Source organism: Neopsephotus bourkii, unplaced genomic scaffold, assembly GCF_033783945.1.
Source record: "Neopsephotus bourkii isolate Nb327-2 ecotype Australia unplaced genomic scaffold, CSIRO-AGI_Nbou_v1 NB_1658, whole genome shotgun sequence".
Taxonomy (NCBI): Eukaryota; Metazoa; Chordata; class Aves; order Psittaciformes; family Psittacidae; genus Neopsephotus; species Neopsephotus bourkii.
The window spans coordinates 750,843-895,021 of record NW_026902132.1 but is presented as its reverse complement, the minus strand read 5'-3'; the positions used below and the strand labels follow the sequence as shown (position 1 = coordinate 895,021).

Below are 144,179 nucleotides of genomic sequence, written 5' to 3'. Positions count from 1 at the left end.
GAAGGAGGCAGGCTAAGTGACAGGTTGTTACTTCCAATGTGGGATCCAGGCCAGCTGGGAGCAGTGCGACAGCCCCACATGCCTCCTGTGGTACTGGGTCCCAAGAGAGACCACTGGTTCCATGTCCTATATGCAAAACGAATGCCATAAGCATAAATTGTTCAGCTTAGAAATAGTCATAGGCAGGCACAGTTTGAGGAAACAGAAGGCAAAGGCAGAATGATCTGTTATTTCTGCTAGTTTTGATTCACTGCTAAAATTCTCTATTACTAACCAAAGGAGGATGCACGCAAATGCACCCACCAGTGGCTTCACAGAGATGCTGCTCACAAGCCAGGCACCATCACTGAGACACTGACCCTGTGGGCACCGGCTGCTGTTGCAGCACTCAAGAGTGTCTCACTGACACAGGCAATCTTCCTAGAAAGGCCAGCTAAGCCTCCCTTCACTGCTGGTCATTCCCACAGCCTGGTAAGGAAAAGCATTTAACACATGGTATTCATGGTTGCAAAACTGGAGCTTGTTTAATCCTCAGCTTAACTTGAGCAGTTCCTCTTCAAACAGTTCCCACCTCTACTCTCCATGAACCTATGTGTGGGTTAAGCACAACAGTCCCCTGTGAGAGGGAGCAGGCCTGAAGGTGTTGCCGCTCAATGCCTCTGCTAGAAGGAGGGCAGAAAACTGCCCAGAACCAGGAAATGCTTTGGGATTAATGCATTTTTATGAGTCCTCAGCAGCACTCTGCATCAGTGAAATACCAGAGTGCGCTCCTTGCATCCAGAGGGGACAGCTGCACACCACCTGTTAAAAACAGGGACTCCTCCTATGTCATCAGACTGTTTCACAGTCTGGAACAGTGAGATGAGAGGGTACCTGTGACTATCCAACAACTGTCAGATACCACATGAAGCCTCTGGGCTGGCAAAAATGAAGTTTACAGAGGAATCTGTACCTATTGTCTGTGCCAGTCTGTGTTCTCAGGAGGTACACTTGCAGGCTGAAGACTTCCACTGGTAGTTTATTGAAACATAAACAGCATTATTAAACCTGGCATGCCATTGAGCTTGTCCTGTTTCCTACCCGTGCACCAGCCAGTAGCACATTCTTCATGATAAAGAATCTCTGTAAGTTACGAGGGAGGATCTACACCCACCTCCTATCAGTCACAGACTAATCAGTAAGGCACGCACTTCTACAACAGCTAAAACTTTCCCCAGTCTCTGCCAAAGCAGCTACACACTGACATCTGCAGAACAGGAATGAGGAACCTGTTCTTCAGCTTGATCACTGGTTGAGGTGAGACCATCAGTGTTCAGAGCTGTCACTGAATAACCACCAGATGGCCCTTACAAATGCCCAAGTACACCAAGTTTTTTCTCTTACGCTTTGTCCTGGGTTTAGCACTAGCAGTCATTTTTTCTCTTTCTTGGTAGCTGGTGCAGTGCTGTGCTTTTGACTTTCAGGCTGGGAACAAAGCTGATAAAAATGATATTTTGGTTTGGCCAAGGACTTTGTGAGCCTCATGCTCTGCCAGGGAGGAGGGGAAGCCAGGAGGAAGCAGAGACAGGACACCTGACCCAAACTGACCAAAGAGGTATTCCATACCACAGCACACCATGCCCAGGATGTAACTGGGAGTTACCCAGAAGGGCTAGGACTGCAGGGTTGGACGAGGCATTGGTCGGTGCTTGGTCTGGCTGGGGGGGTGAGTTATTGGTCAGCAGGTGGTGAGGTGTTGTATTCTCTTCCCTTGTTATTTCCTTTATCATTAGTATTATTGGTGGTACCAGTAGTGATTTGTGTTATACCTTAGTTACTAAATTGTTCTTATCTCAACCCATGGGAGTTGCATTCTTTTCGATTCTCCTCTCCATCCCTCCGGGAGTAGGGGGAGGGCAAGAAGGGGGGGAGTGAGTGAACGAGCTGTCTGGCTGGGGTTAAACCACGGAAGCTTTTACAGTCAAGGCCCTCTCTATCCTAATTGCATTTCTAAAAAAATGGTATAATACCTCTAAGTTAAAATCCCCTCGTGAAACTAGGATGAAGGTTGATAAACCCAGTTCTAAGAGGACAACTGACTAATGAATTGGATGAAACCAAATCATCATTTATGTAAGGTGATAATCTGTTTGTGCATAAGAGCAGTACCTGCTGGCTCAGCTCTGGCGCAGAGCACATTTTAATTTGAGAATCTGTAGTGTACAAAGATAAAAAGAAAACTTCAAATGACTCCTATATAAAATGCAGGTGTCCTCCACAGTAACCCTCAGGTCCTAGCTATGTACTACTGTGCAACCAAACTCCATGAGGAGGGAGGAACTCCTCCAAGGGCCCACACGTCCTGGGGTCATTAATTTCCCAATTCTGCCATCCCCTGGGAGGAACATATACAAATTTAGGATTGCACTAACAGATTCTAACTTTGGGAATTCCTTTAACAAATTCCTTGCTCCAGCAAGAAGGTGCAAAGCTGTTTATCTCCCGCTTTCTTCCTATAATTGTTGCTTTTGGTTTTTACTATGGGTCTCAAGTTTGCTGTTGGGGTGCTGTGAAATGTTTTCTGCCAGTCCTGGCACAAGAGACAGGTAACATGAGAACTCCAACCAACTTGCTCAAGCCAACTCCCTCCTGCAAACTGGCAGGTGAACCTCTTCATCTAACAGTATGGGTGTCCGAATAGACCTTTGTTGATACTTTCAGGTTTTAGCAAGATTCCCCAATGTACTTCTGTGCACACACCCATTAAGGAAATTATTATATTAATCTCTCAAGACAACTCATGACAGATGTCAAGTCCACGTAAAGCTTTGTAGAGGTTGGTAATACAACTTTAAGCTTGGTGATACAGCTGCATGATGCTGCTCACAAGGAATCATAGAATCATAGACTGATAAGGGTTGGAAAAGGTATTAAGATCAGCTTGATTCAACATAAACTACAGTGGCCTCTTCACTCAGTTCAGAGGTAAAACAAAGGTCTGGGAGCTCTGGAGAATCAAGCATTCCTTAAAACATTTCAGTGATAAAAGGTAGATAAAATCTAGAAGACAGAGCTTTGGCAACTTTTCCTTTACTGTATTAGAGCAGGTCAATCCTTGGGGACTATAGTATTTTGACACTGCTCCCTTAAAGATAAGGGGAAAGGCAGGTGCTACATTTATCTAGTAAATGATTTCTGGAGTTGCATTCCTGTGCATTCATGCACAAATCAAGAACACTGTTGTGCCTCAAACATCCCCAGGCCTGATGGTGAGGTCCAAGACAATGTGTGGGAAACAACACCACATACCCTTCAGCACTGGAAACTTGAGATGATGGAAACTCAGACGCACATTGCACCATTTCATTTCACTTGGGCCTGACTTCACATGTGCTGCTACTTCCAGGCTGACACTGATGTGATCCCTGAGCTAGGGCATAAAAAACTACTCTGCCTCCTTTTGTGTTTGTGTGACATCCCTCCTTTGCAGATAGTGCTCAGAAGATAAGCCATGTGGTTGGATTTGATAGCAGTGTGCTATGCTGAGAAAACAGAGGCAGGGTGTACACCTATTGAAACTGCTGCTTCCCTGAAAGCAAGTCAGAACAGAGAGAAAGAGCTGGGCTTTCACAGGCTTGCCAGCAGAGAGGATTAATCTGACTCTCAACTGCCATGCCCACTGTGTGGGGTCAATCACAGCAGTGCAGTGTGTTGCCCCTGCTCTCCACAGTGGTTTGCAGAATATTCTGGGTGGCAAAGGCCCAGTGGTTTAAAAACTGGGTTTTACTTAATGCCTGTGGTTGCTGCTTGGCTTTGGCAGCGGTGGGTGCGTGGCAGTGATCAGCACCTCACAGTGTCCTTCACAGCACAGGGGCACCCCAGGCCTGAAGGGAGATACCTGAGGCAGCGCAGCCCTGGCCCCTTTAGCCCACATCTGTGTGAGACCCTACAAAGGCAGGGATGAACTGGGGCCATCACAGGGGGTTGCAGTGCTCTGGTTAGGCTTAGGCAGGAACTGTGAACACTGCCTCCTGCAAGCCAAAGCTTATTTTTGGTAAAATACAGGGGTTTTCAGGTAATGATATTTCTAGAATGGACAAAACAAGGCACAGGAAAGCATACCCATTTCCTATGGAAAGAACTTTACAACTTTCTGTTTTGTTTTGGCAAACCAGAATTATTCTGTTTATAAAACTTTCATAGGGTTGTTCTGTTTACAGGGCAGGGCTGTTTCCACTGCCCAAGCAAATGAGCTGAAGCTTGCTGTGTCTTCAGGGCCTTCCCTGGAGCTGTGAGCCCTGCGGGACTCGGAGCATCACAGAGGCTGGGGTGCTGGGGAAGGAGGGAAAGAGAAGCAAAACGTAAGTCACCCTCCGCCTTTTCCACCACTGCACTGCTGAGGGGCTGCTTGCTGTGGGGCCATAGATGCCCACCGCAGTTAGAGGAAGACCTGAGGCAACACACCGGAGGTGCTCAGGGCCTCTTGTCCCTCTTGTATGGCTGCAACTAAGCAAATAACCACTGGCAAATGCAGTGGCAGAGGGAACATCTGATCCTTTCCACACTTCCAAATACAGTATGGGCTACAGCAGGGAGCAGGCCTGATGCCTGCACTCAGGTTCTTAGCTAGCCACCTCTGAGGTGACTGATGTGACCCCCATGCTCCAGCAGCCCCATGGCTCCTGAGTAAGCTGTGTGGGATGCTCCACACGGAACAGGTTTCAGGCACCACGACTGTTAAAACACAAGGGATTGTGGCCCGAGTCAATGGGAACTCATTCTGCATGAGCCCACTCACCTCAGTGCACCATGAATGACATTGGGCGGGTTGATTCCTCTTGAGTCCTGTTCTTTTTTACATACATGCTATGTGTGCAGAGGCTTTATCTGTATTGTGTGCAACCTAAATCTCACAGAAAAGTCTGCCAAAGCATACACAGTATTTATCTGGACCAGATCCATATCATGGAAAAATACAGTGTGTTTTCTCTCTTCAGGCATTACCTTTGCTTACTTCTGGACATGCTGCTTACACTGACCTACTCACTAACATGGGACATCTGGCTTTCTGAAGGAAATAGGTGGGTTTGGTCTTTTCTTTCAGCAGTGGAGGGTTTTTTTGCTAATGTGTTTTTTTGTTAATGGTGTGTCCAGCCTTCCTACCTGCCAGAGCAAGTTTCCAGTGAAAAGCCCCTAAGGGAGCTGGAAAAGCCCTGCAAATGCACCTACTGCCTGCTCTGTGCTCCCCACCGGTGCCTGGTCTAAGCAAGGCAAACCCTCTCATTCCCACAGCCCTGCCTGGGCTGCGGGGGCTGGCCAGGCTTCTCCAAGGATGACATGAGCACCCTGCTCCTCACCGCTCCCAGCTGAGCGGGAACACACAGACACTGTCATCCCCCTCTCTCCTTGAGGTTTACCCTGGGTTCATTTAGGCTGAAACCAGTTTCTCTCTTTGGTGCTCTACAGGGAGTCCACAGGGGATCTGTGTTCCCTCTCTGAACCTCATCCATGTGCACGTGCCTGGGAGGCCATGGTGGATGGAGCAGAATGGCAGGTACTTACTAGCCCCTCCTTATGTTCTGCTCTGTATTTCCCAGCTCTGCCCATTTCCCAGATCTCCCAGTTTGTGCTCTTTGCAGTGCCAGATAAGCACTGAAAGGCAAATCAAGACCTGGTGTTTTTAATAGTACCATCAAAGAGAAAAGCCCCATCTACTGCATGACCACACTGAAAGTCTTTTCCTGTCACTCTTACGCAGGTAACAGAACAATTGACTTCTTTATTTAATTTTGCTTGTTTAAACTGTTGAGAGCTGGCAGCTCCTGAAAGAAAGGATTAAGTGGGAGAAGTGGAAAGAGCCCTATCTGCTTGCTGTGTTCATTGCCCAAGTCTGAAGTGCTTTCATTTGGTGTTTGTACAGTTTCTGGTACAACATGGTCCTGACCCTACTATATGGATGAATAAGCTGATGCTAAGGAGTTGTTTGCCGGCCTGAGTATACTTTCTTTTTTAGTTGTTAATATAAATAATGGAAAGTGGTGCTCACTTTTGTCTCAACTATTTCTTTCATCAGTCCCCTCCCGTCCCATCCCCCCCCCCCCCCTTTTTTTTGCTAGGGCTGGTAAGTCAGCCATAAAAAAATAGCCTCTGGATGGAAAGTTAGCTCAGTCAGGATTAATAATTATTAATGTCTAAAAGCTGCAGGGTCTGGTTGCAGTGGGCTGCAAATATTTCCAAAAATATGTGCTCTTGAATTAAAATGTTTAAAAGCATTTTTCTGTAATAAAAGCCTAGTGGTTTGAGACGTGGTTTATATCAACATCATAGAAGCTCTACTTGCAAAAATACCTGATGTGATTTAATCTCTAAAATGTTTTAATGGCTTCAGAGGTTTCAAAAGAAATACTGGAAATTATTTAGATGGAAATATCACCAAGCCTGTTAGCTTTTTATAGAACTTAAAATAAAACCCCCCCATTTGTTGTATACTGTTACTTGAGTGTGGTCCATTGGGAAAAACAGATTTTCAGAGTTCTTTAATATTCTCCTTGCTCCATTCTGGAGTCAATGTTCATTGAGACAGTCTTTGCTGGTCTCCATTCGTGAGCTTCACATATCATGGCAGGAAAAAACATTTGGAAAAAAAAAAAAAAGCAGTTTCAGGTGAATTAACCAGGGAAAGGCAGAAAAAAAGCAGAGGAATGGCACAGAAAGAAGGAAATGAGAATGGAGGGTCAGGAGGTGCCAGCGTTTGGCGGCATACAGCAGGGAAAACCAGAAAAGGCAAGGGGAGATGTGCCACAGTTGCACCTTTTTGTGCCACACAGTAACTCCCAATAATCACCTTGCAGGGCCCCACTTCCAGATCTGGAAAAGAAGACCAAGTGTTTTCACACTCCTTACTTGGTTTAGTCACTTGTGCCTTGCTTACTCCTTGGCCTGTGGATTCACTTACTGACCTCTCTGTGTTAGGGAGGGGCTGTCCTGCTCCCGAGCAGTGAAACCTTTACCGGAATCAGGACAAAGCCTCTGAAGCATTTGCTGAGGTTTCGGAAACTCGGGGCAATGAGGATAGCACCCAAGATAAGAGCGAGAGTGAAAGAAGCCATGCCTCAAACCACGCCGAATATTCGAACAGTTAAGCAAAACCCTCACGGATCACAAACAGGGACTGCTGCCTCCTCTCACAGCAGGAAAGGCTTTAGAGACAGCCCCTGACCAGTAACGACCAAGACACGAGTTTAAGAGCGCTGTTTCTCAGCGGAGGTTCACCAGCAGCGCGGTAGGACTTGGTGCTTTGCTCTGCTGCCCTGTGCAAGCCCTGGCCACGGACCCCGTGCAGCGGCACTGCCGGCAGCGGGAGGGCGCACAGCCGGGGCTCCCACTCCGAGAGCAGCGCTTCAAGCGAGTGCCCCGCGGGGGCATCCCGGACCCTGGGCACCGGGCAGCGCCCTCCCTGGCCCGGCTCTGACCCAGGCCTGCGCGGGACAACGCTCCTGTCGCAGGCTTCGACTCAGTGCCCGCCGTCCGAGCGCGGGAAGGCTGCACCGAGCTTCGCCCCGGCAGGTTTCCCAAGGATGCTGCCTTTGCAGCCGCAGCCCCGAGGGCAGCCCTGCTCTCCCCTGATCTCGCATGCCGCTGGCCCAGGTTACGAGCTGGAGATGAGAAACCCCTCAAAAGCACCCACCACCGTCCCTCACATCCCAGCTCGCCTCCGGAGCTGAGGGGAGGGAGGCACTGGGAACGGCCTGGACCACCCGACTTCCGCGACCGGGCAGAGAGGTTACAGTGCGGGATGCATGGAGGTGCTGAGGGAAGTGCAGTGCCCGGGGCCTGCGGGCCCGATGGAGGCACTGCCGGGGGTCGGGGGGCGGACGCGCACTGCTGCGGGAGGGAGGGCTGGCCCTGGCGGAGGGACGGCCCTGTTCGGAGCGGGCTGGGGGGAGCCGAGGTGCCGACGGGAGGTTGGAAGCGCGCCGTGTTGATTTTGGGCAGCGCGCAGCCGCAGTGCGGGCCGCCGGCGGGTACAAAGCGGCTGCGAGAGGAGTTTGCAGACTCCCAGTGGTGCGGGCTGGTGCTGGACTCTTGCGGGGTTGCTGAGCGTCCCACCACCACCACCACCATCACCTGCACACCCCCCCGGCGGCAGCCGCGGCGACGCCTCCTGCTCCCGAGGCGCGGAGCCCGGAGGTGAGCGGTGGGGATGGAGAGGGGTCGGAAGTGGGGCGGCAGCAGAGCTGCCCCTCTCGCTGGAGGGAGCAGCCCGCTCAGGGGCGGCCCGGCCCGGCATGGGGACCGGTTGTTGGTCTGTGTGCCGCGGCGCTGCCCCGCTGGCGCCAAGGCGGCGGTCCCGATGCAGCGGTACATGAGCTCGTGGCGGAGTTGTGATTGCCGATACCCGTTTCGCGGTTCGAGTGGAAAACCGTGCGTTTGGCCAGGGTCAGAGGCACAGGCAGGCTTATTATGTGCATTGCTGCATCCCGTCTGTACTTGGGAGCATCCTAGCCCTGCCAGGTGCCCGTCCGGCTGGGGAGCTGCTCGGAGCGGTTGCGCTCTGCCCACCAAGGGTCTCGGCGGTTCTCCTCGACCCGGCCGCTTTCTTGTTCGGCAGGGACTGGACGTGCGGCCGGAGGGGGAAGCTGCTGCGCGGGGCAGAGGAGGGACAGCGGCTACCGGAGCCCGGGCGCATCCACAGCGGGAGTTGTGTTTGTTGGTGCTTTGTTTAAATGGGCTGCCTTGGATAAAGTCTGATTGATTAGCTGGCACTGTAGAAAGGCAGCAGATAGCTTTTTTTCGGAGGGGAGGGGGCGAAGGGTCTTGGGCTTTGGTGCTCAGTTTATGAATATGCCTTAACTTGGGCTGCTCTTCATGGCTCTCACAAAGCTCATGAAGGCATCCTGAAGTGTTTGCAAACCGACTTACTCCTTCTGAAACAAGGAACATTGTGAGGCCCTAGCTTCATACATAGTTACGTGTAAAAACTGATTCAGGCATAATTACAAGCCTCCGTAATGACAGTGACTTGCTTGTTGCTTCCTTCCTTGGCCCCGGGTTTCACATAAGACCAAGCTTAGTTCAACTTGCTTGTATTGATGTGAAGGTCAGGTATAGTGTGCTTTTGTTAAATTAAAGCTCTCAAATTTTAATAGCAGAGCCCATCTGGCAGTTCTGTAGCTTAGCTGACAACCTTGCATCTTGTCTGGCCAAGAAATGTGGCCATGACAATTTGCTGATTAAAAATATTGGATGTATCTTACCCTTTTATTTCACCTGATATGATTAAAGACTCTGCGGGTGCATGTTGTGAAAATATGAGATAAGTGAGAAGAGGCTGATCAAGTTAATGTGAGTTTCAGAAAGGCTGAACTAATTTACTAAGTACCTGATGTGTGCAAAGCAAGCCTTGACATTTTTGTTCAGGTGCTGTTTCAAGTCCTTGGGAGTGTTGCGTGGATGTTCAGGTCTGGAGTCAGTTTTCCAAAGGGTGCCAGCAGGGCACAGTGGGGATTGCTGGCAGGAGAGGGGCTTCACCCAATCCGTGCTGCATGTAGCATCTTTGAAGTTTTCTCTGCCTTCTGACTGGAAACCTGCCTCATTGGTTACTAGGTAAAATGGGATGCTAGCCCAAAACTGCCTCCTCAACAGAAGACGAGGTGTTGTACTATGGCAAGGAAGCCTGGGACCTTCCTCCATTCATTTTGAGGGAGACAGGTTGCAGCTCTGGTGTACAAGGTGGAAGGGGGTGCATGAGCACCCTACGCAGTGGTGGACATGGGGACGCGTGGGGCATGCTGGTGCTGGGGGCAGCATCTCCCAGCAAAGCTGCAACTCGAGCTCCCAGGGACTGGCTTGGGCAGAAGTGTAGGGGGGTACAGGCTGTTGTGAAGCTCAGAATATGCCCACTGTGTGCTTGGTGGGGTTTGATGTTACACTGGACCCTGCGTTTCATTTGTCTGATGTCACAGTGAAGTTAACCCTTCTTACTGCCAGAGTTCTGACTAGGTGGAAGCTCATTATCTGCAATGGATGGTTCTCTTGAGACAAACACGATACTGCCATTAAATGAATTACCTATGACCACTCTAGCTTATTTGGTGACAGCTTCTGTTGTCACCAAAATATATATATATATATATATATATATGTATGGGAGTCCCTAGTGCCTGATTTCTTTGGAAATGAGGCTTTACTTTAAAATTGCACTGGGAAAACTAAGAATAAAACTGTGTCATTAGAACTGGAGACTAAATGTGGATTGTCTTTAGGTGGCAGCTTGGCAAGTCTCTTCGGAACCCCCCCTCCTTGGAGAACTGGCTATGCATGTGTTTCTCACAGCACAAACTTTCTTTTTCCCAACATTTGTGTGGGATGAGTCTGTTCAGTTGCTCCCCCTCAGTGTCTGTTTGCCTTTTCCAAACTGGCAGTTTTCTCCGGCCTGTGAGCCTCTGGTACAGCTTGCTGTCTCAGTTTCTGCAGTGCCCTGTATGTCTAAATAATAGATGCTGAAAGTGAGATGAATACGTCTAAATGAAGAGTCTCTTTTGCAAATGATGCTGAGCCACGGTGAAGAGCTGTCAGAAATGGGCAGCTGATAGTGCTTTTAGTTACTAAAGCACTAGTTGTTAATTGAGGACAGTTGCAGATTTTCTTGTGTCAGCACCTATTGTAGTGCTGGGTCATGGAGAAGGAGGCTTTTTTCCCCAGTCTTTTAGCTAATGGATTTGACTAATGGGCCATAGAAGTTCAAGGCATCAGTGCTTGGACTGTCTGATCCACCCAAATTTGCTCCTGCCTTTTAGGAAGGGAAGAAACTTGCAAAATGGCTTGAAAGCTTGTGTGTATATACATGCATGCATATGAATTTTATCGAAGTTTTTTGTTGGTTGTGGTGAGATGACAAGTGTTAAGCTAATAACTGGGTTATCATAATGATGAGATGTTTGTGTGGAATTGCAACACAAAACAGCAATGAACAACTTGTGAAAAATTTCAATTCCACCTAACTTCTTAAAGTGTAGTAAATCAAGTTTACAGCTGGCTGAAATGCCAGATGTATTTTTCTTTTTACAGGATTTACTTGGAAAGTTTTTTGTTAGAGACATAAAAATGCATAAAAGTCACAGTATCTTTTTATAAGCCTTAGATAAGCACTGAAATAAGATTGCCTTGCCTAGAGATTCAAAATTTTAACGTTTTTGGTTTTAGCAGGAAGTGATTCATTTTAAGTATCTTGATAGTATCTGTGTGGCTGAATAATTGGCAGTCCTGTAAAAAGATATTGAGGCATGTCATGGAGAAAAGGGGGAGACCACTCAGGCTCATCAAGTCTGCCATACCAGTTATGTCTTGTTCATAGTAGAGATGCTATGTATTGAGAAATAACATGCAAATTACATGGCTTCTCACAGCTCAAAAGACTGGGACCTGAAGAGAAGTTATAATACACATCAAGAATGAACAACCAGCATAAGTGATTAGTTTTTGCAGTTTATATATGTTTTCATCCAGATAGCCCCTAGAAGTGGTGTTCTGTGAACTCTACTGTCTAGCTCACTCTCTTAACTCTGAATGCTGCCCATGTATTTCACTCCAGGGAACCGTGCCTGCAATCACGACAGCAGTGTTGAGACTTGTAGTTAAATCTGAAAACAAGTTTAGGCTGTATTTATATTTAATAAATACAGCCAAAGATTGAACTTTGCCAAAGGTTCCCTGGCAAACTCTGCATATAGCAGAAATGTGTTTATGGCAATAGCCCCTTTGTCAGCATTGCAGATATACTTATTTGTGACGAGGAAAAGAGGAAATTACTTTTAAGGTGCTGTAGTTAATACTGAAAATGCTTTCTGAGCTTTCCTAGTAATGAAGAGACTTCTGTCATTCAGGGTGGATGGCAAGAATGTCTGATCTTGCTTCCAGGCTGTCACAGGCTCCAGGCTCTTACGCCTGTATTAAGCCCAATGACTAGCTTGGCCAAAGTGCAACTTAGAAGGCGGCAGCCTATTAGACTTAAAATGCTCCCACAGGCTTCCATGGCAGTTAATGCCAATTTTTTTGTGTCTGTGCTCAAAAATGTGTTTCTGATTTCTAATTAGAGCTGTAGTGGGGAAGAACAGCTGACAATTAAGTGTGAGTCATGAATACGTGTTTTGAATGTTCCTTTGATTCTTCAGAGGTGTGAGTAGACTGGAGATGGAGGAGTCCAGCAAGAACAGTTGGAACTTAATTGTGGATAAACAAATTTGTCAAAGTAAGCAGCTCTTTTTATAAGCCAAACTGCTGTTTCCACACTTGGTCAGCATACAGGCTCCCTACTGCACACAGGCAAACAAAACTAGATCCAGGTGTCTGCTCTGATGGGTCGGAGGTTGTAACCACATTTCCTGAAATGAGGTGTCTCCAGAAAACGTCCTGCTGAAGGTGTGAGAGTGTTGGGTGGTGAGGGTGTCCCAGCCTGTTTCTGGATTTAGGGATAGTGCCTCTGTGCCATTCCTCAGAGAGGGAGATATCTGTGCTGTCCCAAAGCACTGGGGTGTTGCTGCATGGCGCAAAGAACTCAGGAGGAGTAAATGGCAGTGAGAGAAGTCTTTGTGCAAAATACAGGCCTTTCCTCCATCTTCTCTGCAGCTGCTTATGCTGTAAGCTATAGGCATCTCTGACTTTCGTGGTGGTGGTTGATGTCTAGGGAGGCAGTGGGGACATCTCGTTGTGTGTCTTGAGCAGATGTTCACGGTACCACACTTCCCAGTACGGATTGCTGTTCTGCTCTGGCTTGGTCATCTCTTAAACCTTCTTCATCATGCGCCAGTGCTCTGAAGTAGAAGATGCCCTTCCTGTGGGTGCCTTGAGCTGTTGGGGAACACTGAGGAGATATAAAAGGGTTTCACTGTGGCTGCTTTTGCAGTTCTGTAGTGCCGGCGTTACTGTTGAGCTCTATACTGCACAAATATACTCACACCTCATCCCAAGGACGGGTGTTTTCTTAAAGGTCTACCATCTTCTCTAACCAAAGGGTTGTGCAGTTACATGAAGCAGTAGTGTCCTGGCAGGAGTTGGATTGCACTGATGCTATATTTTCATAGGTGAAAACAGTCAAAATCTTGGTTATTGCATGAAGAATGAGCCCTGGTCAGGCTGTGTTGTGTTGGAAGGTTTTGTACTATTTTGAGAAATGTGCAGTATCCATACACCTAAGACTGATGAGGACTAGCCTATCCCTTACCTGATGTTTTGTATCGGTTTGCATTTAGGGAACATTGATTTTTAAGCCCTGAGTTCCTAGTTTTTGCTTTGTGGGTTTTGTGTGTGTGCGTGTGCCATTTGTTTTTTGTTGTTATTGAGCGGGTTTTTGGGGGGGGTGGTGGTGTGGAGGGTTATTTTTTTGTTGTTGGTGGTGGGGTTTTTTGTTTGATTTTGGGGTTTTTGTTTGTTTTTTTTTTGAATGTTTTGGCTTTTTAATGATTTGCTTGGAATTCCTGAATGTAGTTTCAAATAGGGCTGTTACCCACCCTAATGTCCAATCCTTCTCTTGGCTATACTGAGCTGGTAGCCTTAATGGCTGTTGTGCAGTGACAGTGACTTCTGTAGCATCTGTGTGTGTGTGCGCACACATTTCAGCTTCCTAATTAAATAGCTCAATCATTCCTTATTGCTGAGGTAAGGAAAAACACTGGTTTAGCTTTTATGTCCCTTTCGCTGTTTTGCATCATTGCCCAGACCCTTCCAAATACTGCTTGATTGGGTTGTTAAAACCCAGTGTTTTTTCAAAGCCTTTTTCATGAATTCTACCTACTTATGATATCTTCCAGTTCTTCAGTGTTATTATTAAGGGATTGGATGCTGCTGAGATTGACCTGGAGGATTTTGTACAATGAATTCTGAAGTGGAGTCAGAACAGTTTCTGTTTTGTTCAGCGTCTGCCCTAATCTCCACACCTCCTGGCTCTTCCTCATTGACTACAGCTGCCTCTGCTACAGGGGCTGCAGGAAGGCAGTAAATCTGCTCCTGGCTGAAAGCAGCAAGCTCTCCTCTTGCACTTTGGCTGACAGCTTCTTTGTGATGGTGCTGATACTTACGTGGTGATGGGACAAAACATCTGAGCACTGATAAGGCTGGAAACAAACTTACTAAAATACACCCCCACCTGGCTTTTCTTTGTGTGCATACCACCCCACAGGCAGTGCCAGAGTAGCAGGAGATGGTGGGAAACATATTAGTGGCAGTACGAGGTTGTGTCAGAAATTCATAGTCGTGAAATCGTGGTACTATGACTGCTTATTGAGACTGCTGTGAACTGTTGGAAACCAATGTGACTTGTTCTACAACTTAGTCTGTTAGGACCATTTTGGCAGGTTATGATCAGAAGCATCCTGCTCTGTGGATGGGATTGGGAAAGCTCCTTGTCTTGCATTTCATAATCATTTGTGCCACTGGTCTACAAATCTTCTATCTCAAAGATGGAAGAGTTTAGTTTGAAACAAAGATTTCCCCAGAGTTGTTCTGACTCTTTCCCTTTAAAACTGCAACTGTTTTCCCAGTTTAAGGGCTATGAGTCTCCCCTGGGGTGAGACAATGTCAGAGGTTGAATGTGTTTGTTTAGGTGCATAAACATGGCTGTGCATGGTGGGGCTTCCTCACAGTGTTTTCATTCACTTCATGAGCTGTTAAATGAGAAAAGGATGGGGGCTCATTCCTTAGCTGGTTTGGAACAGCTGTGTCAAAAGAAAACCAAGGACATCAGACAATAGTGAGGTGTCTGCAGATTTTTTTTTTTACTCTTTTCATCCCTGTCTCAGCATATGGAGATGCAGAGAATCTCTAAAAGTTGCTCTAAACTAATCTGGTTTGGACAGAGAAGGAAATATAGAGGAGTTTTGTGTGACTTTTCGGTATGTCTTCAGAGAGTTTTGCCAAGAAGTGCAGTGACTTGGGGAGAAATAATCATTGGATTCAGAGTAGAGAGCTTTTCTCCCTGTTTGTGGCTTTTGAATGTTTTAATATTAAAGTATAAAAAGTAACAAAGGACAGTCAAGATGCTGATTGAGGCAAAAGTGTGGGGACATAACCCATGCTAATTATTAAATGAAACAATCTTGCAGCGTTTGTCTCCAATTTCCAGATTTCTGACAGAAGAGAAATTGGGAAGAGTTGATCGGTCTTCTCTGTTCTGCAGCTTGGCAAAGGCAATTTGAGCCTCTGGGTTTTTTCTCACCAGTGTTTTGATATTAACTCAGTTGCTAGTGGACAGGTTGTACTGTTTCAACTCTTTGATGTCATTGCAATGTTAGTAGTTTGATAAATTATGTAGTGATATATTAAGACATAATCTACTTCGCATTCCTTTTGGAGGGCTGCTCTAGTGCAGAGCTTTGGGTTGTTTTGTTTTTTTTTTTTTGAGTGGCTGTACTTGAATAGACACAGCAAAACATCTGTTGAGAGAAGATATTTAATTAAACTGAATCTTTCTTCAGAGTAGAAACTCCTGGGGTCACTCTTGCTGTGTGGGGTTTGTTTTGTTTTGATTTTGTTTGGTGGGGTTTTTTTTTGTTTCTTTGGTTGGCTGGGTTGGGTTGGTTTTGAGCAGAGTGCTTTAAAGGCTAATGACTCATCTACTGGAATCTGACTTTTCACTCCAATTACCCATACATAGACCAAGATGTATCTGCTATTCTAAAGTAGGTAACTTCATTGTACATTGTTTACATTTCAGTTACCAAACCAGGGTGAAAATCGTGCTGTTCATTCACTGTGACCTGTCATGTAGCTTGAGTGTGACTGCACATCCCTTCAGGCTCCATTAGCATGAGTTAACTTTGTAATTGGGTTTCTGGGGCAAAGAGGGACAGGAACCAGAAGTAATTTTGGCAGTCTAGGTTTAGCTTTTTTGTTCTGTGCCATGTAAGTGCACAGGAGAACAGAAATAAAAGGTGGGTGCAGAATGGCTGGAGAAATCCTAACAAACTAGACAATAGCTGTCAAAACTGGATAAAGATGTTATGGACTATTATATAGCTATACCAGTGTAGGACTTTACAGTCAGCTGTATGGAAGAACAATCTCTATAGCTTGTAGAGACTACCAACCAAAAATGGGCTTGCTGAGTGAAGAGCATCTGTCACTCAATTTTGAGACCAATTCACAGTACAGTTCTTACTAGAAATGTAAGTTTTAAAGTTGCTCCAAACTCTGTTCACGATCTCCAGTTTTCTTCAGCAAACAAGAAAAAAGGCAGAAAGTTTCCACTTTTACAATAATTTCCCAGTTTTATCCTTTGGGGAGTTTTGCTGAAAAAAAAACCAAACACCCAGGTTTGGTATTTTAAAACAAATGACCTGTATAGTGTTAGTGTTCTTGAGCAAGGAAATAAGTTTGTTTCTTTTTTAAAGGCATTAAAAGTCACCTGTGTCTTTTCAGGTGTTCAGTGTAGATTTACATGAGTGGGATTAGAATTAAGCTGCTTTACGGTATTATTTTAAAACCACACTTCACATTTTTCAGTAAACAGTTTTGCTTTTAGAACAACAGTCTTTATCCCAGACTAATCTTAAGACTTAGAAAAAGTAACACAAAGAGAGATCTTTGGTTTAAGTTTCATTCTTTCCTGACATGTGGTATTGAACTCATTCTTAAACTTGCCTTATTTTTTTTTTTTTTTAATGGTAAGCTCTTGAAGCATTTTCTTGGGTGAATGCTAGTCTTATTCTGGTGTCACTGACCATTTTCTCCACTTTATTAGCAGCCTGCTCAGATTCTTTTCTATTCATGGCAAGTCAGTTATTTTCCCAGATGAGAGAAAAAACACCTGCAAGACCCTGGGATTGAATCTTTTTGAAGCCAGGAGGTGCTGAAAATGATGTAGGCATGATTAGCTCCACTTTGTGTCTTGTCAGCATCGTTTAACTGGGCTGACAAACTTCATGAGTGCGTCTTATTTTGTTCTTGCAGTGTTGTGAGCTGTTTTACTGTGTTTTCTTTGAGTAGGCAAGGGCTCTGATGCGTGTTCCCATGTGTGGAATGGGAGTTGCTTAACCTCCATTCTGATTCCATCTGTGGTTTATCACTCAGTCTTTATCTCTTGTGTTTTTCTTGCTGTTTCTCACTCCATCACTGCTGCTGCTTGTGTCCTATGTCATGTTTAAAAGCCATGTGTGAGATTGGTCACATCGACAAAAATACTCGTGGCTGTGGGGAGGGAGCCTGCTCTGTTGGGGAAGTTTAAGGAAAACAATCCCTCCTTTGTGTCGGTGCACACATCGCGGTTGTCACGAGTTGTGCGGTAGGCGTGCTGAGAAGGGGATGCAGTCGGTGCTCGTTCCGGTGGGACCTGGCAGTGGGAAGTGCCCTGAGCCCCTCCTGGGAGCTGCAGCACCAGCCAGATAGGCAGGGTTCATCCTCAGACCCTGTGGTTGGACCGAGACATGTGGACCAAGAAAAGGGGGTAGAAATAAAATGAAGTTCTTCAAGAACCTTAAAAATGGCAGGTGACTGAATATATTCTTCATGCTCTTAAGGGCCTGTTGATTTTGGATGGAGTAGACCTGGGAGGGTTTCAGGTCTGTTTTATCTATAGCAATTCCATCTTCTGTTAGCCTGGGGGAGAATAGGCTTGTACAGCTGAATATGAAATCTCTGGCTCAGGAAGCATTAAGTGCATGTGTTTATTACTCTTAATGCTGGTATGTTTTTCATGTTAGCAGCTGGCCAAAACAGGGGACCTGCAGTTTGTTTCAGCTGGTAGAAATTAATGACAGACAGGTTTATTGCTTGTGAAGTTTTGTTTCCACAAGCATGGGCTGTGTGGAACAAGAAGGGACCCTTTGCTGGTTTGCAGCCTGCAGTTAAGCCTTCCAAACCCTCCGCAGACCCTCTGTTAAGGGGACTCCTGCAGCCCCTGCTGCGTCTTGGTCTTGTGTTTCCCTCGTACCTGCTCCCATCCCTCTTTCCCAGGCAGCGAAGCCCAGGTCCCCATTGCTCACATTCCCAAGCTCTGCATGTGCCAGCGTGCCTGTGCATGCACATGGATGGAGTGAGGGAGGGCGGCTACGATGGTCCTGGTCCGCTGCTTTGGATAGGAGATTGCTGTTGGTTGCGAAAGCAGCCTGCTTGCTCCTCTCCTCCCTCCATATCCCTTAGAGCCCCCCTGCCCACATAGCTCACATTCCTGAGCCGCTTTTCTTCGGATGGTGTTTTGCTTTGGAGGGTTGTTAGCTTGGTAAAGGAGTTTCCTTGTAACTACATCTTCGTAAGAAATTATGATTTACATAACCTAGTTTCAAGGGGGTAACGCATCTAGTGCCAGTTCTGGGCGGTTCCAGGTCTTTTTGGTGACTGGAGGTGAGTAAGGTGACAGACATGCAGCTGTGAGGAAGGGGCCAGGGGTTTGGCTGTGCATGGTAAGAAGGACAGTGTGGAGTCCTGGAGGTGGTGCTGATCTCTCTGCTACTATTGTGTAGGGAGGAAGCTTCATTGTCATTTCAGTTAAAAGACCCTTTTTCCTCTCTCTTCCTCCAAGCATCTTGCTGATTTGCATCACAAAAGTGAGCCAGGGTTGTCTCCTGTCTCCTGCAGAAAATAAGATCTCTTAACTGGTTGAGTAAAAACGAGTTATGGGTCGTTTTACACTTAGAAGTGCATTCAAGTGTAGCTGTTAATTGAACTGGTTAATACTGTATTACTACAATGTCCAGTTACAGCCATTTTTGCACCAGTGCTGAGTCTCAGGAGGAGGAGGGCAGGTTACCCTGTGATACTGATGCTACTCTGCAGAAGAACTAGCTGGGTTTTTAAAGGCCTTTGGGAAAAGGGTTGACTACACATGCAGTGTTCAGAAACGCTGGGCTGGTATTCCCCATGTTTTGCCAACACTGCCAGAGGTTTTTAAGCAAATTAAAAATAGCACTAAAGTTTATGTTCAGCTAGCAGCACAATAGTGCTTGCGCTTAGGATTTTCTGTCATCTAATGGCTGGTTTGTGTGTATATATAGTGAAGCTTAGCCAGTTTGACTTTGGTGGAGCTGGAGCATCTCATCACCTTGATTTCAACACAGAACTGCTAAGTCACAAAGCTTGTTTCTGTAAATAGGCGTGTGAGTATGGGAGGTCTTTGGAAATGTGACCATTGTGTTTGTACAGTAGTCCAGAAGCAGTAGGGTACTGTGTATGTCCCTTTTCTCTCTCCTTTGCATAGATCTGTGTAACTTTGCCTAAAATTTGGAGCAGTGTAGAGGCTACAGAAGGGGCCAGAAGAAGGGGTGGAAGTCTGTATCTGTATTGAAGCAAGATTCCTGTTTCTGTGCTCTGTTGCAAAATTGTAATGTTAATGCTTCTGCTCTGAACAGAAAGCCTTTTGTGGCTGGCTAAACTTTGGAAAAGCATTAGGCTCAAAGAGATACATTTTCTTTTCATTCCTTCTCCAAGTAAAATCTTCACTTGGACTGATGCTTGAATACTTACGTTAGCTGCCTTTGTCAAGATCCAGTAAGGCTTTCTTTGCCAAAACTAAGGTAAGCTCCATATAAAACCTAGTGTGATGAGTTACCTAATTCCTTTAAGAATTGTGTTCTCTTGCAGTTAATTACTTACGTAAAAGCACTTGTTAAACCATGTCTAGACTGCAAAGACCTGGATTTGACTGAATCTAATTAAAGTAATGGTGGCTTGCAGTATATTATCCTAGCTTCTGCTAGACAGAGATTGGCCTTGGCCGAGATGGTTTTGACTTGCATGCAGAGGTAAATTAAAGTCACATAGCTGAAATGGTACCTCCCCCACTTGCTTGACCTTCCACAGAATGAGTTGTCTACTACAGCGGGGTGGCTGAACAGCTCATGGAGAGGTGGGTTTCAGCACAGGTGCCTGAGAAAAAAGTAAATTAGTTTCCTGCTGTTTTTGGAGAATTAGGAGAATAATTCTGGAGAGTTATCAGGAAGCTTCTGACTGTACTGTGGAGATACAAGCCTTCTTAAAATATCCCTGATAGAAATACTGGTTCTGATACTGGATGTTGAACATGTTCAATGCGCAGTTCTAACTGTCTATGATAGCCAGCCACCCTCTGGAGTAAGCTTGCAAGTTCATCGACCCATCTGTGCCCATTGCCTCATCTTGACCACTTAAGCCAGGTTGATTATCAGCCACCTATTGATTAAGAGGGATTAGGAGGGGCCTGTGTGCCTAACACAGCTGCTTTCTCCCAGCTCTGAACAATTCACTGGAGTGAAGCTGTGACATTACCTGTGGGTCCTTCCTGGGAGATGTTCGCAGTAGTTTTTATTGCAGTACAAAGAAGATGTAATTTATTACAGAAGACGATGTAACTCCTGGCTTCTGGTAGTTTTACCTCGTGGCCTTGAATGTTTGCCCAGGCACGTCTGTGAAGCATCTCTGATCTCAGCTGTTCTCATGCTTCTGCTATTCCTCTGTCTTGGCTGTCCGGACTCCTTTTATTTCCTGTAACTTTTCTATCTAGTGCACGCTTTGTTCACTGCCAGTCAAGTTGTGCCTGCTCCTCCTCTTTCACCCTGCCCCTGAATGCTTGCTCTGTTTATTCAGAAGTCTCTTGAGGCAATGCAAAAAAGGAGGGTAAGGAAGAAAATGGAAGAAATAAAAGGTAGATGTGAAAGAGCTGTCCCTGACAGAATTCAGGCTCCTCTGTCTAAACTGACAAGTAAAACTTTCTTGAGAAACACTTCTTTTTGCATTTTCAGCCTGTCATCAATTTTTTGCTAGTTTTGAACTTTGTTCCAAGGGGCTATTGCTGCATGTGTGGAAGTGATGAAGTGATGGGCCAGCCATGCAACTCCTTTTCTCTTTATTGTGGCGGGATGAAGAGGGAGAGAAAAAAACATAGCTGCCCCTCACTGTAACACAGCAGCAGTGGGCAACTACCACGACTTCAGGCTGCTGTACTCTTACAAGATGTTCTTAATTTGGAAATGGGCTGTTCTTGATACCAAGTTCAAGCCTCAGCATTGCAAAGAAAATTTTTATGTATCTAATAAAAGATACACATACTACGAAACTTTTCCTGGCAAAAGGCTTGTTTTGTCTATGAAAGTCTGAGACCTTGAGTTTTTGTCATCTTCTCAGAAACAGAGCAGAACCCAGCCTGGGAAAAGACACGTACTTGCCAGGTGTCACAACACACACAGTGCTTTTATGAGTACCCGCCAGCATCAGTTGTTTGCAGCTGAGTAGTGTGTGCTGTAGGATAGACCCCTCTCTGCCCTAACCTCTGGCCATGGGCTGTGACTGGCTGAGCCTGCAGCACACGGTGAGTGCTTGCTCTGCCAGCTGCTCTCTTAAGCTCTTCCTGCTTCTTGCAGGAATCTGGTATTTTCTTAGCTGTGAACACTCTTCAAGCCTGATTTATGCATGAGTTGTTTTGAACTGATCTTTTGCTTTCCTTTCACTTTTAACCTCTTAATTGGGAGCTGGTTGTTGCAGGGCTGCCTACATTGGTGAAGAATATCCACAGTTTGGATTGTATGTTACTTACGAATTGTTTTGTTACTGTGGAAAGAAAGCTGTTGTGCTCCATGACTGGCTTATAATTCATTTTGGATTGCCTGATGGGCGCTCAAGTCAGATGAGGTGAATGATGGTCAGTGTGAAGCTGACATTACAGGCAAAGAATGCTCCTGACCATCTTACCATGAAAAAGGAATAATATTTATCTAGCCAGACTGAGATGCTGACTTCTCTCTGATGGGGGATGTCCCAAACAGCTCCATGTTTTTCCTCAGTTGTTTCTTGAAAACTTCATCTTTAGTCATGGTTTAATTTCTGCCTGAAGGGAGAAGACCCTTCTTCATTTTCTCTTGCTGGTTATCTAGAATGACAGAAATTGCATCAGAAGCTGGATTTTTGTTTATTTATTTACTTGGCAGATGAGTTTCTCTTCTGTGTGGCTCTGGCATTCATCAGTCCTGTTCATGGTGAAAGTTGCAGGTCACTGAAGTATTTCAGCTCTTGACCTAATACTGTGTGAGCGTTTCCTCTGCTCTTGCCTGGCTTGCTCAGCTCCCTGTTTGGTCAGCAGCTGGGGAGCTGCTGTGAGCTTGGCTGTGGCTGGGCTGGCCTTGGCTCCCGTTTGCAACAGAGCTGGCTTGCTGCTGGTATTAGCCTTGTCTGCCAACCGATGTGCCTGGCAGGCTGAACAGGAGGCTGCAGTGTTAAAATGTTGTGGCTGCTCTCAGCCCACGGGCAGGGCTGGATGGCAGAGTCCATCAAGCTTGTGGGGGGAGAAGGGCAATGTGAGTGCACAGCTTGGGGAAGGAGAGCAGGCTGGCCTTATACCTGTATTTCCTTACCTTTGATGAAAGGTAACTGTCAACAGCCATTTCTTTTCTTCTTTACATACCTTTCACTGGTGCTCATTTTAGCTCTCATTTTTCCTTCAAGTTGCCTGTTACTTACAAATCCTAATTCCAGTTTAATGATATTTTTTTTTTTTATGTCTGGGGACTGTATGTTATTTGCATCACAACAGAGCCCCATGAGAGAGACTTGGAGTAGTGTCAGCTCTGTATCTGGCATTAGGCAGTTCAAAGCCCAGGCATGTGTTTTTATCAAATTGATCCCTTTGTGCTGCTAAGTTTGAAGACACAGATCCAGCAGGCAGGCGGCAAGGCAAAAGCAGCACATCTGGGAGTTGTCTGGCCACCAGAACTTGCCTTAATCGGAAATAATAGAAGAAGAATCAGAAGTTTTGTCACAAGAAGTTTAAGGAGGTCAGTTCCATGCCACCTGTCGTAGTAAAAATAAAACATCAAAAGCATCTCAGTGGTTAGCCAACCACTTTTTTTGGCTAGTGTATTATGAACCACTCATTCAGTAAGGTTGTAGAATTGGTTTCTCAAAGCCTGGTAATAAAACACCTCAGTTAAAGTGAGGATGGAGTCTGGAAGAAACTACGTATTTCTGTGGACTGTTTTTTTTCAACACCTTGGTTTAATTTTTTTTTGTTTGGTTGGGGTGGTTTTTTTTTTGGGGGGGGTGGATTTTTTTTGTTTTTTTTTTTAATAGTTCATCATACCAGGGCTCTGTAGCAAGTTATGCCTCTAATTGGCTTCCCCCAAGCTACATTTCTTTTTAATTGCTAAATGTTACATTTGCTAGTAGCATTGAAACAAAATAAATCTACTGAGAGAAAATGAGGGAGGATGCTGAAAGCTAGCAACTAGCATAATTTTTTGGGGTGTTTTTTAGTTTTGGGGTTTTTGGTTTTTTTTCTGTTTGTTTTGAGCATGTGAATGCTTTATTTTAAACAGGACAAAAGGACATGCTATTAAACCTAAGCTCTGTCTTCACGTTTCCCAGCTGCTGTCTCAGATCTTTGTTAAGCTCACTTTTTGTTCTTTTTTCTCTCAGCTCAGGCCCAAAGGTCGCAAAGGGGTCATTGCATGTGGAGACTGGTCAGTGTCCAAGCATCCTTGGGAGAGCAAAGCAAAGAAAAAACATCTTTCACCCCCCTGGTTGTAGTACCTGCAACAGGTTTTGCTATACTTCAGTGCTGTCCAAGTGTTCTGCAGCTGCTCTCCTGTTGGTGAGTTTTGGTGTATCCTAGTTCTATCAGCCTGCATCAGATAGGTAGCAAGAGAAGGAATTGCTTCACCAGAAGGAACTTCTCACATGCTGTGAATGCAAATGGACCATTTGCTGCCCTCCCACCACCTAAATCTTTTCCTCTCTAGCTGTGTGGGCTTTAGTGCCAACTCAAAACACAAGAGTGACAGCTGGTTGGTGTCCAAAGTCCTTTGTATTGTTTCAACTTGAATCGGGAAATGATTTGTCAGAGGATCAAAGCGCTTTTGGCTGAATTAACTTTTTTTGCCAAACTGTGGGTTTGACCCAGGTGTAAATATTGCCTGATACTTACAGGGACTAGCAGTAGCTCCTGACATGGGAATGATTTATGGATATCGTCCAAATCACATTGGGGTTGGCATGATAAATTTCACAGAGCAGCCTGCATTGACTGTTGCACATTGCATTTGGAAATAAGTCCAGGTGTGACAGGTGTTGCATGGAATGGGCAGGAGAAGGCCTTCTATCTTATGTCCCAGTACAACTCTACAACCAGCAAACAAGCTTCGTGTTTGCAGTGACTTGTCTCTGCCTCCTCTTCTGCCTCCATTTCTGAAATACATTTGTGTGTCACTTGGCACTGCCTCAGCTTCTGGAGGCTTTATGGGGCTATGAAGATGTGACTTCCTCCCTGCACTGCTCTCTGTGTCTGTGGCGATGTCAGGGCTTAGGAGCACTCACTGCACAATGCAAATATGGGGTAGGGTAAGATCCCTGGGCAAGACTTTGCAGTGTGAGCAGCTTATCAGTGTGCCCTGATTGGAAATACCACACTGTGGAAAAAGAGTGAGAGAAGGTGTGAGAGCCAATGCTCCATATTCCTTCCTTCTCTATGAAGGCCTGTGGTGTGTTGCTGTTGCTCAAGGGCAGTGTGTGTATGCCTGTTCATACAGCAGTACTGGTGGGAGTGAGCTGAAAGCAGGGATGGATGTGGTCTCTGCTTAGAGGGAGATAAAGGTGAATGAGGTCATGTTGGTGAAGGTGTGCTTGGTGGGGTCAGGGTTGAAGGCAGTGGGGTGCTGGATGGATAGTATCACCTCGCTGACACAGCAGCACTTGCTGTGGTGTGCTGCCTTTTGTCCATGCCAGAACATAGCTGTGGATGACTATTCAAGATGGCTGTCCCAGTGTTCATGAATGACTGACACCTTGTCTTTGATATATAGGAAAAGGGTATTGTGTTTTGCTGTTGTGTTTTTTTTTTTTTTTAATTTTCGCTTAAAAAAAAACATTTCATTTGAGCAAAATACACCCAAAACTGAAGAACCTTGTTTTTCTCCTGGTCTCTGATTTGAAACACTAGTTTGTCAGCCCTCCTAAAGTAACTCCTCTCCGTGCACATGCAAATACACCTTTTCTGGGTAGGAGGGACAGGCCTAGCTCTCCAGAAGTGAATGGGTGATACACTGCATGGTAGTCTAGCCATCTACCTGTGCTGTTATCTACAAGGTATCATCAGGTACCTGAGTAGACAGAGCCTTCCCTTGCAGACACTGCTGCTTGACTTGCAGCTTTGCCTCTCCATGCATGGAAATGTGGCATGGCACCAAGGCCTCATCCCTGCTCTGCTGTCTGCAGAGCCTTTCAGGATGTGGAAGTTTTGTGCTGCAGAACTGTAGTTGCAAAGAGGTGAGGTTTGTGCTCTGAGGGTGCGAGAAGATTGCTGGTAGATGGTGAACTGTGATAATGGAGTTAGTGTTTGTCTGGTACACCTGAGGGCAAAGTCATAAGAAAGAGATATTGTCAGGATGCTTGACTGATAGAGTTGGATTGAGGAGCAGAAAAGACTTGAAGTGAGCTGTTAATCAGTAACAAACCAAGTCATCCTGCAACAGCTTGCAATGCCAGCTAGGATGTACACACAGTGTGAAAGGAAGGAATGTGCACAAGGGAGTTTATTCCAAATAGGGAAGGACTTGGCCTCACTCTTGCACTCAAAAAAGGCATTTTATCGCTTTTGAGAAGGAGCAACTGGGTTGAGTAGGAAATGTGTCCCTATCATTTTGTTCTTTGTTCTTCAGAGCTGATAGCACTGGTGTGAAATGCTCAATAATGACTCAGAGGACAGCTGTGCAGTTCCTTTCATTTTCAGTGGTGTATCCTACAGTGGAGGATTTCCCCTTTAAAAAGGTGGGGGGGGAAGGGGGCGCAAACAAAACCAAAACAACAACAAAATAAAAAGGCACACCAAAACAAAACAAAACAAAAAAAAAAAAAGAAGGAAAAAACCAAACAGTATTCCCATTGTTTGCCCAGAGCAAATCTGGTATGTTTAAGAAAGTATCTGGTCCTTGACATTTCCATTCTCTTGCTGTTGGCTCTGAATTGCACACCTGAGGTTGAACTGCAGGTGTCTTCAGATTCCAACCAAGCAAAACATTTTTGCTTCTCAGATTTCAATTAAGTTTGTGTGCTGTGGCAAGGCCAGAAACTGTAACCCTTGTTTTCAGGGGAAAGTATCTGGATGAGATTGCTGGGTGGGTAGAAAGAAAAGCAGTTTCAGGATGGGGAAAAGGGGATGAAATACTGATATGAGAAAACACAGCTGGCTGGACTGAACATCTGTGCAATCAACATGCAGTCTGTATGCCCAGGAATTAGTAACACAGGAAATAAAATCCTTTCCGCTGCCTGTTTGTCCAGTTGGCATATTGCCCACTTGTACCCATGCAGTGTGAAGGAGTGGCCTTGCTTTGGGTAGAAGCAGGCTGTGAAGGGAAATAGTCCTGGGAGCAAAGAGAAATAGTCCTGGGAACATTAAAACATAACTGGGAAAGGGTGATGAAATTAGAGCCACTTTGGGTATTGTACAAGTTTGTAGCTCATCCTACCTCATTAAAAAAAAATAAATCCCCAAATATTAATTTAAATAACTCCATACTTTGTGTCCTAGCTAAAATCAGGGAAATCGCAAACAGAAGCATGAAAGTGGTTTGGATTGAGCCTTTGTGCTTGCAGGTAGAATTGTTTTGATGATGATGATGATGATATCCCATTGACAGCTCAAAAGGCTGCAGGTGAGCTGCAAGTGTTCCAGGTGCTACTTAATTTATGGCTGTATCTGCCTGCTGACAGCCAGTTTAGCTCTTGCTGCAGGGACCTCTCCTACTTTTATTGTGATAGTAAGAACAGAGCAGCCTTGCTAGGCAAACAGACTTACTGCTGGAAGCAGAAGCTAGAGATCCTTTGCTAAAGTGTGCTAAAATCTCTGTGTGTGTGGAGTTCGTAGGGGATTTTGTCCCTTATTATTCGTTCTGTCTGACTCATCTCAGTACTATTTCCAAAGAGGCTTTTATCACTGTCCATCCAGGTTAACTGAGTAGCTAAGATAACAGTTCTGCTTTCTTAAAGTGCTTTAACTGCCTGTGTCTTAAACTGGCATGTCACCTGCACTGTGGTCCTGCCCATACAGCAAGACATTTGTACTGTGCTGCAGCTTGTTTAGAGATAGTTTAATTCAGGAGAACTTGTTCACCCAAGAGATGATGTGAGGACTCGTCCTCACGTAAAGTCATCCTTTTGAAAACACCTATGCCTGTGTCATAAGGACCTCTCATCAAAATCGCTGTGCAATATAAGATGGTGCTCTGAAGATTAACCAGGCTTAAAATAACATAGGCAAGGCTGATGCTCCTTTTCTTTCATCTTTTCTCACTGCTGGTAGGGAAAACATTACAAACTGATCTTGTGAGATGGTTGTCTCTCTTTTTTAATGGTATTTTTCAGAATGAATCAAGCCTCTCTTAAAAAGCTATCAAGTGCCTATTCTTAATAAGCAGGTACTTTGCAACTAGGATCTTAGGAGCTTTGCAGTGCCTAGGTGAGGAGGAATTAATTAGCAGCCTTCTTGCTAACTGGTGTCCTCTTTCACTCTTCTCAGATTGCAAAGGGTAAGAATGGGGGGAAAAAAAGCCTCATCTGATGATCTCATTTCATGGCTTCATGCTGGCCACCCTGAGGCTATCTATGCAATCCTAGTGGGGTTCAGTTTAAACTTTCACAGGCTATTCTCGGGGAGCCAGGGTCTTTGCAGGGCAGGGCAGTTGCTGTTGCCTCCTTGCCTGTCCCTGGGGCAGTCCTGGTAGGTGTCTGCTGAAAGGTGCTGGAAGAGGAGGGCACAACCACTGAGGCATGAAGGGCAAGAACCAGCATTGTCTGTGCAGGCTTACTTGTGCTCGCTGGGTTTCACCAACGATTTACTGTGCTGTGGCTCAAGGGCAAAAAATATCCAACATCTTTCCTGTACACCCTCGCTCTCTGCATAGCACTTCGGTGTCAGACCAAGAAGTAGCCATTCACTAGTTTTCATCTTGTTCATTAACTATTGCTTTAAGAAAGCAGTCTATTATTTGTTACTGGTTTGACAGGGTGTGGGTGTTTGTTGAGAATAAACCATGGAAGTAAACATTTTTCCAACTGCGTAACAAAAATGAAATTTCTACAACTACTTTTAGAAGAGCTTCTGTTTTGTGGCGGTCTTAGAGTGCATATATAGATCCCTGCTCCTGGCCCCCAAAACTTGTTGATCCTACTGTTACAGAAGGCTTTTGTTGACAGTACACATATATTAGCATTGTAGCATAACACATACAAGCTTCTGCTCTTGACTTCTCAGATTTCTGTGGAAGGTCACAATGGAGACGCTGGAATTCCTGCACTAATCACACTGAAGCAGAATACCCACGCTGGTTTTCCCAAAAGATTAACAGAATGATAGGTCATTGCTTTGAAATGTGATCTAAGACCATCTAGCTCTTGAGGAGTTGCTTTCACATTTATGAATTGATTTTGTGTAGTTTTAAACCACGTAGTTATTACTCCTTGGAATAAAATGTGAATGATAGCTGATAACACTGGTTGCTTGCTATTGCTTTCATCTCACCAGAAGCTTTCAGTGCTCTCCTGTGGAGTAGCTGAGAGATGAAGACTTTGTTTCCCTGGTTTTGTGAAGGGAATGTTTTGAGGTAACTAAGCTGCACCTGTGAGTGACATGGTCTAGTGTGAGGTGTCCCTGCCCATGGCAGGGGGGTTGCAACTATATGATCTTAAGGCCCTTTCCAACCCTCACTATTCGATGAGGCAGTTTCTGAAATGTGTGGTAAGGTACAGTTTCTCTGCAGGTTTGAAAAATAAACAAATACACTAAAACTGGCCCATGCTTTAAGCTTGACAGCTGCAATTCTGCAGGCATCTTTGCTGTCTAAACTGAAGGTGCTGACACTGCTGTTTTAAGGTTTTGGAAAAAGTGTCCCAAAAAGAGCTGTGAGCCTTTTCCCCCTTATAGCTTGGTTCACACAGGAGGTTTCTTCTTTGCTCCAAACCTATATGCTGTAAAATGTGTTATCAAAGTATTTACTGCGTTATGAGCACCTGGCTTATTAATCATGGGCCCTGGCACAGTCAACACAGCTGGGAGCTTTTGTGGATGCCCATGTTGCACACAGTGCGTGTGGTTTTCTCTGTGCTGTTGGTCTGTAGTGTGGTCAGACTATGACAGCATCACTTAGCATTGTCTTAGGATCTGGATGCTCAGAGCACTTCCAAACTGGACTGCACCTCCAGGGAAAAGATGAACGTATGAGATTGTCACTGCCGTTTCTCCCCAGAGCAGTCTAGTCTCCAACCCTTCTGGAAACAGTCTCTTATTACTAATGATATGAGACACTTTCTTTCACTCTGAAGTTAAGCACTGATAAGGAAGATTGGAGAACTTATTTGTGCACCTGAATCCTCCCCCCCCCCCTTTCCCTCAAACCCTTGTATATGTATAGACAAGCTATGGATTACAACATTTTTTGGATGGAAGCCCTCTCTAATACTGTTTCAATCACTGTTGATGAACAGTGTCATGAAGACACTCACTGCAGGGCTAAAGAGGAGGTGTTCGCATTTCTAGTGGGCACTCCAGATGTTTATGTAATGTGCCTAAGCTTGCATTGAAATACAAAATATTTGTGAAAAGCCCCCAGGTCTATCCATGGATAAGCTATTTGCCTGTTTTCTGAACAAAGCAGGAGAAGGACCTTAAGTGACAAGCTCTAATAAGCTATGTTTTCTAAGAACTCTGTCCTGGGAGAATGACTTGGGGAAGGTTATTATCAAACCACTTGTAAATTGGAATCTTAAAACTATAATATTGAGTTTTCCCTTCTGTTTACTGCAAAAGCAAGTACTTGAGAAATTCTTGCTCTTATGTACTGGAAATTAAATTATTCCAACCAGGATCTGATGCAAACTCCGACTTCTGCTCTGTAGTAGTCTCTGCTGAAATGCACATCCATTTTCCCCTCATTTCACCACAAACCACTTTTGTCTGACTTCAGGAAGTTTCATCACATAGATCAAACATTTTTAGTAGATACTTCAGGTAAAGCTTGAAGAGGGTTGCTCTGTCACTTTTTAATTGATTTTTAGGTTATACAGAAGAGGGAAAGAAGCTTCAAAATAAAGCTGCCTGCAGTTTGTTTATTTTTTATTTTATATTTATTACTGTTTTTTAAGTGTGTAATAAAGTATGCAGGGCTCATCTTCTGAATGAGTGACTGTTTGCAAAAGCAGGTTTAAAACTAACAATCTCAAGCAAGTTCTACTTACATTGTCTTATTGAGTCTGATCAATTTTCCTATCTTGAGATTTCAGGTATGTGTGGAAAAAGGTTGCTTTAAAGTTTTTTACTTTCTTTCTGTGTGGTCACTGTGACAACTTGGATTCCCTTATATGAGTGGTTATCCTCCATAAAGGGGAAACACAGATCTTGGAAACTGCAAAATATGACTGACATATATAGAGAAGTACTTCATTATGCATTGCTATGAACCTCAAAGGTTTTGAAAGTATATAATGAAGGGGAAGAGACAGAGTGAGCTGGGCTGCTTGAGTACAAAATGTAAGAATTACTCTAGAATTATTGACATGTCTCTGCTGAAACAGTGCTCCAGATGCATGCATTGTCCCTAGTGCATGGGGAATTAGCTGAAATAAGTACCCTGTATTCCACATCTATTTCTGGCAAGCACTAGGAATGAAATGGGCTGAATCAAGTTTGCCCAGAGAAGCTGTGCCTGCCCCATCCCTGGCAGTGTTCAAGGCCAGGTTGGATCAGGCTTGGAGGAGCCTAATCTAGTGGAAGGTGTCCTTGCCTGTTGCAGGGAAATGGAACGGGATGAGCTTTACAGTCCCTTCCAACCCAAACCATTCTATGATTCTATGCTGGAAGTGTCTTCCTGTAGAAAGGGTTCAGTCAAGTTGGTTGCCCAGAACAGCAAAATGTGGATGTTGTATCAAAGTAAGTTGAGGGGCAACTGTACCACAGCAACTATAGGTGTTGCTGCATCTCACTTAGGAGTGATGCTAGGTCTTAAGTTTGAGGAATGGAACTTCATGTAACAGGAGGAGACTGTAGGTAGACACATATGCACAGTTGTTTTGTCTTTGAGAGCTATGTTTTCTTCCAGTTAAAAAGTTGCATTTTATGTCATCTTCTAGCCTTACAAGTTGTGTTCTGAAAGTGTTGTGTATTTTGCTAGACTGTAGCTGTGAATACTGGCTTTGTCTTCCGGTTCTGCCTCTCAAAACTTAAAAGGTGAACGATGCTTTCCTTGAAAGGAAGGCTACATGCCAGGGCACTCTGTGAAGTGTGAAGGCAATATTGCATTAAGTGTAAGCAATGTAAGTGTAATGCTTGATGCGAAGGCACTATTGCATGAAGGTAAGCAGCTGTGATGTGAGTTGTGGTGGTGGGTGTAGCTAGGAGTAAGTATGGTCTCTGCTTTATTCACCTGCCCTTTTAGTCCTTACAGTGGTGTTGTTCATCACAACCCACCCTGTGAATGCACTGCTTCTGCTAAAGGTCCTTGGTCTGGTGAAGGTGCTAAGGCATGTAGGAGAGGTGTCACTGTGCAGGAGTGGGTGGACTTAGTGATGGGTGTGGGTGGTGCCCTGGCAGCACCCTCAAAAGTGCTGTGTGAATGGGTGGTGGGTTCAGAGGAGAATAATGTGACACTGCGTTGTCAGTGGTGGGGAAGAAAACCCACCGTTGTCTTGGCTTTGAGCAGAGAGCACTGTCACGGTGTTTCTAACATATGCACAGCTTAAGTCCAAAGAAAGCCTGCTCCTGTACTAAAAATAATTGTTCTCTCAGGGCCCTAGAAAGAAGTCTTACTTGATGGTTTGGACATAATCTAATTCTGGAGTGTCAGTGTGACTTTTAGATTCTTACTGGTTCATGGATGAAAGAATGTGTGGCAAATAGCCAGCATAATTATGCGTGTTTCTAATGTTTCAGCTTGTATAATACCGCCCACCTTCCCAGAGAGGTCGAGTTACTGTTTCAGGCGTTGCAGTTCAGTGATGTACTGTGTGCTAGTGAGAAATGGAGTAACAGCTCTGTAAGTTCAGTGTTTTTTTGTTTGTTTTGGGTTTTTTTTAATGTTTTTTCATGATATAGTGAAGTCTAGTTTGTGTCAGTGAGTAGGTTTTGGTGTCACAATCTAATGGGCTATTTGAAATGCATCTAAATGGGAGTGTACTTGTGACTTGAGGTGGTGATTTGTTTTTGAATGGCAGTACTTAATGTGGAGGAATTATTACAGAGTGTGTGTGTGTGTGTGTGTGTTTGGAATGCCTCTGTTGGTATCTCTGGTGCACAGACTGCAAACTGCTGCAACAGCCCTGATAGTCTTATACAAATCAACAAGCTGTGGCAGAACGACGATTATGTATGTGGTCAAGTTTTCATCTGTGGTGACCCTGAGTACCCACAGGCATGCAGAGCCTTCACCCCGACGTGATAAAGCAGGGTTGCATGGCTTGCACTGGCTCTTTCACTTGCTTTTCCAGTAGGTCCTCTCCCTCCCCTGCCCTTTGCTGGCTGCCCTTGCGAAGGAGACCCTGCAGCTTTCCAGGTGACATCGGCTCAGGTCACTTTGCTCTGTGGTGTTTTATAGACTGGGGGTAGAGGGGATTTCTGCAGTCTTTTTTACCATTATTTTGGCTGTTCAGAGAAACATATGCTGAAAATCACATAATTCACACGTGTGTTTTCCCCCAGTCTGCTTTGAGATATTAGGCTGTTGGTTTACAACCTTAATGTCCATGTGCTGGTGCTTCAAAATCCAGTGTTCAGTGTGCATATGTTTATATCTTTTTCCTGCATGGATAGAGAGACAGAGCACTATGATTGCAATGACAGTCTCCCTACTTACGTTTTTTTGGCAGAAGCAACAGGAATACTGCCATTTGTGTGTGCCTTCTTTTGTTGAATTTCTAATTTGTGCCATTGCTGAATATGCTAGCCAAACAGTTTCAGCAGAAAAGAGCATCTTGACCAGCATCCCTCATCCTTGTCCTCTCTTTGCTAGGGTCAGTTACTCTCCTGCTTTGCTTAAGGGACACAATGTTTAGGGTGATAAGGCTTGAAATGAAATTGGGTAAATCTGTTCTCTTAAGAGCTAGCGGTGGGACTCTGGAGAATAATGTCCTTTCTGCTGGAGGCCACATGCTTGTTTGCATAATTTTCCTGGTCACTGAATTCCTGGAAACGCTTGGTTTTGTTTACTACCCCTAGTCCAAAATGAGTTGCCGTGTCTGTGACATACTGTTCTTGAAGGTGTAAGGACATACAATGGTTATTCTAGATGTGTTTGCTTCATAGGAAGCAAATTCCAAATTAGTTTATTTTTAGCTTTTCTTGTTCGAGTTGTTGATTTAGAACAACTGATGAGACAGCTGTCATATTTCTTGTTCTCCCTGTGACTCTGTTTACCCTTTTGAGGATCCCTCTCCTTGTAGCCTGCTGTAGCAAGCATACCACCCAATAGCACTGTGCAGCTTGGGCTCATCAATTCATTGTGTTTTCAGAGCTGTAGGCTGAAAATATGACAGGGTTATTCTTCAGTACCAGAAATTTCTTGGAGCTATTACAGAGGTTTGTTGTGTGGCTGGTGTACCATCCAAAAATTCTGTCCCTTAGGAATATAAACTCTGGAATATCACTAAGAATGTGGTGGTAAGACCTGTCTGAAAATCTCAAAGGTAGGTAGGCAACATGCTTATGGAAAGCCCGAGCTGCAAAGCCAAGTGATCCGGTCCAAGGTTTGCCTTGGTGCCAGAGAAGGACGTGAGAACCATTATTGTATTTTTTTTTTTTTTTTGGTCCTGCCAACTCGGTCTTGGCATGTGGCCTGTCCTGAAATAAGGGGAGCTTTAGCCTCCAGACCTAGATATAGAGAAGGATATGAGGGATATGGATGCACTAAGATGCAGGTTCTTAGAATGGTTCTAAAGCAGATCAGCTGCCTATTTCATTGTTTGCTGTAGCTGTGTTATACCATGAAGATATGTAGTGGTGCTCGACAGCTGGGGAATGCTTTCATTTTTTGTGAGGATGGGAAAAAAGCACAAAAAGGGAGTAGAGCTTTTATGAAGGTGGTTTTCGGTTTTTGTTTTTTTTTTTTGGTTGTCACTTGAAATCTAGCAATTAAGTTTTTTTGGGGTCCATCAGGATTGCTAGTGTTTCTGACCTGCTGCTTCTGGAGATAATGGCAATCAGTTCTATATCTTAATTTTGAAGGTTATTTAGTGCCTTTTAAAAGCTTTCTCTCCCTTCATCTGCTTGTCCAGCTCAGATGGGACCAGAGGATGGCTCTCATCAGGGGCAGCTTTTGTCCACTGGCAGGTGAGAAGCCATCTGACCTAGGAATCAGGCAAACAAGATAGTGTTTTAGCGGTCCCTTTCATTCTCCACCTTCCCAGTTCCTTTTCACTGGAAGACAAAAGAATGACCTTCATGGCCTTTCCTAATCTCTGCTCCCCTTAAGGAAGCAAGCCCAGTTTTAATCATATGTGCTGCTGTTGTTTGTAAGAGGTGTTTCGTGATATGGTAAAGTGAACAAGCAAAGGCTATAACTGGATAAGGGATGTAGTAGAGGATGTAACTGGTGTATTGAGACAAGTTAAATAAAGAGTGTCTGTAACTGAGGGTCTTCCCAGTTTTCCTTCTTTCCTGAACCACTGTTGTGTAACATCACACTAGTACTTCAGTTGTGACACCCTCTTTTCCCTCTGTTCCTTGCCTAAAATGAAATAGCTCTACTGCCCTTGTGAAGCCCATCCTGCTTTAGAGTCCTAGGAAATAAATGGTTTTTAAATCTGGGCTGTTTTGGTAGCTTAGTCTTGCAGACAGAGATAAAGAATCAGATCTGTCCACACAAGTGGTCATCTGGGAAAAAATTACCACAAAGAAAAATTGGGTGTGCTAATGACTTTACCTCCTCTGACTCTGGACATGAGTCCTATAAGGGGGTGATGAAGTCCATAAGCAGTGGATGAGCTCTAGCACTGTCAGTGACACTTCATTTGTGGCAGCAGCCACAGTTGTTAAGAGTGGGTATTTGTGCCGTTTCCTTTCAGAAGTTTGCCCATTTCTAGTTAAAGCTGAGCTTGCTGTCCGCCCTGAAGATAGCAGTGGTGGCTGTGTCATGGCACTGTCCGACCTTTCTCCTTTCAGAAAGCCCATGGTGAACTCCACAGTTTGCATAGGGAAGTGTTGGAGGAGTGAGTGGGATTTGTGTATCTGGCTTCTGAGGGTACAGTGAATGGTGAGTCAGTCTTGCCTCACTTGACAGATAAAGGTGTTAAGATTCAGCGCATCTGCTTGTATGGCTTGCTGGGTTTTATGTTTTGTCACAATCTTGACTAGTTCTTGTTGGCTGGGGACTGAAGCATTTACCTGGATTGTCAATTTACATTCAGCATTTGAGTCAAAAAAAGCGCCAAGAAGGTTTGGAAGGAGACAGCCCTTTATTAGTCAGTCTCAGTCTTACATGTGCACCAGATGGTTGTGCAAGTAGTACTGTTTTTTAAAGTGATAGGTGGCAAATGTGTCTTTTATTACACTTTTCCATTTTTCATAAGCTTACTGTGTGTCTAACGTAAGAACTGCTTCTTTAATACCTACTTACCAAATGCAGCTTAATTTCTCTTAATGATTATGCTTTTTACACTCGTAGAATTTGCATTCAGCCTTTCTGCACCTGGCAGACTTTTTGAGTCCTTGTCCACTCTGATGAGAACACGAAAGGCTCAGGTAGGGTTTTCATGCTGCTTTTTTGATGGGGCTTCTTGTCTCAATGCAGCATGCTTTATACTAGACCAATAGTTCCCCTGTCCTTTTTGCTGTAAGAAACAGCCTACTTATTGAAACCAGTCACTGTTTTTTGACCAACGTACTGCAAACGCTGGATCAAGGTGAAGCCGCCCTTTCCTGTGCTGTGACCTCTGCCTGTGTAAATGGACTGAAACATGAGAAGCCAGTGTTGCTCTCCAGGTTCTAGTTGAGCTGGTGTATCCCATTTACCAGCAGTGCAAGTCCCCTTGCTGAAGTAACTCATGCATAAATTCATGGGGCTGTGCTGTGCAGAAGGTCTGCATTTCTGGAGAGAGGCCATATGAGCAGTACGGTCTTGGTAATATCTCATTTTAGGCGTGGGTTAGTGGGGAGAAGGAAGGGGGGGCTGAGGCTGTTCAGGCTCTGAAATTCTGTTCTGCTTGGCACTGTAGAACAGTTTTCCTCGACTTTGCCTTGTTTGTGCCAGAAGGTTTGGCAGACCCTTCTCTGTCTTTCCATCTTCTGGTGTTGGGCAGGCTATGAGATTACATTCTGCTGCAGGTTGCATTGCAAGGCAGATGTGCCCCTGGCTGCTCAAAACCCAGTTACTGTTGGGTACTGTTGAATATGTTATTCCTTATGGGATGTGTTTTAACAAGTCACAAGCAGCTCAAAGTCCATTTGCAGTACGTGAAGTCTCTGTACCAAGATGTGGCATCAGGTACAGCAGATAAGGTGTTCTGGCTTTAGCCCAAGACCTGTCCTATCACCAGAATGTTGAAAGGAAAGTTGCGTTGGCACCAGTTTAACTTTTTTAAATGAGCTAACAACCACACCATTATCTGCTGTTTAGAACCTACTAACTCCGGAACATTTATGCTAGCACTACAGGGTCTCTCCTTGCTCTGTGTTGAGAGCAGTTGGGAAATTAGAATTTGTGGTCAGTTGCTGCAGGTGATTGGCAGACAATGACCATTATTATTACAGGTAGCTTCTCTGAGATGCTGTCCTAGACCTTTTCTGCTGGGATCAAGGAGATTGTCCATAAATACATCCTCTTATGTTCCTTCTCCTAGCAACCAAGGATTCTCAGTTGATTATTTTCCTGGTTGTTAAGAATTAGAGCAATGTACAGCTCAGTGTTGTCTGCTATAGCTCACAGCTGTGCCACACATTCTGAGAGGAAACATCCCTCCATAGGGGGTTCTTCTTTGGTGTAAGACACTTCTTTCACGTAAAAGAGACTGCTTGGGACTGGGGGTGGGATGTGTGACCAAATGGCATTGGCATGAGGAGATTCCCAAGGCAGCAGAGTACTCAAGTTGCGGTGGCACCCTGCCCGGATTAAGTACTGTCTCTGCAGGGTTAATTAGCATGGTCCTTTGTGCCATGCAGACATAGTTTTAGTTTATTTCCTTTAGCGATTATGAGAACTTATGTGAGTGAAGTGTACCAAGATTGATTATTGCTTTTGATTATGTAGAGGCGTTCTGTCCAAAAACTTAAAACATATTCATGGGGAAATAGGGTCTTTTCCACTGGAAATATTACCTGCAAATTCAGATTTATTTTAAAATATGCCTCTTTCCCAGCAAGAATGTAACGATGCTTTGGTGCTATGCAAGGCACCTTTAACTGACTTTGAATTGTTTGACACAACACTGGAGGCATATCGCAGTAAGTTATCCAGGCATGTCCTTGCAGTTGAGGGGGCTAGTGTTTTTTCAGACCTCTTTAGGTAAGTGAATCTGGCTGCTGGAGGGAGGTGTGTGTGTTGGAGGAGTGTGTGGGAGGAGGGGTTGAACAGTGTTAAAATGGAAAAGGAGAGAAGATGGAATGTGTGTGTTAGCTGCCCATGGAGAACTTGCCAAGCTAGACTACGCTGTGATGTAGACCTCCCATGAAAAATTGGTGAAACCATGTCTTTGGGAATTCTAGAAATACCTGTTGCATAGCAAGCTTTGTATAAATTAAAATGTTATCAAGGCTAAATCTTCATGTAAAAAATTACAACTTTATCAGCAAAAGTCCTCCTTGTGTTCCCTTTGTATATTCAGTATTGCTGCTTAACTATTTGACCATGTTTGTTTTCATTTCTGCTTTTCTTCACTTCTACTTAGCACTCAGTTATGCTGATCACTAAGTCAGTTTTCTGACTGGGAATGAATTTAGATTGCCATTGCAAGGCAGTTTAGTAGAGCAATTACTTTTTGATACAAGATACTGTTGTGGTTTAACCCCAGCCAGACAGCTTGTTCACTCACTCCCCCCCTTTTTGCCCTCCCCCTACTCCTGGAGGGGTGGAGAGGAGAATCAAAAAGAATGTAACTCCCACGGGTTGAGATAAGAACAGTTTAGTAACTAAGGTATAACACAAATCACTACTGCTACCACCTGTAATCATAATGATAAAGGAAATAATAAGGGAAGAGAACACAACACCTCAGCACCAGGTGACCGATAACTCGCCGTCCCCCAGCCCGACCAAGCACCTACCGATACCTCCTCCACCCCTGCAGTCCACTAGCCCTTCTGGGTAACTCCCAGTTACATCCTGGGCGTGACGTGCTGTGATATGGAATACCTCTTTGGTCAGTTTGGGTCAGGTGTCCTGTCTCTGCTTCCTCCTGGCTTCCCCTCCTCCCTGGCAGAGCATGAGGCTCACAAAGTCCTTGGCCAAACCAAAACGTCATTATCATCAGCTGTGTTCCCAGCTGAAAGTCAAAAGCACAGCACTGCACCAGCTACCAAGAAGGAGAAAAAATGACTGCTGCTGCTAAACCCAGGACAGATACCTAAATCAATTTTATACAGATTCAAATTTTGCTTAGTATTACACATATTTTTTAACATTATATCAGAATGTTTTCTAATGTTTGGTGTTTTTGCTAATACCTACTAGGTGTTTCGTAAGGGGAATAAATGGGTGTGCAGTGTAATGTTTTTTTTTGTTTTGGTTGGGCTTAGATGAGTAGGAATCAGTTGATTTGTGTTTTGCATGTATGCTGTGATTTGTTTGGGGTAAAAAGCAAAACTGAAGCATTCTTTCAGTCTGGCATGAAAACCAGTACGGTATGTGATAAATCTTGGCTCCCAAAGGATTTCTGACTTTTGTTCAGTTCTCTTTGACAAAGAGGAGCAATTACTTGGAGTTGTCAGTAGTCATCTCAGAGCTCAAGCGTGTCCTACTCCTGGCTTCTGGTGTAGCACCATTACTGTGCTTTCAAACTGATCTGGATCAGGTGTGAGCATACACACTCTCTCTTCAGCTGGATTACTCAGAGTGCCTGGTACAGGGTTTATGGTAGCTGTGGGATAGTGTGCAAAAGACAAAATCTGTTGGAGCAGAATTAACCCATGAGAAGTACCTGAATAATCTTGACACCATGTTACGGGGACACGATGTGCTGGGTGTAGTAGTAGGAGTTTCAAAGTCAGTTTTTCTGTGTCCTTGAACAGTCGCCCAGGGTGTGTAACTGTCAGTTGTGTATCTTGAAGATGAAGGCTGAAGTTGTGAAATACTTGGGATTTTTACACAAAACTGTTGTAAAGCTTATACAGAAGTGTAAAGCAGGATGTTGTACAGAAACACAAAGACTGTGGTGCTTCCTATTAGCTGTGATTATATAGCACCAAGGATATAATTTGCTTTCTAACATCTCAAGTTTCTTAACGTGTTACAGTTTTTAGGATTATGTAAACAGAGACAACATGCATCTTGGAATGCACTCCCATTGAAATGTAAGGAAAGCATTTCTAGGGTGTCATGAATAGCTAACATGCACTGCAAACTAGTTCATATTTTACATAAATAGCTGAAAGTATAACTGAATGTATTGGGGAAATGTTGGAGGGATGGGGAGAAGAAATTGATTCCCGTTTCCTAGGGGTAACTTAAGAGCACTGAACACTGTATTAAAGCTCGCCTAAACTTAAGGCTTTTGAGATTTCTGGTTTTGTAGCAGATGTTGTGTTTCTGGTTTATCTTTCCACAGACTATCTCCCACTTAATACCCCCCCCCCCCCACAGCAGAGAGACCCTTATAGTTTCCCTTCAAATGCTACTTGTTATTTTAGTTTATGAAGACAATTAACCCTTAGGAGGCTGGTTTAGGGATTTGTAAATGATGTAGGATTAGAACAATATAAATACATGTAGGGACATTGGTCTGTGACATGCTTTCAGTGGTAGTTTATTTATTAATTTATAATAAAAACTCTTTCATAGCTGGTATGATTCCCTTGTACTCCATTAAGCCCACATACAGCTTTACAAACTGGGACAACGATAGCTTTTTATCTTCAGACTAAAGCTTTAGGGAAGTACTTAATTAAAATCTAGATGATAAGAAGTGTCTTTTTCCTGAAGATAATCTTCAAAAGTCTCTTGAGTAACCGTGATAGATATAGATAAATTGTTCTGCTGTCCCATCTCTCCATTGCTGTCAAATGTCATAGCAGTTGTCAGATGTGGTAGCAGCACTGTTGTGCAACTATTCAACATCAGCACAGCTTCAGGGTGCAGCTGGCTTAACCTGTACCTTTAAGTGGTTGTGAGGCAGGATGCCTCAGTGCAAGGAATGGTGTCTCTGTATGTGTGTATCTGTGGTCTTGGGAAGTTTGATCATTTGAGGGACATGCCAGCTAGTTGGAACTGAAAAACAGGAGTCTGATAACTGGCAGAACATCTTTGCTGGGTTGCTGTGGAGGAGTAGAGCTGTCTTATGTGCTGTATACGTGCAGGCATGAACTTTGTTGCAGTTGGAAAGCCGTTATTCGGTGAGGGCTGAGCATGTACAAGTCCTCGCAAGGTGAGAGTTTCAAAAGAAGCCTGCTCAGGGAAATGAGACAAAGCAGTCTGTAGATGTCTCTTCTGCAGTCTATAAGGTACTTCAGTGTGTCTTTAATGTACACCAACATCCTGGCTTATATAGTGCTACTGCATAGCTCACATGGACTTCTGCTGTATTTCCTAGTGCAAACTAGTACCAGGATACTTTTCCTTCAACATTCACTGCTGTGTTTCTGCATCTGGCATGGCTGGTGTATCCCAAAATGCCCGGAGCTTTGTTCCGGTGCATTCACACAGACTGTTGTTTGGACAAAGAGGATTTAAATTGGGAAGGCAGTGCAGGGTGACACAGCTATCGCAAGACACATGCTTTCTTTCCAGGGGGACTGTAACCAAAATATTGCCTGTGCATTTCACACTGGAATAAAAAAATCACTTAGCCTTTCATATTTGTAATTGTTGGTAATTTAATTATTGTTTATCATGGCTTTATCAGGCATTGCTGGTTTTAAGTGTGCAATATATTGCTTGACACGTACAATGGCTAATTGGTGCTTTTCATTTTGCTTCTTTAGGATGACTCTCAGGTTCCTGAGTGTTCTGTCAAATGCTGAAGCATTGAATTAGCTGAATCCTTTGCATTATTTCTGATGTTTAAAAAGGCCTAAAAGAAAGTAGACAACTGGTGCTTCTCTTACAATGTTTTAAGGTAACATGTGACTTTTTTTTCTGGGTTCAGAGGGAAGAGGGTAGGTAGACATGATCCCACTCAAACAAGAACTGTTTCTTGCTTTGTAATAAACCTGTTGTGGCTTAACCCTGGTCATCAACTTACAGCCACTCCCTCTGTGTCAGGATGGGGGAGAGAATCAGAACAGTAAAAGTGAGAAAAAAAACATGAGTTGAGATAAAGAAAGTTCAACAGATGAAGCAAAAGTCATAGAGGCAAAGCAAAACAAGGAATTCTTTCACTCCTTCCCACTGCCAGGCAGGTGTCCAGTCATTTCTAGGAAAGCAGGGCTCCATTATGCATGATGGTTACTTGGGAAGACAAACCCACCACTCCGTATGCCCTCCCCATCCTTCTTCTGCCCACCACATGGTCTGGAATATCCCTTGGGTCAGCTGGGGTCTGCTGTCCTGGCTGTGTCCCCTCTAACTTCTCAGGCACCCCCAGCCTGCTGGCTGGTGGGTGAGGTGAGAGGCTGAACAGGCTTTAACTTTACATAAGCGCTGCTCAGCAGTAACTAAAACATACCTGTATTATCAATATGGTTTTCAGCAGAAATACAAAACATAGCCCTATACTAGCTATTATGAAGAAAATAAACTCTATCCTAGCCAAAACCAGCATGAAACTGGACTAAAATGAAGTCTTAAGAATGGACCCAACTATCACTAGTTGTTAGCTATCGGTAAATTTGCTGACTTCAGTGAGTGAGTGAAGAAATGAAGAATGAAGTGAACGAAGCAATGAGGAAACAACTTAGTTTCTTTTCCTAAATAATGAATTCTACACTCTTACATGCTTCCATTAGAATTCCTTAGTCCTTCATCTGTGCATTAATAATGTTTCAGTAGTAAAAAGATAGAGCGTTCAGTTCCTATGGGGTATTAGGCTGAGACAAATTCTTCACTGGGAAAAGTATGGGCAAGAATCTAAACACAACTGTGGCTAGAAAAGTGACCCTTCTGCTTTGACTAGAGCTGCTGCTGCTGTCTTCTATCAATCAATTACCATATTTTGTACCTATCTTTGGGATTCATAGTTGCATTGTCAGCTTCTGTGCTTTTTCTCTGCAGCACAGTACACAGCAGAGTGACAAGGCCAATGGAGAGTATGTTTGCATAATGCCCAGTGCACAGCATGGTTTTCTCTTGCTGCAGGGTCATTTCAGTGAGTAGGGAATTGGTGGAAACACCCCAGCAGGACATGGCTATACAGAAATCTTGCTGTATAACGACACAAATCATGTTAAGAGCAACACCAAAGGGAGGGCCTGAATTAAATCTGTAATAAAGGAAATACAGATTGGTAATCCCTGTTTAAAGGCTCTCTTTGATGCTGTCTCCTGGGTTCACTCAGGTTTGACAGCTGCTGTTTGAAGTGGCAGCTGACTCCTATTTACTTTTGGTGACTGTCACTGCCCACCTTATTATATGCACTGCAGTGTGCTGCAAATTCAGATGAGAGATGAGACACACCTAAAACTGAGCTCATCTCTTGAAGAGCAAAGATTTAGTCTTTTGGCCATTCTAACTATGAAGGACAGCTCACTGCAGATGAACTCTTGTCTCATGCCACTTCCACTGCTTGAATCAAGAGTGAAATTAAGCAGTGGGGGACAGCCTGTCTGGCTTTTGAGTGTGGAGTAAATCTTAGTGTTTGGCTTTGAATTGGTGACAGCTTTTGGGACAGGTAGAGGGCTACGGAATCTAGTGATCCAAAAGATATGCAGGCACCAGCTGCTTTCCCAAGCTGTGGAATTTAGCAAGCGTGCAACAGCAGATCTCCTGCCTTGCTGCATCACTTTCTGAACTTGCCATTTCAATGAGGTGTATTCATGTGTGTACGTGCATGCACCCGGGCTCCATTGACTCTCCCTTTGGCTCTCTTGTGCAAAACTCAGTTGAGAGAGGGTGCTGCAATGTACCTGTGGCAAGCTGCTGTGAGCCACAGGTACAGTGTGGTACACAGCTCATAGCCATGAGCAGAAAGCCTCCTTGCACTTCCACTCATTGCAGTACATTTCAAATTGGCCCTGGGTTCTTGCAGTGCCTGTCCCTTCTTGTATGGTGCTGTTCTTCATTAGTATGTGGTAGGGCTCTGAGTCTTCTGGAGGTTTTTTGACTAGGAAAGGCATTTGTAGGTTAATTTTGTCTTTTCTGATGGCAAAGAATTGCTTTGTACGGGAGTTGGCGGAAAGTTCAGGCCTGGGCCCTGGGGAAAGGCTGTAGCTGGCAGGGGGGAGAAGTAAGGAAACCTATTACCACTGTTACTAGGCTTGTCCCAGTTCCTGTATGGCTGTGTGCCACAGCTGTGTCCTGGCTGTAGAAGTGTGCATCCTGAGCCATGGGTGGGCATGTGGGTATATGCATGGAGGGACTGTCTGGTTGCCCTTACAGGCCTCCGGGCTTGGCTGCCTCGTGCACTGCAGCAGGGGTCGGTAAACTAGTGTAGTCACAGCCTGGTTGTCTGGCAGGGTGCACGGGTGGCTATCAGGGTATGGGGTGGGAGAAGAGAGAAGGGGGATGTGAGGAAATGTGCAGATAGAGAGGGAGAGTATGACTGCAGAAAGGCTGGAAAGCGTGTATCAGACTTTTATCTGCTGTCAGGGAGCAAAAGCAGCAATGACTGCGGTCTGCCTGGCAGTCAGAAAACATGACAGCACAATGTACAGTCGCTAAGAAATGGACCATGAAGGCACCTCCTGTGTCAGTGATTGTCACAAGCCTGTGGCTATGGAGAGGAGCAGGCTGAAGAGTTATGCTTGTCAGATTCTCATGTTATATGCATACATATGTATTTTCTTTGCATATCATTATACCAAGCACATAGCAGACTGTCCGGTACATTTGAGTAGTGCTGGGCTGTGACTCTGTGCTACAGAGGACAAGAATGTACAGGCATTAATGGCACTGCGATAGAGGTACTCAAATAAAGTGTTAATACACTAGGGCTACTAATTTAGCAAGTCTTTGGGAGAAGTGGGCTTTATTTATCTTTATAAAACGCAGTGTTTGCAGATCATGTGTACCCATGATTGCATGCAACACAACCACATTTTGCTGTTCTTGAAGCTATACAAATTTTGTATTTGTACAGGTAACTGGTGCTTTGAAATACTAACTTAACCCCCTCAGAGCTTTTTGCCTGAGAGTTACAAAGGTAGCGTCCCACTGTAGTGACATGCTCCCTCATGGAGAGTCCCTAAAGCATTCTGTGTGTCTCTTAGCTTCGCTGCGTATGATCCCCGTGCAGGTGATTAAAGCAGTGCACTTTCAATTGGGTCACAAAATTTGGCAATGTAAGGTGAGCAATGGACTTAATAAAATTAATTTCTGCTTATAAAGCCATAGTTGCTTCAGTGGGATTGTCTGTGCTTTCTCAAGGATGTGTCCTGTAGCCTTGATTTAGTCAGGGATTTTACTGCAGTATCATCAGACTTCAAAACATCAGTTTCACTTTTCACAGCAGAAACTCAATCTGTTAAATGGAAAAATACAGCAGCCAACCTTCTGAAGAAAACCTTGCACTTCTCACAGGGTAAAATACAAATGCTTGGCAATTGCTTTCTGCAGCTAAGTCTTAAGCTTAGTTTTTTAGATTTCTGCTTACCTTGAAAATCTTAAAAAAGATTTTATAAAAGCTATGACTGGATGTCAGTAGAAGTTATCTGGAATACCTTCTACCCATAGGGCAGAGCAAGCATTCTGCTATCACAGGGTTGCAGCAGCTGGGGGGTGGTTGCCTTGGCACAGCAATGTAGTGAGAAGATTTAGTCAAGTCTGGCTCTTCACTTTCTGAATTGTGTAAATTAAGTTAAACTTCATTACACAGTAATATAGACTTTAAGCATGAAATAAAAGGTGTCCGCAAATCGACATATCATTGATCAGTTTATCTTTTTCTCTCTACTCCTGCACAACAAAACCAGTCACATTTGGTTTTATTTCAGATATTTCCACTTGACCAACTTAGAACAGATGTGGCTTAAGTCTTGCCTTTTGCATCATTCCTGCTCTTGGTTGTGGTTGGGATTAAATATACAACAAGACATCAAGCTGCCAAACCATCCTTTACCTTCCCACATTGTATAAAAGTGTTTTTTCCCAGGCAGGAATGTCATCTTGTCATGCCAGTTACAGAGACACAGAGGGTCCTGCCTGGAGGAGTGATGCTGTGGTTGTAAAAAGGCTTTCACAAACCTCATACTTGCTAGTGTTTTTCAGAGGGAAGCTGGGCACTGTGACTGTAAAAGAAACAGCAGTAGAAGCCTGCAGCGTGACCCAAACCCACCTCCTGGTGGTGCTGCCATCCATGTTGTGGATGCACAACCTGACTCCACGCCTGAAACCAGACCGTGGAGGACCTGGGTAGCACATTGGCCACTGCCACAGCAGAGCCTGGGTAAGACTGTTGGATGCATGATCCTGACATCTGTGTCCTTTTGCTTCTGGTGGCCAACTCATGCACTACAAGTTCCTTGATGCCTTCATGTGTTGCTGGGACTGCTGTGGTAAGAAGAGGTGGGATTAACCAAAAGCAACAAAACTGTGCCATACCATCTCTTGGTTAATTTGGACTGGGGACGGGACTCCACCTATCACTTGTTTGCTAGTGCCATAGATGTTGCTGAGGCAATTTCAGTATGATAACTAGTTCTTTATTTTGATGAAAGCTTTACATGTGTTTTTCTGATTTATATGGCTTGTGAAGGATTAAAAAAGAAGTTATCTAGATGTAAACAAAACCTATCAAAACCATCTTTGGTTTTTAGCTCTCTTGTTGTCAGAACATGACCCTTACAGCATCTCTCAGGGTTTTCTGGGACTGACAATCAAGTTCTTGTCCAGAAGACAAATTCTCTTGCTTTATGTTTTAATAAATTTAGGGGTTTGAGTTGTTGCATTTATATTTCTTTTTTCCTTTTGCTATTTTTCTACATGTAAGGCACAAGAGTAACTCATCTCTCCTTCTGCTACTTACACTTTTTCAAAGGAGATGCTTTGTCCACTAGGAACTGTGGTCAGCATGCTAATAAAACTCACTGTATGCCTTTAAAATATTTATTCAAAGTGGCCTGGCTTGCTTACAGTAGCTGTGTGGGTGGACTGTCCTTGAATTTTGTAGACTTAATTTAGTACTACACAATACCCAGTGATGGAAAACAGATATAAATTGTCTGTGCGCAGCCATGCGTTATTGATAAAGGGTAGAATAAGCTCTACAATTTCTTTATTTGATGTTGTTAGTGCAACAGCTGGCTGATTTGTTAAGACTTTTCCCCCCTGTTGGCAGTAAAATATCTCTTCATTTTGAACTCTGAATTTCCTCCTGAATTTTGATTTGGGGGGGGGGGGGGGGTTTGGAAAGCTTCCTTTTTGTCCAGTGCTGCTGGAGAAATCAAATGGAAATGTTTCCACTGAGTAAAAACAAGCTTCATTTCTGGGAGAGCTAAGCAAACAGTAAGTTTGTCTGTATGCAGAAGACAAGATTTTTTTCATTGTCACAAATACTTGCAAATGGAAAATAGAGCATAAAGTGTGCATTTAGGGTGAAAAAACCTTTTAATATGTGTGATTTGGGACATGCTCAGAGAAAATGCTTTACATTCAGTTAGGCATGCTTTGTAATTTCAGTGTTCCTTCGAAGTTCATGAAAAAATCTCAACGGTCTTAAATCTGCCATGGGATTTTTTTCTGTTAACACTTATGATGAGTAAAGAGTCTACTGAATATAATTTGCATATAAAACTGTGCTGTAAACTAAACAGCTCTTTCCCTGTAGTTGAACAAAGGTACAATGAGCTGCTCACAACACAGGAAACAAATAAGTAAAATACAGCAACACTACAAAAAAAACTTATTATTTCCAACAAATGCCCAACATTGAAACTTCTTTTTGAGCTATAATTTCTGGAATGGTAGCTTCCCACAGGTTCTAATATGAGACAGGGAACATACAAATCGTGGCAAGCAAATACTGTATTTGATTACAGAATTGTTTACTTCCCTCTTGTATGTGTGTGCAACATGTGTAAACATGTATGTGTGTAAATGTGTAAAAAGCATTAGGGTAGTGAAAAATTATGAATACAGTTGATCGTCACAAGCTATATTGATGCTTATAACAGTTTCCTCTATTCCATGGAGAATTGCTATGTATTAGTTTAGCTTTCTATATATTTACAGCCTTTTAAAGTAAGAAGCCTTTAAGTAATGAAGTAATTAAACTGGTTGTGTGGTTTTAATCGGAGGCAGAAAAAAACTAATAGAGAAAGGACTTACATGATTGACAGAGGCTTGCTGGAGATTTACATTGAGAATAACTCATTCTTCAAAACTTTTTCATTTTCTGATGGAAATTGTGGGGTAAATCAAATCAGTGGCTGTGAATGATTAAAATGTGCAAGTTATGAATTCTTACTGACTTTGTAAATCTCTTAACACCTTCACTGCTAATATAAAATCATTTTTCTTAAAGGGGTCTTGGGGCTGTGAGGATTTAAATGAAAGCTTCAGCTTTCTCAAAGAAGACTATTCTGATATTCAAGATCATGAATTTTGTGGTTTGCTTGATGCATAGAAAGTTGTGGAAAGAGAATGGGAGATTTTCCATAAGTCATCTGATAGGTCTGCAGTAATTCCCTTGACTGATCAAAGGGGCGAATTTTCCAGTCTTTTAAGTGCTTATGCGATTCAGACTTAATATGGGCAACTAGACATTCTGTGCTAGTTGAAGAGGTTACCTTTGATCTTAAAGAAAATACAAACAATTGGACATTGACATGCCTGTATTTTGTTTTTGCAGTAAGTGTGCAGCTGTTTGTGGTTTTCATGCAGAAGAATTGACTTCAGCCATATTACTATAATTCTAGCTTTGTCATAACCTTCTGGTCACACTGTTTTGGAGTATGAGTGTGGGTGTGTGATTTTTTTCCTGAAACAAGTATAATTCTGTACTGAAATACAGCTTTGGAAATTCCTTGTTCTTCTTGTTCAAAAATAGTCTTTCACTGGCATTGATACTGGCTGCTGTAATGAGAAACTGTAAGAAAAGGGAACATCATAATGTACACTGGGGATGGATTCTCTTCCAATGTATCTGTGTAATCTCTGCAGGCAATGCATAAATGAAGTTACTGTGACCTCTTAATATACGCCTCTGGAAATCAAATAAAAGTAGGCAGACAAACAGAAAAGAGCTTTAATGCAATTTGGCATTTCTTAATTTCTTCACACTACCAGAATATGAGTTAGTCCTGAAAGATCAGTGACTTTCAGTAAACTACCTAGATTAGAAATCTACTGTGCAAATGCCCTGAGGGCTGCTTGCTACCATCCCAAATTCTTTACCCTTGGGAAAGCAATTATGGAGGAGGCCTTGAAGGTGGGATGGATGAGGTGGTAAGAGATAAGCTTCACATGACTGATCTCTGCAGGCCGTGCTCAAAATAGAGGGACACCTGCAGCAAAATCTTTTTCCTATGCCTGGTAAGTAGGGCTTTTAAAAATAAGAGGAAAAGAAATAGAACAAAATTAGTGTTTGATTGTAGTCCCAAACAGCCAGTGCAGGTGTTGCATGATGCAGAAGGACCTGACAGTAGTTGATTTAGAAATAAATAAATATTCATTTAAATTATGCTTTCCCAAGGGAAAACACAGACTTTTCTTAGCAGTTAGTATAAATGCAAAGCGGTAGGGAAGCAGTGAGGTAGGTGGGCTTGGCTTGTGAACAAAAGTTATGTGACAACCTTACATTACTTTTAAGGTTGTATTTCTTGTTCCTTTTCAAATGTGTCAAAATATGATTTATGTTTTTCTTCCAATGTAGGAATTAAGGCGTGTGTGTGGATATTCTTCAATTATTTTTAAAAGGTACTGCTTCAAATATTCTATTTTTAAAAGCATTGGGCAGGATGGTAAAACAGGTGTGGTTGCATCCATCCCTACTCAGGGGTAGCACCAAGTGCTTTGTCTCTTGACAAGTTGCAGCGTGTCCTATTATAAGGAAAAGAAAACCCCTGTTTTTCTGTTCTCCCTTTTCTTGGTAAAAGAAATGTATAAAACTTGTTTGAGTGAGACAAACTCCAGCAGCCTCTTCCAGGTTTGATCAGTGATGCAAAAAATGTCTTGATTATAAATCAACACAGATGCTCCATGGTCCGATTATCTGTGTGGGATAGCTTGCAGGATGCACTCATCCTGTGCATCACATGGACATCATCATGAACAAAATCATTTTTCTTCTCCTTTTTGATGTTGCATTATACTGACATCCATTAATTTGAAAGAGAAGGGCAGGATAATGAATTACATGCTGATTTTAGCAAATTAAGAGGATAAAGAATTGCATGCTGATTTTAGCAAATTACCCTGATGACAATGCTGTTATCTGCTCTGGGGGGTTCTGTAGTGGCAGAAATTGATTCTTAATGTGACCATATAATGCATTCACTAGATGCCAAGAACAAACTAACTTTCTGCTGTAAAACTAATGAATTTTCTACAAAACTTGCTTTAAGTGGAGCTATGTCCTTGCCTAATGTCTGTAACCATGATAACTAATCATGTTTTGTCCTTCTAGAGGCCTTTATTGATTATCTTTCCAAAGTGAAGTTGGTGAGTCCTTTTTTGCAGAGAGCAGAGCACTTTTTAACCCTTCTTCTCCTAACAGCCATTTTGGCTGGCAACTCTCATTCAGTTTACATGAAATGTGATGTGCCAAGGCACATTACTCATTTGCTTTGTATAACACATATAGCACGTATAACAGGTGCTTTCCTGTTTTTCTCCTCTTCCCTATTTCTTCCTCCTGTGCATGCTGCTCTTAAAGAGGTGCTCCGGGATGGCAGCACAGATTTTCCCCAGTATGCATCAATGCAAACATGGCTAAGCTGTGTGCAGGATAAGCAAACGTGCTCAGAAATGGCCAAAGAACTGCTGGGTAGGTAGAAACAGAGCTATGTTGTTTGGGAAAATGATTGAGCCTCTGACTAATTACAAAATAACTGAATAAACAGTTATGTGGGCCTCACTGCAAGCTTCAAATATATGAAACATGATCTGTTTTTTAGTGCTGAAGTTTGCTTTGAAATGGAAAATGGAGTAAATAAGGTTTGACTCCAGCATGATCCTAAACCGTTCTTCAGGGTTGCTCACCCTTCCTCCTTCTAGTTTAACCGAGGATATTCTTGTGTACCTAGACTATTGTGCTATAAAAATGCAGAATTTTTATTGTTTTGTTTGTATTTTTACTTTGTTTTAGACAAATCTGAAAGCTTTCTGGAGTTTGACACAGGGAAGACCATACTGAGAGGTGAAATTAAAATACAGAATAGGCTGGAGAACTGCATTTTTAGGGGGACATCATGAACGATAGGGATTAATATGTTGTACACTCAAGGAATTTCTCCCTCTCCCTTCTCTGCTCTCCCTTCCCCCCGCCTTCCCCCCCGCCCCCTGTATTTTTGAGTTAAGTGCAATTTTTAAGTAGTCACCACCTTGATATAGAACGTGTTGTTTACTTTGGGACAAATTCATAGAATCATATACAGGTTAGAACTGGAAGGAATCTCAAAATTCCACTCTCCCACCATGGGCAGGGACATCTTCCACTCGACCGGGTTGCTACAAGCCCCATCCAACTTGGTCTTGAACACTTCCAGGGATGTGGAACATCCACACTTTATCTGTAGGACCTGTGCTAGGGCCTCATCACCCACATTGTAAAGAACTTCTTCCTAATATCCCTTATTTAAATCTCTTTTTCAGTTCAAAGCCATTTCCCCTTGTCCTGTCACCACATGCCCTTGTAAGAAGTCCCTTCCCAGGTGTTTTGTAAGCCACTTTAGGTACTGGAAGTTGCTTTAAGGTCTTTCCGGAGCTTTTTTGTCTCCAGGCTTAACAAGCCCATCTCTCTTGGCTTGTCTTCATAGGAGAGGTGCTCCAGCCCTATGATCATCTTCTTGGCCTCCTCTGGACTCACTTGATCAGGTCCGCACCCTTTTTGTATTGGGACCCCAGAGCTGAAATCACAAGTGACTTGAGCAGGTTTTGTTCCACATTTCTCTGCTTTCTTTGCTTTGGTTTCTAGTGTTTTGGCATCTTTTGCTGCCTTGGTTCCATACAGAACCAGCTGATGAGGGACTTCAGCCTGCCTCAGTAGAGATGCATCAGCGATGGTATTACCTTCCCTGATGAAGAAGGATGCAAGCTATTGCTTCCCAATGGTCAGTGTCAAGGTTCAGATGCTAACAGTGTCACTGTGAGAAAGATCCAGGCACAGGCATTTAGGAGCTGTTACAGCTTATTGTAGCTGACAGTCCTCATGGGATAAAAGGAAAATTTGTCATTGACTTTGCTGAAAAGCTATTAGCTACTGTGCTTGAAATATTCCTCAAAACCAACAAAGTTAAACTTCTCTCACAGGTGAATGGAAAAGGTTGCATTTTTCATTTTCTGAACTGATTTTTAAACTTCGGAATAACTTTTTAGAGTCAGTGGAAAATCCATTTTCAGAGTTGCTGGGATATGTCCATGATTCCCCTAATAGCTCCTGTGCCGAATTCAAAAGAGTGGCAAGAAATTTTACTTTAAATCTGTCCTCAGCAAAGGATGGATTATTGCTTGCTCTGGCCAAATTAAAAACTATACAAAAGAAGGAAAATGTTTTCTGCCATGTTAAGCCTCATTTGTGAGTAATGCTACCATCCCAAACTTGTTTCTCTGTCACATCACTGAAGGTTAACTCCTGTCTTTGTTTTGCTCCAAATTCTGTAGTATAAAATTAAGTAGCAACTTCCCTCTGCTTTAAGGGGGGGGGGAAAGAGTATTTCAGCAGGGTTCATGGTGTTTTAAAAAGAAGTAGAGAAGCCAGGAGACTGCCTTTCAAAGTCAGGAACTGATGGGATTTCTACTCAGGGAGGAGTTTTGCTTGTTTAGTGCAACTTTGCATCAGAAATATGCATCTCATTTTTTGTATGTCTATATTTATTTAACTTTTGGCTGTGAATTTTAAGGTGCCTGTAAAATTCATTTTTGTTGTGGCTGAGATCAGGCTAAGAAGGTAAGCATTGGTTTAAATGTATAATAGTGTGGCTTGGCTGCGGCTTGGCTTTTAATTAAAAATGCATAGAAATAAGAATCAGTAATTTATTTAAAACTAAAATCTATTTTTGGACAGCACAAATATTTTCCTTATGTTAAAAAGGAGGGATGGTTACTGAGGCATTGTGTCCTTTGCCAGGTATCAGGAACAATTTATGATGTATCAGTGGTCACTGACTAATTGAGCTCTGATTCAAATAGGTTTTCTCTTTAGACACCCAAGAGAAAAAATGTGCCCGGAAGTTCAAGTAATTTTGGAGGCAAGGGAGTCTTGCAAACCCAGGAGAACTCAGAGATGAGCATGGGCAATGAACTCTGGTCTTGAAGGAGTTGAGAGAGGAAAAAGAACTTTCTTCTGCTGGTTAACTCTTCAGCCTTGAGCACCTTTTCTGTATTAGATTTGCTCTTCAGAAACCTGCTTAATTCATGCTATCCCAGCATTAGCTGTGATGCTAAACTGCATGCACAGTGTTTTTTCTGAACATGTAAAATGACTTAAGTATTATATCAAGACTTGTGCATATGCTTTAGAGATGGGTAATTGTTTTTCAATTTCAAGATTGCTAATGCATTGAGCAACAAAAGCTCTAAAGCCCAGACTTTGAAAGGAGTATCATAAGCATTATTTCAGCTGTAAAGAGCTTCAGAGGTTGACTTTCATGCTTCCTCTTGTGTAGGTGATTAAGAGTTACATAATGCAGTACTACAAAATCTGTTCTTGGGAAGGGCACTTATGAAAAGGCTCTCTAAGAGTAATGGTACAGGTAATTCATTTAAGTCAGACACAAGTTGATGAAGCAGTTGTTATCCAGAAAACTCTGCACTGTGAACCTTTGTCTCCAGCTGCATGTGCTCTTCATACAGGAGTAATGAGTATGCAGGCAGGACCACATAAAAAGACAGCAAGAGAAGATTGGTGTGAAGGAAGGATATGTAGGAGATAACAGGACTTCAGAGAAGATAGGAAGCCAAGCTACAAAACTGTTCTACTTGTGAAGGCAGTATAAGAATTAGGGTGGTGTATATATCATAGTGGAAAACTAGTTATCTGGGAAGCTTGGGGGTAGCTTTCTGTTTTTTCTTACAGGACTCGAACACACTAAATGTCTCAGCTTGTGATGCAGCTGAGAAGAGAGTAAGGATCTGAAACTTAAAACTGTATGTAGCAATTTAATCTCAATAAACATGAAATAGGTCATAGTCCATTAATCTCCCATTCCACTGATTTTGGGGGAAAAGCAAAGTCAAAAGTAGTTTCCAGTGATGCAGCATCCCTCTGTGCCTAGGGGTTGACCTCCCTGCTTGCCCTGGTAAAGGTTCTTTTAATGGGTTTTTTCCCTGCCCCTTGCTTTCTGGAACAATTTTCAGACAAAGCATGAGAAGTAGATTTATCGAGGAGGTATGCAGTTCACCTAAGGGGGGGTGGGGTGGGGTGGGAAGGTTGGGGGGAAAAAAGTATAGTGAAAGGAAGATGATAGTGTCTTTCACATGAGTTACTAGCAGTGGGGAAGATACCTCCTCAGTCAGGAGCTGGCTGGCTGATCAGGCCAGGGAGGAATTGAAAAAAGAAGTACTTGAAATCATGAAAGCAATACGGTTTATCACTAGTTTGTAAATCTCAAATGGGAGTTATGAGAGCTTCTTTGTTGTAGTGGTGTGATTTAAAATAGTTTATAGTAGGGAATGCGTTAGTATCCATTCTATCTGTATGGCATACAACTGCTTGTGTCTTTGTAAACCTCAATAAATACAATGATGGGACTAGATAATTTTAGAAAAGCAAAAAGCTTAATTTAGAACACCAGAACTTTGTGGTTGATTTTACTTGTTGCTTTGCTGCAGATGGCTTCTGCCTCATTGTAAGAGAACTTAAGTTTTTTAAAAAAAGAGGAATGGGGAGAGGTATAAGATCTTCTTATGTAATCTCTGCCTTCCTTTTTTTTTTTACTGAATGCTTTGGGAAGGCCTTCTGATTCAGTAATCGTGTTTTATCATTAATATTGGTGCAGCATGGTATTTTGCCAGTGTTGCTCATAGAGCAGTGAGAAGTGGTGGCCTATAAAGTGGATTAACAAGTAAGTTAAAGGAGCTGTAAATCACAGAGCTATATTCGTACACTGTATCACAAAGCAGGTGTAGGAAAGCAATAGATGCAGATTATAAGCAGCCACCTTGGTCCCGTGTGAAGTCTTACCAGCACAGCTTCATGCTGAGTGTTGACTTGAGCGCCTTCAGCTGTGCGTGCTGCAAAGATATATGATCTCAGAGGTCAGCCTTGGTTATGACCTCTTCTGAGGGCAGGGGGGTAAGTGACCTTGGGTGACAGTACCTTTGTAAGTGGCCAGTGATTCATGAGTTTTGCAAGGCTGTTTCTAGTCTCACACTTACTAATGAGGTCTGAAAGTTGTATATCCTACCCTACTGACAACCCCATAGTTACTGAAGTTACAATACATGCACCTTTCTTTAGCAGTGGATTTAAAAACTTGAATGGCCTTGCTTTCCTTTTAAATACTTAGCATATGTTCTGAGTCATGGTTTTAGACTGAGTAGGTATTGCTCTTACTGAGTGTAGAATATTGGCGCATTGCATTGCAGTGTAGTTTTGGAAGGTGCTGATTGAGGTGGGAGTTCACAGGAAGAGGAGGATATTAGAAAAACCTAGGAAAAAGAGAGAAAATAGGCTTGTATGTGAATTTTTCATACATCAGGCTAGTAGTGCTTCAGCTGGAGCAGTTTCCCATTCTGGGTCAAGGCTGAACATTTGTGCCCTGGAGAGACAAGGAGAGCTGGAAGAAATGCACATTCAGAAATGCTAGTTCAGTGTGCTGATGTTTGGAGCACTGCTAATTCAATGTGCTGCTCATCAGAAAGCCAATGTGACAAAATAAACATTTCTACTGTGTTAGTGAAATTGAGTAAGACTCTGAGGGAGAGCCTGGGTAAGGACTAAGATAGAACTGAGTGACAATGGTGATTTATCTTAGTTGTTCTCTATTTTGACATTCACTTTTTTGTTCTTCACACAGATGAGTTCAGGGAAATGCTGCATGCTGGGTTTCAGTGTGCTGTTGCATAAGTCAGTTTAATTTTATGCAGTGGAGAGTGAAATGTAAAATTATTCAGTTTCATTTTAGGAGGCAGTAGCTATTAATGCTTCACTCTGTAAACACAGACTCTTAGAGAAAAGACCTTCAAGCATGCCGAATCGTATGTTTATTCTTTTGTTCACTGCTTGCAACCAATAAACACTGTTTTCATCTGATTACTGTTACAGTTGGGCACCTGTGACCTTTTTTCCTCCCGTGTGATCAGCTAAAATCAGAAACTCCATGGAGGTTTTTCAGGCATTTCTGTCTGGGGATGCTAATAGCTATTAATATGCACTGATTGCTTTTCCTTTTCTCTTGGGAAGCAAGGAATTATTTTGTTCTTGACTCTAACACTTGGTGCATATAAAAGCGTGTATGAAAGAAGATAAACTTTACCAACAAACTGTTGGTATGCTTTTGTAGCTTAAAATCTGTGCATCTGTTTTCCAGAGTGGTGAATTGTTGTGGAGTTCGGGAGATTCTGAGGTCGCAGCTCCCAGTCACAAACCCTCTGTGACAACTCTGAAGAGCAGGGTGTTTTCCTGTCTGTGCCTTGCGCTATCTCGAGGTTAACACTTGTGTTCGCCCTGCCTATAGCAGGCAGTGTCCATTAGGTGGCTCTCGGTTATGATACATACACTTCGCATGCAGCTTAACTTGGGAGAGGCATTAGCTGTTTGTGTCCTGCCGCCCAGTTAAAACAAATCAAGAGGCCATAAATATAGGCTTTCTCAAAAGCTGGCAGCTTTTGGTGTGTTGGACAGCTCTGCAAATACTGCCTTGTCTCTGTTGGCTTTTGTCTGTAAACTGTTCTCTGTGGCAGGCCCTACAAGTGAGATAAGATGGAGACAGCATTACTGTCTGTTACAAGGCACTGGAAAATGATTATACTGTTGTTTCATTAGGAAAAATGCCCTTCTTGTAAGAAACTGACAAGGTAATATAAAGCATTAGTGGAGATCATGACTCCTCCCTAAGTTAAGCAAGGCTGATGCAAAATTCAAGCTCTCCTGCTTGCTCTTTAAATTAATCTGGTACAGAAATGACGAAGCCCTGTTCAAAGCAGGAGGTGATCCTCATGTCTTTGAATGTGCAGACATGCTGGGGCAACCACTGAGTATACTAATCTGTCCCTTTCTGTTCCTTGGGCAATTACTCCTGGAGAACAATGGTTACAGTTGAAATACATGGTAATTACCACATGCACAGTGACATGCTTTATCCGTGATGGTTAGGCTGACTTTCAGATGCTGTCCTCCATGCAGAGCAAACATTGCTGGCCACAATGCTGTGGGTGCTACCACAGGTGCTACTCTGAAGGTTTGTGGGAAAGCAGTATAAGATTAAGGCTGTGTGTGATAGACCCTGGCTCCCTGAGGCTGCAGCAGTACAGCACAGCCACAAGCTTTGTTTCTACATCTTACTCAGTCTATGAAGGGATCTGTATCTGTGTGAGCCATGGGGAAGCCTTGGACTTGCCTTGACCATGCTTTGCAAGCAGGCTAAACTAGCCTTTCTGGGGATCAGTGGAGGGAGGAAGAGCACAAGTTGGTTCTTTGCTGTCAACTTGAGAGCAGGCACAAGGAGGAGTGGGTGGGAGATCTGGCCAGCAAGAGGGGCACCTTGTTTGTGCCTCTCAGATTTAATTTGGATTAAACCCTCCCCACAGGGTGCGGCTGCATGACCTCCCCTTGATCCAGTACACCAGCCCACCTGCCTGCATGTGAGCTGAGTGGGGGGACTAGTGGGAATAGTGGGGAATAGTGGGAATAAAACCAGCACTACAGGAAAAAATCCCAACATTTTCTAGCTGTTCATCTGTCTGATCATCTTATGGTAAGGCATCCGGGCAGAGTGGTGGGGCTGTGAAGACCTCTCAGCAGCTGACGGTGAGACTGGCTCTGAGGCATGTTGCAGGACTCATGGTTTAAGGACTGCTGCTGGCTGTATTCAGGGGACTCCTTGCTGTCTGCTCTGCTGTCCTGCTTGGTCCAGGGAGCAGAGATAGTGGTTATCCTGGCAACTCACATGCCTGCGTACAGGCCACGCTTCCTGAAGGAAGAAGTCTCAGAGAAAGTGGGGATTTTTTTCCAATTCAGCCATTTGTATCAAATGTCTTTCTGAAGGAAAGTTGGGATGCTGTCTTGGGTTTATGCAAGGGAGGAGATAAGCTTTAGAGAAACTGAGATGCTGAGAATCACATATGGGTGACAAAGTAGAGAGAAACTACAATTTTTTGTGTTATTTATTGTGGCACTTTGTGCCTTACTGAGAGGCACTATACCTTAAGCTAACACTATTCTTCAGGTTAGTAATGCAACAATTCTTCCACTGGTGGGATGTTCTTTTTTTCATGAGAATTTAATGTTAATCCCAACAATGCTATACTTCATGATTGAGAGCTTTCATAAGATTGTTACAAGCCTCTCACCAGATGTGTATAATCTATGAAGGAAACAGAAGGTCTTAGGCACACAGTGATCATGGGAAGATTAAGTCTAAACCCCGTTTAAACAGGGAAGACAATTTGGTGACTTTAATGTGCTTGGCTGAGTTGACACTCCTGGCTTCTTCTGTGTTTACTGCAGGCTTTGTCCTTAATAAAGATAATTATCTTGGCAGTGCTGTTCCGGGTTTTAGATGACAGCAAGGACAGATATCTGAGAAATCTCCTTGTACTCTTGTTTTGTTTTGTTTTTTTGGGGGGAGAGGGTGTTGTTAGGCCTAGCATATATGTGTGTGTCCAAGTTTTGAGTGATGAGAAGGTTAAAAGTTGCATCCAAGCACTGTCTCCATGTGTGTACATTTGCTTCTTTATGAATTCTGTCAGTCTTTCTATTGTTTCCTGGTACTTAGGCATAAAAGCACAACTTGCTTCCAGAACAGTCACAAGTCTTGAAAATTGTCTGTAAGGCTTCAGAAGCGTGATTGGCTTCATGCTGAAAGCATTAAAGGCAATGGTATATAGTGGGACAGTTCCCAGGGCTTCTGAGACATCATATTAACACAGCCAAAAATGTTCTTGCTAGGGGGAAGAGGGGAGTCGGTGCACCTTGGCATTCACTTACGGACTGCTGAGGCTTAAAGCCTAGGACTAGAAGGCAGAGGTACACTGTGGTGCTTGCCCTCAGCCCAGGAGCACTTACACAGGCTGGGTCCCTTCCCTGGAGTTACACAAAGCCCTCTCTGGCACACTTGTGGCAGAACTGGCTCCATCATACTCTCCTAATTCCTGGTGCCTTTAGAGCATTGGACAAAGGCATGCCCCAAATGAGCACATAAGTTATTCACTGGGAGGCACTTTGAATGCTGTGTCATCCCTGAGTTCCCTTTTGTGCTAACCTGCAGAGCAAGTCTACGAGAGAAGTGTGGGTTTTATCACTGTGTAGTACTTTAAGCATTGTATCTTTATGAATGTGGCAGCTCCTGGTTCCTCTATGGGCCACGTAGACTCCTTTGACTGCAATGGGGCATTGCCTGTGTCGTGCTCTGTAGGGTCCTCTCATTGCGGCGTTACCCCAGGGGATGCTCCACGTACTCTCTGTTGTCTTAGTGTTTTCCACACCTCCCAGCTGTGTCTGTTTTACAAAGTGGAGTGTCCCTGGTCAGCATTTCCAAAATATGCTGAATGCGTCTAAGGAAGAAGTACAGCTCCCAAGAAAAATATTGTACATTTGCTGATCTGTTAGCTCCCATGCCAGTTTTGACCCATGTGGAAATAGGACTGTTTTTAATCTAATTTGCATTGGATTGTTTTGTTGTTAGTTTTTGGTTTTGTTTTGTTTTAAGATGCATTACTCTTGTGCAGTGCTAATACTGTACAAATCATTCTGCATTCAATATCATATACAGGACAAAAAGCCTAAGTATTTAGGTGTGACTCAGTAATCAGTCTCCTGCTAGCCTCCCTGTTTCCTAATACCAAACCTACAAGGGGCAAGATGGGCAGAAAGGTGAGTATAGATGGGTTTCACAGGCTTATAAAGTAAGTGCAGTTACAGAAACCCAGATATTAGCCCATGTGTGACAAGGACTCAGATCATATCAGGGTGAGAACCTTGCACTGTGCACCTGAGTCTGCTGCCTGATTCCCCCTCTTCCTACAGAAGAACTGCATGCAGCTGAGCAGCTACCTATGGAGCCCCTGCAGGAAATGAGCAGCAGTGTATCCTCAAACGGCTTGTGACAACACTCCAGCGAGGGCTGTGCATGGCAGCCTCCACAGGGGTTCAGTGGATGGATGGTGAGGCAGTTTGGAATTCACGCTTTGCTTGTGGTAAACCTGTGTGAAAAGTCTTTTAAGAAACATATTAAAGGCTGTTCTTTTAAATGCTAGACTATTTGGGGCAGAAAACTGCTCCAGAGTTTTGGCTTTCCTTTAGGGCTCTGCTTTTCCCTCGTTGAAAGTCTTGGTGAGTGCAGTAGGTAGCTCAACATAGAAGGTGCTGCATGGAGTCATCATCAAGATATACAACTTGACTGAGGGAAAAAAAGCCAAGAATGAACAAAGCAATCTTCTGAAGTTCCCAGGAGTCTCTGTAACAGTCATGAGGGTGAGCAGCTGCAGCAGTTTGGCAGCAGGCACCTCTGTTTTTCTCAAGAGCCAGGCTGCTTTAGGACTAAGCTATCAGGTAATATCTGTGTAAATCTGCATGAGTATGCCCTGAAGGATGTTCTCTCTCCCTCTCTCTCTCTCTCTGTTCAACGGGATGGCCTCCTTTGCAAACACTGTTTTTCATAACATGCTGTGTGTATATAAATAAATCATGCTAATTAGAAAGGTGAGCAGATTTTCCTCTCCATCTGAGAAGAACAAATTTTCAGCACAACATGCTGTGGGTGAGAAAAAGACCTTTATTTCCTAGCCGGTGATAATCCCTAGATTTGCCAGGTTTCTCTCAAGAAATGTGTGGCTTATATTAGCCATTCCTTAGCAAAATGCCCTATCTTTAGATGAGCAACACCCCCACAACAAGTTCCGTCTGTGGGCACTCTCACACGACCTGACAGAGAGCTAGTCAAGTATTTCCATGCCTTTGAAATTTAGTTAGCAATTCTGGATAAGTTTTGGCATGTGCCTGTGGAGATAGGATACAGAGCTTGCATCTCCTTTGAAATGTCATTCCAAATGGCTTGGAAATGCTAAGTGTTGAGTTAAAAAAAAAAAAAGAAAACCAGAAAGCCAGCTGTCTGGAAAGCTTTAAGAGAAGCACAAACTCTACACTATCCTGAGGCTCCTGCTAGAGTTACGGAGTTCAGCATGCATTTTCTATAAAAAGATGAGGTTGAATACTTAAAACAATCGCTTGTTAATGCTGCTGCTAGCGGAAGAAACTTATCTGAAATGGTGCTTTCCTTCTGTCACTTCATTCTGTTCTATTTATATGAATGTGGCTGTACTGGATCAGGTCAAAGTCCACAGCGTTCAGTGTGTTCCCAGGTGGTGACCAGGAAAAAGTGTCCAGCGAATAACGTAAGAACCGGAAAGGCAGGGAACTCTTTCCCAGCATATTGCTCCAACCTTCCGTGGTTCAGAGCTTTCTCAAGCCATGAGTAGTTGTTTCTTTCAGTAGCCCTTGCTAGACAAATACACTGTATTCTTCTTCCATCTGGGTTTTTAAATACCTGGAGACTGTTAGCACAGTCAGCATCCTGTGTCAAGGAGTTTCATGTATGAATTCACCTCACTTTCACTTTCTCCTTTTAACCTGCCTGACATCCCCTAGTTTTTGCAGATTTGGGAAACATTTGTTCTGTGTTCATAGTTTTCAAGCCACACATTTAATATGCCTTTGTACTAATAAAAACTTTTCATTTTCCTTCAGACATGCCAGTAAAAAGCCCCAAATAATAATAAAAGAATAAAAACAAAAAATCTAAAATTTCAGGGTTTGGGGGTTTAAAAAAATACTGAAGGGGGGGTGGGGGGAATATTGGTATTTATTGTACAGAATTCATCCTTTTTTTGCAGAGTCTTGTTTTGACAGCTGAATACTAGGAAAAATGCTTGGTTTTCCTTGGCTGTTGCCAGAGGCTTGTTGTTAAACTGGTTAGAATATGATCATGAAACTTAAATGTATTTCTTTTATCTTCCATTTTGAAGTCTTTTGAGTATTTCTAGCTCTAAACAAAGAGGAGGAGAGCAGGAATCAAGGCAATCCTGTTCTGTTTGTGCATGTATCAGCAGAGATGAAGGGTTTGCATATCCAAAAAAAACTTGCTGCTTTTTTTCATAGCATTTAATAGTCATTGTTTTAATGTGAGAGAGGAGGAAACATTATGCTCTGCCAGTGAAATTTCTCTCTTTTCTTGCTGCTCAGGTTTGGTCTGGTAATTGACATGATATCAGCAGTGTCACAGCTCATCAGCTCTGCCTGCAGATGGTGAGACCTGAATTGCCAATGTGGTGAGCTGGCCAAGGAGCTGCCAAGTCCTCCTCCCTTCCAGACCAGAAGACTGTTTCCCTTCCTGACAGCTTTATGGCCAGGCAGCTTTTCAGTAGAACTTGTTGTTAGGGCAAAATGTCAGAAGCCTCCTTGGTAGCAAGGGACCCTAATACTGTCCCTCTGGGTTGTGTCCAGGTGGCCACTGGTGGACTGTGGCTAGTCTGGGCCCAGGTAGGACAGAATGGAGATGCAGGTAAAGGTAAGGCCTCCTAAATGCATGGTACCAGCTGACCACTGTGACTTGGAGAGAGGCTGTAGCAGATAACCAAAATGGCCCCTGGAGCTGGCACAGTGGGTGGTGACCACTCTTGGGAGGCTGCCACTGTCATTTTACGTACCATGGTGTCTTCCAGACTTAGCCATTAGCCTACCCCCCCCCCCCCCCCCAACTTTTGGTACCTTGGGAAAGGTGAGTTCTCTTTTTTGATTGTAAGATAAAAGCTCAATTGTAGGTAATGGATCTATTCAGTTTTAGACAAAGCTCTCCTGTTCCTAAAGGACAGTAGAAGAGTGGATAGAAGTGACCGGTGCCTTGCCCACAGACAGCAAGGCTTGGTCTGCTGGTCACAAAGGTGACTGGGTTTAGTAGGCAGCTGTCTGTGCCATGGACTATTTTACTTTTCTTTGCAATGCATCCGCTCCCCTGAAGCAAACTCTTTCCTATTACCAAGCTTTGTAATTACACTTGAAAGAAAGGTGCCAGACTGGGGCATGTCCGCTGATTGCTGATCTTGCCTCTCAGGGCTGTTCAGCTTTGCAGGTGGGTTAAGTGCCACAGAAAGCAATCACTTTCCATGATGTACAAATGTGCATGGGCTCCATGGGATCCTCTCCAAGGATGTTTAGGACACAAAGCAGAAAACCTCTAGCAAGTAATAAAAAGGCACAGTCTTCTTCAGACTGCGCAAAGTATTTGTTCGTTTAAAACGCTTTAGATTCCCCACCTGTATGAGTATTTTTTGGAGATGGGTGAACCTTGTTCCTTTATGACAAAACTAAAGAATTTTCTATTCTCTTCTTGGGATGCTGTAGAGAAAGCAAGCATCACTGCTCTCAAGGTCTCCAGCCCCAGGGTGGAGGAAACTCATGCACAAGACTGACATGAGGAGAGCCATCTTTTTTCCCCCCACTTTATGGGTGTCCTTTTAAGATGCTGGCCTGCCGGAGAGTGTTACACTTGGTGCACAAACATTCCTGCTTTTCATCTAGAAAAACTCAAAATGCTAAAAACAAGGTGCCTTCAGGGGTCCTGCAGAGGTTTTGCTCTACTCCAAGTGCAATGCAGACCTCACGGCATATTAACATCATATAACTTGAATAGTTAGGTGAAGAGGGGGGTTTGTTTCCCCTTATGACCTGGTGCAGGAGCTAGGCAGGCTCCTGCTGTAAGGTAAGTTACAGCATTTATGGGAAGTTTTGGCTCCTGCTCTTGGGAGTAGCTGTATATCCCCATTCTCTGGACAGAGGCAGGCATCCACTCTTCACCATGTAAGTGGTATTGCTAAATGCTGAGATGTGAAAATGCCTTGATGAAACAGCCCATACTAAAAAGATAGACTTTTTTAAGGTACTAGACAGCAATGCTTGAAACAGACAGACTTGTTACTAGCTGTCAATATGATTTTCCTTTCCTGCTGACCAGAAGGCCAAATAGCTGGTGTGGTCCCCTCAGCATCCTGCAGTGACCCCGCTGGCAGGCATGGGGTGCCAAGTGACGAGCAATGCATGTTCTGTTCTGTCTCATCCTTGGAAGGTACCTGGGCAGAAACTGCCCCAGAGACCCTCTTGTGCCTTGGTTATTCATTCCTGTCCCTCTGTTCTCTCAGCAGTGGTAGTTCAAACCACGATGCGAAGCTGCCAAGCCTCCTTATTGAGTTTTTCCTTGTACCAAGCTGCGTAACCCTCGTCCTGTGCGGTTTAGTTCTGACAGCAACTACAGCCAGCGGTGCTTTGGCTTTAGACATAGTGTAATGATTAGTGTAACACACAAATAGTAATTTTGTTGTAACATCTGCCACCCTGTTGGGGTGAGGCTGCGTGTTTTCCCCATGGGCCGACACTTGCTGGATGCATTTCTCACTAGGTTCCCAGACACACCCTGGTTTCTGTGTAATAGATGTGCTTATTAAAAAGGCAATAGAAAACCCTCTTCTATTCCCAATACCTGATTTAATAATCAACTTTCATTTCTGTCCATGAACAAGTCTTTCTTCCCAACCCCCATCTCCCATCTTTGGATATTGTGGTATGTGGTACAACAGTGAGAAATAGCTGTGTTGGCTATTGAAAAGAAAGAAGATTGTTTCTCAATTCTTAATCTCCTTTTGCTGCTGTATAAGGGAGAAACACACTGACGACTTTCACCCTTAAAACTAGTAGTTTAATAATTTTTTTTTTTTTTCTTGGAGTGACTCTTTGTACTGCATGGCAGTGTGGATAGTTTTACAGGAAACTTCTTTTAGTTGCAAACATCCTAAGGATGATGATAAACAATATTCAGTATAAAAAGCACTCTGGTGACAGCAAACAAAAGCAACTTTCACAATTTGTCTGCCACTCATTCATGCTGAGGAGAAATGGGTATTCCAGGTCTAAAAACCTTTGGTGTAGGAGGTGCCCATTCTCAGTTTAAAATTGCATTTTTCTCCTTCAGGTCTTCTTACATCTCAGATGCAGATGTGTGTTTGTCTGCTACACATGACTGTCACTCTGCATACATAACCCCTGAGAAGGATTCTGCTGAAGGAATAGGGACAATTGCTAAATATTAAAAGTGTGCTAATATTATTGGCTATGTTTACTTATTCGTGGCAAAGGGTCAGCAGTGGATAATAGGTACATCAAGTGCAGATATCTTGAAGGAACTATCAAGATTAAGCCATAGTTAAGAAAAATATGCCATCCTTCTGTGTATAAAAATACTAAGCACAGTAGATAAACTTAATTGAATAAAAAGATGCTTGTCCTGTACTTAAGTGTCAACATGCGAATAAAATCCCAGTGAACACTGGAAATCTTTTATTGAAATTCCATAGTTCTGCTTTACACTGAAGAAAGAAATTGAAGGGCAGACCTGAATTGAGACATAGTATCTGAAGCTCCATTATGAGTAGATGGTAGACATAGATGTTAGGTGTTAGACACTGGAAAAGTTAAGGTCCATGTTCTGAGCCATTCATGCCAAAGCGTGTCTGTGAGGTTGTGGAGTTTGTGCTCCTACAGGAGCTGTAGCAAGACCTGCCTACCAGAAGAGAATAATGTTTTTCCTGTAGGGGAACTGAAGGTAATCAATGACAATGCCACTTGCATTACTATTTTGAGTTAGGAAAAAGTTGCTATCAGGCATAAGAAACAGCTTCTAATTATGCACGAGATGTAGCTTAAGTAGAAAAAGTACCATATAGGCAAACCATGAGGAAAAGTTGTCTCAGATATGCATAAGTATGCTTTTACCCCGTATTTTGTGGTATGCCCGTTAGCTCTCATACATAACAGAAATAAGAAATTATAATTTAGTGCTTTGAGACTGATTATCGGGTTTTAAGTTCAAGTTAATTACGTTGGTAGGAGAATTAGGAAATTTTTAACTGCAAATAGGTGGCGTCCAGGTGCTCTTACGCTGAAGTAACAGTATCTTTCCATGACTTGTACTAGTTGCGTGGGATAAAGTATGAAAGATAAAATTAAAATTAAAAAAGGGAGGCAGATAATCAACAGAAGGAATAAACCTTGGCTTGTAGACTATCAAACCAGACATCTGTTAAGCAAAAGCTAAGTAATGTGTTATGTCTGTCTATATAAAAAAGTCCCAATCTTTCAGTTAAAAATGCACCTTGGTTTTGTAAGAAGCAAGCAGGCTTGAGAAAAATAAAAGTAAGTAATTGAATTTTTTGGCCTTGGCAATGCATGTAAAGTGAAAATGTTTTAATCCTTAAGGCTACTTAAGTATATATTGTCAGAATGCTGAACTAAACAAAATTAATTTCGCTACTTGGAGGGTCGCATATTTTGCTTGACTTGTTTAAATGTCTGCTAGTTAACACATGGAATTAGTCATCGATATGAATACAAGTGAGAGTTTATTCACAAATAATTCCTGTTGGAATGAGTAGCTGCTTCTTTATTGCCGTTGCTCTGCTTATTTTTTATTAAGAGTGTTTATATGAAGTTTCTTAATCAGGCAAAAATTGCAGGGTGATATAGGCTGGATTGGATACTCAAATGCTGGGAAAAAAATTACATTTCTTTCACATGAAGTTGGATGAAATTGGATGACGCTTCACTTCCATTCTGTAAGTGATTGAAAAGAGAACTGCTGTAAAATGGTCTGAATTTCAGTGGCTGGAATGAAAATTTACAAAATGCTGATGCACAGTCACAGTTCTGTTCTCATAGGCAGTGATTTAAAGTATAGCTGTGGGAAGACATGGTAGGCAAATTAGGAGCACGGACTTTACAAAGGAACTTCTTATGCAATTGCTCTGCTTTGACTGAGTAGCAAAGCTAGAGGACTATGTAAAACGATTACCACTTGAACATGAACCTCTTATCTTGCTACTCCAGGGAATATTTGTGGTTAGAAAAAGACCCTGTGGTTGTAAGTAGGAGGTAACTGAAAACATAGACAAAGATTAGGCTCTCCTGAAGGAGCATGTCATCACTAAGAACAGCTTGTGATTGCAGCATCAGCTGATGTTTTTGGTGATTCCATAGGCTCCTAGGCAGAGAGTTGCTACCAGTCGATAGTACTGCTGGTACCTGTGCGGCTTCACATTTAAACTGGTTTGTGCTACAGTTTGCTGCTATGCTGAAAGTTGCTGCTTTTCATGCTACTAGCAGTCAGGCTTACCAATACTTACAAAATGTTGTGGGTTTTTTTTGCTAAACTGTTAAACTAACTAATGCTGTGGCTTAGTCAAAGGTACGCTTCATTCAGCTGTCATCATAAGACCGCATTGTCTATGTTAGATGGCTAGGATTTTGCTTAACTGAATGCTGAATAAAACAGTCTCTAACCTTATCATCTTGTTTTGAGTTAGGTAACAAGGTTAGAGCCACAATATATATTACACGGTAAGATTAGTGTACGTTTATGTAAGTGTCTAGCTGACCTTTCAAACTGAATAAGCAGTGACAGGTTTCACAGAACAAGTTAGGACATAGAACAGTTGGAACAAGTCCAGAGGAGGGCCATGAGGATGATCAGGGCAACTGGAGCACCTCCCATATGAAGACAGGCTTGAGAAAGTTGGGGCTGTTCAGCCTGGAGAAGAGAAGGCTGCGTGGAAACCTCATAGCAGCCTTCCAGTATCTGAAGGGGGCCTATAGGGATGCTGGGGAGGGACTCTTCATTAGGGACTGTAGTGACAGGACAAGGGGTAATGAGTTAAAACTTAAAAAGGGGAAGTTTAGATTGGATATAAGGAGGAAGTTCTTTACTGTAAGGGTGGTGAGGCAGTGGAATGCGTTGCCCAAGGAAGTCGTGAATACGCCATCCTTGGTGGTGTTCAAGGCCAGGTTGGACAGAGCCTTGGGTGACATAGTTTAGTGTGAGGTATCCCTGCCTATGGCAGAGGGGTTGGAGCTAGATGATCTTAAGGTCGTTTCCAACCCTAACTATTCTATGATTCTATATTCCAGGTAAAGAAAATGCAGTTATATTTATCTGTGACCTGCACAGCATGCCCAAGATTTAAAAAAAATGAAATAAAATACAGAAAAAGTGGTTTTTTTTTCATACTAACCCCCTGTTTTCTCTGCCTGTCTTGTATTGGAAAATAATAACAAGTTAGTATGTTTTACTTCTTTTCCTCCCCTTTTTAAGTTAAAAAAAATAAAAAATCCCCCAACACACTTTCTGCTTTATTTCTTTTTATGGTCTCCTCCACCAGAACACTACTTTGCACTGTAACCATTACAGGGGAATATTTCTGTTCCCTAGGGGTGCTTATTAAGAATCATGGCTAGTTGTTTTACACTGCAGTACTAAACAAACAAACAGAAACCTCAATCCTTCATTCCAATTTAGAGTGACAGATGACCTTAGAGAGAACTAACAGTGCCAATGAAAACGCTGTGGTCTACCAAAGATAAATGGTAATACATACATACTATAATATAAAAGTTACAGAAAATTGGGTAATAACCGGTTTACATTATGCTGTAACCACTGGGCTGAGTGTGCTCAAAGTCAAGTATATTTCAGTGAGTAAGAGAGGAGGAGTTTGTTTTCAGGAACAATTGTTAAACACCAGTGCTTTGACCAGCAAAGGAAAAAGGGGTAAAAGGAAGCTTGATTTGTGCGGCTGTGTCTTGCTGAGACCGTGTCTCCTGCAGAAGTGAAGCTTCTGTAGGGAAAGACTGGGTTATTCCAAGTAATGTTCTGTCCAGTACTCGCAGCACAGATTTTTGGAGGATTGTCTTGGTTTGGTGTGGTTGAATTAGTTTGAACTGAGAGGAGCATACAGTTTCCTGGAGGAGTAGCCACAGTGCTGGGAAATTTAATTTGTGATCCTTCTACTTATCTGTTGATCACCATTTTGTAGTAAGTAAGATTTATACTAACACCAGAGTTTACACTGCCTTAGCCAGATTTGCCCTCAATGGTTGAAATTGTGCTGAAAAACTCACATTTTCCAGGCTGATTAGAGAAAATACATCTATATAAATGTGTGCACATACCCATATTTCCTCTTATTTTTATAAGTTTTGAGACTTGGACTACGCAATGGAAAATGGTTGGTCACACCTTGCAAAATACCAGAAGCATCTGCAGCTGGATGGATTGGTCAGCACTTTGAATGCTTTACCCAGGGAGGCTGCCAAAGCTTAGGAAGTGGGTAGCAAAGTTAGGGTTTACAACTTGGAGAACTTCTCCAGCTGACAGAAATTTTGCCTGAAGATTCTGGCCTCACTTAATGGAGTTCAGTCAATCGGTAAATTTGGGAGCAGTTAAAACATCTGCAGAGTGAGTTACACACTGAAAAAGGGACCTTTATGAGGTCAGCCCCGCTGTTCACGTGGGAGCTCTGATCTCAGCAAAGCGTGTGCACAGCGACTGCTCTGAACCTGGGTTTGACCCTGCTGTGGATTTCCTGAAACAGCAGCTTATCAGTTGGCATGGGTCACAGCTTGCACATTCTTACCACTAATGGCCTGGGAAAGTTGGGTGTTTGTGCATCCTGTACTTACCCATTGTTAATGTTCCCCACAACATGCTGTGAAATAGGTGGGAATAATACCTTGGCACTTGCTGTTAACTTTTAGTTTATCAGCTCCTGAACCTGCTGGCTTAAGCTAAAAGAAATGGCTGGGCTGGAGGGCAGGACAAGCTGCCCAGGCTTCAGTTTGGGCATATATGGAGCAAGCAGCCCTGAGCATGCGGACTTCAGCAGGTCCCAGTGCTGCAGGCTGGTTGGTAGCTAAACTCCTAAATTAGCAGTGTCTCCTTGTGGGTTTTTTTTGTTGCTGTTTTTACTCTCTGGATGTACCTGCTGTGGGATCTTATGATCTTGCAGGAGTGAAGAGGGCAAGGTAGTGCAAATGAATAGTGGTGCACACCACCTGCAACCTGCATGGGAGCAGCAAACTGAAAGTGGGGCTGGTCTTAGTGGTGACTACTTGTCCTACGTCCCGTTATCATCTAATGCAAAACTTCCCCTTCCTGAGGGGAGGCTTGCGGATCGTGTAGATTTGGGTCAAAATTCAGAGGCTTTTCGGAGGGTAAATGTGTAGCATACACACCTAGCATGTTACTAGCCTAAGTCTCCTAAGTTCCCTTTCTATATAGGATACAACTGCTGTAGTGGATTCCTGCCTTTTGAAAATCAGTGTCCTCGTTGTTCCTTTAAATCTGCCCCTCATTAGCTGAGGAGTCTTCATATAGAAAATATTCCTGGTAAAAATGGCATGCCTCTTGGCTTGCAGCATGTCTCCCTGCCCTGTTTTACTTTGAATTGCATTGGCTGGGAATATTAGGCAGCACCTGTAGGGTAGGAGCAGGAGCTAAAGTCTCCCCAACTTTACACCCATATAGAGACTGAGAAATTTTCTGACGAAAGTTTGCTAAAACTAGCACAAGTTGCTAGTATCATGTTGACAAAACTGCCACAAGTCAACATGATACACTTTGATTTCATAATATACATAAATAACCTTAATTTAATCAACAGATCTGGTAAGGTCAAGAAAAGGCCTGATTAGGACATAAAGAAAAAGACAGTAAAATTAATAAATAATCTCATCTACAGTTGGATATTGGTGTGAGAGAGTTGGCAGGAAATAATTAAAACACATTCACTGGGAGATTTGGTTATCTTTCATTCATGTTATTTATTCCTCCTACGTTTAACTAATGCAAATTTCCACCCATGCTATAGCTACTAACTAAGCTGGTGCAAAACACAGCTGGCCCTGAGGGATATTGTGAAGTCTGATGTCTGTGTTCCCCCTTCCCCTCAGTGGATGCTCTGTAGAGGTATGCGTTGCTGTGTCCACTGATGGATTCTGGCAAGTCTGGGAATGAAATGTGTAGGTTCCATCTGATGGTGCTCAGAAGCCACCAGCCTTGACCCTAGAAGCTGAAAAGAAAATGTAATTTCTTCATAATGTCCCACAAACAGGTTTTAAGTGGTGTGATTTGAATGTTTAAAGTGAATTCTTATTGCCATTAATCGGTGTTTGGATACCAAAGAGAATGATACCATAAGCTTTTTATGGGGTCAGTTTCTGGAATTAAGAAATTTGGATTAAAAAAAAGAAAAGCTACAAAATGTGATCACCATTGGGTGCATCAGACATAACATTTGTTCTTGGGAAAATTATCTTGATTTGCTTTGCTTTGACATAGAATAGATCTTATTCTGAAATCTTACTCTGAGATGCTATTTTTCTTTATGGTCAGATTTTCAAAAGTTGTTTATGCATAGACAAACCATACAGTCTTCTCAGTGATACCATGAAGAATTGCAAGTGAACTATGGAGACAATTGTGTTGGATATCCCTGACTGGATGTTGATAAGCTGAGCTCTATTCAGTACTCAGCTGTGCATCATTTCATATCAACCAGCACTTCACAGTGCTGCAGAGCAAAGAGCTCAAACATCTGTCATACAGCACACTATAACATGGGTGAGCACAGTGACTTGTGGAATATGTTTTTCTACAGTCTTTCACTGTACAGGATGAATGGATGAAATTAATAATGTTTCTGAAGGAGTGCCCAAATATCTTCATACTGCATGTTGTCCCTTTGATTTTATTTTTGTCCTTCCTTCAGAAACAGTAAACTGATTAACGCAGAATTCCTAATTAACTATGAAATGCAGTCTGCAATGTTTATTTTTACTGTAATTAAGGCCTTTCTCATCTTCACAGGGAGAAATTAATCAAGTTTTTAGACAGTAGTTGTCTCCATCATGAGTCAACACTAACTTGCAGTGTTTATCAACACTTTTTAATAAGATGAAATTTATATTTACAGATAATATTCATATGCAAAGAGTAGCTCTGATTCATAGAGATATTTTTTAAAAGGTGTGTAATCTTCATTGTTGCTTTTGAATGCTATTTTATTATTGCAGCAATGTAAACAGGTACTAATCTCTCAGATTCTGGGAGGGGCTGGCTGGTGTCTTTACAGGTCTAGAATGCAGAGGAAGCAATTTCTGCTGTTCTGTCCCACCTTGCCTCAGCAATCGGTGTGGAACTGAATGTTCTCCCAACAGTCGCATTCCTTCTGCGCTGTTCATTGCTGCAGTCAGTAAAACAAAGGAGAATTTCTTAAAGCTGCTCTTTTTTCTTTTTTACTTTTTTATTAAAAAAAAAAAAACAACAAAAAGCAACAAACAACAATCTTTAATGTTCCTGCTTTCCCAGCAGGGAGCTGCTGCCACCAAACAGTACGCCTCTTCAGGTTTCGCCTTCCCACATACTTGCTAATTGGGCCTTTTGGGGAGGTTTGTGTCTGTAGCTTTTTGGAGCACAGCAGCTGCATACCAAGTGCTTCAGATGTTCACATTCACAGCTGCCTTTATTAGTATGAGAGAAAAACTGCCCAGCTCCAAAATACACTATTGTAAGTGAGCAACACCAGAGCACTCTAGGCTACCACACATAGGTAGTGAGGGTTTATGTGCCCATCCTGCAACAAGGACAAGGAGAGGTCAATGCCATGAAGAGCCGTGTGTTCAAGGGTGTCACTGAGCCATGGAGATGTGATGGTCAGGGGCACATTGAAAATACTGATGCATCTCTGTAACTCTTGTGTGAAAGGCCACCTCCTACTTTAAAGTAATTATGGAACAAGAAATGTTGCTGTTAACTCTGGTGCTAAGAAATTTGTTTCGACTGCTGTTTTGCTACATCTTTCCCTGCACGGGGAGCAGGATACATCACAGAGAGAGATATTCCCACATCCTCTGTCTCAGGGATTCCCTGCTGTAATTAGCAGCTCTCTGAGTACACTTTGAAAGTCCTCTGCTGCTTCTGCAAGTCCTGCATGAACTCCATAAGGCAGATGAAATGCCAAACAGCTCTGAAGATCTGTGTTCTACTTTTTGTAGCTGCTACTGTTCATTCCTAAGTGAACCTTTCCCTTTCCTATTGCACTTACTCAAGAGTGTATTATGGTACCTCAGATGCAACACAAGGTAGTGGCTAGTGAGTTGCTTTGATGCTCTCAAGCATGTTAAAGCCCCCACCTGTTTCTTAAAGCCATCCACTACAGACCTCAGTAGTAATCACAGCTACCTAGTTATTCTAAAGCAACTGTGGCTGTGTGATTTATGCACCAAGACAAATACTCTTAAAGCTAGCTGAGAGCTGGTTTTAGTTGAACAGAGAGATTCGTGCATAGTTGCGAGGCTTTATGCTGCAGCTATAAGACTTCAGTTAAGGATAAAGTTCGCAGTCATCCAGTTCTATGCTTTGCCATGGGCATAGTTTGCATTAAAAACATGGTGTGACTTGGCTCATTAACTTGTGAGATGCATGATGCCCTGCAAAGCTTGACCAGCAGTTCAGATCTGTCCATGTTTACCCCCTGCATTCCTAATTTTGGTGGGAATGGAGACAATGTAAACTGAAGAAGTTTCCATGGGAATTTTGTTACTTAAGGCTTTTACCTTTCTTAAAATTGGCCCTCGAAGCACATGCCTTTCTGGACAGTTGCTGATGAAAATAGTGCTTGTCTATGTGTCCTTAAAGGCTCATGTGCCTGAGCTGTCATATGATGAATTTTAGCTATACTTAGAAGGGAACTAATGCTGGCTTTCACCATTTAAGAACTGACCTAGATAGTCTTTTCCCTTTCTTGGTAATGTCCTATTTTCATAGCAGTCAGTGTTCAGTGTGATGGCAGCAGGTAAGAAACATACCAAAATCTGTTCATGTCCTCAGATAACTGAGGATAACCTTAATCTTTTTTTGTATTTTTTTTTTCAGTTCTAAATGTGCTGTAGAATTATTAACATGTAGCAAAAAGAAACACCTGAATTGTAGTATTCAGTTACATACATAAATATTGTCTACTTCTTATATCAGAGCTTTAAAATAGTAATTTGCACACAGTGTTCAACATTTCAGTTTTTAAGGTTCCTCTTCTGTAGACTTTGTCTTCACATTGTTTGCTTGGTATTTCTTCTCTCTTCACATTTTTCTTGTGAGGCAGATACCCTTTCACTGTGTTGGAAAAGTTGTTACCCTGTTTACAAGCTAGTATCTTGTACTGATAATTCTGTACTGGTAGAGGTAATCTCTAGCAGTTTTTGTACTCTGTACTTTTGTAAACTTTGAAAATCAGATCATGTTTTTCTGAACAGGGTGTTTTCCCAGTTTAAATGATTGCAGGGAGCTTCCACCTTGGTGGTAGCCTTACTTTCCTGAAAGTCGAACTGCTTTTTTGAGTAGGGAAGTGTAGAGTATGTCTAAATACCGTGCAATCTACTTTCTTAGTCTTTTATTTACTACATTGCTTAATGGCACAACATGAGGTATACTCAATCTCATGAAAGTGTGTATGTATAGATATGTAATGGCAGTTAGAAACAGACAACAGAAAATGAAACGTTTATTTAAGGAAACTTTTGCCTGGTTTATACATTCTCTGCTTTTGAAACTTCACTGCTGACTAACATCATCATGCTGCCGCCTTTTTGTTTGTTTTCCTTTTGAGGTTTTGCTACTGGAAATACATCGTGAGAGACAAAGGGCAAAACATGGGTTAATAATTAGAAATAAATGTGTCAACAGAATTCAGTTGTAACCTCTGTGCTTGCTTTTGCTATTGTATGGTGAGAAGTAAAAAAGAAAAAGTCATTCCAGTGCAATGGAAAGGAGCAAACAGTAAAACAGTGTTTCCTCATATGGTGCTTACATTGCTTTAGAAAATTAAGACATTAAAGAGAGGAGGAGGAAAAGGATTTGCAAAGATCTTTAATCCTAATATGCCATGCTACCTTCTAACGGTTTGGGCTGTTTATTCTCTTGCCTCTCAATGGAAGTGTAGAAGTGTAACAATTCCCATTGCTTGCTTTTAGGCACTGAGCCTGGTGCTCTGGGGAATGGGAGTAAGTGAAAACGAGAGCTGCTTAGCCTTGAATAAGGTGCATGCATCCTTGGTGACAGAAATACGAAAATAAGCGGTTCCTGAACAAGTAAGTCAGGGGAGAAAGAGATTCAGCATATCTACGAACAAAGGCAGGGAGAGAACTTCTCCTGTAACACCCTTCTATAAAAACATTTCTCAAATTTGTAATTAAAATCAGTAAAATTTATCTGTATTGCTGAAAAAGGTTATTTTTAGGCTTTGTAGGGAAATTACACAGACTGCATAAAGGGACCTTTAAATTCTGCTGTGACTCAGAAAAACAGAACGTAAATTTTTAGAACTTTTTATTTTAATCTGACTGGGACAGACCAAATTCAGCTGCTCTGTTCCTGATTATGCACGGAGTGAGAGGAAAGAGGGAAAGGTATAAATAAATTTTGTATTTCCCGTTTTGCAGTTCTTCCAAGAAGACAGATGGATCTGATTTTAGCTCTGTATTGGTTTGTTCACTGTGGCTGGCTGTTTATCACAAATCCATGGGCACTGCGGCTGGGAAGAGCACAGATTACAGCTTAGCTTCCTGGGGAAGTTGGATGTGGATGGGAATAATCTCAATAAAGAAAGGGCCCCTCTGCTAGGGCCTGGTAGGCAGGCATTGGCAACTGTGCAGTAGTTTATTTTGCTCTCCAGATAATGCAAGGGAATATGACAGCCATTCTTTTGTTCCTAAGAACATCTGATTTAGTTTTGGTTTTATAGATGCCACATAGTTCTCTGTCTAGGAGTAGTCTTCTGTGAAGAAACACATGAATCACATTGAACACGCATTGTTTCATTGACAGTCCTGCTGTGTTCCTTTTTGGAAGATTTAAGATTTTGTATTGCTTTTTTCCCAGATTTTGGCTAGTGGTGAAAGATGCAGTGCCATCTATTTATGTCTGTGTGCTCATATGGTGACTGATAAAGATACGTCCTGTTTTGCTGAATCTTCATGATTGTGCTGCTATCCAATAATAAATCAACTAAATATATCTCAAAAGTAACATTTATGGATCTCCACAGAAAGGTACAGTTTTCGCACTTTATGCTGGACTTGATCCACTGCCTCAGTTTTCTAGGAAGGTAATTTTTAGATACGTGTGGCATTTTGGGGAATAAAAATTTTGATCCTAGCTTGACGTGTGCTATAAGATATAGATGGTCCCTTCTTCATGGAGCATGTCTACTTGTGTCAGCACCAAGGTGTAGTTTTGGCTGGTAGACAATTTGAATGGAAGCCAAGTTTATTGAGATGTGACTCACTGGTGCAAAATGAGTGTCAGTGCTGTGAGCCTTGATGCTGCATGTGGCACTAGGACTACATATGTTCCCAGAGCTGGACACCCATTTGCTTGTGAGCACCTCTCCTTCCAGGCACCCTTGGGAGACCAATGTGTGTGCTTCATGCCAGCAACCAGATGCAGGGCTTTAGATAAGAATCTGTGGGTGAGAGACATAATTCATAGAATAGCAGAATGGTTTGGATTGGAAGCGACCTTAAAGCTCATCCAGTTCCAATCCCCCACCATGGGAAGGGACACCTTCCACTACACCAGGTTGCTCCAAGGCCTGTCCAACCTGGCCTTGAACACTGACAGGGATGGGGCAGCCACAGCTTCTGTGGGCATCCTATGCCAGTGCCTCACCATCCTCTCAGTGAAGAATTTTTTCACAGGATATAACCTAAACCTCCCCTATTTCAGCTTATAGCCATTCCCTCTTGTCCTGTCACTACATGCCCTTGCAAATGTCCCTCTCCAGCTTCCTTCTAGGCCTTTACATACTGGAAGGCTTCTGTAAGGTCTCCCCTGAGCCTTCTCTTCTCCAGGCTAAGAAGTCCAATTCTCTCAGCTGCCTGCCTCCCTCAGGTGAAAAGTCCTTGTGCAATTAGTCAGTCAGCACACTTCTGTATGCAGTGGTGCTCTCAGAACTTGCCACTGTACAGGTTTTTGGAAAAGGAGCATGAGCATGGTTTGAGTAACTAATACAAGTGTTGGCTCACCCTCTCACTGAGAAGGACAGGTTGTGTAAAACTCTGCTTACTTAAATTACTTGGATTAAATGACAGAGTCCCTGAGCATTAGGAACAGGTTGTTTTAATGTTGGTTTGACTAGCCAGCAGAGAGGAACATCCGCTGTACAGGACAAGTGCATTGCCCTGACTTGTGGTCCTCTCCTTTGGGTGGGTGAGTTCCCTGCAGGTGGCCACATGCAGCAAGATGTTCTTGGCTGCACACAAGGCAGAGGCAGTATGACACTTGCAGAAAGCTGACAAGTCTTTCTCCATGAGCTGTTGAGCAGGAAGTTTGGGGACACCCAGAGAGCCTGGCTCCACCGTGCTCCACTGCAGGTGCTGCTAGACAGTCTCCAGTTGGTTCATGCCAGTTCCAGGTCATAATGTTTGTGGGGTTTGGTGACTCTGCATGCAGTTTTGCATGTGGTGGGGTGGCTGGCGGGTTCTTGCTCCCGTGAAATCCCGCAACCCTGCCATGACAGTGTGCAGTCTTGCAGTCCACAGGCTGTGGTTTGGAGACAGTGGCTTTGAAGGAGGGAGCAGAGAAACCTGCTCACCTCTGGAATGAAAGCAAAAAGGCTCAGAGAGATGGTCTGTGGTCAGGGAAGGATGCAAGAAAAATCATGCACACATGCTGGCTGTTCCTGTGATGAAATAGGAGGGGAAAGCAGCCTGGAGGATGTCTTGAGTGTGTTCACAGGCCAAGATGAAGCTCATCGCTTATGGTCTTAGTACAATGGAAAAGTTGCAGGGGATCAGGTCCTATTTCCAAAGGGCCTCCAGCAATCGAGAGAAATGGGCCCATGTGAATATTAAGGCTGTAGATCCATTCTGGCAGTTAGTAGTTATGGATATTGGCAGTGTGGGCTGTAGAGTCACATGGAAAGTAGGACTTTACAATCCTCTGTTGTAAGTTTGTGATAAAGTGTGATGTTGGCCCTTGCAATATTGTCTCCTTGCCCCTATAGTTTTCCATTTGCACTGTGGAAAAACCCTATAATTTCTGTGTTTCTGTGTGGGAAGGACTGGTTGATACTGGAGTCCACAGTACCAGTATTAGTAGTTAGAAAGGGAAAAAAAAGAGCTACCAGGATTTGGGTATTGATTTGGGGCAGGACACAGCATTTAGGGCTAGGTAGGGACAAAGCTGATCTATTGCTGGAGCTGTCCCTTGTAAAAATACTCCTTTGGCTGGTGTGTTCCACTACCATGGAATAGCTACATGGGCAAATGCTGCTAGAACAAGTCTTTGAACTTCCCAACTGTCCCACAGCATCAAGGCTGCAATGCATGCCACCCTTTTGTCATAACAGATTTATGGTTCTTCTGACTATGTGTAGTACCTCAGACCTAAAATCAGAAGACAAGACAGACTGAGATTTGGCTGTTCACCTCTAAATATGTTTTGTGCTTGTGCCACTGTTTCTTAAAGTGTCATCAATAACTAAGTACTTGGGTGCTTTGTAGAAGAGATTTCTCTATTTACCAAAGTTTGTGCCTTAAAATCCTTGCAGCTTTTTTTAGATGCAAAGTCTAAATGATATCATAGTGCATTTCATAAGCTGTTTTATAAAATTCCTTGATTGGTTTATTCATCTCAGCCTTCAACTTTATCTACCTTTAAATTTACTTTAAATAAGAGAATTCATTTTAAAGTACTGGGAACTGCAGATGTGTTTTCACAACTGTTATTCAACTTTCAATGTTTAAAAGAGAGCGAAAAGGATTCTGTGTTTCATTCTGTCCCACTGGGTGAACAGATGTGATGGATAGTTTAGGTATATGCTGTAGAGGAGAAAGTGGAACTGCTTCTTGTGCCAGGCACAGCAGCTTCGGGGTTGTCAGCAGTGGGAGGCCACAGGTATACTGTAGCTGGCATGCATGCATCCCCAGTAAGCATTCAGTCCTCTCCTAAACTGACAACTGTTTTGGAAGCCTCTCCATTTGTTATTGGTGCTGAATTTGGGTCTTTGTCATGGCAGGTGAAAAAGCTGCTCAGCACACATGTTGTTTCGTTTCCCTCTTGGGGAATGATCAGACTGAACTCCTTCAAGCCAAGGAAGTCTCAACCCTCCCGCATCTCCACAAGAAAAATGTGGATAGTCCAGTTGCATCCTTTGGTCTCCCTGTCACAGCAAGCATTACAACACATAGCAATATCATACTGGCCTGAATTCATGTGCTTTCATGTGACTCATTTATTCACTGGCACAAACCGAAGGGAGTGTCTTCTACATCACCCATTAGGAATTTTGGGTATATAAAAGAAGTTTTTTTCTACCCTTGTGTTTCTTTTTCTAGGTGATGTTTTTTCTCTAAACACAAATTAGTTTCTGACTTACAGCACTGTGCAGCCTCCTGACATTGATGGGGTTATGTTTTGGGGTTTTTTTTTCTTCTGTAATGTAATGTGATGACAGTGATGTTGTCAGGAATGATTTGCAGAAGAGATGGGTGGTCTGACAATGTTTACAGGGTGTGGGGGGCCTTGCAGCACTGTGTGATGGGTGTCATCTGAACATACCTGTCTGTGTTCAGGCTCACAGCATGAGCAAAGATTATGCCTCTGGCATATTAGACAGAGGCCACCAAGTCAACACACTGGACAAAGAAAGATTTTAGCCCAGTTCTACATACATAGGGTATCCTCTTTTGGGGGAGTGTCAAGTGTGCCACCTATGATAGGCAGAATCCATACAAAGACTTCCTTCTACCAGTGAAAGCTGATCCTGATAGTGAGAAAATAAGCAAAAGCTGCCACTCCTGGCTGACAGTGAGTCTGCTGGATCTCAGGGAACAGGTATGGTTACCTCAAGTCCATTAGGCTGATATGATGTGCATTTGGATGCTTGAGAAGGCTGTGTCCAGTGTCCAGCATCTGGCCTATACTACGGAAACGTGTGTGCTGTACATAAGTTCTGTTCTGTTTTAATTCTTTGCTTTCTTGACAAAACTCACAAAACTGAGTGTTTCCTTCCTATGTAGTAGCTGGTTGTTAGAGTCAAGCTCAGTTAGGTTAAGAAAAGTGTTGAATTTACCATTTTGTAAGATTGTTCTTGCAGACATTTTTTTAGTAAGATGCTGTTCATGACAATGGTCTTCTGCATGGTCAGGCTCACAGCACATGCAAGGATACAAATACGGCAAGAAACATGATCTGGGGATGAAATTGCCGAAGAGCTGGGGGAGAAGATTGAGTTCTATAAAATCATGAGGGAGGTGGATAAGCTGAATCTGCACTGAGGTTCACCAAGCCCTGCAATGCAAGAATTTAGTGGCACTTAGTAAAATTTGTAGAACTTCAGATTAAAACCAGAAAAAAGGTATGCAGTGGGTATTGGTAGCTCTGGACTTTCTATCCCGAAAGGCAGCAGAGGCAGATAGCATCAGCAGGGTCAGAAAGGGGCCAGACGAATTCACAGGGGACTCACTTGAATATTAAAATGACACAGTAAGCATCATATAATCAGAGCAGTTAGGGTTGGGAAGGACGTTAAGATCATTTAGTTCCATCCCCCCTGCCATGGGCAGGGATACCTCACACTAAACCATGTCACCCAAGGCTCTGTCCAACCTGGCCTTGAACACTGCCAGGGATGGAGCATTCACAACCTCCCTGGACAACCTATTCCAGTGCCTCACCACCCTTACAGTAAAGAACTTTTTCCTTATATCCAATCTAAACTTCCCCTGTTTAAGTTTGAACCCATTACCCCTTGTCCTATCACTACAGTCCCTAATGAAGAGGCCCTCCCCAGCATTCTTAGAGGTCCCCTTCATACACTGGAAGGCTGCTATGAGGTCTCCACGCAGCCTTCTCGAGGCTGAACAGCCCCAACTTTCTCAGCCTGTCTTCATATAGGAGGTGCTCCAGTCCCTTGATCATCCTTGTTGCCCTCCTCTGGACTTGTTCCAACAGCTCCATGTCCTTTTTATGTTGAGGACACCAGAACTGCACACAGTACTCCAAGTGAGGTCTCACGAGAGCAGAATAAAGGGGCAGGATCACCTCCTTTGACCTGCTGGTCACACTCCTTTTGATGCAGCCCAGGATACGGTTGGCTTTCTCGGCTGCCAGCACACACTGCAGCCGGCTCATGTTCATTTTCTCATGGACCAACACCCCCAGGTCCTTCTTCGCAGGGCTGCTCTGAATCTCTTCTCTGCCCAGCCTGTAGCTGTGTCTGGGATTGCTCTGACCCAGGTGTAGGACCTTGCACTTGGCATGGTTATATACCATATACCTTAAGGATATACCTTATTTCCAATCCAGTTATTGTTGGTGCTGTAAGCGCATGGAAGCATGGACTCATCATCAGGCAAGTGTACTGTCCTTAAATACTTGTTGCCACTGTTGAAAACAAGGTAGTCTAGATTGACCACTTACCTGGCTCCACTGGATGCTGGTTTGTATCTCCTGGGTTGTATTTTGAACTTCTTCCCCTGTTGCTCAGTTCCAGCAACCCAATGCATGGCTAGTGTAGAACAGCTGATATATTTTCTGAATCCTCCAGAACAACTTAGGATAACTCCGAGTGAAGGGAAAGGGAAACTAAACCCAACAGCTGACGGTAGAGTGTTGCTGTCATCAATAACAAACTCAGCCAAGCAGTAATGGGGGAAAACTGCTAGGTTATTTAGGGTAGCTAGAAGAATTCAGTGCCTTTGAAAGATTTTCATAGATGTTCATTTCCTGAGACATAATCTGTTCCAAATGCTGCCCAGTAAACCCCAGTAGTAGATAGGTGGCTTGGGAGAGGGAAGTAGAAGCTGTTATATAAGCTTAGATCAAGAGATAAGGAGACCATTTTCAAGTATGCAGAAGAACAGCCCTCAGACTCTTACGTTATTGAAGATTGTACATTTACTCTCTGCTTGCAGAAATAACAAGGCAGGCAGACAGCTAATGCAAGTCTGCTTAAGATGGGGGGCAAGACAGATTAGGACATCCCCATGAAAGTGACTGATGGTTAACTCCAAGAGAACTTGAGAATTAGAGCCCAGCATTGCAGTAGTGGGGAGTTTGTGGTTCAAAAGCAACAAAGCTCAGTCAGATCTGATTGGTTTTGGGTTTGTGGCAGAAGCAAAGCATGAGCCCTGGTTGAGAGCACTCTGACTTTTCTTTCTTCAGCTTGCTGACTCAGGTCCCAGAATTTCTGAGCCATCACTCTCTTAACAGAGCTTAGCTCAGCGTTTGCCTGGAGCTCTGCTGTAAAGAGAGACTTCTTACAGGCCAGTGCTGTAAGTGGAGGGAGCGAGGAAGACAGGCATGTAAAATCATGCTGACCACAGCCATATCTGGTTAATTAACTTGCCTGTTGAAAGGATTTACAAGGCTTCTTTTGCTCCCATCATACTGCAGATCCTGCAGAAAAGAACATACCATAGTGAGAGGTGGCTTTTCTTGGTTGCCTGCTTATATTCCAAAACAAATTGACTGTCATATTACATACAGTGAGAATAGCCTCTGGATCATCTCTGTTGATGGCAGAGGCTGAATCACAACAGGCTGCTGCCTGAGAGTGGCTGCTGGAAACACTTATCCCAGGGAGTTTCTACTTTTGCATTTGAGGGTGGCCTAGGCAAACAGCCTATGCTAGCAACTGATCTTGTTCTGTTACTGAGACTTAAGCAGCAACTGACTTGTGTATTTCTGCTTGTGATGTGGATGCAACATTGAAAAGACATTCACTCTAGAATGTATGTAAATGGGTGAATTGTTACATGGTTAAATAATTAAGTGAAATTTAAAATCGTTCACTGTTTACGCTTATACCAAAGTTTACTGCTCTTTATCTGACCTGGAAAAAAATACCCTTATATGCCAGCATTCTTGCTTGGGTCTTAGCTTTAATTATTAAAAAAAAAATAATCCCTCTTACCAACTTTGCCTCTCAGTTTATTGGCCACCTGTTTTGATAAACATACAGATAAGAAGAGCACAACCACAGTAGGGGGTGAGATTGGAAAGCAAATATCGGTGAGATTTGAAAGTAAATATCAGTGAGATACACAGACATTCTCCCAGGGTAGATACCAACCACAGAGCAACTCCCCACATACTTTCTCTTTTACTGTTGCTGGCTTCAGCCCTTGCTTCATTTAAATTGCACCTGGCATATTTGGTTGAGGGTACGAGTTAAGTCGCAGACATTCCTGTTTCCTGTAGAGCCACACAAGTCTGGAAAGTGCTTGCCCCTCTGGCTGAGCAGGAGGAGGGATTTCCAGTGCCAGTTTCTTCTTGCAGCTAGAGAAATTACCATCCGTGTGGTTAGATGGGCTTTGCATGTAAATGTTATCGGTATCTTGCAGAATGAAACTGAGCAAGTTCTACCCACATGTGAGAGGGAAGTGTCAGGCAGAAGTCTTGTTGCACTGATGTCTAACAGGAATGGAGCAGTACCAGTTCTTCCTCAAGTTCTTCATCTTGTGGGTCAACTTGCTCTGTCAAACCGCTCTACCCCAGCTCTACTTAATCACTGCTTTGCGCTTGTTGGACAGAATTGCAGGGCTGGTTTTCCTCCTGGGACCTTCTTTTGACTGCATCTCTCTGAACAGTGGTCAGCTACTGTCTTTGAATCCTGCACATCCCTGCCCACAGTGCTCCCACTTTTAGTCCAGAACTTAAGCAACAGCATCTTAGTGTCTCAGACATGTGGTTCAAGATATCTGAAGATCTGCAGCTTGTTTTGAATGGCTGACGTGACCATTTACTCTTAACAGTCTGCGTGCCATGAGAAAAAAAGAAAGTAATATGCATACCTAGTTAGCCTAAAGCCCTGTTGCCTGGGAAGCCAAGGCCTGGCTTCTTGACTCCCATAGACAAGTGTGTGTGCATCAGTTTCCCACATGTGACTGTGGTCCTTGGACAAGAGGACTTTTGTGACTGCTTTTTTGGGTTAAGAGTTAAGTTATCTTTCTCTTCTAATTACTGTGTTGCCAACATGCCATTCCACAACCTCTCTTAGATTAAACCTCAACTGTTTACTGCCTTAAGTCTTTCTTGCAAACATCAGACTAAAATGGGAGCCTGGGTTCTCAGCAAGGTCTGTGTCTCTTGAGTCTGCAGCTCTGCTGTGTGGATGTCAGAACTGATATATATGTGTTCAGATATTTCTAGTGCAGAAACGGTAGCATAGGTGTAGGTGACTTGACAAGATGCAGCACAAAGGAGGAGCAAGATTCTTGTCCCTTGTGATTAGGACAGGGTCAGGACATATGCGCTATGTTCTGCTTAAAGAATGACCATTCTGGAAAAACCTGTAGAAGCTGCAATGTCGTGATAATTTATAGAAACTGCAGATCATGTGTGTTTGAGGTTTCTCCTATTGAACCTTAGGGCAGAAGAGAGTTTGAATATCTAATTCAAAACACTTTAAACAACTGCTTCATTGAGCAATAACACTTCATATAGCTAGTCCCTGCTTGTTTTGCATTTGCCCTAGGGCGTCTAAATCACAGTGTTCTCAAGCAGGCATGGCATGAGCATGTAAAAACACATGGGCAGTAAGTTGAAGAGTTGGGAATGGAATATATAATCTCCTCTGCTGATTTTGTTTTGTGAGATGTCTGTTCTGGAGAACATCCTTTGCTGTAGAGCTGGCTAAATTTGCCTCCTGTGTATTCCAGCTGGCCTTCAGTGCTGTCCTGCGCCTGGCCCACACAAGACACTTCTGTGAAAGTGCAGCTCCTAGGATGTGTGTGGCTGGGGAATCACATGCACTGCCTTTCTAAAAATGGTCCACGTACATGTGGGTGCAGCTTCAGAAATTCAGTTCCCAACATAATGGGGCTCAAAGCAGTATGAATTCCCTTCCTCCATGAGTCTGCTGAACTAGATCAGATTTCTTACATACTTTAATAGCTGTTTAATTGGCAGGTTGTCAGCTGCAGTTAAATTTCATCAAAAAAACCCAACCCCCCCAAACCCCAATTCTTCCATGAATTTTACCTAGAAAATTATTAGACCCTATGGTTTTATCCTTTTTTTTTTCTTTATTTCTATGTGTAGAACTAAATTTGCTTCCTGAAATATTTTATTAATTTAAGCTCAGAGGCATCGCTGTTTTAACTAGAGTCGTGTTTGTTTCTTAATGGAGGTACTTAAGCCTACACAGCTTTGAAACCAATAGAAGTGTGCCCAGAAGGGAGTTTGTAGCAGGCTAACCATCTTAAGGCACAGCAAAATGTAGACCTGAGGCCCTGTCTTGGCTTTCAGCAGTGTCTTTATTAATTTCATGTCAATTCTTACCTCAACTGCATTTGCTTCTTGTTATTGGGAAGCTCTCCTCATGTATGCCCGTGATGGTGACTGTAGCTTTTGAAATTGGTAGGATGAATCTTAACAGATATTAAATCCACGATGAGTTTCCAGGCATGCCGCAGCATGTTCTGTTGGGGTTCACTGGCTGACCCACTCTCATTTGGGACTGCATTGCACCTAAAAGAGGTGTGTGCCTCCCACCTCTCTGCCTGTACCCATCCCTTGGTGCACATTCTCACATCTCTCATTGTACAGGCACTAGCTGCAGTGCAGCTGGTGGTACAAGCAGAGCAAGCTCAGGCAGCAGGCTGACATCTAGCCCTGCAGAAGCACCAAGGCAAGACCCTGGCAGACTTTGGTCTTCAGTGTGGATGCAAGCCTTGTGTCAGATTTCCTAAGCAGCCTGCCCTGGGCCAGGATTGTACTAAAAATGAAAGAATTTGTGCATATGTTCATTGAAGGGGAAATCAAAGACTGTGTGATGGAACTCCGTCAGTTTTAAGAGACAGCCAGCTTCTCTGTCAGCTGGTATACCTTTGACTCAGATTCATATGGTGTACACCAGTTCATTTCTGGATTTTCTTTTTCTTTCTTTATCTGCTTAGCTTTTAAATACCTCCACGCACATACTGTCAGAGCCAAATCAAATGTAATTGGAAAAATGTGACTGCTTTGTTGAGGAGCTGTCAGCCTGAGTCGACTGGGGTCGGTGCAGCAGGATATTCTTCACACACCTAAGCTCCACCTATTTGAGTCAACAAAATGAAATGCTGTTTGGATTGTAGAAAACTTGAAGCAGAGCCAAGAGGAGGCATCTCTGCAGCCCCAGACAAGTCAAATCTGCTGCTCTGAGAATGAGGGTTGCGATCAGGTTGCCCCCGTGGTTGGCAGAACAGGAGCCCAGTTGCAGGGCCAGCAAGGCTGGCTTTGCAGAGCCAGGCAGCAGCCAACTAGCCACAAAACTGCTGCTGGTTCTGCTTCTGCCTCTCACTTGGCATCTGCTGGGCAGCGACCCGCCCAGGGCAACAGCACCCTTTTTCTGTACCTGCAGCCTCAGCTTCAGCCAAGTGCTGCTTCTCCATTGAGTCTGCCACATGCGGGTTGAAAGAAAACCTTACACCCTTAAACACCCTGAAAGCCTGTTGCTTCAGGGACCTGCAGGGGACAGGTCTTCCAGGCAGTGGGGATGCACATGCGTTTTGGCTGCGTCTGCAGTGGGGTCCTTCTGCCCTCAGCTTCTCGGGGGACATCTGAGCTTGGAAATTGCAACACGTCCCTTGCTTGCTGGTACAGCTCTTCTATAGGTGTTCTCCACCTAAAATCCTCAAATCCTGCCTGTGTAAACTGTTGAGCAGTCTAAAATTTTACGTATGTGTCAGCAAACATGAGGAAGCTTCCCTGGTGCAAGGGAGGCTGGGGACAAACTGCAGAAAAGTTGCAGACAGGCCAAAAAAACCACAAACCGAAGGCCAATTGCAAATTAATCTGGCTAAGTCCTCACTGAGGACAGATCTGGAGCAGTGGTACTCCTTGGAGTTTGTCAGAGAGCCACAATTCACCCTCAGACACCAGGGCAGCCTTGGGTTTTGTGATAGCTGCAGTGCTGATTAAGAGGAATGTAAGTTACTGCCATGGTGATGAGGCTTACACTGAAGATGAGACTTGAAACACTCAGAAATGCCAACTGCTTAATGTACCTAACTTCTTAAAACTAAATGGTTTTAACTGACTTTTTCTTGTCTGTTCCAGGTTGCATGTCAGGTTGGACTTGATGCATGGCATTTGCATGGTACCTAACAGCCTAGCTCTGGATGTGTCACTGAGCAAACATGGCCTACCCAGCAAATACTAACGGCGGTGCTACAGGTAACTGATTGGGAACACTTTTCCCACTTTTGGATTATAATTTTTTTTGGAAGAGCTTTGTTCTTAAACTGTGAAAGCAGCAGCAAAATAGCACCAGTGAAGATTAAATACTGAAAACTGACTTCCTGGTGGAGCAGAGCCTGTCTGCTCCCCCTTCTCCACCCCCAATAATCTTTTAAATACTTAAAGTGTGGAAAGTTGTTTGCAAAGATGTAAAGTTTGGCACTCAGTTGTTCAGCATGTGCATGAACTTAGGTGTTCAAGGACCTATGCTGCCTTACACCAGACTCTGAGAGGCCTGGGGGTTTGCTGCAGTAAGTCATGTGGTTGTTATCCTGTGTCTGTAATTAACTGGTGAAATTAACCAGCTCTCTTGCACAAGGAATCTGCAGCCCCTCTTGGCCACCTTTACTGGCCAGGCTGATGTTGCTCTTTAACAAAACACAGAAGCATTTCTCAAGAAACATCAAGAGGAGGTGTTCAGTTCACTTAGTGTTACTATTTTTTAAGAAGCTCCTGATGAGATGTCTGTTTTGTTTGGGTGATACTCTCTGAAGTAGATTGCTAGGCATGTTCAAAGGTTGCTGAATAGGGCTGATGGGTCAGGAGGGGGCAGAGATTGCAGAATGATTGATAACAGCACAGGAGCAGCACTCCTCCTTTGGTTGTGTCAATATTTTCCTGTTCTCATCACTGCACAAACATAACTTTAGCCCACTAAAGCTGAGGCTGCTACAGTGGGATTATATGGAAAACGTCAAGTGCGCAGCAGGAGCCTGTGGGTGTTCTTTTGAGACGTCCTAATGTAGGTATGAGGGGAAATGGATTTATCAGTTAAGGCTGGGGTGGCTGGGAGCACTTTGAATATCCTGGGAAGCAACGTTAAATATCTTCTTTTGTTGCCTATGTAAACAGAAATTTCAGCTCTCCACTCCAACAGCCCTCTTCTCCCCCCCCCCCCCCCCCAGCAATGTTCATGCACTCATGTTCAAATGCTGCTTTGCTACATCATGACATGTATATACTGAAAGTTGGCTTGTCTGTTGGATTTTAGCACCAACCTCCTTTGCAAGTATATTCTGGTATGGAAACAAATCCTTAATTATTCACTGTGCTCACTGCAGAATTGTTCCAGTTAGTGCAAAGCATTTTGTGTGCTGGGAATTAGAAATACGGACTGTCGTTATCTGCCATTTATGCAAAACAGTAAGTCTTTTCTAAAGGCTAGTGGAAGTTACATGGAGACACTGGAGTTACTATTATGTGTTGATGATTTAAAGTTAAATTTTCCAATGTTATTAAATCCTGAGACCTCTGAAAAAGGATATTATCTCTTCTTCCTCCTCCACCCGTTTTTATACAATTAGAAATGCATTCTCTAAGAAAGAAACCATACCCTTTTGTAACCTTTTGTAATTCTTTTGAGAAGGCAGACTTCAAAACCTCTGCTGTGTGACTTAACTGTAGATGTTTATTGCCTAACACTCCCCCGTGGAACTTGACTTTTTTTAGTAATATGCTTTTAACTTAAGTCATGCAGAGCAATTCCCTCTGCTTACAAGGAAATAAAAAATATGTGTGGATTGTTACCAGTTGGTTTTCTAATTTCTCCCCCCTCCCTCCCTCTCCCAGTAGGACTGTCTATTGAAAAAGTTGGTAGGCTGATGTGCAAGTCGAAAAGAAGGTAAATGCTTGTACTGGGGATGTGTTAATGCAAGATGCAGTTTTAGCTTCAGGATTGTTATGCAAACAAGGCTTCTTGCAGGGTAAAAGCTGTTTGTTACCTTATTCGTAGAAAGATTATAATGAATTTCAGGTATTTAATTCAGAACTAAATTGGACAACATTTTGCAGAGACTGTCAGGACTTGTTGGCTTTGCAAATCCTTGAGGCTGGCGTTCTAACATGCAGCTATGTATGCCTGTGTCTCCAAATCCTCAGCAGTTCATAATGGACAGAGTACTGGGCTGCAGAGATCTGTGATTTGTTATCCTGCGCTTGGATGAGCAGGAACTGATTTGGGCGTTGGTGGAATTGAAGCAAGTTTCTTAATTGCATGGAGCTCTAAGAGTGGAAAGACAAACTTCAGGGGTGGTGTTTTCTGCACCCTCTGAATCAATCAGCAACAGGAAAAAGAACTAGAAAGACTTGTTACGGACTACTAAGCTGCATTTATGTTACTTGAGTATTTTGGCAAGATTGACCACACCAGCTGCACTCAAGTATGAGGTGACTAAGGAGCAGTGGTTTGCTTTGGTTAACTGAAGAATGTAAGTACTTGCACTATTAAATGATTATGCCAATGTGCCATTTCGGTAATTTTTCTCACTATACAAGCCTATATGGACTACTGCTGCTGTGATAAAATCTGTAGAGGAATGCTTGAATTCAGAACTTGTTTCCAGGAAAGGATCAAGCGATTCTGCATTTTTATAGAGGTTTTTTTTTTTAGAAGTACATTTGCTGTAAATATTTTCAGTGAGTGTGTATGCAGGATAACCTACAAAGCAAGTGATGACTTTATCATGAAAGTACCTATCATAAATTTCTGTGCTCTTGCATTATCATGTTAAAGTCATGAACTTCACATGTGATGAATAAATAGCAAAGACTGTGATTTAGACTTCAGTGCTGTTTGTCAATAGTTTCATTTGTTACTGACTTAAAGTTTTATCACTCTGTTCCCAGTTTCATCTCACAGAGGTCTGCCAGCTGAAAGTTTATTTGTTCAGTTTTAGGCATTTTGGAAATTGGTTTAGAGACTTGGTACTGATTTTGGACTGGGCTCAGAAAGTAGCTGAAGTCTCTCTAATGCTCGTGATATTGGTCTCACAGAAAAAGTTTGCTTTATTTTATCAGTTGGGTACTGAATAGTCAGAACTGTTTGCTGTGGCATGTGAACTTACTGCTCAGTCGGGTAAACTCAGCAGGGTTAAGGAGTACAGTGGAAGTGCAGAGTATGTGGAGCGCTTGTCCAAGAAACTGCAGCAGGAGCTGGAAAATGCCCTTTGTCTGTGGGGAGCTATTAGGAGACTAGAGTTAGTTTGGTGCATGATATAAATGAATTTCTCTTTGCATGGTACTATTAAAAAAAAGAGAGGTGACTGTTTCTCGAAATAGTATTAGCGTCTCCATTAACTGCTGGGTGAAACTTCCAGTAATTGTTAGTTTCTATGCTTGCTAGGACTGATGCATAAATAATCTACTTAATGAAGCTCTGCAAACATTGCTGTAGTGGTATCTGCAGAAATGTCCTCATGTCAGATACAAAAAGCACAGTGCACACCAGCCTAAAACTTACCGGGCAGTTTGGAAATGCTTCTTGGCTGGATTTTCATTCTTTTCACTAACACCTGATCTGCTGAAACTTTCTTTCCAAAGCACGTGTTCTGAAAAGGCACTGAATGGGGTCGAATTCCAGTACAGTTTATTCTGAGGTAGTAAACAAGGAAGCACCAAAACAAACATAGGAGTCTAATTAAAAAAAATAAAGGGTTAAAAAATGCATTTGTTTCTAACCATAATGAAAACATCTGTTTTATTTGACTTTCCTATGCACCTCATGCTCTGTATCCAGAGACTGCAGTTATCAGTCATCTCTTTTAACAGGGACAGTGTTTTAACAGAAGTTAAGCTTTCCCAGTTTTCCTGAGTAGGATGGGCTGCAGGGGTCAGTATAGCAAGGTTGTTGCACAATTCCTTACTTTGCTGTAATACAAATGCATATACGTGGTGTTTGAGATTTCCCTGATCCTGTTTTCTTCCTTATGATCATTGTTTTCTTCCTTCTGTCTGCGCCTTCCCCCCTTGCTCTTGTTTAAACAATTGTGTTTTCATGCCTTTCCCATCTCACTTCTAACATATTTCTACTTACAGGGGCACTACATCTTACACAGATTCATTTGGACTATTTCCCTTAGTGTTTAACTCTGCCATATGCTTTACCTCCTTCAGAGTTCTACATGGTTATTAAAGCACTGGCATCCTAGTGAGTCTAGTTTTTACTGTTGGCATCTTTGCACCCTTAAAGCAAGGCACTGCTGCTGTAATAGCCATCGTGGCTGCATCAAGAGTTGTTGCTTGCAGTTTACTCCTTTCATTTTCAGCCTCCCAGGACACGGGGATGTCACCACCAGCAGACCTGAGCATCTGCCTCTGCTCTGTAGAGTGTGCCAGGGTTTCGAGACAGTGGGGCGTTTGATGGCAGATACAAATAGTGTTGGAGCACTGGGTCCTCTGCAGCAGCCTGGTGTCCCTCTGGTTATTCTATGTATACACAGTTACTCTGCAGTACCCCATGGACCACTCCTTAGATTTTCTTTGTATCTGAGCAGTTTTCTTGACTCCTAAGTAAAGTTACAACTATGCAACGAGTTAGAGAATGAGGCCATTGCAAGAGGCTGTAGCCTGGATTAATGTTGTCTGAGATACTAACGTCAGCATGATTTAAAGACCAAATGTTAAATTAATGTGTTTTCCATCTGCTGGTATGTAAATGCTTAAGCAACTGTTGTAAAGTATTATGAAAACCCCTACTGACTTATTAACCCTTTTTATTGAAGCCAATAAAATAGAACACACATTTACTTAGAGCGAATGTTTTTATCATACATGTCTTCTGCACTGATTTGTAACAACCATTGAAATGTACCAACCATTTGTAGACACACTTGCCTTTCTGTTACTGATTATCTGGGCTAGACTCTCTCATATGATTTCTTTTTCCTGACGTGTATAGTCCTAAGCAATATTCATGGAGTTTTGCATGATTTCCAGGCTAATGATCTGAAGTGTAGCCTAAATAAGAAAGTGCTGAGCTCCAGAATATTACCACCATTGTTTTTTTGGGGAAAATACCATTACAGGAAAATATCATTACAGACCCTCAGTCAGTAGAGGGAAATTCACAGACGTGAAGAAGTTAGCAATTGGAAGTGTTTGATTGCTAGGTAGTAGTCAGTCCAATAGAGCCTTTACTCCTGAGTACTGCAGGTGCCTGCCACAAGAGCCCAGCTAACATCTCTCTGCTGTTTTCCTGCAGGGTAGGTGCCATTGAGGGGTACTACTGTGGTGCTACTGACACCCCAAGCTCTAAGCTTAGCAGCCTTAAATGCACTGAGTTTGCTTAGCTTCACAGATGCAAATGACCAGGGCTCAGGTGAGCTTGTGTTTTTATCGAATCAGCCATGCAAGCAAGGGCAATTTGGTTGAGTCAGGGCTGTGTGATGAGAGGCTATTTAAGCCTGGGCTTGCTTCCTTATGGTGCTCCCTGCTCCGAGCCTCTACCCGATAACCATCAGAGTTGATGGGCACGGGTGTATGCCAAAGGTGTGCTCTGGCAGGTGGTGGGAGACTCTTGCCATTGGGAGAGCTTGCTGAATTGCCACATAGTCCTGTGCTTTCTGGATGGGCAGATGGCATTCAGGGCTGTCATTGGGATCTTGCTCCTGCCTCACCCATAAGTGATCTAATGAGTCATGCTGGTGATGCCCAGTATACGAAAACAAGCTAGGGTGGGACCCTGAAATCTGCGGGGCAGAGGGTAAGTGAGCTTCCAGTGATTTCACATCAGCTCTATCACAAGGCGTATCCGAATTTCCATCAGTATGCTGTAGTACACTCAGTGATGCCACATCTGCCTTAAGGACAGATGGCTGGAGATGGAGGATCTCACAGACAATGCCAGCTTTCTACTTGAACTAATACTTGTTTCTGCTGCAGTTGTTTGTTGATACCTGTAGTCCAAGGGTGCATTTGCTACTGCAGCAGAAAGCCTGAAAACACACTGATTTGTGTTTGTCCGAGAGGCCTTTATCAGAACAAAGAGGATCACAGGGATCATTCACCTTCTTTTACACACTTGTTGCCTGAAGAATGCCCTTCAGGCCTGATTTTGGAATCTGCTGGAAATGGAAGGGGCAGGAAGAAGTTAGAAAGGATAAATACAGTGTCATCAGTAGTTGAGGGCATAGCAGTATGGGCCCAGATGGCCCAGTCCTTGAAATGGAAATTGGATGCAGTGGGAAGCAGATTGCACAAGACACAAAGCCATGTAAGATGCAGTTGCTCTGCAGAAGGACAAAGTGCCCTGAGATAGGGAATACATTTAATTGGTCTGTGTTTTGTTCAGAGATTACTGCAGTTGTGTCTTGTTCTGGATTATCTTCTGCAGCTGCCCAGGAAATTCTTACTTCTCACCTAGACAGAGGACTGCGTTCATTCCTCTGGGGCACAGGCTTGCTCATGGAGTAATGCATGCTTTCCTTGTCTGAGGTGTTGAGATGCACCTTCCATGGGCAGCACCTGGACCTTCTCAGGTAGCCTGCTGCTACAGCCTCCCTCTACACCCTCAGAGGCAGCTGAGGAGGCTGATCTTGTATTTTAAAACCAGTAATGCTCTAGGGGCTAAACAGGCATGCCTTGCTGCTTATGGTACCCTGCAACCTCACTGAACTGGTGGTGATTAATTGTGATTAAATCCCTAAGGTCTTGTGATGGAAGACCTTAAACCCCTAAGACCTTGTTATGGAACTCACTGCTTTGCACTGATTTGGTGGCAGTCTGGTGAGAGCTTCTTGTATGGAGGAGCAGCCTGTGGGGCTGGTGAGGGGCAAGGATCTGCAGCAGGGCCGGCATGTGCCACTGGAAAAATACTGAGAGTAAACATTATTCAGACTTGAAAAATTATACCTTCTACATCTTCTTCCTTGCCTCCACTCTCAGATACACAACTCCACAAAATCTTCTGTGGCTGTTTAACTCAAAAGTTTATTTTTCCCAAAAAAAATATTCTACAGTGTTCCTGAGTCCCTTCCCAGATTCTTCTGCAGAAAACAGTTTATGAATAATGTGCACGAATCTCCTCCTTGTGGGAAGGGATGGTATTTTGTTGCCTTTAAAAGGATACAGTCCCCCAGGGAAATGGCTTGGATGGAAATAGCCTTATTGCAGCTCGTTGTCTTCTGTTTGTGAACACAGAGTGCCTGCATTTAGATATGCTCCTTCCAGAAGGGTTGCTCCTGGAGCAGAAGTCCTTGGGAAGCTTCTTGTAATGGCTACCTCTGCCCTTCCCCTTCCATGCCATTTGTAAGGCTTTGGGTTAGAGATGACAGAAGGGCAGCCCTTCCCGTATCATGTTTTCACAGCAGGTTTAGGGGCTGAGGGAGTGCTTCGGCTGCCCACATTGGCATTGCTGCTTTATCACCATTTCCTTCCTCTGGAAACATGACTCCCTTTGGTGACAGAGTAGAGATTATTGCCAGGATGTCCCCATGTGACCAGCTCTGAGCTCCAAGACAGAAGTGTGTGTATGGCCATCCTCCTCTTTCTGTCTCCCATTCCCTCCTCTGATTTCATCCGGAAATCACAATTACAATATTGGATGAAAGCATGCAGTGCTGAGGGGGGAGCAGATCAACCAGCTCCAAATAGGGCTTCCCCTTACCCCGTCTCTAACTCTTTAGAACTCTTCCTAGCATATACTTGGTCTGTGTAAAGTACAGTATCCTCAGATTTTTCTTCACCTATTCTTCACACAGACTTTGACAAAACTTAAGTGCTCAGACGGTCAGAGAGGTAGGTGAGTGTGAGATCCCATCATATTCTTTCATGCTTTTGGTCAGTCCTTCCCACTTGTAAAGCTGCCTTCCCTGTAGAAATAAGTAGCATGACCCTTACCCCCTCTCACAGCCCATCCCTTTTTCTTGCTCTTCTCCTCCCAAGTTATCTCTCACTGTAATAAGTGTTTATGTAATTTTCTTATCTTTTTACTAATGTATTCATGTATATTTTTTCTTTATAACAACATGTTACTTTCCTTCAACATACAGGACCCATCTGTGATGAAGCTGTTTTTAATAGCTGGGTTTGAAGGTTTGGTCAGGTTAGGGTGAGGATCAAATTAACTGATAATTTGGAACAGATTGTTTTCCTATCTAAACCAGACATCACTGGTCTGGAGTAGTCTCTTACTGCTGAGGGGCATGTTTGTTGATGTACTCCCAGCCCCTTTCCTACCCTCTCTTCACATAACCAACCTCTCTGCCTGGAGCGCTGTCATATGGGTTTCAGAAGATCAAATAATAAAAAGAAAACACTTGTGCAACTTAGCTGTTGTTTCTGGAATTCCAGATCTAATCCTAGCAAATAGGTCAAGTTTTAACACTTTATGTACACTGCTTGGTAAATTTAAAGCGTGCAGCTCTAAAAAAGGAGTATAGTGCAAGAAAATACAGTAAAACACATTGTTGTGTTTGTAAGAACAGACTGACATTTGCATATGATAGAAGCATAATGACAAGATCAGCGTATTCATGTTTTACGGGATTACAAGGTTCAGCTGTGTTTTTTCACTTCAAGAAGTCCATGGCTAAGCCCTTCCCTCTCTCTTCCCTCCCTCCAGCAGAAATTCTGATTCTTAAATTTTAGGCATGTTTTTTTATATCTTATGTTAAAGGATTAAAGAAAAAAAAAGTGTATTTTAGAATTATTCTATTCTGCTCCTGTACTCTGTTTTTCTACATGGAGACAGACAGCTTAAGCTTGCCAGCTTAAGGCTGTGCATCCACTGCATCGTCCTTTAGACATTCTCCCTTGCTATCATTAGTTACAGTCCTGTTCCCATTCTCCATTCTCAGACAGTTTGTCATCCAAGGTGCTCGTCCTTTCCTTTTGGTTCCCTGCTATTCCTCTTGGCCCCCTTCTCCAGTGCTTGGTCTCACCGCAGCTCTCCCTGGGGACCCGCAGGGACTTCTCCCTGGGTGCAGTCCCTGAGGAGCATAGCCTGTGCCTCTCCCCTGCTATCCAGCCCTCCTTCACCCCCTGTTCTGCCTTCAACGCTCAGGGGCTTCCTTGCAACTCATCTTCAGTGCTATGGAAAATGCACTGTTGACATTCTGGGAAAATTCTTTCCCTCTCCCTTTGCAGAGAACAGTTGTAAAACTACAACTCTAGAGGTACACGTATGGCTCAGCCAGGCTATCTGAGCCCATATCCCTGTGGGACAAGACACCGGGTACAGCCAAGGCCACAGCAGTGGGAGAGACATTTCTGAGCAAAACTGAGTGTAGCATCTCCTGCTCTGCTCCAGCTTTACCATCTTTCTCCAATCCTGCTGCTGCATGATGTACTGCACGCACTGAGCCCATATCCCTGTGGGACAAGACACCGGGTACAGCCAAGGCCGCAGCAGTGGGAGAGACATTTCTGAGCAAAACTGAGTGTAGCATCTCCTGCTCTGCTCCAGCTTTACCATCTTTCTCCAGTCCTGCTGCTGCATGATGTACTGCACGCACTACTTATCAGTTACATGGCACATTAAAAATGGACATGTAGTCTTGCTCACGGGTTCCTTTAGTTATGCATAGCACTTTGGATTTTTAATCCAGTTTGTGTAGCACTTCTTGCCTCAGCCTTTTGCATAATCATTATGTTATTGTGGGTAGAACTGCAGTATCTCTGGATTAGTAATTATTACTAGAAATCTGTGGTGTTTGATTGCAGAATCTTGATCCAAGGAGGAAAGGGATGCCTAAATCTGTAGCCTGTATGCTCTCCTTGGAAAGCTGTGAGTTCCTTCCTGCATCCTCTGCCTCTGCCCAGCTGGGGTGATGACTGAAGGACATGGGATACCTTCCAGGCTGGAAGGATCTGCCACCTGACCCCAAATGATTCAGTCAGGTTTTTTCAAATGCACCAGAAGACAGTCACTAGGCTGACACTTCCACTTGAGCTCCCAACAAGCAGATACTCACTTTGCATCTTTATCTGTGGCATACGTGTACTTCCAGCTTTGAGAATGCACATCTTTCTTTTACAGCCATGGATTTTTCCTTACTCTTGTGTTCAGTGTCGCTTTTCAGCTCTGCAAAACAGGAGAGAGAAGCTGACCCATAAAATCCTGCTGTGAGCCAGCTTATTCAGTTCTAACACCCGAACAGAAACAAGCAAGTATGCCTAGCCATCTGTATAAGGAAAATAAAAGCTGCTCTTACGGCAGTAGTGGACAGCAGCAGTGAGCACACCTGAAGGAGGTGCACCCAGATAGAGGAGCTCCTCCACTTACTGACAGAGTTCTGGGGCTGGTGAATAGGTTGAGGAGTATCAGGGAGTGAAAGAGAAAGATAGACTACTGCAATTGCACCCTACTTTCCCTGACACAGACCCAACAAGCAGACAGGATGCATGACGTGGAGAATTCCTTATCCTCTCTCCACCTGGCTGAGCACAGTGACTTACAGGATAGGGAGCAGCGGCAACAAGTTCCTGCCCAGTGCAGCAAGCATGTCTCCTCTGTGACCACCCCACTTGCCCAGGTGCCCTTGCACAACAGGTACAAGGCTCTGCAAGTGGAACTGAACAATAATTAGGATGGTGGTTCATCTCTGAAGTTAAGTTAGCCTATGCCCTGCATCAAAAATGCTTCTATAAAGAAAAAAAGATGAGTCATTGCCATAGGAGACTCCCTTGCAAAAGGAACAGAAGGCCCAATATGCAAACTTGACCCACTTCAGCAGCAATGGTCCCTTCCAGCCCAAACCGTTCTGTGATTCTGTTTCATAGACCACCCAACCAGGATGCAGAGGCAGACAGAATATTCTGCAAGTAGCTAGGAGATTTCTCACGGTCACCAGCCCTTGTTCTCGTGAGCGACTTCAACTTACCAGACATCTGCTGGAAATACAACTCATCAGAACAGGAAACAGTCTCAGAGGTTCCTGGAGTGTATGGAAGATAAATTCCTAACTCATCTGGTTCGGGAGCCACCTAGAGAAGGTGCCTCACTGGACCTGTTTGTGAACAGAGAAGGACTTGTGGGTGATGTGATGGTTGGAGGCTGTTTTGGGCATAGTGATCACTAAATGATAGAGTTTTAATTCTTCAGGGGGTAACGAGGGGCATCAGCAGAACTGCTGCCTTGGACTTGTGGAGGGCAGGCTTTGGCGTTCTTAAGAGACTCGTTGACAGAGTCCCCTGGGAGGCAGTCCTGCAGGGCAAAGGGGCTCAGGAAGGCTGGACATTCTTCAAGAGGAAATCCTACAGGCACAGGAGCAGGCCATCCCCATGTGCTAGAAGATGAGCTGGAGGCTAAGAAGAACAGCCCAGATGAACAGAGAGCCTTGGCTGGAACTCAGGGGGAAAAAAGAGTTAATTACCTTTGGATGAAAGGACGGCCAGCTCAGGAGGACTAGAAGGATGTCATGAGGTTATACAGGAAGAAAATTAGAATGGCCAAAGTGCAACCAGACCTTAATCTGGCTACTGCCCTAAAAGACAATAAAAAATGTTCCTATAAATACATTAGTACAAAAGAAGGGCCAAGGAGAAACTAGATCCTTTCTTGGATGCGGGGAAAAACACAGGGACAAAGGATTCGGAAAAGGCTGAAGTACTTAATGCCTTTGCCTCAGTCTTTAACAGTAAGTTCTCCAGGTACCCAGCCCCCTGAGCTGGAAGACAGGGAGCAAAATGAAGACCCCATAATCCAAGGGGAAATGGACAGCAACCTGCTACACCACTAACACGCATACAAGTCTATGGGGTACTGAGGGAACTGGCAGAAATGCTCACCAAGGCACTTTTCACCATTTATCAGCAGTCCTGGCTAACAGGAGAGGTCCCAGTTGACTGGAGATTGGCAAATGTGACCTCCGTCTACAGGAAGGTCTGGAAGGAGAACCTGGGAAACTACAGGCCTGTCAGTTTGGCCTCGGTGCCAGGGAAGGTAATGAAGCAGATCACCATGAGTGCTATCATGTGGCACGTACAGGACAACCAGGGAATCAGGCCCTGTCAGCATGGGTTGGTCAGGCAGGTCCTGCTTGACCAACCTGATCTCCTTCTATGACAAGGTGACTCGCTTAGTGGATGAGGGAAAGGCTGTGGATGTTGGCTTTCTAGACTTCAGTACAGACTTTGACATTTCCCACAGCATTCTGGAGAAACTGGCTGCTCATGGCTTGGATGGGTGTACTCTTCATTGGGTGTAAAACTGGCTGGATGGCAGGGCACAAAGAGCAGTGCTGAATGGAGTAAATCCGGTTGGCAGCTGGTCACTAGTGGTGTACCCCAGGGCTCAGTATTGGGTCAATTTCTGTTTAATATCTTTATTAGTGATAGGGATGAGGGGATCAAATTCACCCCCAGTAAATTTGAAGACAACACCAAGTTTGGTGGAAGTGTTGATCTGCTGGATCTGTATGAAAGCTCTGTAGAGGGATCCGAACAGGTTGGATCAATGGGCTGTGGCCAATGGTATGAGGCTCAGCAAGGCAAATTGCCAGGTCCTGCACTTGGACCACAACAACCCCATGGAACACTCCAGGCTTGGGGAAGAGTGGCTGGAAAGCTGCTCAGTGGAAAAGGACCTGGGGTTGATGACTGAGAGCTGAACATGAACCAGCTTGTGCCCAGGCAGCCAAGAAGGCCAACGGCACCATGGCCTCTATCAGCAGTAGTGTGGCCAGCAGGGCCAGGGCAGTGATCATCCGCCTGTACTGGACAGTGGTGAGGCTGCACCTCAAATCCTGTGTTCATTTCTGGGCCTCTCACTGCAAGAGAGACATTGAGGTGCTGGCAGGGGTCCAGAGAAGGGCAGCAAAGCTGGTGAAAGGTCTAGAACATAAATCTTATGAGGAGTTGAGAGAACTGGGGCTGTTTAGTATGGAAAAAAGGAAGCTCTGGGGGGACCTTATCATTTCCTACAACTACCTGATAGGAGGATGGTCCGAGGTGGCTGATCTCTTCTCCCAAGTAACAAGTGATAGGACAAGAGCAAATGGCCTCAAGTTGTGCCAAGGGATGTTAAGATTGAATCTTAGGAAAAATGTCTTCACCTAAAGGGTTGTCAAGCATTGGAACAGGCTGCCCAGGGAAGTGGTTGAGTCACCATCCCTGGAGGTATTTAAAAGACGCATAGATGTGGCCCTTAGGGACATGGTTCAGTGGCAGACTTGGCAGTGAGTCTAACTGTTGAGTTCAGCGGTTGAACTAAGTGATCTTAAAGGTCTTTTCCACCCGAAATGATTCTCTGATTCTAAGAAAAAAAAAAAAAAAAAATCGCCAAATGTGAAGTCTTGAATGGCCTGCTCACTCTCATGGCAAGACTTCTTACTATAAGCTTTTTCAAGCAGTCATGCCCCATCACTGGAATTGTTCAAGGCCAGGTTGGATGGGGCTTTGAGCAACTTGGTCTAGTGGAAGGTGGCCCTGCCCATGGCAAGGGGTTGGAACTGGATGAGCTTTAAGGTCCCTTCCAACTGGAACACTACAGATTATGACTTGCCTCATGATACACAAAATACCAAGCAGTTGAAGTTCATTCTATGTGAAGCTAAACTAGTTGGACAAATACGAGGTACATTTTTCAGCTGCATCTTTTCTCCATGTAGATGTTAATCAATGGGGGACCTAACTATAACATGCAAAGTCTCTCATACGGGGGTTTTGAGTGTTATGTAGTAATCATTGGTCAGATTAATCACCCACAGGTGTATCTACAGGCATTTGAACAAAAGGTCTCCTTACAATACTATCATATCATCTGCAGTCTCATATTTTGAACTCAGTTATTGAATACATCCCCACTACCCTGAAAATATACATCTGACACTGTGATTTAAAACCTACCCTGGACCACCCCTGGATCTGGAAGTCTCTGAGTTGCAGGTTTCTGGGAGCTGAGAGGAGAAATGTTGCTTTATGTCTGCTTTCTTCTGCCTTTCTAAAGGCATCTGCTAGGGAGGAGAAGGTGGGTAGGCCAGATCAGTCTCAGATTTGACCTGAATGGCTAGTTTTTGATTGTGTTTTAAATGGGTTTAAAATCATTCTGAGGAAAGATAAAACAAATTGTGAAAGATAAAACAAAAAATTCTGAAAGCAAATCAAAACAAGCCCATAGCAATATAACCCATCTCTCCCAAAATAAAATCCACAAAAATAAACCAGAACACTATATCCAGCCTTCACCAAAATGCAGGAGCTGTGTGTCTGGGGGTAGAACATAAACCTGACAGTGGTAGGTCAGGCCAAGCTCTGTGCTTCCCTGGACCAGGCTGCTGTAGTTGAGCAGTTTATTTCATTCTTTCCAAGCAGAGCCACTCCAGTGCTGAGGACATGCTCTGTTGAAGGCATGTATTTTAAAGAGCTATGTTTCATCCATCGCCCTTCACAGATCCATTGTGCCCTCTCTGCCTTTTGTTTTCAAAAGGGGTGTGAAATAACCTCCTTTTTAGATAAGAATTTATCTGCTGGATGGCTGCCCATGCACCAAATCTTGCATTTGCTCTGCTTTGGACCAAGTCAGGTTTTTTGGTCCCTGTGGAGCTGTGCTCTGACCACAGTTTTGTTCCTACTGTGAACAGTAGCTGAATGAGTTTATTTGGAACCATAATGGTTTCAAAGGCCAAGAGAACAAATATACATGTGCTCTTTGCCTTTTGGTTTTAGTGGTGCCAACCCAGACGTGTGCCTCCGTATTTGCTTTGCTGGGCAAGGGACAAAGTACTAGTACATGTTACGGGTTATTGCTTGCACTCGTGGCAGGTCTTTTTCAGCCTGCTGAGCTGACCAAGCTTTGAGTCCACCAAAGGTGAGTGACTTGATTCGGGGCTCATTCAGATGTCAAGTGCTTGAAACCTTAGAGTAATTATAAACAGATGGAGTATGTGGAGACAGCTGCTAAAACTCGTTGTTCTCTAAACAGGATATCATGCTGTCTTTTTTAAGAAAACTGGTATCTTACAGTGTTAGAGCTTTTTTCTTTTTCTCTGAGCAGAATCCTAACTCTTGAGAACGATGTTTTGGCCATACTTTCTATTCTCATACTTCGTCCCATATGTCACAGTCATTTTCACAGCAGAAAACTAGATGGGTATTTTCATGTTCTCCCCTGCCTAGTGTGAAGAATCTACTGATGAGCTAGAGATGCCCACCAGTAACATCCATTGCTGCTGTGTCCCTCCTTTGCTGGTCGCTCACTCTGCAGGTTGAAAGATGGGCCTTGAAGGGCAGCAAATGCAGAGCTGCTTCTTCAGGCTCCATGGACCTTTTGAAGGGCTGATTTTTTGCTTTTGTTTCCCAGAAAAGAAAGCATGGGTTGGGTTTCAGTCGCCCTACAGTTTTTCTGTCTTCTAGGAGAAACTTCAAAATACAGTTAGAAGCTGTTCCCGAAGTGTTTTTAATGGAGGGCTGCTTTATTTTACGGATGGGGTGATTAGAGCAGAGATCAAAACAAAGTTCACTTAAAATTCAGTACCTTCATGGTCCGTAGGTGCAATGAGTTGGCTACATCTAGAAACCTTTTTTGTGAGCTCATGTTTTATAGTTACACATCAATGACTTGTAATTCAAGGAAATAAATGTAAAAATACTTAGAGGGCAGGACATAGTTTATAAAAGTCCAAGAGCTGATGCCTGTGAGTATGAAATATTATTTTGCATTATATTATACCACTGAAGCCACTAGACACATTCAGGAAACACTTACTGCAAGTCTGTGCCATTTTAGCTGAAGGTGCTGTGGAGGATTTGGAGCTCTCTCCTGTCATTCCAGCAAAAGATCCCCCTTCTGTTTGAAGCACAACTCCTCCAATCTGCAGTGACCTGGGAAATTATTTTAACAATTTATGTGTCTTTTTTCTATCGTTTTAGCTGTTTTTTGGAATTTGGGCAGAAGGCATGGTAATAAAACTCTTTTCTTTTAGTCCTGCAAAGTCTTATGACCACTATCCTTCTTGCCTTAGCCTGCCCCCTTGCCCGTTTTCTTTTTTAGGGTCCTTGTTTGGCTATACTACAGCAACAGTTACTGTAAGCAGAGGTGAAGAGAGATGGAGCTCAGGCTTTTGAGGGTCTCATTATGATGCTTAGAAATGACCCTTTTTGTCTCTGGAATCCCAGTTTTCTTTACGTAAGTTAAGACTTGGTGTTATGTGGAAACTAGAAAGTTAATTATGGAAAAGTCAAATATGTTTGTGCATCATTTTGAAAGTGCTTGTAATAGCATGAAGGATATCTTGTGTATTTTGGCTGTGTTTCAGAAAGAAAACTTTGTGTCTGTAACTTTATACTAAAAGTTTTTATTTTTATCCTTCAAATTATAAGGTGCATTTGAGAAGCGTAAACAAAATGAGACTGAATGTAACACAGGCAGAATTGCAAGTGGTGGTGGTTACAACAGAGGTAATTGTTCTGCCCAAATTATATCAATGAACCTTTCTGTGTTCTCAGTCCACACGTGGGAGTGAGAAATGAGAGGGGCTGGGGAGGAAGGGAGAGCAGGCGACAGAGAAGTGACCTGAACTTTTAAATCCCCTTTGGGAATTAAATCTGTCTTCATCAGAGAAAAAAACCCACCTTCTTAGTGTGTCATTTGGTACAGTTTCTTTTGTCCTTCTGCCTATTTAATGCATATTAAGCCTTTGGGAGCTAGAGGTGTTGGGCAGCATGCAAAGTGCTGTGAAAGAAACCACTGGCACTGTGCTGGGCTGGCCTGTCTCAGGAAATTCCGAATGAGTATAAATAAATGCTCTGTAGCAACCTCTGGGCTCCATGCCTGCTGATGTGTCAGGAATACACACTCCCTTTAAGGCAAAGGAAAGTGTGCTTCAGACTTAATTTCCTGAAAAACTAAATGCAGCGACATCTGAGGGTTTGCTCCTGGGTGGATTGGTGAGTGAGACCCTTGAACAGGCTATGGGGAGAGGTGAGATGCAAATGGCTGGCTCTGCTAGCGCTGCAGGCCAGTCAAGAAAAGGGATGGGGGCACCCCATGGTAGCAGAGCTGAAACCAGCCCTCAATGTTCTTACAGGATATTAAGCTGGATTTTTTTTAACGTTTTAGATATTTTTTTTTAGCAGTGCCTGGTTAGCTGGGCTGGCTCTCAAGTGCTGCTCTCTGATGGCAGTTTGCACTTGCAGCTTCACGCACCTCTGGCAGCCTCTTTGGTTTTGTTGTTAACACACACAGTAGTTTCCTTCCTTCGACAAACGCAGGTCTTCTAGTGGGAGATCAGCATTGTGAACACTCAAGTGAAGGCAGCGCTGCACCTATTTATTTTAAGGCATCGTTTCAACAGCAGAAAGGTAGCTGTTATTCTTAAAGTTGCTGATTTTGAATATTTTTCATACACTTTCAATTATAAACCTGGTTTTAGCTATTTAGAATGTACATATAGAAGTAATTCTAATAATGACCTTTTCCATATTTTCTCTTAATGATAGCTTTTTTAACTTTCTGAAGGAAAACAGATCAGCAGTCTGAACTCTTTTAAGTGCTGAGAAAAAGCTTTCAGTGTTTTTGGATAATGCAAATTGCTTATGCTTTTGAAGTTTGGAGGCAACACATGTCTTATCTCACAGAAGGAATCAGTACCAGATTAATATAAAAAAGGGTAGGAGGCAACAATTCCTGGTATTTGAAATATTACACTGATTATGCAGCACAAGCCATATTCCTCATGGAGGTAAGCATGTGACAAAATAATGTCCTTACAGAATTCATAAATACAAATATTTGTAGAGCCATACTTGCAGAAGACAATTCTTCCATTTTTTCCACCCTGTGCACAGCTGTAAGAGTGAAGTGTAAATCAGTTTTAATATTCCATGGCAGGTTTATATCCCAGGAGTCCAGGTTCTTTCCTGATGGTTACCTCTGTTAACAATAGCCATATGTATCTGTTCTCCACTGCTCACCTCTTCAGGGATTTATAGGCACAGAAGGGTAATGACATAATAAATCTGAAAATTTGGGTTTGTGTTTCAGTTGTTCTTGGCTAGAAAGCAAACATATCCTTCTTTGCTTGGGCTTCAGCAAGTAACACCGATGCACAGTTGTGTTAAAAGACATTTTCAGGCAAACACCAGGTTTGCATCCATGACTCCTTTGGTCCACATGGGAAGTGGGGAGATGATCTGAATGAGTGAGGGAAAAAAGGTAAGTATTTGGGGATTTACTCCTCTTTTGCTTTGCTAGCCCTCTGTCTGTGTGTTGTGAAGCCCATCCTATTATGTGGATGCAAGTCTTGGTCTTTGTATTTATTTTCTTTGTAATTTTTCTTGTGACAGTGCAGTGGTGTAAAGTAACAGGGGGTGATATATTGTTGGAAGAGTGGGGCAGGTATGACACATTTTCAAAGGTTAAGGGAGGTAGGGGAGCTTCAGGGTTTCTCCTACACAGCAGAGGTTAGCAAGGTGCCTTACCCACACTGGACCTCAACCTCATGTTCATCAACACTGTTAGCGCAGATCTATTGTGTTTCAAAACTGAGCTGCTCTACAGTAGTGTTGGGTAAATGGCATCACATGGCTTTCTCTTCAGCTGCAAGGAGATTGTGATTGGTAATCTACTGTTTGCCATTACTTACTTTGCCAGGCCTCAAGTTAGTCTGATTTGGAAAGTATCTTTAAATTGAAGGCTCTTAATTTATCACACCCTGAGCCAGGAAGTGTGCACACGGTAGAAAGTGAATGAAAGGCATGTCTCAGGGAATGATGAAGGGCAGTTCCAAAGTAGACAGATACTGTAAGATGAAAAAAATGCACATGGAATCAGGTGCTTGGAAATAATAAATTCATTCTGATTTGGATTTGCCTTGTTGGCATCTGGTTTTCAAATGTAAGTGAAGAGGACTGAGCTGCCCCCCATTTCAAGTCCAGAAGTCAAGGACACCTTGTCACACTCCTGCTGATACCTGAAAGAGCAGGAGACTAACTTTACCATGAGTAAATGAGCATTTTTCAGCGGAAAGGATTTTCTGTGGTTGAGCCAGCTAAGCCCCCATCACTATTTCAGTGGTTTTCTTTCAATGCAAGGCAAGCTCGCTCTTCCTCAGTTACATTTCTTGATGTGGCACATTGGTTAAAGTGGCATTGAATGTTTGGGAAATGCATCAGTGCAATGCAGCCAGTGCTTCTGACTTGCTTCTGACTTGCTTGATGGTGGACCTGCTGGTCACGCTTACAGCCACAGTACTCACAGTGTCTGGCTTATGACAACAGTCTGCCCAAGGGGCCACTGTTTTTAGATCAGCTTCTACTCAGAGGTGGCAGCGCTTTTAATAACAGCAGCAGCTCCCACTATGGTTTCTGCTCTGCTCTTCCTTGCTGTTGGTGAGGCAGTTGGCAGAATAAGGTAATGACTGTATCCTTTCCCACCCATGCCCTGCTTCCTGCCAGCTGTAGTTTGATTTCCCCTGGGACCTGTGAGTCAGAAACTGGGATGGAGGCAAAACAGACTAGTCTCTTAGTTTTGAGTTTCCGTGGTTAGTGGCCTTGGGGTGGTGCACGTACAAGATGCTCCACCATGGAACTGCCACATCTAAAGCTATTTGTTCCCAGAAAATGAGAGCAGTTTAAAATGAGCTTTATTGTTGGCCTCAAATAAGGGAGGTGTGAAGAATATAAAGCAGATTTTGTGCATTTTGATAAGGGGGCATATTGCAATCACTCTCAGGACAGCTGCTTGTGCTTTTTTATTTTTCCCCAGGAACATATTTATCATAAACAAGATTAATCCTTTATTCAGGGCTAATTAATTTGCATTACTTGCTTATAGTCTGTATTTTATCTTTTAAATGAACTTCTATTTGAGCTGCAAGTTTTCCAGTCAGAGATTCTATAAGTAAAAGTTTTAGATACTAAAAAGACTGCAGAGGGTTATGAGGTGTGGTCTTTGAAATGTGGTTTTCACTTTCAGCTCACAGAAATGATTTTTAGTTGTGGTTATATGAAGTTCAGATTAATTCTGTACATAACTTTTTTACCATATGAAAGAAGCCCTTTAATGGTGTAAAAAAAAGATAAAGTGACCTCAAAAAACCCTTTCCCAGACACCAAAAAGACTGTTTACTATATATATGCCTTTGGGTACAGGCTGGGACACATTCTGAGTATTTTCTGTGTGATACCAAAATGCTCTGTTTTTTGCAGCTATGAACAATAGTCAGTGTGTAGTTAGTAAATATGCAGCAAACTGAAACGAGTAAGAAAAGCCAGAGTCTTGTCTATAAGGTTAAGAAATACCTCTATGGTTTATGAATTGACCCTTGAGGAGGAGGTAAGAGTGGGACATGCAGACTACTGCATGGATCTGATCACCAGCACCAAGGTGAGAGCTGGGTCATTGGTTTTACTATAATGCTAAACAATTAAAATTTTTATTATGTTTTTTATTATAATGATAATTCTCAAATGGTGCAAAGCAACTAGGATTTTTCAGACTCAGAGGAACATAATTGAGAGACTGTTTTCACTGTGGATTGATCAAGTCAATGGAAAGACTTTTGATGCTTTTAATGGCAACTGCATTGTGGTTGTGATTGTTTTGAGGTTTTCTTCTATTGCTGTAATGGTCCTACTTCTTCTAGAAAGAGCATGGTACTAAGATTGCAGATCCACTCTTAAAATGCCTTCTTTTACCAGTGTTGTCTGGTAAATGTGGTGTCGTAGTCTAATGCCCTAGCGTTTGTGTTCAGGTGCAACAAAAACACAGCAGCTGTCTGAACCATCTTTCTTCAACATTGCTGCTGCTTATGTTCATTGGCTTAAGGTGGTGTCCTTAATTCACTTCTGTGAGGTTTACTATCTGAGCAGGAGCTTCTACATCTTGAAATAAAACCTATTTATTACACAGTGTTGTAGCTTCATCCTTTCTCTGTTATTAATATCAGGGAAGTTGCCATCCTCCATTTCTTTAGTACAACCCCTATCCCAAAGCACTGAGTATTTAGATGTCAAATTTAAAAGTGAGCTCCCCAGCTGTGGTATTGACATATTGAATGTTTAAAATAATCTAAAAACCTTATACAGATATTTAACCATTCTTCTGCAGCTCTTTTTTTTTTTTTTTTTTTTTTTGAGATTAAATTTGCAGCCAACATTTTAAACTGGAGATTTATTTATTTAGTAAAATGTGCAGCAAATGGAATTCCTCTTTAAAAGGAGAGCCCTCCACACTTGTAACTGTAGAGTTGGTTGTGGGGTCTGTCTCTCTGGATCTAGGGCATTTTGGTTTAGACTGTAGTACTCCATACCAAACAGCCTCAGGTGCATCAAGACTTAAATCCCGTTCAGCTGCAGGCATAGCTGTAGCTGAGTAATAGCAAAAGAGATGGCCTTTCTTAGAAGGTGGTCTTTAGTGGTTGTTTTTCCGTATCAGAGAAAGAGAGGAAGGGGTTATCAGCCATTTCTACACTATAGTGTGTGCTGGGCAGTTGTGCCATTACTTGTCCAAAACCAAAACACTTGATGCTCTTGCTGGGTCTGGCAAAGTATGGAAACAACTTACTGTTCCTGTAAGTTTCCCCCTCTCAGTTCTTTGAGAAAAATAAAATAAAAATCTGGTAGGTTGATTGACTGTATTTTGGGCTTTTCCCCACCTTTGAAAATAGTGGAGAATTGTTGAAAGCTAGTAATTTCATGGCACCTTCTGTATATTGCCAGCTGAAAGAAGCCTGATCAAATGAGTGTTCTGCAAGGGTAACATCTGTTTTCCAGATGGTTTTGTTGTGGTTGTTTGGTGTTGTTTTTTTTTAATTTACATTCAACTCCCAACACCAGCAAAGGGGAATGAAAGAAAAATTGTTAATTATTTCATTCTGCTTTTTCTTTTCAAATGAGCATTCAGCCTCATGTATTTTGGTTGTGTTCTGAAGAACAGAAAGAGGAAAGAACAAAAGTAGTGTTGGAGTGGAAGGAGAAGGGGAAAAGCATGAATTTCTTCTGCTGTAGTAGAATATCAAAAGCCAGAACTCTTTTTTGGTTGGTTTGGTGTGTTGTTGTTTTTTTAATCCCCTCTTTCCCTGCCCCAGAAACCTTTCAAACGGAAGTTGAGCATTTAAGAGTACTAGTTTGACACCATTTATGCCAGTGATTGCCTCTGTGTTTTTCCTCTGCAGCATTCTTTATGAATTGTCTTGTGCCATAACTCTGGAAGGAGACTATTATTCATACCATTGTTTCAGTGGAAAAGACTTCTTTAATAGCAGTCAGATCCAACATAAAAATGCTTCTGAGCCGATACCCTAACCAGATGGGGAGATAAGGCTTTAGATGTGATGTCTGTATTTTTCAAGGCACCTTAGACATCTAGCTTTAGAAATACGTCTTCACTTTCTTCCCTCTGTGCTTCCTGGGCTCTGCAAAGCAGCTTTACAATACAGTTTTCCTAGCTTGCAGCACCAGAACTCTGTGCCTGCCCATATTTCCACTGCTTTTCACTCACTCAGAAGTCTTGAAGCACATAAACTAAATGTCCTATTTTTTCCAGTTCTCCTGGTCTGGAAGCAGACATGATTAGTGTGGACTGTAGGGCTGACTGTAGTGTGGAGTGTAGGGCTGACTCAAAATGTTAATATGCTGATGTTCTTGTGTAGTGCATTGGATAGGATATAATTTAGTAGAAGTTGGCAAGACTGGAATGTTTGGACAGAGCCAGTCCTCCAGTGCAGGAGGCGAGAACTGAAGAGTGCATCTTTTAAATGCTGCTTGTGTCCTGCCCATGGTGATCCTGCAGCAGGGAGAGGGAAATGGAGTCTTTGTATACTTCTGGAGAAATTCATTAATAGCGACAGTACCACAACGAGGCCTCTGCGCTTCACAGAGTGTTTTACTTCACACGTACTGGACTAAAAGCATGATGGGTTTGTGTCTCGTTGCATTTAAAGAAAACTGGAGTGTCTGCAGCATTTCCACAGGCAAAAGTGTGTATGTTTGTGCATCTGCATATACTGTTTCTGTGCAACACAGTGCCATGATTAGTATCTGCCTGAGCTACCGCAGAGACTGGGGAATAATTCTTCTGATTTTAGCAGTGCCCATGATCAGCTGGCCAAGGATGAGACAAGAAGCCCAATAGGAGTGTTTGTACTACTCCGGATTTGCTGCAGTACTTCTGTGTGTGCTGGGGTGAATGGAGTAAGAATCTTTGGCGCACTTGAGGCCTCTGGAGATGAAGGCTTGCCTTTCTGGCTGACAGGCAAACTGATACAGCTTCCTCTGAGGTTAATCTGAGGTACCTGCTTGTGTAGCACTTCGTACTCACCCACCAATGCTAGGGAGTAAGGCATCCATGGTTCATCCAGGACCTAAGTCTTGAAAAGAAGAAAGGCCACACTCTTATCAGGGGTTTATTCATTTCCTTTTTATTATATATATTCCTTTTTTCCTTTTGGAACCACTAAAACCATTTTTATTGCTTGAAAACAGCGATCCATTTTGCTTTGTTCCATGCTTACCAGGCACACCCATTTTGGCCCTTTCTCTGAGGCAGCAAAATGCACAAAGGCTTGGCGCAGCTCCTGCACGCTGCATCGGTGTTGTGTGGTTGTTGGTAGATTGGGCGCCAGACCCTCGTTTGTCTTAACGTATCAAGAAACGTCTCCAGAGACCAACTCATAATGCTGGGATTGTGTTGGTGTAGGGGAAGTTGCAGGCAGCCAGCTCCGCACACAGTCTCGTGGTTGTGGAGTGGCAGATAGGAACTGTGTTGTGGTAGTGCTGCCAGCTTCAGCCGAGGAGCAAAGGGATTTCATTGTGAAGACACTGAGCTGCCTGCAGGTGTTTGTGGAGGGGTTTACTGAAGGATTCACTGCCAGTGTGATTATTTTATTACCATTATTTATTTTTTTATAGGTTTGTGTTGAGCAATCTTAATACTCCCCCATGAAAAAGAAATAAAGTATGCCTGAGCTTCCAGTTTGGCTCTCATGACTTAACATGAGATTTGCATGTCTTTTTAGAGGTTTTATGAATATTTTTCCAATGATGCATTAATTCCTAAGTCCTGGGGCTTCCAAACAGTCTGTTCCTCCCTCCCCCATCCAACTTTTGTGCATTGTGCCCAAGGACAGCTTAGAGGAGCTGCCTGACTTCACTGGTGTAGTGATGGGAGAATCAGAGATGTTGGTGGGTAGAAGAGAAGGACCAAGAGAAGCAGAGGAAAGAAACTGGGAAAAAGAGAAGAGGTAAAACAGATGGACCTTGAATTTACACTGAAGCGACTAAAAGCAAGCCTGGGATGAGGGTCAAGAGTATAACCAGATTTTGGGTTAGTATCGGTGGAGCAAGCAAATGGATTTAAGTATAGAAAATGAGTGAGAAATCCAAAGTGTGGGAAGAAGGCCAAGAGAGACTAGAAGACTACAGTGAAACAAGGCCAGTGTGAGAGTGGGGACAAACCTAGGGTGCAGGCAGGAAAGTGACCAAGCTAGGGCAAAGAGCTGTGGGGTATGGGAGGGAGTTCTCTGTCTGCAGGGAGTGGAGCCAGGATGAGAATCTGGGAACAGAGTACTGAATTTGGGAAGGAAGAGAAGTAATTCAGACAACATGCTCTGTCTCATTCTCTCCCTGTCAGTGGGAGTCCTGGAGATTTTTTCTGTCTGACATTGAGGCAGGCCTGCTGGAAGGAGCTGTGTGCTTATGTGCTTAAATATGTGTGTATGCATGTATTTTTGCTTCCACAGTGGTATTTAGATGGCTATTTTGGGTACATCTATAAGTAAATACCACACCATACTGAGACTCTGGTCTTTCAACAGAAGCATGTGGTCGGGGAGGGGTGTGTGTGGGGTTATGTTTGTGTCTGTCCATGCTGCAGAACCAAAATACCAATGTGCTTAGGTCGGTCCCCGTTCTGTGGCTCTCGCATGAGTCTGCCTGTGTCTGTGTCTCCATCCTATTCCTTTCCCGTGCTGGGGAAGGTGGGTTTTCACTCGGCAGCATCCTCCTACGTACTGCTCCGGGTGTCCTGTGGTAGCCAAAAGCATAAAGGATCACCATGAAAGCAGTTATACTGTCTGCAGACAAAGCATGCCAAGGAAACTGGAAAAACAGGAGCTCTTTTTCCCCCTTCTCCTGAAACTTTTCAGAACATTAAGTCACTTCCTGTAGTTGCAGTAAATCGAGAGTTTCTCTTTTGTTGCGCCCCCCCCTTCCCGGCTCTCCCGAGGCTTGTATTCCTTTAAGAGGAGCGGGTTCCAGACTCGCCTTTGAAAAACGAAACGGAGAGCTAAGTTCACTTCCAGCCTCGGCAGCAGCCAGCAGCGCCCGGCTGGCGGCGCGGGCCCCGCACCGGGCACGGTCGGTGGGCTCTGCCGGGCCGGGGGCAGCGGGCCGGGGAAGCGGATGGGCTGACGGCGATCGGTCGGTCAGTGTGTCGGAGGTGCGCGGCCGGCCGGGTGCGGGCAGCTGTTCCTTATGGGGTGAAGAAGGAGAAAGCCGGGCGGGAGGCAGGGCTTCGGCGTGTGACACATGAAGCTGGGGCAGCCATACGTGGCTGGAAAATTTGCAGTGTGGGGGCAGAGGCATGTGGCTAATTCAGGTAACCGGAAAGCTGGCTTTTATTATTCTTCCAGCTCATAACTCGCAACAGTTGGGTTTCTTTTCCTTCCTTTATATGTGGGACGGTAGGAGCAGGTTGTATAGCAGCTGTTTATAAATACTCAGCCCGAGGGAGCCCAGCGGATCCGGTGGAGTTTGTTCACATTGCTGTGAGGAGAGGCGAGTGCCCGCGTCCGGAGGGCAGGCGGGTGTTCCTCAGGTGCGCAGCGACAGTCTCCTTCCGCAGGGGGGGATTTGGGACCCCGCTGGAAGGGCATCCCGCTGCCTGTCCTGGGGCTGGGGGCTTCCTGCAGTTCAGAATGACAGGGGCAGAGGCACTGGTGGAAGTAACGTGAGCTCGGGTGAGAGCAAACTGGCATCGCTGCTCCTGCAGCAGCAGTTCGCAGCGCCATAAACCAGCTGCAGAGCTGTATACACTCTGAAGGGCATCGGTTGTGTAAGGAGCAGAGTAGGAGTTCTCCTCTGGTGCTCCAATGCACCCTCTGGAGAATTTGGTCTCTGGATGATTCATGCAGTTCGCTGTAATCCTGTGGTCGTCATGTGCCGGCATAGTGTGTATGAAAGCTTGGTGTGATACTGAAGAGTGGAAGTACTCGGGGAAGGACAGCTTTGAGCTACTTGCTGTGCCAGTTTTGTGCCCCTTTGGTAACAGTTCTCTGTGTATTCTTGTGGACACATTTATGTGTGTATGCGCTTCTCAGCATTTGAAAACCTACTGATTAACTTTTTAAGTTGATCGGGATTTAGTGTCAGCAGAAAGTTGGTCTGCTTGATGAGCTGCAGCAGCAGTTTCTGCCTCCAGCTGGCTGTGAGCACCCATCTTTCCGTGCTTGTGTTTCAGCATGCAGTTTAGTGATACAGTTTCTTTCCCAGTGCTGATTTTTATTTCTTATTTTCCAGAAAAAGAGGAAGTTGTTATAAATGGAAAAGATGAAAAAGAACGGAAGGACCCCTATTTTGTGGAAACACCTTACGGTTACCAGCTAGACTTGGATTTTCTGAAGTATGTGGATGATATACAAAAGGGGAATACCATTAAGAAACTAAACATCCGGAAGAAGAGGAAAGCCATACCAGCCTTGGCAGGTACCAAGAACTCTGGTAGCCAGTGCAGTGGCTGGACCTCCACGGAGTCTCTTTCTTCGTCAAACAGTGATGAGAATAAGCAGTCTTGTTTGACAGCAAAGCGTCAAGTAACCTTGTCTGTCTCTGCAAGACCCTCAGTTTCCTTTGAAGCATCTCCTTCCTACTTAACTGTTCCCGACATTAAGCAGCTTCCTCCTCCCTCCCCCCAGCCTCCTCGGCATAACCTCCTTGTAACAAAAACACTCATGGAAACAAGGAGGAGACTTGAACAGGAGAGGATGATGCAGGTCATACCTGGAGATGTCCGCAGGCCCCGGCTTTCCAGCTTTGGAGGCATGGGTTCCACAAGCTCCCTCCCCTCTTTTGTGGGATCCAGTGGGTACGGTCACATGTCTCAGCAGCTGCAGAATGGGTATCAGGGGAACGGTGACTACGGTGCCTGCTTCAGCTCCTCCTTGGGCAGTTCCATTCGTCACAGCCCCATGAGCTCAGGAATATCAACGCCGGTCACCAACGTGAGCCCAGTGCATCTGCAGCACATCAGGGAACAAATGGCAGTTGCCCTCAAGCGTCTCAAGGAGCTCGAGGAGCAAGTCAAGACTATTCCTGTGCTGCAGGTCAAAATTTCAGTGTTACAGGAAGAGAAGAGGCACATGATGGCTGAACTCAAAAACCACAGGAAAGCCGCTCAGAATGACACGTACGGTTTCAGAAAGCGATCCTACAGTGCAGGAAATGCAGAGCAGTGGGAACACATGTCTCAGGTGAGAAGAGGTGGAGAACTGTATATAGATTGTGAGGAAGAGGTGGAGAGTGTGGAGCAGAGCTCTCAAAGGATAGAGGAGTTCAGGCAGCTGACTGCTGAGATGCAAGCTCTGGAGAAAAAAATACAGGATAGCAACTATGAAAGTCCGTCAGCCTTTCAGGTTAACAGAGAAAGCCTGACAAAAGAAGCCCGATCTGTTGCTGTGGGTGCTGATGAGAACATGAATGATGTGGTTATATACAGCAGATCTGCAAGGCAACACAAAGAAGTAGCTGTGGGGACAGAGAAAGAAATGAGAGAGTGTGGGGTTGGGGTGACGGAGGCTATGCTTGGCTTGTCTACGGAGGTTGAGAAGGAGATAGAGCTTCAGCAGCAGACCATTGAAGCTCTTAAGGAGAAGATATACAGGCTAGAGGTTCAGTTAAAGGAAACAACCCATGACAGAGAAATGACCAAATTGAAACAGGAGCTGCAGGCGGCTGGGTCTAGGAAAAAAGTGGATAAAGCCGTGATGGCTCAGCCCCATGTCATCAGCAGGATGGTGGAGGCTGTCATACAAACAAGAGACCAAATGGTGGGAGACCACGTGGACTTTGCTGATACATCAGTGGGAAACCACCTTCAGATGAGCAGTGTGGGCACCTCCTGCAGACCTGCCGTGCAGAGTGTGGCTGTGGGCCCCGAGCTCCTGATGAGCCGGTGGCTGGTGAGGGAGAGGGCAGAGGTGAGAGACCAGGGCACAGGGAACCCCCTTGAGCTGTGCCATAAGGCGGTGGGTATAGAGACAAGTGTCTGTGAGGCTGGCATCAACACAGAGGAGCCGGCAGGCATGCTGGGTCCCCGCTGGGTGGCACAGGCAGCCACAGCGGTGATGTCTGTGGGCTGTGGTGATTGCTCAGTGGACGTGGTGGTTTGCACCCCCAAGGAGCACGTGTCCCGCGAAACTGCCACAGAGGCTGTGCTCAGCATGGAGGCAACAGTGATGGCTGTGCCTTCTATGGCTAGCCAAGGAACCAGCACTGCTTTGGAGATGGTGAGCCGGTGCACCAGCACGGAGGTAGCCTCCCTGGCGGACTGTGGGACAAACACTGCTCTGAGCAGCTGTGATAAACAGACCAACACAGAGAGCATGGAGACACGGAGCGTGGCAGTAGGAGATGGCCGGGTGAAGGACATACACGCATCTGCTAAAACACGTTCGGTTGGAGTGGGCACCTTGCTCTCTAGCCATCCTGGCTCTGAAAAGCCCTGTGCAGTAAAAACCAAAGACTGTGGCATTGGGCAGATAAACATTCATGAGAACTACCTGGTTGGTCTTAAAATGAGGAGCATTGCCTGTGGACCCCCTCCATTGCCAGTTGTGCCGCCTGGCACCAGGAGCATCGGAGTTGGTGGGGAGTCTGTATGCGAGCCAGTGAGTGGTCTGTTGGAAAGCCCTCTGCCTCCACCTGAGTTGAGGACAGGCTTGGATCACTACATCGAGCGTGTGCAGAAGCTGCTGCAGGAACAGCAGATGCTGCTTGCTGAAAATTACAGTGAATTGGCAGAAGCCTTTGGTGAGCCCCACTCCCAGATTGGATCTCTCAATTCGCAGCTCATCAGCACCCTCAGCTCCATCAACTCCGTCATGAAATATGCCAGCACAGAGGAGCTGCAGAGCCTGGACCTTCAGAAGCAGTGCATGGAGAGAAGCACTGCACCAGGTAAGCTCAGCATCTGGCAGGCATTTGGTCAGCTCCTTGCCAGAGCCACAGGTCAGTCACTTCCTCGGCTCTTGCTTAGACTAGAAGCAGGTGTGTGATCGTCCCTAGTGAAATGTAGAATGTAATGTCATTGCTGGATGTGTCTGTTTGGGTATTCTGTCCAGCCCACCACTGGTAACTGAGGAGAACACAAGTGATTTAATCTCTCCCAGTCTAGCAGACTCTGAGGGACCTGATGATGATGATGATGATGATGGCTCTGACTGTGCAAGAGAGGTGTCTAGAAGTATGCAGGGTCTGACCACTGTGCAAGGTGTTGACTTCACTTATAACTTCAAGAATATTCAAGGTTAATGCCTGTTGGTTTGTAATTTTGTCCATCCTTTAAACTTGGCATACAATTTTTAAACCTACAGTGTCAGATTTGACAGAGTTGAAAGTTGCATTCAGCATCTCTATCAAACTTGACTTGTTTCCACAGACATTTCCCTGGGTCTTGTAATGTTTCTTCCACTGCCTTCATTCCTTGTGCCAGATACCTGTGGAGTGCTTTCCCCATTCCAGCAAGTCTGATTGCTTTATAATGGGCAACTCCAGAGCACTTCACAGAAACCACATCTTGCATCTTCTCTGTTCCAAAAACTGTCCTAATGCCTAATTACACCCTCATGTTTGAAAGGCATGAGGTGTAATTACTGCTGATGGTTTTGGTGACACTCAGAAAAGGCAAGAATTGAGATTTAAGTACTCCTTGCATTTATTTATTAACTTTAATATTTTTATACAATTAATTTGAGGGATTTCTTTATTCCCTGGGGTAAAGTTGTTTACTTTTTTTTTTTTTAATTACTATTAATTTGGGGTGTCTGATAGTCTAGTTCAAAACTTAGCTATGTTTTCTAATACCTTATTGGTGAGCCCCAGCACATTACTGTTAAATGTAGAAATGGTGGCTTACTGGACACCAATATGTAATGCTCTAACTGTGACTGTTAGATACTGGCTTCTTGGTCCTGCCATACAGTGACTGAAACGAGATTTAAGGAAATATGAAAAACTTGTGCAAATTCATCTGGGTCATGGGTGTTGAATTGGGAAAAAAAATCCTGAGTAAATACCATTTAATGTCATTATAATATTATTTGCTAATGAACTGCTATATGAAAGCTCTTGCAGATTGTTTATGGTCTTAAATTTTACCTGGTTTTGTTAAAAGGCAGCTTGGTAAATCTGATTCTTTTCAATGTTCATGCCCTAAATGGAACCATCCATTAAATAAGCTGAAGGAAAAAGTTTAGCTTCCTGTAGTAAAGCAATAAGCAACATTTATGTAGTGATAAAGAAAACAGATGACATCCTGTCTGCATACATGCAATGTGATACTATGTATGCAATATTATTATCTTTCTGGTATGCACTTCGTATTTTGGGCTTCGTACAAGTAATGATACTATAATAATAAAGAGTATCTGGCAGACACCAGAAATGTCCTTAAAAACAGTCAACCATATTTTTTTTACTAGCTGTCAATCCTTAATTCCTTTCCCTGCTTTTACTACACAGTATCAAATTGTGTAGTCTAGAGATCTTAAAGTATTTAGACACAGGTGGAGCAGCGGATCATATTTTATAAAACCATTCTTACTTGGATTCAGATTTCACATTCTTGATAAAATTATTATAAAACAATTTTATTTTAACTTGTAATGCCATTCTCTTTAGCTGTGGATGCTGAGTGTAAAATCTCTTTATTTTTAGGCCCTGGTGAGAACTGCATGCCAGGACTGTGTGCATAAATCAATCTCTGGGCTATAACAGTTTAGACCCATAGAGAACTGGAGTGGGAAGGAGGTCATAAGCATGAAATGTTTCTCCTTTATATTAATTTCAAAATTATTGTCTTTACTGCATTTATCTGTTGGTCCTGCTGCCTGTTCCTGTGGTTTTACAGATGATGTGTTACTTTTATTCTGTAGAAAGATGTTTGCTGAATGAAGCACTAACTTAAAGTAAGCACTGGAACTAATAAAGCCCTTTTATTCCATGGATCAGTGCCTCATGATAGCTCTGGTATGCTTAAAATGAGCAATTGGGTTTAAGTTAGTGAAAGAAACATGACCTCACACAGGCCTCGATTTCTTAGAAAAACAGGCTGAAAACAGAGGCAGAAGTGTCTGGTTTCAGATTGACAGCAGTAGTGTTGTCTTTAATATTTTGTTCAAAAAGCACCCTTAGGAAGTACCTCCTACAGGTCAGGTCCTTTTAGGGCAAAAATACCTGAGCTGGCTTGGAGGCATGTGATTTGGGTACCAGTTTGCTGTGTTAAAAGGTTAATGGTCCATACTGCTTCTGATACTCGAGGTAGCACATCAGTCACATTCTCAGCTTTACAGATTCAGACCGCTGCCTGTGCTGAGGAGATGGAGGCATGCTGCAGGAGTGTCTCACAGCCCCAGTGCAGCTTGTGGCAGGCGATGGAGACACAGGCATGAGAGCTGGAGCCTGCTGCATAGGATGCAGACAGGCTCTGTCGCTGACTTCTCTAGGTGCAAGCCAAGTGGACCTCTGAGATGATCTCTGTGCTGGGTCCATCAGCAATGAGTATACTGCTTGTTGAAAAATAAACACCTTCACTTAGGTAACTAAGCAACTCCTATTTACATAAGCACTGTCTTTCAGAAGCCCTAGTGATGTCAGGGAAATCAAGCCTGCTTGTCAGATAGGCCAGTTTCCACTCTGCAAAGTCATGTTTGCCAGCACTGGCATCCTGTCTGTGTCCAGCTGGATAGTATGGATGTGGGCAACAAACCTAGATGCTAACCGATCTTTATTTTTAGACCAGACAGCATATAGGAGGACTAAGAGAGGCGAGTGTATTCAGATTCTCCATTTATCATTACAGAATTTTTGGGAAGCTTCATAAAGTTACAGCTGAGTGCATGTGTGATATGTTTTGCAAAGTATGAGACAGATCCCTAATGTCACTGGTAGGGGTTTTACCTACATGGACTTTTCGCAAGTCTTATAGATGGATGCCTTTCATAGGCAAGGAGTTTGCAAGGATGGTGTTTAAAAGCAATTCCTCTGCCGTTGCCCTGAAAAATTACCTGAGCATGTTTGACCTGAAAACACATGGATATTTGGCCTCAGGGATCTTTGGAGTATCAGATTTACAGTCACTTTTGGAGCAATCCTGACTGAGCACCCCAGTGGAAGCATTACACTAATCATCAAAAGGAAGGAGGCAGCTTGTTGAATTAAGACTTGAGGGAGTGAAAGGAAGTGGGAAGCAAGGGGTGTAGGAAAGTCTCATGGGTTAGGAAAACATGATATGCTATGTGGTGGGAAGATCTTTCAAGGTTTTCAATTTTCCATCTGGGATGGCAAGCTGAGGGACTGACTGAAAGAATCATGGTCGTCCCAGGAGCCCCTGGTTGTCCAGTTTTGGTGTGTGGGACTAATGAGATTTTGTGGCCATGGTTGTCTCTCTCTGTGTTGTCACTCATAATGCAAAACTAGCAGGGAATTGGAGAAAGCTGTTTTTTATTTCCGAGCTCTTCTATTTTATGAAGTTTGCAGACTCTTCTGTCAAAGACTGTTTGCTTGGCAGGTTGGCAGCCCCTCAGATGGCAACATGGACCATGTTAGTGCCTCTTCAGAGTTGAGGCTTGCCTGAGGCTCGGTGCCAGTGCTGTTTTTGAGGGGATGGACCCTGTAGAGCTCTGGGCTGCTAGAAATCACACTGGTTGTCTACATCCAGGCAGGTAAATGAAGCCCTCAGCTTCAGCTCTGCCCCAGATGTATGCTTTAATCGCCAGGTTAAGTTTCTGTATGGATGTGCTTGTTTGTGTAACAAACAGGATCCATTAGTGACTCGTATATGTGAAGCATTTTTCATACTTCCTGGGAGGTAGTGCCTGATGCAGAACAGTCATTCAGATGGTCCCATCTGTGTGCCACATTTGTTCATGCGCATGTCTGGCTGGCATCAAAGAATACAATGCCTCATCTCCGTTTTTCTAATGGCAGGTGGTATTTGTTTACCCTCTATTTGTGACAACTTATAAAGCTTAAATGCCTATGTCATTCAAAAATGGCAGCAGCCTCTGTATTAGGAGGTTGATATAACCTATCCAGTTATATCAAAAGAGAAGCAAAATCCTCGTCAGTAATTGTTCTATAAAGACATTATTGAAGTGAAACTCCATAAACCTATTCAAAAAGGTTTGACATACCTTCCATGTGTTAACACAAGCTTATTACTATTATCAATATTATCATTACAATATTTGCTGCTTTCATTTTGTAGCAGCATTATATGGAGTGCCACCTATCTCCTCACTTCTCTTTTGGTTAATAAAAAGCATCGTTTGCCAGAGTTTAAATCATTTTTTTCCTTCAAATCTACTGGTGCTTAGAGTCGTGAGCTGCAGCCTGCTAGCCTCTCTGTTGCTTTGGTAGAACCCCAGTTCTTTCCCAGTGCTATGGCACAGAGGCATGACATTCAGGCACTGAGCTTTGTTCAGAGTTCAACTCCCATGGTAACAGGCACATCTATAAATATTTAATGGCAGGAGATTCCCATTTTTCAGTGGAAGTGGTGGTGTATTGCAGCAGCAACGAAGCATCAGTTGAGATCAATTCCTCGTAAATAAGAAAGAAAGAAAAGCTCTGAGATGACCTTCTTGCTCTGCCCAGCACCATGAGCTGCTTTGATCCACCACTCATCAGAGAAATTAAGGATGGCTTTCACTGAGCTTCACACACAGTTGTCTTGGAAAGGAGAGCATTTCATAAATAAGATGATTAAGTGCTTCACAGAAGTGTAATTTTTTTTTATTCAGTCTTGTTCGATTAGAGGAATTAGTTTTGACTTCCAGTTTCAGTAAACAGGCTTCACAAGCTAGTTTGGGGATGGAAAGTAGCTTCTCAACACAAATAAACTGGTTAAAGAAAGAGTGAAAATGAGATTGTTCTTGCAATCTGACTAAAGGAGTCATCCTGCTAGAAGGAGCATTTTCCCTGGAGCCAAATGGTTGTTGAAACATTTATGTACATCTGGGCCCCAAGTGAATCTGGCTTCCGTCAGCTTATTATACAAAGGGTTTGTGTGTGGCAGGTTTTTTTTATGAAACTTTAAATTCACTGTCTTCTGACCTGGAATTGTTCAAAAGTATGTTTGAAAATCAAACTATGCTTAGTCTTCTGCAGGTGACACGTTTCTCAGGTGGATGGGTTAATATCAGTTGTTGTAAATGTTTAACATGTTTGCTCATCCACTGCCTTTTTATTTACCTTGGTAGAATGTTGGGTTTTTTTCCTCCAATACTTCTGATGTGTAGAGCAAATGGAAAGTGGGTTAAAAATTATTTAGATTAAGAAGATAAGTTTTTGAGGATAAAGCAACTTAGTAAGATTTAAGACCAATGAAGAACAGTTTGTGTTCTTCAATTACAGTAATTTCTAGGGAACTTGTTGCTACCATGAAGAAATCATTCAATGTGAAATAAGTTATTTCCTTGCTGTATATGCTCAGGACAACACTGATTCACTGTCTTTAATAAGGAGTGTATAAGCTGTATCATTCGCTGTTATAAATGTATTGTGCAAATAAATGCTTGCATTGATTAAGAGGTTAAAAATAAAATCTTTGTGTAGCTAGCACGTGGGCAGCAAACTTGTGCCCTTTTTTTAGCTAGAAGCCTGTGATGTTCCAGCCAGAGAGCTAGGTTCTCATCTTGATGGTATTTAATTCCTCTGGCATTGTTTGCACTTCCCCATTTTCAGTGGTTTAAAAGTATTGTCAAGCTAAATCATTTTTACAGTATGCTTAGGTTTGCTTCTATCAGGTTAATGGAATTTTTCAAAAGCAGGTAAAAAAGGCCAGACTTCTGTTATCACAGGTTCAGCAGAAATTCAAGGGAAGAAAATACTGTTTAAAACTTGCCCAGTGAATTTACATGACTGCTCATGCGCTCATAAATGAGAGGGAAGGTCTGTGGTTAGGAAGAGTAATAGCATCTTAACAACAATGAATGGATTTAATAGGTGCCACAAATGGCATGGATAATCTGGTGCTGATGCATACTAGTTTTGCTGTCACCCTGTTTTAAATTGGTGAGGTTTCAAAAGAAACACAGGTGATTTAGGAGAGGAGTTTCCTTCTAAAAAATTAAAACCAGATGCTCTCCTTCCCTCAAGCCACTGGGGGCTAAGCTACTGAAGATGCTCCAGTCACTTGTTTCACTCACACACAATTGATGTTTCACTCACACACTCACACACAATTGATGAAAGTAGCTTTCTGCATAAGGATTTATGAGCAGTTAAGTCTGCTAAGTTTTTGGTTTTGTCTTACCGTACTCCTGCTTCTAAATTACTAATGAACTTTTCCAAGATCCCCTACTATATTGCAAAACACATGTAGAAATTCTGCAGCACCACATTGTGCTAAACTACAGTGTATCAGTACTTACTTAGAAGTCTGCATTTGCCTGCAGCAGTAAACTAACAAAAGTCAGCAGGGTGAGTATACTGGAGTGGCTCTGGAGGCAGTGGCTGGCTAAGTGCTGGACCTGTTGGCTGATTTACTGTTGGTGTTGTGCCCCACGACCTAGTGTCACTGAGAAGGATCCTGTGCAAGCATACTTGAGATCTGTGGGAGGTGAGATGAAGAGACTATTTTAAGGTCTGTGTAGACTGGCAGTGATCTTCAGCCAAGGTTTCATTTCCACACTTGAGAAGCGTGCAGCACCTCAGCCCTGACAGCAGCCCTGCAGCCTTGTCAAAGGGTGAGAGGACTTGGCTCCTCCAGCTTTTTGGTTTGGGCAGCAGCTGATGTACCTGTTCAATCACTGAACATAGTGTTGGGTAGCACAGCTGCTTCCTTCATCTACTTTTCCAAGTGATTTGCAGTAGGTTGCTGCTCCCCAAGCATCTTTATGTTGACTGTCTTGGAATGCCTGAGAACTAATGTTAAATGCTAATTACAGCTTGTGGCATTAATCCTGTGTTTGGACCAAAGCTGTCTTTCCTTGAACCTCAGGTGGTGTAGACACAACAAGTGTGAGTATCTGACAGCTGTACTGGGAGAATGAGTGTACTGGCCAGTTTGTCTAAGGCACAGTTGTTTGTTGTGTGCTGTTTCTCAAGCCCTGACAAGAGGAGTTATCCTCTTCTGTCATGTTGTGGGGGCTGAGGATGGCACACCTTTTCTTCTTTGTTTGAAGGCATGGACCACATGCCCCAGACCCTGAACTCAGTGTGTTGGATGAACCAGGAGAGACAACCTATTGAGATGGCATCTTCTCACACTGGTGGCAGGTTTAGCTAGGAGAGAGATGTGAGGCAGGGAAGAAAAGTCTGCTGCTCTTTCCTTTGTCCTGCCCTGTAGCTCCCTCCCCAGCTGTGTCCCAGGGCAGAAGGGAGACACCTGAGGAGTTTCAGACTCTGGCTCTGGGTGGTTGAGCATTGCTGAAGGTAGGGGATGACGGGTCTCACCAAGGTACTGTCAGTTCACATGAGGCAGGACTGCCGCTCTGCCCTGCCACAGCCCTCCCAGCTGCCCACAGTGCTGCCTCACACAATGCCATTCCTGTCTCCAGGGCACACTGTGGTTATTGCAGCTCCTTCAGAGGAGGGCTGTGATGCCTGGCAGAGGACAGACAGACTGTAAACCTGACCGTAAACCCAGGCAGCTTTGGTGGCTTGGTATGTCTCTGCTCCTCCAGAGCAGGTTTCCTCCACTCTCTCCCCATGTCCTCAGTGGCCAGGCAGGAATAGAGGGGGTGACCTGGTAAAACCAGCTGAGGCAGCCACCACCAGCTGCAGTTGGAAGCAGTTACTCCATTTGGTACTCTTTAATTGTAGCTGTCACCACTTCAAGCAAGTGGAGGGAGAGGCAGTTTCCTTGTTTTTCAGCTAAGGGAGTTTAAAAATCATTGTTCTTGGCTCGGCACTCCATCACCTTGGCAGCCCTCTTCTCCTTGGCTGGCGGATGAGGGAGGGCGCTCGCTGATGGAAAGAGACCTGACTGGAATGGGTCACTGCTGTGAAGCAAGGAGAGATGGGGGAGCGAGGGCAGGACTTTTCTCTCTTAATTTCCAGGGGTGCATGTTTCATCCCAGGTTTTCTCTAGAGGGGTTGCTTCTACAAGGGAGGATGGAGGTGGCTGCTGCCTTCACCGCCTGCTTCCTTGAAAGGAGGGTTTGGGCTATATCCATAGTGACATGTCTGTCTGTACCCTGCTGTGTGCCTTTCCCAGCAGGTGGCTTCCCCCAGTAGCTTGGAGAAGCTATAAGCAATGGTGGAAGTGAGCAATAGATCTCATTGCTGGAGACGGTGACTTGGAAATGGATGTGGGGTAAGACGCAGGTGGAAACTTGGAGACTTGGGTGGGAACAGGAGCAAAGGAGGAGGAAGCTGTTGGGAAGAAGCAACATTTAGAAAAATCAGCTTCATCATGTCTTGTTACAGGAAAAAAAAAGTACTGAGGTGAAGCAAGAAGGGAGAAAGGCAGTCTAGCAAGAGCAGTAAAGATGTCAGCTGTGTTTCTGAAAGTGAATATTTGGAATTTACCCTACTACGCTGTGTTAGCATCCTGTGCAGTGCCACTCATCTATTTGAATATGTGTGGCTTAATTCTTGATAAATACAAAGGGAAAAAAAAAACCTATGGAGGGACAAGTGATTGAAGCAAGCTTTGAAAGAAAGAAGTGATAGTGTTTATATTTAAACGTTATCTTTTTTATCCTTGAAATGCTAGCGCTTGAGGAAAAGGTGTGTGTGAAAAAAACCCTACTGTGTTCCACAAACAAAAGTGTTTATGCAGCTTTGCACAGCAGTTGTAATAGCACAGCTGGAGGAACTCCAGGGGAATGTGTAAAAGTCTGTGTGTAATTAGCACTGCCTTTTAAACATACAATGGGAAGAAATGAGTGGACACCAGTAAAGGAGAAAAGAAAAATAACCCAAACATTGGAATTAGATTTACAAACAACTACTACCTCAGTAAAAAAGGGAAAAAGGAAAACAGAAAGCAAAAAGCAATGTGGTGGGTGGTAGTTTATTGCAGTCATCTCAGTAACTGCATAAAGTGTTTAACTTTCAGAATTAGTGGAATGCTGGCAAAAAATGAAAGTTTCCTGAGAAGTTTCTGCTCTCATGCAAAATGCAGTTTCTTAAAAACGAGTGAGATAAAAAGTGCTTGGCAGAAGGAACCTGCGGAGCCCATGAACATGCTCTTCAGGCACATCAGTGAGTCCGCACTGAGCCAGAGTGGCAGGACCTGGGGTCACTGAACAAACCAAAAGAGAAGGAAAAGGAAAGACCATTCCTTTCATCCATTTTAAAGCAAATATCGTTATAGTTTTTCCTTGTATTGTATATTTTCATGGAAAGAAAAACTCACAGGTTTTTTCCCTTATTTTCTGAAAGCGATCACACCCTTTTCCTATTGGATCCTCAGAAAAGAGTGTTGTAAAGTACAAATGTTGCCTTCTCTTTCCAGTTTGTTAATTACCCCTGTTATTACAGCATTGACGGATATGTTTTGGTCTGACTCCTTTGTGATGCCTTCCCTGGCAGGTGCTACTTTGGAGTACATCCCTCACGGCCAACTTGCAAACTCCCACTTAACTTCCAGTTTGCGATCACTGAAGTTGGAGCAAGACACTGTACCCACACAGGAGGAAAGGAAGACTCCCCTGGTGGAGGCTGTTCGTGGGAGGAAGTCCTTTTCTTCTCAGGACAAAACTCTCACTCCAATTAACCTGACAGATGACCAGCTTGCTTCTGGCCTCTATGGTAATAACTGGCTCGCATTCACCTTTCATCATGCTGATGGAGTCTGAGTACAAAGTACAGTTAAAAAAGGTTTTCAGGGTTCTCAAAATTGTGAAATCAGGGAAAGATGTGGCTATGGGGAAATTCACAGTACAGGACCCTGGTTAGTTTTTAAATGGCAGATTGTAGCACATCAGTGAAATGCCATTTAGTGTCTTCATGAGAAAACTGTACTGAAAGAGAAAGGGTTAATAATTTTTTTAAAACTTAAATTCACATGAATTATACACATTTCTGATGCTTAAAGATTGGTTTAACAGTTGTTTCAGTGAATACTGAAGTCTAAAAGACCAGTCTTGATTGAACCTTCCCATGCTGTTGAGTAGGTTGTTGTTAAATACACTGTCTGTATTAATCCGTTAGTTCCGGCAATGAACTGCTGTCATCTGACACCAAGAATTAAGATTTTAACAGAGCAGAGTAACCCATTTCAACATTAGAAGTCTTTCACAAATAGCAAAGAAAAAACCCCAAACCCACAAAACAAATAAACATGTGTTTTCTTAGAGTTTTCTAAAGCATAAAGGTTAGCAGCTGTTGGAAGACTAGTTTTCTGTTTCTGGAGTTAGTTTTGGAAGCGTTCTTCTGTATTTCTAATGTGCATCTCACAACATGACTGCATGTGTAAAAAGATCAGAAATCCCAGCTTCAGTTCATAAATTAAACAGAAACCTGTTTGTTTGTTTAATGCTGCTGCAGTCAAAGCCCGCTACAGATTTGTACTGATACATGTGCTTTGTCTCCCTTTTCAACAGTATGTACTAATAATGAAAACACACTCAAATCTATCATGAAGAAAAGGGATGGGAAGAAGGATTTGAGCAACACCAAGAAGAACCTGCAGTTCGTCGGCATTAATGGCGGGTAAGAGTCATGCTTCCAGAATATCTGTTGCTGTAGCCTTTTCACAGTGGGAAGGATAGGAGGAACCCAGGATCATATGGATAGCTTCTGCCTTTTCTAGATTTCTGCTAGATAAATACAGAAATTTTGCTACACAAATACAGAAAACAGTATGGAAAATTATCTTACTTAAAATATTACTTACCTTTAAAGAATATTGCACATAACTTAAAAATGGTATCACCAGATTGTTTTTACATAGCTTTTCTAGCCCTTTCCTCAGATTAGATTGTCTTTAGTACAAATGCATTGTGCAGTATATAGCCTAAATACCACAATTACTTCATTTCATACATAGTGACTAAAAGTATTATTACTTAAAATGGGGGAATGTTATCACTCATATAAATCTCAGTTGTACATGAGAAGAGGAAGCTTAGTTCATTAACTCATCAGCTGCTGAGGTTGGTGATGTAAGACAATTCATTAGAATCAGCATTGTCCAAATCACTTACACTGACCTAAAATACCAACGTGTTTTGGATTGTCACAGGAAAACATGTTAAAATTGTGGCTGTTACCTTTAGATAGGTTTGTTAGCTTTCCTGCTTATATCTGCCTAGTAAGGTAAAATGCAGTTACTCTGAACAAAGTAATATTATTTTGGAGCTAAGGCAAGGTCAGACAGAATGTTGAGTTCTGTTTAGAAAAGGTTTTCTCACTACACACTGTGCACACAAAAAGCAGTGTTAGCTGGCACTGACACTGAGTTCAGTAAGTAGAAAAGGTCTCTTGAGTAGAAAACGGCAGGACTAAGCCTTGGCAAGATGTTTTTCAACTTGCACCAGCGCAAGTGGGTACCAGCCACTGCTGAAGGCCACTGAGCAAACACCCTGCCCCTACCCAATCTCCCCCCAGGTACGAGACGACATCCAGCGATGACTCCAGCTCTGAGGAGAGTTCCTCCTCAGATTCAGAGGAGGAGTGCGAGGGCCATGAGTATCCACACAGCCGGCACACAGAGGAGGGGCAGCCAGCCCCCCATGCTCCCGAGGTTTGCACCATGGGGCCAGAGAATGAGAGCACCTCCCAAGAGTGCGAGGCTGAAGAGGTGGAAATCAGAGAGAGGTAGGCTGCTAACCCTCTCCCGAGTACCTCTGTGGCTGTTACGCTGCCTCGTTGCTTGGGGCAAACCATGGGCTGTGCCAGTACTGGTTGAGAATGCACCAGCCCCATCACTGCTTGACTGCTGCCCACTTCTCTTCTCCTTAAGCAGGTACCCAGATGTGCTTTCATGGTAGAACAACCATGTTGCGAGCAGGAAGAAGGTGTCAGAGGGTGTCCTTTCCAGTGGCTGTCCCCAGCAGCTTTAAACGGCCCATTTATAGGGAGATCCAGATGGCTCCCTCCAGGCAGAAGCTGTCACAGATCACAAACAGCACTCTGGGAGCAGGCAATGCCTGGTCTGTAAAACAATAAGTAAGCAAATGGGCCTTGAACCATGCACACCAGGTCAGCAGTCTGCTGGAAGTGCATCTTGCATTTGCACCTTCCACATCATCCTAGCCATGGCTGGTGCTGCTCAATAAGGCAGTGGGGTACAAGTAGCAAGGAGCTCATCCAACTCTGAGGTCATATACTTCATACAAGATCATATACTGTGATACACATTAGGGCTGCTGTCATACCACTGATTCAGCATTTCATGTCTAAGTTACTTTTCACATTGATGGTGATCTGTGTAGGGTAGCATATGACAGGCAAGGCATTTTTCTTTTTGTGCATGGAAAGCAGTATGGTGAGTTTTTACTGATTCTTGATTAGTGAACGGACTAAAAGTATGAACAAAGATAATGAAGGGGTATTATACTGGGTTTGCTAAATGTTTACAAGTGTGTTAGCTTAGAAAATTATGTAAGTGGAATCTAGGACAAAATATGTCATGTTTCACTGGACATAAACTTATCAAACTTATCTGTAATTATCAACTGCTAAATACAAGAGATGCAGAAATTAATAATTAAAAGCCATTCATAGGCCTTGGAGCTGTGAGTTTTGAAGTGCCCTGAGCTTTATTTATACAGTACTGTAGGATGGCCTGTTATTTTACAGGTGGCATAAAAAGATGGTCAGTTTCACAGAGGAGCTCTCTGTATTTACCTTAGCAAGAGGTGAGCGTGAGGAGGAGCATCAGGACAGCTTAGATAGCCATGTATACTTGGGGAGCATGTTCTTTGCAAGCTGGCTGCCCCAGCAATGCCCTCCAAGGGGAGGAGGCAGGGCGCATGGCCACGTGGGACTGAGCGTGGTCCATGAAACAGTGGAGCATTTCATTGCTCTGGAAGGAGCAGCAGCTGGCTTGTAACACTGGAGGGCTAAAATGCCTGCCATCCACACATGAGTATGTTAGACTCTCTGTTTCTTGGGAGATTTTTCCAGGAAAGTTGCCATTATTTATGGCAGGTTGTAGGCAGAGATGGTTTGGCCACAGCCTCGTGTTGGCATGGGCATGGGCCTTCTCATTTTCAGCTTTTCCTTGAGTTTTGAAATTTGTGATACAAAGGGGGCAGAAGTGAAAACATGAAAGAGGCCTGAGAAAAGAGATTGAATTTCCAGCGTGGAAGGGATGAAAAAGGCTGGTTCCAGTGAGCAGGAGCTGGCAGGAGGCACTGACTGTGCCCCTTCCCACCAGCTAATTTCCATCAGAACTATCATTATTTCCTCAATAAGGTAATCAAAGCACTGGGTACGTAATACATGCGCTGTGGTCATGCATCAGTAGGTGAGAATTTTCACTAGAAGCGTTGCCAAATCTAAAGCATGGAAGTGATGTGTCACCTTCTCTCCGTTCCCACTGCTCCTCCTTGGTACATCTCCGCTTGCTGTGAAGTTAGTCCCTGTGGAGAAGAGCTGCCAGAGCAGCTTCTGCATTGCAGCAGCTGATGGCTTGCCTGGAAACATTCATTCCCACACAACTTTAAGAAGAGTGAATGTTTCTATGCTGAAACATCAAGAGAAAAATTGAAACATGCCATGTATTTTGCTGTCTTCCTCAGATATGAACTAAGTGAAAAGATGCTTTCTGCCTGTCACCTGCTAAGAAACAACATTGATGACCCGAAGGCGTTGACCAACAAAGATGTGGTAAGCTGTAACAGGAAAACTTCAAGGAGCTTAACTTGTGGTTTTGCAGGACCAGCACTGCAGTGTCTAGGCAGAAGAGCATTTCAGCTTTCCTGGAAAAGTCAGAAAGTGCTTTTTCTATCAGGACTTCTTTTCCAAAAGTGTACTTGTGCTTTGTGTGCTGGGGTGTTGTCATCCCAAGACACACATGTAAAAATCATAACATAGAAGTGCAGTTTCAACACATCTGTGCCTTCCCATGCTATTTTTGTAAGTGCTGCTTTAGCATGAGTCTGGGCAGCTCTCATTAAGAGACTGTACGGGGTGAGGAGCCTGTTTATTCCTATGACAAAAGCTCAAGAGTCTGTTCTTAAACTAAAGTGTTCTGTCTCCTGAGCACAGGAATACTGTTTCTGTCTCACTAGACGGGCAGCTTTTATCAATGCAGCAGAGAGTAAGCAGGATTAGGTGTTATATTCAGTCTCAAGAAATAAGGTGTCTCATATAGGACTTGCCTGTGCTACTTTGTGAGGGCAATCTGAAATCGAAGGAACACTGCTTATTGATATGAAATTGAATTCTGTATTTGTTACAGTTGTGTGGTGATGTAAAGGCAACAATCCAGTGCCAGTCTCCTCTACCACAGAACATCTGCAGCTTCTTAAAAGACAATAATATTGCCTGTGTCCAGTTCTGACATTTGTGGTCCAGGGAATGTTTTGAAAAGTTGTTTAATACAGTTGTGATAGGTAGTTTTTAATTCTATTTCAGTCCTTCGGGAGTGTAATTTAGGCATTTAAAGAACTAACACTTCAGGTCCAGTTGGAGTTGATAGTGTCAAAAATGGCACAACCATCTGATAATCTCTCCCTTGGAAGTGGAATTTGAATGTATATTTTTCTTTCTTGTGCTTAAAATGTTTGCTAGCACAAGCGGTGCTTTGTAACTGGAAACTGCAGACAAATCACCTCTTGTTCTCTGTTTGTGATAAAGAAGTCTCGTCAAAAAAAGATAGGGATCTGTATAAATTGTCCCAACTTCTTCCAACATACTCAGCTCTTGTAGCTGCTGTTTACATCAGAAAGGGCTACAGACTGCTTCTTTTGGGATGTGATGGATTTCTTGAATTAAAAAAATGTACCATTTACTTAATAATGCACGTGATGCTGTGACTAAAAATAATTCCGTAGTAAATAATTTATTAGGCACTTGGTAGTGCCTAAAATAAAAACTGTATTTATACTGTGCTGTTATATGACCACTTTCGTGTTTCAGCTCTCTGTGATTACAAGACACATGGTCTCTTAACTCAAATGGTTGGACCTCATGAGTTTTTATTATAGTAGTAGTGATGTAGAATATTCTGTGTATATGTATATGTATGTAGTACAGATACATATGTAGTATTGATGTGTGTAGTATATTCTTCTTTTACCAGATATGGGCCCCCTCTAGAGCTACTGGTATAGGTCCTCTATGCTTTCCCCGAAGGCTAGAGAAATGTGCTGTCTGCTCTGCAAAATTGTCCTTGAACTTACTGCCCACTTTTCAGGAAGGTGTTTATGAGAAGAGAAGGCAGACATGGTGCTGATTCCAGGTTAGAGAAATTGTCTCAGAAGGTCAGAACTAACAGTGACTGCAGGAGCTTCTTTGGCTCACAGTTAAATCCACTCCCAACAGGCAGTTACCTGGCCAAAGAGGTTCTTATCCCTCCACACTCAGTGACGGAATCACAGAATAGTTAGGTTTGGAAAGTACCTTAAGATCATCAATTTCCAACCCCCCTGCCATCAGCAGGGACACCTCACACTAGACCATGTTACCCAAGGCTCTGTCCAACCTGCGAGGGACGGAGGATTTACCACTTCTTTGTGCAACCCATTCCAGTGCCTCACCAGCCTCACAGTAAAGAACTTCCTTATATCTAACCTGAAGTTCACCTGTTTAAGTTTAAACCCATTATCTCTTGCCCTGTCACTACAGTCCCTAATGAAAAGTCCATCCCCAGCATCCCTATAGGCCCCCTTCAGATACTGGAAGGCTGCTGTGAGGTCTCCACACAACTTCTCCAGGCTGAACAGCCCCAGCTTTCTCAGCCTGTCTTCATATGGGAGGTGCTCCAGTCCCCTGATCATCCTCGTGGCCCTCCTCTGGATTTGTTCCAACAGTTCCATGTCCTTTGTAGGCTGAGGACACCAGAACTGCACACAGTACTGCAAGGGAGGTCTCACGAGAGCAGAATAAAGGGGCAGGATCACCTCCTTCGACCTGCTGATCATGACCCTTTTGATGCAGCCCAGGATACGGTTGGCTTTCTGGGCTGCGAGCACTCACTGCAGCCGGCTCATGTTCATTTTCTCATGAACCAGCACCCCCAAGTGCTTCTCTGCAGGGCTGCTCTGAATCTCTTCTCTGCCCAACCTGTAGCTGTGTCTGGGATTGCTCTGACCCAGGTGTAGGACCTTGCACTTCACACTGTTGAACTTCGTAAGATTGTCACTGGCATGACCTCTCAAGCATGTCCAGGTCCCTCTGGGTGATATCCCTTCCCTCCAGTGTGTCAACTGCACCACACAGCTTGGTGTCGTCGGCAAACTTGCTGAGGGCACATCAATCCCACTGCCAAATCAAACCCACTGCCGGTGTCACTGACAAATATGTTGAACAGGATCTGTCCCAACACTGACCCCTGAGGGACACCACTCATCACCAGTCTCCATGGGAACAACTCTCTGCAGCCATCCAGCTAATTCTTTATCCACCGAGTGGGCCATCTATCAAATCCTTGTCTCTCCAGTTTAGAGACAAGCATTTTATGCAGGACAGTTTTGAACGCTTTGCAAAAGTCCAGGGAGGTGACACTGAGTGCTTTGTGCCCATCCATCAGTTCTGTGTCACCATCATAGAAGGCTACCAAATTGGTCAGGCAGCATTTCCCCTTAGTGAAGCCATGCTGGCTGTCACCAAGCACCTCATTGTTTTTTATGTGCCCTAACATGATTTCCAGGAGAATCTGCCCCAAGATTTTGCCAGGCACAGAGGTGAGACTGACTGGTCTGTAGTTCCCAAGATCTTCCATTTTCCCTTTCTTGAAAATGGAAGTTCCCTTTTTCCAGTCATCAGGGAAAAAAAATCATGACTACCATGATTTTTCAAATATGATGGACAGTGACTTAACTTCATTTGCCAGCTCCTTCAGGACCCGCAGATGGATTTCATCAGATCCCATGGACTTGTACACGTTCAGATTCTTAAGATGGTCTCAAACTTGATCCTCTCCTACAGTGGGCCCAAGGTCTTCATTCTCACAGTCCGTGCGTTTGCCTTCCAAGACTTAAGTGGCTTGGGCAGAGCACTTGCCAATGAAGACTGAGGCAAAGATGTCATTGAGAACCTCAGCCTTCTCCAAATCCAGCGTAGCCAGTACTCTCATCCATACCAATGGGAAAGTTTATCCTGAATGTCTAGCCTGCATCTTCTCATTGCAGCTGAAATCCATCACTATTACAGCCATCCCTCCTGCAGTGGAAGAACAGGTTCTTTCTTTTCTCACTGCACAGCCTTTTGCACTGTGAAAATGCTATGGGGTTCCTTTCCACAGCTGTTCTTTCAGCAGAGCATCTCCAGGCCTTCCTGTATGTCCCATAGTTCAGATTTCCTTGACTTGTTCTCACTGCTCATGTTTGAAACAATTTCAGCCCAGTCTTTCATGTCATTCAGTATTAGGCCAGCCAGCATAGTCCAGCGGCTTCCTTCATGGTGCTAGGCAGTGAGAAGGGGCTGCATCACATGCAATGGAACTTACAGATCTGTTTATTCAGCCCAAAACAGTATTTGCCTTTTCCATTACAATGTGATGTTGTTGGCTCTGCTTCAGCTTGTGATCTTCTGTACTGCCCAGCTCTTCTTCAGAACTGCAGTCCAGGTAGTTCTTCATGCATTTGATAATTCATGCTTTGGAACTGGTCCTAATTGACTTACCATGCTGCTGGTTTAAGCCCCCAAGAAACATGCATTCCCACTGCTAGTTTATCAGTGATTTATAAACTTAGTCAAGTATTTCATGGAGATAGTTCACTGGTATTTGGTGCCCTGGGAGTAATCTCATCCTAAAAGACGGTGTCCTCAGAGGTGAACCATTCTTGAAAATGAGATTAAATGAGAGGAGGTAAACAACTGGTGTTGTAAAGAGGGGTTTAGTCAGAGGGTTTAGCTTCAATCTGTACAACTTGTTTGTGAGCTGAATGCTTCCCACATTTGACTGAAAAAGGCTTGACCTCCTGCACGGCTGACTTGTGGGATGGAAAATCCTGTAAGTAAATTGCCCATATGTAAATTTTTCTGTCTTGGTTTTGGCAGAGGTTTTGTTTAAATACTATCCAGCATGAGTGGTTTCGTGTCTCAAGTCAGAAGTCAGCTGTCCCTGAAATGGTTGGAGACTACATAAGTGCTTTTGAAGAGATTTCTCCTGCTGTCCTCAGACATATCATCAATATGGCAGATGGAAATGGAAACACAGCTCTGCATTACAGCGTCTCACATTCTAACTTTGAAATTGTGAAGTTGCTTCTGGATGCAAGTAGGTTGACTTCTTTGCATAGTTTTTTTATTATTATTTTTGGGTTTTTCAATCCTCGTGGGTGAAATTCTTGATAAGCAAGAAGTCAAGTTTGGGCTTCTTCCAGCAGCTGTTCTGTTAACACTCACATGGTGGCTCCCTTGTGTACTCTAGAATCCTTGTTTTAGTGCTAGCTTTGGAGGTAGTGGTGGTGATGGCTCTTGAAGAACTTCCAAAAACACTCAAATTATATACAGAGTTGACCAGTGTTTGGGACAGATGGGTGGATCCCGACTCTTGCACTGTAGTCCAAATTTAGCAGCACCAATGTCCAGCAGTTCTCTCTGGAAGCAGCAGAGCTGCTGCTGAGCCAAAGGTAGGAGGATACTGGTGGAGGAAGATGCACTGAGGTATAAACATCCATGTTAAATACTCAAACTAGACTAGCATTATCATACTAAAGCAATACAGAAGCTTTTTCTGGCCACCATCTTGACATGTCTCTGCTGCTTTCCTGAAACTGGAGCAATATGGCATTCTGCCACACAGGAGCATTTTCCTGATCCACGAGCAATGTGGTGATGTTTCATGTGGTTGCTTTTGTTGTTGATCTTTTTCTCCATCATCTTGCCATACAAGTGCAGAGAGGGTAATGGCAGAGGGGAGACTCCAGAGTCTCTGCTCTTTCCCACATGCACTAAGACAGAATGTGTCATATTTTGGAGGTGGTCCCAGGCAGGATGTGCTCTGTGTGGGCCTCGTTTTGCTCACTAACTGAAGTTTCTTTCTCTAATCTAGTTGGTCATGAAGCTTTAACTAGGCAAAGGACATGGCTAGAGTGGTAAGCCTAGCAATATTTATAAATCCAGAAGGGTAGCATCAGGTAAACAAGGATATTAATGATACAAATCTCAAGTTTGATAACCCAGCACATCTGTCACATATGCCCAAGACTTGTGTGCAGGAAAGCAAGCACTTTGAAATCTCTGGTCCTGTTTGAAGGCAGCCAGTTGGGAAGAGTGAGTCATGGCAGGGGAATGCAGGGAATGTCAGGAACAGAGTGAAATGCAGCAGGCTGGCTCTTCAGCACAGTGGTGGAAGGGCTTCCCTGGCTATCTCAGGGTAGCATGAGTATGTTCATCTGTTGCTTCAAATCAGGACTCCTGTAGCTTACAGCAGCTGGTGTATTCCTATGTACACAGTGGGTTTTGACTGTAAAATCCAAAACTATGACTAGTGCCAGGTATGCAGGAGCACATTGCACATGACAGCACTTGGGAAATATTTGTGAACAGGCAGATTCCTTCAGGTTTTAACAGTCCTCCTCTGGACCATGTCTAAGTGGTCAGTCACTGTTTGCAGTGTGATTATTATCACAGGCAGATTCTTGGTCCAAGATCTCTCTGTGTGTCCACTGGGAAGAACAAAATGCTTCTCCGTATCACCGTGCAGTATTACCAAGAGGACATATAGAAAAACAGCTTCGCTTATTAGCCATACAGAAAAATAATCAAAATGTGACCTCAGAAAATACAGCTCTGCTGAAGTAGTCTTAGTCAGGGTAGGAGAGCATCACATCCAATAAATGCTCATTACTCATGAAGTAATGCATGTAGCAGTGTCATGTTTGGTGGCTTCAGTGGCTTCACAGTAGTAACTTCTGAAAGTAAAGTTGGTCTAGTGGTTGGCAATGAATTTGAAGAGTTTCCCGAAACATTTTTGCTTGTTAAGGTATCTCTGATGCAGTTTAACTCCCAAGTCTAGAGGTAATGTTGATTTAGGTCTGAGTCTTTGCTTTCAAATACAATGGGTACACTGAAAGCGCTGCTGCCTGATAAACTAATAACCTGCTGGATTTCTGCAGAATAAGGAAGAGAGACATGCTGGGAGTTAGACTTGAATGAAAAGGAGAACTCTTGTCAGTTGCTTGCACTAGTCAGAGGACTTCACTGTAGTTGTTCCCGGACTACTTTTGTTCACAGATATTCTGTAGAGCTGAAAGCTGTCTTTAATTGAAAGGTTTTTTCTGCAGCTCCAAAACGTGTTGAAGTAGATTTGCAGATCTTTAAAACAACACCGATGATAGGAAAATGTTTGTGCTGAGGAGAAACAGCTTTTTCCACTGACCATGTTGCTGGGCAATTTTTGTTTTGCAGTGTGGATCCCCTCAGGAGAGGAGCTTAAGACTCTCATGGTATTCCTGGGACCCCATTGCTCACGTCAAATTTCAGACCACTTGCTCATACAAAAGGAAAAAAATGCACAAAGAAAGCCCTAAATGATGATGTATAAAATGGCTATGTGCTCTCCTTTGTGTTGCATGCATAGAAGAGAACCCTTTTCTTTCTCAGGCTCAAGAACACCCCTGTTTATTTTTTCTCTTTCCCACTTTCCCTTGAATTGCTTCCATTATGACAGCAAACACTCCTTTTTATAGGCTCTCTACTAACAGTTTATTCAGTTCATTAGCACAATTGCTGCTTTTGGGGTTTCTGCTTTCCAAAAAAAATTATCTCATCCCTCTGCAGATGTCTGTAATGTAAATCATCAGAACAAGGCTGGCTATACCCCCATCATGCTTGCTGCGCTTGCAGCTGTGGAAGCAGAGAAGGACATGAGGATAGTGGAGGAACTGTTCAGCTGCGGAGACGTGAATGCTAAAGCCAGCCAGGTCAGTCAAATGGTTCACAAGACACCATTCTCACTCTGGTGTCTTTTTATCTTTCCATGCTCTTATCCCTGCTCCGTTGGTTCAGCTTTCGCACTTGTCTACTTTCACCCTCTGCAGTCTTTGATGTTTGTGTATATGGTTTTGATTCCTATATACAAAATGGAGCCTTGGAAAAACAGTTGAGCTTCAGGTCTGGATCTCTTCTAAAAATGAGGATTGAATATTATGTGAAAGAACCATTACTGAGTTTTGGGATGCATTTACAAATTCTGCACCATTTAACTTCTTCAAGGGAGCTCCAGATGTTTGAAAATGGATATGCTATCTTCCACTAATTTAATAAATAGCTGTGTCAGTATGGGATAGATTGTTCGTAAAAGGTATTTAAAAAAACAGCAAGCAGGGCCTTGACTGTGCTGTATAAAATAACAATCTTTTATTTCTTTTTTCCCCGGAAGAAGCACTGCTAAGAAATAAGTATGTGTGCTTTGCCACTGATTATCTGTGTAGTTATTTCATTCTCCTCTTCTTTCCACGCAGGCTGGTCAGACTGCACTGATGCTAGCTGTAAGTCATGGGCGGATAGACATGGTTAGAGCTTTACTGGCCTGTGGTGCAGACGTCAATATCCAGGACGACGAGGGCTCGACAGCTCTGATGTGTGCTAGTGAGCACGGACACGTAGAGATTGTCAAACTTCTGCTGGCTCAGCCTGGGTGTAATGGCACACTGGAGGACAATGTGAGTCACCTTTCCAGATGGTGCTGCATCAGACAGCTTCTCCACTCTGGAATGTGTTTCTAACTCAGGTTTTCTTTATTCAGTGGAGAATTGCTGAAATCTAGTTACACGAACCTCTGTCTCACAGTGCCAAAGTACCAAGTGCATGATGCTCTGCTTAGTAGTAGCAAAACTTGTGATTATTTGGCTAGGATCTTTGCTTTGCTAACAGACCTACCCAGTAGCAATTTCTATGGTTAGGTGTAGGTGTGCAGGAACTGGAACAGAAAATAACATTTTGTAGCTCATGGTGAAATGTCTTTTCTTCTCATATTCCTTCCCCTGTTCTCAGAAGTCTTCCAATTTGCAGTTAGAACCTTATCTGGTGACTTCACAACCTTGCTTTGTTGCTTTTCCTTGTCCATGGCAAACATCAACCCTAGAGTTCTCTTCATAGGATGTTCACACAGTGTCTTCATCATGACTTATTAAGAGTACTGGTTTGGTCTCAGTCATGAAGCCACATTGTCCTGACAGTAAACAAGATACAGGCTATAACTTCAGTGGCATGTGGGACACTCACCTTTCAGACACTACCAGCAGACAATTTGATCTGTAGGCTTCTTAAGCCTGCAAAATACTGACTTAGCAGATTTCTTGCCAGTAGTATGTTCTCATTAACAACATGACCTCTTGGGTACATCTTCCTACTGCTTTACTCACTGAGCACTGAAATGGAGTCTGTGTTTGGGATTTGGGGGAGCAGAGGGTGGTTATTTCTTGAAGCTGTTGCAGAGGAGCAGAGACATCATTTCTGTTCATTCACTCATCTGCAGGAGGAGGCTCAGTTGCCTGGTGGTTCTAGCAGTGTGTAACTGCTAGCTTGAATATAAGGAGGCCTCACTATAACAAATACTTTTAGGACATTCTAGGTTACTGCAGCCTGGATGCTGTTAGCACTGTTACTCACCAAGTCAATAATTAAAGTATGGGAAATGACACTTAATTATTCCTATAGGTAGTTTGATACTGTTTCCCAAGCACAGCTCATCTGCTACTTATTTATTTTACAATGGGTTTGTCAGTGCTGTGAGATTAAGAGATTTTTAGCATTCCTCTAGCTATTCTGAATGTGACAGTGATGCTTTTCCAGTCAGCATGATCAGTAGTAAGCTGAGTTTAATTCTGCTGATGTATGCCACTCTGACAGTGATTCAGCACCTGTCCTTAAGAAGTTGGCTTTTCCTGGTGTTGACTGTGGAGCATTTGTTGTTTGTACATTATATTGCATTGGAGTGAGCAACTCTTCTAGATCCCCGTCTGCTCAGGATGATTAGTAGAGGCTATGTATAATTGTGCCTGTAGTCTCATAAGAAGACTTTCCACTTCAATGCTGTCCATTGTGTCCCACACTGGAAAAAAGATTTTCAGTTTCCTTGAACTGGTGCTGCCTTCTCCAGTACCAGTGCTATAGCAGTGGAAGAAAACATGCTCCATTCAGACAGCCAATGTAAGAGGTGATCCCTGTGAAAGGGTATTTCAAATACTGGCATTATTGTGGAAACTTCAGTGCTTAAGAGGCAAAAGTCAGGCTGTGGACCAGCAAGCCAGAGAGTCACATCACAGGTTATCATATCATAGGTTATCACATCACAGGTTATCACATCTACTTCTTCCTGGACCAAACATGGTATAATGGGAAAACAACAGGTCAATAAATTACCCTTTCAGCAAAAGTACTCTTTATTTCTAGCAGCCTCAACAACTATGGTTTCTGAAAGCAATAATATCTTTTGAGAAACAAAAGTGTCAGTACTTGATCAGGAGTGTCCATTTGTTTGTAGTTAGACTTCCATCAAGTAGCATTTGGAACTATGAATGCAACTGTTCTTAGTGTTAATGGGAGCTATAACACAGCAATTATTGTAAAACAGCAATTATGATGATACTTGATTAATATTTGTCCCTCCCTTATCTTCCACTCCTTACTGACATTGCAGTTTCTTTCAGACAGCCCAGTCTTCTGAAATCACTGGTCTTACACAGCTCTACATGTATCGGTATTGTCATAATGGCATTCTCATTCTTTCTCAGCAATGGCCAAGAGATCATTTCTCTTGCTGAGAAATTGAGGCCTCTGACACTTGGACTGCCTCATAAAACAGCAGTGCAAGGCTTACTGTCACTTAATTTTAATAAAAGAAATTAATCAAGACTTTGAACTAACCTAACTCTGTTGGAGTTGTAGGGTCTCCATAACTTCCCTTCTCTGTGGGCTGATGGGGTTTTTAAGAGATCTGTTAATGCACACATGCACTAATTCTCTTCTTCCTTTCTTCTCTCAGGATGGCAGCACAGCACTTTCAATAGCCCTGGAAGCTGGACATAAGGACATAGCTGTTCTCCTTTATGCCCATGTCAACTTCTCCAAAAGCCAGTCACCGGTTAGTACACAGCCTCCTACAGTTTATGTATTAACTTGCTACTCCTGAACGTAATAGAAAAGTATAAACAAAAAACTAACCCTCCAGCAGCTGTACAGCAGCACAGCATATGAAATGCCAAGTTTATTCACAGCATTATTTATATACTGGTAAGTGAAAATGTGTATTTTTAAATACAGGTCACTGCAGAAGGCTGAACCCTAGCTGAAGGATACCTCCTCCTCCCCTTTATCTGGGGGTATATATAGCTCACTAGCAGGGTTCACTGACTCTTGCTGTTATGCAGAGGTGCTGTTGCATCTCTGTAAGGCTAATGATTGACCTGGTCACCAAAACACAGCTATTTCTGGAGGTAAAGCTGTCCTAGGTATTCTGGCAACTACCTACCTGCTCTCCGTGCCCTGACTCACTCTCCTGTAAACTGCTGCTAAATGCCACTGTCTAAACAACATGCAGTCTCAGTCAGTAGACTGTATGATAGCTCTTACTGTTCATCCTTACATGAAAAGAAAAAAAAAAAAAAGGAAAAAAGAAAACCAAACTTATTCTGTGCAGTTAAAAGCAAGTGTTCTTGCAAGTGTGCTTATTTGGCTGGCTGAAATAATTTCCCTTTGATTAATTGTTCGTTCCTCTTTTCTAGGGCACTCCTAGGCTTAGCAGAAGGACATCTCCTGGTCCCACCCACAGAGCCACGTTTGAGTAGTAGTGCGTGAATATCTGTAAAAATCTCTATGCCATCTTTAAGCTGCTAAATATTACTGTTTTACGGAGACAGATACTGAATGTAATTGTCTTGTGCCTGAACTCACCAGCAAAGTGAAAGCAGAGATCTAGTGCTAAAGGTAGAAAACTGTAAACTTGAAGCAAGCATATAAGTTAAGTAGTGCTCAGCTGAGAACCTTAGCCAGAACTGTTGTTTTGCTCACCTACTTGTCTTTCTATACACTGGCATAAATCCTGGTTTTCTTTGCTATTGATTATCCTTTCCTGTGTTATGTGCAACCTAAGACTTTTAAAGCTATCCATGCAGGGGTGTCCCGGTGGCTTATTTTTAATCATTCTAAAATGTATTTATTGTGCCTAGATTTTATTACAGTACCCTGTTCATAAATTTCATTCCAACATGATTTTGATGTTTTCAGTTACTCTGAAATTCAGAAGTTGCATTTGCTTATATAGTCAGCTCCATGGATCTTGAGCTGGTGGGTGAGTGGGTAGGTGTTGGGGATAGCACCCTTCAACAGGTCTGAAGTTCACTAAATAAGTTGTTGCTAATTGGGGATAATGTATAACTTTTTATATGAAAGATACTAGTATCTATAAAATTAACTCGCACAGTATTTTCAGCATTTTATATTCCTTAATAATTAAAAACTACATGAAGAATTACATGTCCTGTTACCATATTTTTATTAATTGTGTCAGTCTATAATCTCCATACACGTTTACTGGAGAGTAAAATTAGAGGTACCAGCTGTATATTCCCCTTGAGTGGAACTGAGTGTAGTTCTTGGTGCGTATTTATGGAATGCTATTACCTTGTCACATTCACTTTAGTCACGTGTATTGAAATGTTTGAAGTGCCTTAGACTCTTGCCATGTTCTCAGAATAAAATTTCAGTATGCTGTTTTACTCCTCTCCTGTTTTACATCTGTCATCATCCAGAAATGCTGCAAATTACAACTGTAGCAGCAAAATGGGGTAGATTGCTAAGTCAGGGAAGGGAGGACCGGATGGTTCAAGCCTTTGGGGCTGCTGATACAAGCAGCATCAGTGCCCAAACTAGCTTTTTCCTTCTGACTGGCAGAGTAGAAAGCCCAAGATGATCTGCATTCGCTAGTCTTTTACATGATGCAAAGGTTGGACCCTTGCTGTTTGGGAGAGAAGTGGCTTCTCTCTTGACTGTGAGGATCATGGGAAGGCATTGAAGGATGGTGTTCAGGCAGCTTGTTTGAACTGCAGTAAAAACCGTTGAGCTTTATCTTGCAGTCAGTCGTGGCAGCTTGGGGAAGGGGATGCTTTTTACATCGCATTAGAGCAAGTCCTAAGCTAGTCTGTATCCTTGTCAGTTCAGACCTACCAGACGAGACAGAGAAACACACCGCAATGCCTTCCTTCAAAACACTTATGTTCTTTTATGTCCCTTTTCTTTCCTTCCCTAAGTCCTTATCAAATAGTTTTTCCTACATAGTCCCTTTGAAATAGGGGGCCACTGAAGCTATCCCCATCCCATTTGGCCTACATGGACTTGATGGCTTGTACTGCATGAAGTTTCCATGAGCTCTGACAGTGCTTGGGAGTGTCCCAAAGGAAAGGGAAGGTGAAGTTTAACTGCTGGTTGGCACATGTCTTAACATAGTTGCACACAAGCATTCCTCCACCTTGAGGTCAGAGAGCTGTGACTGGTATTTTTGGGGTTGGTACAGGACCCTGTCTCTCCCTCCACAAGTCAATGGGAGCTCTGGGTGTGATGGGAGGCCTGGGCACACAACTATCATAGAAGGGTGTAAAGAGTGGACCAGTGGTTAAGGTGACTAACAACGCAAGAAGAGTCATGTACAGGTGTATTTTAATATTTTTTCCCCTCCCCTCTATAGAGAATTGGTATATCAAACACCAGCACATAAGGGGTTACACTTTTCTATGTGATTGCACTGATTTCTAACAGCCCTGACTGGCAGAATTCTGGGGAGGAGTCTGACATTTCCAACAGCATGCAAGAGTCAGGTTATGCAACTCAAAGTTCCTAGATTTATTTAGGTGCTGCTTTCCTGATAAGCAAAAGGCTTGGCCCAGAACTCACCTCCTAGAGCTTTACAAAATGTTACATGAAGCTGTGGATTCTGCATTTTTGTGCAAGGTTCAGTTTCTTCCTGAAGGCCCATTGTCTTGCATTAAAATGCCCAAGCAAAGTGCCCCCAGTTTTAGCTGTATGGTAAAGTAGGGCATTTTGGTATGCCAAGTCAGGAAGATTGCCAAAAGCAACCAAATCCTTGGATGTATTGGTGGATATAGATGAAAAGTACGCAAACTGACTACTTTACTGAAGTCCGTCAATGTCATTTCTGGCCTAAAATCTTACTAGAGATTCCATGGATTGAGCTGTTAAAAAAAAAGTAAAAAAAAATGGAGAAACATAGATTACTCCCCTTGGCATTTTATTATCTTGGATGGCCTTCCTGTCTCCAAGAGGCTGACACCTGCAGCAGTTTATACATTGGAAATCAGGGCCTTCCCTAGGAAATACTTAAGAGGTTCCCAAAAGCATTTGTATCCACTGATGTCCCCTGCAAGCCAAGTTTAATTCCACCTGCTAATGCTGGATAGGATATATCACAGGTGCTGGGATTAAGAGGTATACCATGCATACCAGCTTTTAACTGAGCTTCCCCCTACACACTCCCCAGCATTTGTTTTTCAGTTCAATCAGATGATGATTGACTCAGTATGTTCAAGCAGGTGAATGTTGTCATAACCTTTGAACTCTGACTGTCAGTGAATATATAAAAGCTCTGGCACCTTTTCAAGACTGTAAAATACAACACTGTCTTTTTCCAGTTACACTGTCATACATTAAGTGAAGCTGCCACTTAGAATCACCTGAAGAGATAAAAGGCAAGTGTTACTGGTAACCCTTGTGGCACATTTTAAAATTATGGAAATCAGCCAACCCAGTACTGATCTAAACAACGACTGAAAAGCCATTTTTGCAAGACCCACTTTCAGGTTTCATCTTCATACAGCTGGAAGAACTCAAAAGTTATGCCAGAAATAGCTTTTGTATCTGTTTCTCCTGGCGTCTCATACTTCTGGCTGCAAAGTCTGGCTGCAAAGTCCAGTTCAGCCATAGTGCGTATAATGCAAGCCTTGGCATCAATCCCTGACACACAGGATTGGCTCTGTTTGCTGTGATGGAAGCGGCCCAAAGGCTACAGACATTCTCCTGCCTTTGAAAGCAGATCTGGCCAAAACAGTGCTCACGCTCTTACTGCAGCTGCAAGCAACCCTCTTCAGTGGTCTTTGTGTGCACGCAGGTCTATAAATTTCGTCTCTTCCTGCTCTTGTGCCTGCATCCAGGTACATCAACTGAAAGCTTAACCACAAGCATCTCCTCACAAAAGAGAGATGCTTTCAGATGTTCAGTTCACATGGGGATGCTTGGGGCTGACTGAGAGCCCAATGTGGGGCAAGGGACTGAGGCAGGAGGTTAAGGAGTGATGCTGGAAGACACACAAGTTGGATTTTGCATTAAACACTCATAGAAATAAGCACCACAATATTGGAGGAAAGGGGTACCCAGCCTCTGGTTTGTTTCATATTTCAGTTGGGAACTGCAGAAGTATTAGCTTTCACTACTCACAGCTCAATGCAATGTCTAGGGAAGTCAATTAAAAAAATTCCTGCCCATTTCACTTTGGTGGTTGTGTTTCTGTGTGTGTGCACACACTGAACAGAAGTGCCATGCAAACCCAGTACAACAAATCAGGGCTACAAAACCTCTGATGTAAGTGTTCTGCTTCCTT

At 43.4% G+C, this 144,179-nt stretch overlaps 1 protein-coding gene across 3 annotated transcripts; it reads left to right on the top strand.

Annotated features, from left to right (window-relative positions):
* The first annotated feature begins 41,089 nt into the window (after positions 1-41,089).
* On the top strand, positions 41,090-141,288 carry KANK1 (KN motif and ankyrin repeat domains 1). 3 transcript variants are annotated; one of them, XM_061375116.1, is made up of 12 exons: positions 41,090-41,172; positions 86,447-86,563; positions 112,799-115,453; positions 125,039-125,257; positions 126,052-126,160; positions 127,058-127,267; positions 129,196-129,283; positions 133,622-133,841; positions 136,349-136,491; positions 137,032-137,232; positions 139,557-139,655; positions 140,296-141,288. In XM_061375116.1, the coding sequence occupies exons 2-12, from the start codon at positions 86,527-86,529 to the stop codon at positions 140,356-140,358; spliced, it is 4,044 nt and encodes a 1,347-aa protein (XP_061231100.1). In that variant the 5' UTR covers positions 41,090-41,172; positions 86,447-86,526; the 3' UTR covers positions 140,359-141,288. The 3 variants fall into 3 exon arrangements, with proteins under 3 accessions (XP_061231100.1, XP_061231101.1, XP_061231099.1); XM_061375117.1 differs by lacking the exons at positions 41,090-41,172; positions 86,447-86,563 and adding an exon at positions 87,301-87,372; XM_061375115.1 differs by lacking the exons at positions 41,090-41,172; positions 86,447-86,563 and adding an exon at positions 111,729-111,878.
* The last annotated feature ends 2,891 nt before the right edge of the window (positions 141,289-144,179 follow it).

Bases quoted from the DNA above. Each gene is read 5' to 3' on its own strand.
- KANK1 (XM_061375115.1), top strand. From the start codon at position 111,809: ATGAAGCTGGGGCAGCCATACGTGGCTGGAAAATTTGCAGTGTGGGGG. The intron at 125,258-126,051 runs GTAATAACTGGC...CCTTTTCAACAG, and splicing joins GCTTGCTTCTGGCCTCTATG to TATGTACTAATAATGAAAAC. The intron at 126,161-127,057 runs GTAAGAGTCATG...ATCTCCCCCCAG, and splicing joins TTCGTCGGCATTAATGGCGG to GTACGAGACGACATCCAGCG.